The sequence below is a fragment of the Pipistrellus kuhlii genome, unplaced genomic scaffold, assembly GCF_014108245.1.
Source record: "Pipistrellus kuhlii isolate mPipKuh1 unplaced genomic scaffold, mPipKuh1.p scaffold_m20_p_11, whole genome shotgun sequence".
Lineage (NCBI taxonomy): Eukaryota > Metazoa > Chordata > Mammalia > Chiroptera > Vespertilionidae > Pipistrellus > Pipistrellus kuhlii.
The window spans coordinates 1,568,868-1,713,046 of NW_023425416.1; the positions used below are offsets into that span (position 1 = coordinate 1,568,868).

The 144,179-nt window shown below is 42.4% G+C and overlaps 1 protein-coding gene across 1 annotated transcript; it reads left to right on the forward strand.

The window, feature by feature from the left end:
- Window positions 1–7,404: 7,404 nt before the first annotated feature.
- On the forward strand, window positions 7,405–118,954 carry MDFIC2 (MyoD family inhibitor domain containing 2). Its single transcript, XM_045578938.1, has 4 exons — window positions 7,405–7,682; window positions 8,235–8,322; window positions 112,493–112,714; window positions 118,671–118,954. Exons 2-4 carry the CDS (start codon window positions 8,235–8,237, stop codon window positions 118,928–118,930), a joined length of 570 nt encoding a protein of 189 aa, XP_045434894.1. The 5' UTR covers window positions 7,405–7,682; the 3' UTR covers window positions 118,931–118,954.
- Window positions 118,955–144,179: the final 25,225 nt, after the last annotated feature.

Consider the following 144,179-nt stretch of genomic DNA (forward strand, 5'->3'; position numbering starts at 1 on the left):
TCTTGGGAAGCGGAGGGTGGCCAGGGTGGGCGGCTCTCACACCTCCAGCCCCAGTGTGGATGTGGGTGCCCTGTGGTCCTCACATCTCTAGCCCCAGCGTGGGCATAGGCATGGGTGCCCTGCAGGAACCGCAGGTCTCCATCAGGAACAGACCCTCAGAGGAGGAGGGGAGGGGCAGGAGCGCTGGGGAGCGGACGCTGTGCAGGGTGCGCAGCGGAGGGGCAGCTGCAGGTGAGAACCCCGTGCAGAGCCCCAGCCGCTCTACTCGGAACAGCACAGCTGCTGCTACCCTGTCTCCTGAGGTGCACAGAGCCCTCTGTGCGCAGCCTCACTGGAGACTCACCTGGAAGGAACTGGGAGAAGTCCTTAAGAGCCAGCTCAACACCGAGGCCTGCAGTGTCCGCCCGCACAGGGCTGTGTGCCAGCCTGGGCGCGGGTCCCGCCAGCCGGCCCTTCCCGAGGAGGAGGCTGGTGACCGGCCCTGCCAGTGAGTATGAAATGAACAATCAATGATTCCTCTGCGTCCAGCGGTCTCAATAACAACATATCTTGGGTTAATCTTACTTTTTTTCTTAACCTGAAACAAGATTCATAAGAAAATAATGCAAGAAAAATAATGTGGTACTTTTCATTTATCAAAATGGCAAAGAAAATGACATTTTCAATCTTACTTGGGAAATGAGGAATTTCCCCTTTTATTATTATCATCTTTAACGCTTAGTTTTTTAAGCTCTACTCACTAAGATTTTCTCATCTCTTCTTCAAAAAAACCATTTTTCCCTTAGAATTTTACACTAATAATTGTGTGTTCTTAGATCACCATGGTGTTACCTATGTGGGGCTTGTGTGATTTTAACTTCGTTAATTTTATAATTTAGGAATATACCGATATTCTTTTCTAATTAGTCTCTACGGCTCTTCAAAGAGTTATTTTATCTCAGATAACATCAAATAAATTAGCTTACAATTTTATTTGCTTTATAGTTCTTTAAAGGCTACAAGGACATCATTTGTGAATAGATGATCAAATGTTAGAATTTCTCTTTGTATTCAAAAGTCCTGCTAAACTAAAATTGTATTTGAAGTTCAAATTATTTCAATGTCCTGCTTTAGGACTAACCCTGAGAGGTGGCCTAGGAAAGAATGGTCAAGATAACATATTTCTTCCATTTCTCTTTTGGCTGTCAAGAAAAGTGTTCTGGTTGATGTGGTAGAAGAACAAGCACTGTAAGAAAGAAATTGTGGTTTTCTGTCCTACTTGGCAGAGGAGGTCTTAGAACTATAAAAATCAAGACACAGACAAGGAGATGAAAAAAAAAACTTCACAATAAGAAAACTAAAATGGGAGGAAAATAACTGCCTGTGGTAAAAAAAAAAAAAAAAAAAAAAAAAAAAAAAAATCACTCCTCCAAGAGAAACATTTCCAGATGTTAATAGTAAGGGTAAATCTACTGCCATATTTTACTGATTGAAGAGGACTTTGTTTTGAGCATAATGACACTAATCCTATCTAATAAATAAGGAATATGCAAATTGACCGTCACACCATCGCAAAGGTGGTGGTGCCCACAGCCACAAGAGAGCCCATAGCCGCAAAGGGGGTGATCCCCTTGGCCTCGTCAGAGTCCCCAGTCCTTTCAGCCCCATGGGGGGTGTGGCAGGTGCATGGTGCAGCTGAACCCGCCCTCAGCCCCACAGCCGCCCAGGGCTGGCCTGAGGTGCAGGCTAGTCTCAGATGGCAGTTGCCTATCTTCCCTGGGCCACCCGAGGCTCAGGTAACCAGGGCTGCCCAAGGCTTGCAATGCTGGCAGTGGCAGCAGCAGAGGTGTGATGGGGCTGTTGCCTTCCGCTGATTGCTGGGTTGCCTCCTGCTCCTGAGGACTCCTGGACTGAGAGAGGAGGCAGGCCAGGCTGAGGGAACACCCCCTCCAGTGCATGAAATTTCATGCCCCAGGCCTCTAGTAGACAATAAAATCTATTAGTTTGTATAATTATTTTAAATAATGTTAATAATTTATCAAAAGGTACTGCACTGTAAGTATTCAATAAATCAAAACCTTCTTATTAATAAGTAATTTTAATACAAACTCAGTAAATATTCTATATTGCTAAAATCATTTTCATACAAACTAGAGGCCCAGTGCACCAATTGCGCATGGGTGGGGTCTGGCTGGCTCACCCTGATGGGGGCCCATCAGGACAAGCCAGTGAGTGGCAGCAACTGTGGGCAGTTGGCATCTGGCCTCACAGATTGGAGTGTTGGGGCCACTTGGGGACCAGGCCAGAGGGGCAGCTGCAGGTGAAAACCCCGTGCAGAGCCCCAGCCTCTCTACCCGGAACAGCACAGCTGCTGCTATCCTGTCTCCTGAGGTGCACAGAGCCCTCTGTGTTCAGCCTCACTGGAAACTCACCTGGGATTATCAGAGGGGAGGGGGCAGCAGAAGGCCAAGCGAAGCCTGGGTCAGGCTAGTTGGCTGCCATAATATGCATCATAGCCACTGGTCGTTCTGGTCATTCCACCATTCCAGTTCCTGGGCTTTTATATGTATAGACTAGAGGCCTGGTGCACTAAATTTATACATGGGGGTGGAAGGGTCTCCCTCAGCCCAGCCTGCACCCTCTCCAATCTGGGACATCCCTCTCACAATCCAGGACTTTTGATTCTCAACTGTTCACCTGCCTCCCTTCCTGATTTCCCTAACCACTTCTGTCTGCCAGCCTGATCACCCTAAACACTTCCATGCCAGCCTGATTGATGTCTAACTACTCCCTTGCCAGCCTTTTTGCCCCCAACTTCCCTTCTCTGCAGACCTGGTCACCCCTATCTTCCCTCCCCTGCAGGATTGATCACCCCCAACTGGCCTCCCTTGCAGGCCTGGTCCCTGCCAACTGCCCTCCTCTAGAGCCACAACTGCCCTCCCTGCCAGCCCTCCCCTGCCAGGCGTCCTTCTTGTGTCCACATGGGGGCTGCCATCTTTGACCACATGGGGTTGGCCATCTTGTGTGTTGGAGTGATGGTCAATTTGCATATTACTTATTTATTATATAAGATGTTTTTAAATATATATATTTTTATTGAGGAAGGGAGAGGGAGGGAGAAGTAGAAACATCAATGATGAGAGAATCCTCCAAAGAATATTTTAAATGCGAAGGACTCCCACAGCAGGGACTGCACTGAACTCCTGTTATGGGTCTTAGGAGAGTTGAGGGAATGAAAATATAGAGAAAGATAAGAATTACATGATCTCACTCATGTGTGAAGTCTAATGAACAAAATAAACTGATGAACAAAATAGACCCAGAGACATAGAAACATAGAACAGACTGAGGAATCTCAGAGGGAAGGTGGGATAGGGGGTGCAGAGATTAACCAGGAAATTTGTATGCACATATGCATGACCCACGGATATAGACAGTCATGCAGTGAAGGCCTGAGGGGCTGGAGCAGGAGGAGGATAGAGGGGGTCAATGAGAGGGAGTGGAAATAACTGTAGTACTTCCAACAATAAAATTATTTTTTTAAAAAGAAGAAATTTCTTTAGACTGAAAAAGAATGAAATCAAATGACAATCCAAGTCTACCAGAAGGAATTAAAGAGAACTAAAAATAGTAAGATGGGGGTAAACATTTTTTAAAAATATGGGTTGCCTCCTGCTCCTGAGGACTCCTGGACTGAGAGAGGAGGCAGGCCAGGCTGAGGGAACACCCCCTCCAGTGCATGAAATTTCATGTCCCAGGCCTCTAAAGTAATTACTTTAAAAGACACTGCTATTTAAATACACACAACATACATTGCCTAACAAATTATAACATTTGTAGTTGTACAACTTTTAAAAATAATAGTACAAAGAAGAGAGTATATAAGTGGAATGATACCATTATAAAATTATTATATTTTACATGAAGTGTAACAATATTATACTTAGTTAATAGTGCATATTATGATCTGAAGAACCCAAAATTTTCATGATAAACCTCCTAGCAAGTGTCATTCACATATTTATTCTTATACTAGAGGCCTGGTGCGTGGGGCGGGAAGGGGGGGTGTCCCTCAGCCCAACCTGCATCGTCTCCAATCTGAGACCACTCGAGGGATGTCTGACTGCCCATTTAGGCCCAGACAGTCAGACATCTCTCTCACAATCCAGGACTGCTGGCTCACAACCGCTCGCCTGCCTGCCTGATTGCTACTACACTAACCACTTCGGCCTACCAGCCTGATCACCCCCTAACCACTATCCTGCCAGCCTGATAGATGCCTAACTGCTCCCCTGCCGGCCTGATTGCCCCTAACTGCCCTCCCTTATTGGCCTGGTCACCCCTGCACAAACCTCCCCTGCAGGCCTGGTTTCACCCAATTGTTTTCCCCTGAAGGCCTGGTTGCCACCAACTGCCCTCCCCTGCTGGCCATCTTGTTTCCACCTGGGGGCAGCCATCTTTAACCACATGGGGACAGCCATCTTGTGTGTTGAAGTGATGATCAATGTGCATATTACCTCTTTATTCGAAAGGATCTTTATTCAATGCCAACCAAGGTCTCTCAGTAAAAGCAGCTTTATACAGTATAAAAATAATTTGAAGCTCTTTGTTAATGATCTGACATGAAACAAGTATAAAACTTAATTCATTTTATATCCCTGAGTATTATATCTTAAAGCTGAACATTTGATGATTTCTAGCAACTAATGAGTCCCATAATTTGTAGGTCTGTGGGGTTAGTTGTGACCTTCCCCTGGCAAAGCTTGTGTGATTTGTTGTATTTGCTTTACCTCTGATATTTTGGGCCAATTGTTATTTATTCCATGCATATTTTTTTATCAAGGCCACAAAATCCCCTAAAGAATATTTTAAATGCAAATAGTTAATGGCATACATTGATCGTTAGTATAAATAACTATACTAATACAGAGATGCAGCTCTGTAGCATAAACAGACTTTGAAAGGAGTCCAGCTTCCCACACCATGTCCTCTGACAACTCTACTCTACAAATTACAGTCCTCAAGTCGCTCCATCTAGTTGATGACTTTCTCTACACATTGATTAATATTATATTGTTACATCATAATATAACTTCATTGTTTTATAATCAACAGCAAGTGACTGTGGTGATTTCGGAGGAAATAAAGACTAATGACAGCACATAATTATTTGTTTCTTAGAGAAGTCTCTAGCTTCAATCATTCCATTTTATTTTAACAGAAAGATAAACTAGATGATGATCTTGCAGGTTTTTCTCTTGGCAAAAGTTGTCTTCCCCTGAAGCTTTTATCTCTGGATCAGATTTTGAGTAGGAACTAGATATATGGATGCATGAGCCAAAATAAAAAGCATAAAGTTATAAAATAAGAGAATATTCAAACTGTCTTTATTTAGACAAGACAACAAAAACAGAGTTTATCAAGAAACCTGAGCCTGGAGACTGCACTCTGGTCTGCATGATTTAGCCTGGGACTTCAGAGCTTCGTTTTGGACAATCTTTTGTTTCTCAGTCTGCTCTGCCTGGTCTTGGTTTCTCCTTACTTCTTATCATCAACTGTGGTTTAGCTCATTCATTCCAAGTCCCAGTCCAGACTCTATCATCCAGATGGAGAATTTTATGGTCCAAGTACATCTCTAAGCAAATGAGTAATTGGTTTAAAGGCTGGCATTTGTATGGAATGTACTTAATGCGATGTCAATAAAGGTGCCAGTGGCATACAGTTTATCTTGGAGTTTAGTCTTATCTTTATTGATGAGGTACATGAAAACATTGAATATAATGCTTAAATCTTCAGCTCTCATAAGGATTACAAAGACAGGAATAGAATTTAAAGTTAATTATCTAAATTTAAAAAAAAAAAGGTGCACTTTAAAATGAAAGAAAATTCCATACAGAAATTTTAAGTAATGTCACACACTCTGATAAAAAAGGAAATAACGGGCCCAAAATGGAGGCATTTGTGCTAAGCTCACATTACTGAACCAAGACTTAAAATCGAGGCTAATTACAGTGTTACTTCCGCCCAGGAGGGAATTCAAACAGCTCACCTGGACGGAGGGACAGAGCTGTCCCCAATGGCGGCTCCTGGCCTGGAACCATTTCTGTGCCAGTCAGGCATGCCACCACTTTGGGAAAAGGACGGCACCAGTGGTGTTCGATCTTCTGGTTTTGTTTATCTAGCCGTCATTAATCCTTATGTGATCGTGCCACACCCTGAGCAAGAAGCCTGAAACGTGGGGGTAGGGCTGTCCTCAGGGGTAGAGTCTTGTCATAGAGATGGGGTGGGCTTACATGGAGCAAAGCGCAGAGGCTCAGGCACAGGGGCTGGAGGTGAGATTCTGAGGAAGCATCTCTGGGATGTTACTAACAGAAGCAGGCAGGTTCAGGGACTGGCAGCATTACAATGAGGTTGGAGAAAAAGAATAGGGACCTCGGAGGAAGCTTTGCTTTTAGCCACATTTTGAAAATCTACACTAATAAAAGAGTAAGATGCAAATTAACCATACCTTTGTGACACCCACCAGCCAATCAGGAGTGAGTATTCAAATTAACTCAACAAATATGGTGGGTTAATTTGCGTACACAGGTGCCAAGCAGCCAGGGGTGGGGTGGGATGCTTGCATAGCCATCATGTTGGCGATGCAGGCATTCTGCACTGTCCCAGCCACTCCAGGCCTCTGGGTAGCATAAGAAGGCAGAAAGGCAGCTCTGGCCAGAGCAAAGGCGGTGTCAGCAGCCAGGGGAAGGAAGGCTCGTGCTTGCATGAATCTTTGTTCATCTGGCCTCTAGTCATGTTATAAAATCTAACCCTTCAAGGTCTTCCTTAGCTGTCGAAGGAATCTGGAGGTTACCTTATTGATCATAGGATAAACTGAAAGTCATGGAAATTGGCTGATCAAGGTAGTTTTTAAAACAATGAAATGGAGCAAAGCACAAGAAATGAAGTTGGGAAACAAGGTGAAATGGGTGCCAGGTGATGAGAAAACAGACAGCTGCTGGGTGAACACTGGCAGGGAAACCACTGTGGGCCCCAACCAGGAATGCCACTCCTGGGGGGAACGGGATGCATGGTCCTCCTCAGCACGGCGCCCCAGGGCTGTGCTTCTGCGTCAACCTCTGTGGATGGAAAACAGAGTTAGCTTTGACTGAGCATCGAATGCCCACACCTCTTTGAAATGTCATTTCACAGCCTTTTGGAACATCTGCAGACCCTCCAAAAACCCAATCTGTTTCTTGTTTCCTATTCAACGTTAGGAAAACCTGTTTTTCAATTTGTCTGCTGCAGGAAGAACTTCTAAGGAATAAAGCTTTAGAGGTTTTACTCTCTTTTCCTCTAACCCAAGTCTTGTCTGTACACTCTTCCTCGCCCTCTGACTGTGAGTGTGGCGTGTGCGGGAGGAAGGGGTGAAGCACGGCATTTGGGAATGCTCATTGTTCCCACATTGGTGGAGTGTCCTTGCAATCAGTGCTGGCCGGAGCGGCTCTCGCTGTGAACCACAGGCTTTGCATGACCTTAAAAAAGCTCTCAGCCACAAGTTGGATGCTTTTGGCAGTGTTACAATCGTAGCACCACCAGCAGGGAGAGCTTTGCTTCCCTGCTCACTCTGGCTGGGAGAGGAATGCTGGGCGTCAGGAGGCACGGAGAAGGCTGCCCAGCGCCTCGCACCCTGCCTGGCCCCTGGGCCTCCCCCCGGATCCCAGGTAAGACCGCAGGAGCCGGAGCAAGGTCAGCCAGTCCCTCCTAGAGAGGTCAGGAAGTGGGGTGCAGGGGGGTCCAGGGCAGATTGCCTCACCTTCCAGAGCCCCAGGCCTGTCTCAGCCCATAGGGCTCTCATTCAACCCAATAAATTGGTGAAAATGTGCTTTTATGTTTTATTATTATGCATATCTCTGTATATCACTTTGCAACATGCTCTTCTATAGATTATTAAAAAGATGAAAATAGCAACAGAATGTTTGTTTTTTACAAATCTGTGGCCAGCCATTAATGTTATTCTTTAATATTCATAAATTATAAAATCTTATAGCACTCTATTGCTGAAAAATGAAATATCATATAAAGTTTAGTTTTCAATATTAATATTTTAAAATATTACAGATGGATAAAATGTAAGACAACATAAGGCAGTGAACTGGAAAACTATAGGGAAAACACTTTCCTATAATATGGCATTAGTCTCTAAATATAAAGCTCAATGTCACAAATTTGGGTTCTTAAAAATTTTTTTTATCACAAATTGTGTTTCCACTTAGATGTCAGAAACTGAGCTGGAAAAGATAAAAGTAAGAGCAGCTGAGCATTTTGAAAATGATAAAAATAATATTTCTTGGTTGAAGGAAGGTAAGTCCTCTTGCTGTTGATTTTCTCCGAATGTGGAACTTGTGATTTTGTTTATAAGAGATCATGTGGGAGACGGAATGAGTGCAGGGCGATTAAAACAATGTTTGTGCTTCTGCTTTTTTTAAGTTTTCTCCTGGGCTGGGTGGCGTGTGAAGGTGGTTAGCACTGAGGAGCTTTTGTTCCCTCTGCCGCATAAACAGTGTTTTGCTGGGAGAGAATACGCATTTTCAGCTCAGATTATCTGTGAGGTTCTGGTTGTGCTGTAGGTTTTTCTCCTTTAGCCAAGGAGACTAAATCATTGAGGACAAGTATTTTCTAAGTAATAATCACAGCAAGGAGGGCTGCTGTAGGAAGTGATGTCTGCAAATAGCATCGCCATTCACTGCAATTAAAGGGCCACCTCCCCGGGGAGAGCGGCCGCGGCACCGTGCGCGTGAGGCGCTGCTGGAAATACACACAGATCGATGCGTTCTCCTCGGACAGTGCGCCTTCGTGCGCTTTTGAAAACACGAACAAGCTCGTGATTATTTACTAGAAGGTTTCATTTCGTCATCTTTTCATTTTATGAACACTTAACGTTTCTTAAAGTAAATTGACTTGATATTTTATTGAAATAGGTGTATCTTTTGCATTATTTCATAAATGTATTCAATTGTAAAGTAACAACTCTTAAGTAGTTGTCATTCCTCAAAATTGTATTCTCAGATCATGGGAGACTTTAACATAGACGTCAAAGGAAGTTCTACAACATCAAAGCAATAATAGTAATAGCATGGCCCTCGTTGCAAATGTGTGCTGATAGTATGCTGAGTCATCACAACAGCCTAATACAATAGTAATTATTCCTAATTTTCAGAGGAGAAAACAGAATCACAAAGGGCTGAAGTAAGATGACAAGATTGTAAGCGTGACAGAGCTGAATTCGATCCCAGAGAGTGTGACTCCATAGCATCTGAGTTTAACCACGACCTTACACAATGTTTCAAAGAAAAGATGTTAAATTACTTGCAGGGCGTGACCTGCCCATGCCCCACTAATCTCAATTAGTAGATGGAGCTCCTCTCTGCTAGAGATTCTGTTTCAGGATGAAAGTTGATGCAGACATGAAGTATTCTCAGAATCATTTCCTTCAAAAAGCCACAGGCAATAAAATTCTCTGGCTTCTCTTTATTAAGATATTTTTAAATAGAACACTTAAAAAAACAGCACTGTGAAATTAAAAATTGAACTTGGATCAAAGATTTCCTTTTGCATTTCCTGTGAACTCCATACCCATGAAGACAAAGGTGTTGGGCACCACTATTGGCAGTGATGTTTACATTATTTATTTTTGCTATAATTAATCCACTTTACAGTCTCATATAGAAACAGTGGTGGAATTGATAGAACAGTCAATTGTTTACTGAAGTATTTTCTTTTTTTAAAAATTGTGTTCACTAAGTCGGTCTCGGCATTAAGTTTTTGTGATCTATAAAAGCTAATTTCCCCAGGTGACCTGCCTTATCCCTTTGGACACTTCCTTTAAGCTACGTTCAAATTATGTTTAACATATTTCATAAAAGGAACCAGATTCTAGATGTTTTAACATATTTTAACATATTTCATTGAACCAGATTCTAGATGTTTCTTAAAGTAAATTGACTTGATATTTTATTGAAATAGGTGTATCTTTTACATTATTTCATGAGTGTATTCAATCGTAAAGAAATAGCTCCTAAGTAGTTGTCATTCCTCAAAATTGTATTATCAGGTCATGGGAGACTTTAACAAATATGTCAAGGAACTTCTACAACACCAAAACAATAATAGTAATAACTCGCCCGCATTGCCAATGTGTGCTGATGTTATGCTGAGTCATGACATCAACCTGTGCAACAGTAACATCTTCATAGGGAATCATCTGGAGAATGAGCTAGCATTCAAACAAAAATCTCTCTTTTTAATGTTAAGAAAAAGTATACCTGTTGTCTTATTTATTTTTAAAGGCAAACTGGCGCATTGGAAAGAGTAGAGCAATAGAAGCTAGGCAGGTGTGGTTTTCAAATCTCAGCTCAGCTGCTTGCTAACGGGCTGTGGCTGGCATTTTGCTGAGCTTCTGGCAGCTCACAGTCCTCAGCGAGGCCTGGTGACATCTGTTTGTGTGATTGTGGAGATGAGATTTCATTATTTCTGTGTGTCCCCTCTTTAAAGCATGATTTAAAATAATATAGTTATATTTTTTAAGACCCTCATTCACATTTGGAGCAATTATTAATAGTAAGAGTCCTCTGTATTTTTATAGTATTTTATATAAATTTCATCATTTAGTCCCTACAACAGCTTGATATGCAGTAACATTGTTCCCATTTTATAGTTTCAGAAAGACTTTGGATGTTCCTCAAATTTGGCAAACTGAATCTGGACCCCAGGTCTTCCAGCTCCAAATTATATTCTTTTCCTTAAACTACTCTGTCACATTGATTTTTCCAATGGTTATTAATCAACTTCCCCACCCTCAAAAAAAAAAAAAAAGTAAAATAGATGGCTTAAATTTGTTCCAATGCTTTTCACGAATGACGAAAGTAGTTGCTTCTCATGTCACAATGTCTCTTTCCTTCCTCTGCAACTCTAGCTGAGCACTCCCATGGTTAAATGTAGAGAACCGTAGCAACACCTCGCTGACGAGAGGTGAAGGAAAAACACCCACTGGAGGAACCCAGTGAGGACCTCAGGGTGTGCATCACCATCATGGCCAACCTGGATGCTAATGTCCTTTATAATATTTCGGGTATTCACCCCATTTGTCCAATGCGACTCAGCATTGTGAGCCACATGTTCCTGGAGCTGAGGCACGAGAGGGCAGGAAAAAAGGAGAAAGAACAGTCCTGCACTGGAGGAGTTTACTATCTTATTGGCTTGCTTTTGCCTGAAAGGCAAGGCCCTGACTGCCTTCCACTTTGCATCCGCTGGGTCATGGGGGCGATGGCTTCAGCAAGGGTGCCAGAGAGCTGGTTACAGCACACCCAGAGCTATTATCCACAATTAGGGCAAATAGTGTTTGGGAAACACACCGCAGACCCGAAATGCACTCACCTCCAGGTAATTGCATCCTGTTTCACAGTCTATCAAGGCATCAGGCGGTCCTCCATTGCTGTGAGTCATGCTACCTTTAAACTCTAGATGATCAGGCTTTAGATCTATCACATTCCTACGTCCCAACTTAAGGAACTCAGGAGCCCAGGAATAAAAATGCTTAAGAAGCAAGACAGGTAACTCTGAAGTCAGATGTCCAAGGATCATGCTCAGAGAAAACCTGTTTTAAGACAACCAGAGAAACAAAATGTGGTTTTGAAAGATGGAGCAGGCAAGATGAGCTATCTTGTGCAATTTGGACCGAGGTGGTCTAAAGGCCAGTCTTGAAGGTGGTGCCCATCTATTTGCACAGGTGGCCGGAGGAGTGCTGAAAGCAGAGTCATCAGAGGCCATCTGCTGTGTTCTGGTCAGGGTGCCCTGGCCAGCTCTTCCTGTAGTTAACACAGAATCAGAGGGACAACAGACTGGCATAGCAAGGGTGGGACCCAGGACTGAAGCATGCTGAGGGCATATGAATCCCTAACTAGTCTGCAGAATGGCAGGGGCAGGCAGAGGCCAGGCTAGGCAGCAGGCATGGTGATGGCTACGACAGAAACCAATTCAGGAACCCCAAGTGAGGAAACATGTCCTGGATAAAAGTCATAACAAGGAGAGGAGAAAAATAGGCCCAAATGTGAAAAACTTTATGAAGGGAAAATTGATATAACAGAGAAATTGGGGGGAAATTACAGGTGGAATGAGATGGCATGTAATGCCCCATTAAGCCAGGGAGCATTCTGGGTAAGCATTTCAGTGCCTACCGCTTCCTCCATTCGATACGGAAGAGAAGCATCAGGCAGGATGGAGCCTTGAAATTGTTGCTATTTGTAGTTTAAAATCGCAGTGTCACCAGTGCTTGAACTGCACACAAATTTCTTACAGTGTCTCCTGATTTTTTCAGGAGAAACTGGAAATCTGAAATTCCATGTGAAACCTCCTAACTTCTGAAGGTTAAGAAAATAATAACAACAATAAGAAAGCACCTTGCAGAACAAATTACGCCAAGTTCTGTGACTATTTCAGCCCACTGGCTACCAATTTGTAAGAATTTGTATTCCTAAACAAAACCTATTACAATTTTCCCCAAACCAGTTTTCCATAAAAATTGCTTCATATGTGCACATGCACATAAACATGCACACAAATACATATTTATATGTATGTGCAAAGTCAGTTCTTTAAAAAATATGACATTACGACTGCTGAAATGAAGCTGTTTTCCTGAAATTACCTGGTCTTGTTTCAACAAGGCATTCTCTTCTGGTTGTAGTGAGCAGAGGGAAGAACAAAAATAGCCCAGGTTACAAGCGTGCCCTCCATGCTTTCTCATCTTCTCATCAGGTGCTGACTTCCCAATAACTGCCGAAGCAGGTGGGCCTTCGTGGGAAAATTCGTATTTCTGGAAGAGGTGTGATTTTAAAAAGAGGAGATGAGGGCAATGAACAAGTTTTTCTCTCATCTTCCAAGAAATGCCAGGAAGAAAGACATGTGGATGTTGAAAATTGTGTAGTCATTTTGAACTAAGTACAGGTAGTCATATGGTGACTAGAGTCTTTGGTGATTTCAAGATCATTATTTAAATACACTCTTGAGGAAACTCGATACATTTATTTAGTATTAAGATAGAGAAGTTGGGTCACCAATGACTTGGCATCTTGAATATATTGGTTATCATTTAATCAGAGTTAACACATAATAGGAATTGATGTAACAAGATACTGGAAAACAGCATAGAGCTTCCAAAAGCCATGTCCTAAAACTTCTCTTCTTAATAAAATGCAAAACTTCAAATCATATTACAAGAATCTCATCTCATTTCTGACCATTGTTTGTCAATGAGATGGAGAAAGTGAGAATCCTACTTCTATTGATATTCATAAATTCACTGAAATTTCATAATTCTAAGTGAACAAAAGCCCCCTTCCTTTGCTCAAACATAATTTCAGATTATAAGCATTAAAACAATCTAAATTATATATTTTATTCAATTTAGCAACTATTTGATGAGGCTCCTCTTGAGCCCACAGACAACATGTTAGGCAAAGAAACAAAGGTGTCAAACAATGAAAATGCCATTTCTGCCTTTAAGGAACTCATTTACTTAAGTGTTTTATAATAATGACTAAGTATCAACCCAGGCTAATTCTTTCACTCAGGTACTTCTCATTTTTAAAAGGGCTCCTTTTTTTGACTAGCTTAAATACGAAGCCACATTCATGTTTATTTTAAATTGTTTATTTCCACAAACAGCATAGCTTGAGATTCCTATTCTTATGAAACAGGATAATTAGCTCTTATTTCATTAGTCTTCATTAACTTGTGAAAATGTGTTACCTAATACCCAAAATACAGGTGAGGAAAAAGTAACAGCCAAAGAGAACGTTGGTTTTTGTTTAAACATAATTAGAAGGAGAAGCTAGATGGGAAAATGTGCCTTTGCAAATCATATAAATAAGTAAAACGAGAGCAAGATGCTTTTACAGGAGTCCTTTTCTGGAAGCTTTGGAACAGGCTGATGTGCTGGAGCATTGAGAACTCTCCTTTAGAATTAGTGATTAAGAAACTTAAGAGAAAGATTTGACTTGAGAGTTAAATCACAAGAAGCCAGCTGTGCGAAAATCTGCAAAGAACACTCCAACAGGGAGAAGAGCTTGTATGCACACAGAGTGGCTCAGGATCCAGAATGGCTGAGAGGAAAAGAAGGAAGGAAGGGAAGGGGTGCCGAAAAGGAGGGAGGAAAAGAGGGAGGAAGGGACAGAAAAGAAAGTAATGGAGAAAGGCGGGGAGGGAAAGGAAGGTGCTTAAGTTGGCAATAATGTTGGCCTGCCTTGCTGGCCTCAATCAGGAATTTGGATATTTTTTCCTTCATAATTGGAGCCACTGGAGATTCTAAGAAAGGGAATTTGAGCAATCCCTTATATTGTATGAGCTAAAGAGTATAAGGAGCCCTAGCTGGTTTGGGTCCGTGGATAGAGCATTGGCCTGCAGACTGAAGGGTCCTGGATTCAATTCTAGTCAAGGGCACATGCCTGGGTTGGAGGCTCAATCCCCAGTAAAGGGTGTGCAAGATGTAGTTGATCTCTATTCATTGATGTTTCTATCTCTCTCTCCCTCTACCTTCCTCTCTGAAATCAATAAAATATTTTTTTTAAAGAGTACACAGAAATAAAATAGAAGATATTGCAGTTGAATAAGCAAAAGATGATAACTGAAGTAGGATAAAATTGTGAAAGTGAAACAGAGGAAATAGGTTTGGGGATCTAGTTCAGAGGGAAAGGCAACTGAACCAGCTGGTGCAGCGATTTGGGGCAACAGAAGGAAATGAGTCAAGGCTGACCACTGGCTGGAGGCACTGCGTGAGGGCGATGCTCAATGGAGGGGATGAGAACACTGGCTGGAGGGAGAGAATCAGACCTGGGGAGTCAGAGTAAGAGTGAAATGCCTATGAGGCATCCCACACAAACATATCAACTAAGCAGAAGGATGTGTGAAATCAGTTGTTGACAAGGAAAATCTGCTCGAGATTTTACTTCAACATGAAGACTGAGAAAGCATTTGCTGGTAGAGTAAAGGCAATGAAAAGAAATTTCACATAGAAGGAATGGGACAGACAAAAACACGTCATGTTTCAAAAAGTGAATGAAAACAAGAGTGGCTGGAGCATCTTGACCCAAAGCAAGGCTGGCATTCGGAGAGTGTGGGGAGCTTGCCAGGAAGAGAGCCAAGAACCATTCATAGACTTAGGTCAGCATTTTGGATTCCAATAAACACTTTCCCCTGGAAATGCTACTGAAGATATATTTTACATTGCAGTAAAATATATTCTACTACGTTTTATTTTCAAAAGAATGTAAGGTTAAGGGCTATCAAAGGATAATACACTAATATCAAAATGTAATAATTATAAAACAAAGTTTTAATAGTTTGTGTTAGGTTCTGAAGAACAAAATCAATAGAGATAGAGGACAGATAGATAGATGATAGATTATAGATATATACATGATAGATAGATAGATGATAGATATTAATAGATAGATAGATAGATAGATAGATAGATAGATAACAGGAGACTTATTATGAGCTACTGGCTTACACATTTATGGAACCTGAGAAGTGCCACAGTGTGCCGTCTGCAAGCTGGAAGCTCAAGAAACCAGCTGTCTGCTTCCAGTCAAGCCCGGCTCTGGAGAGCCGATGCCGTAAGTCTTGCTTCAAACAAGACATTCAAACAACAGGAGTGCCAATGTCCAAGGGCAGGAGACCATGGAAGTCTTAGCTCAAGTGGAGGGAGCAAATTTGTCCTTCCTCTATCTTTTTGTTCTATTTAACCCCTAACCGATTGGATAATGCCCACCCACACTGGTGAAAGTGATTTTTTTAAAAATCAGACTGCCAATTTAAATACTAATATATTCCTGAAACACCCTCATGGACACAGTCAGAAATAAAGTTTTTGCCAACGACCTGGGTAGCCTTTACTCTAGTCAAGATGACACATAAAATTAATCTTCACCTAGTTCTTGAGAGGAAAGCTGCAGACGTTGACTCTAGCGAAATTAATGGAAAGTGGAATGTCTGGAGACTTGAAGTGGCTCAAGGGCAAGAAGCAGAACTCGGCCCAGAGGGGCTCCAAATAGCAAGACAACAAATGTGCTCAGGTCTCCACTCCTGGAACAAATTAGCTCCACATACTTTTCTCTTCTCTTATCCTTATAGTCAAGGCTCCAAACGCCAAAAAGAAGGCTTACTAGCTTTGGCCATTGGTCCTGAGTAGACCGCCAGGGAGCCTTGGCCGGCAGCTCCCCAGGCCACACGGAGGACGAGAGGTGCTTTTTCAGCGGGAATTTGGGCTCTGGCACCAGATGTAGGGAGAACAGACGTTGTGTGGCCCCCAAGGAATGTCTACTCTGAAAGCCAGCATTCCTGACCCAATTGTCAGTGCTCTTCCCTAAGGGGTGTTTTCTTAAGAACGTGACATGCCTGGTGGATGGGGTGCCGGGCATTCCAGGGAGGAGACTACTTAGCCTCAATGTATTTTTTTTGAAGTTCAAATGTCAGAATCACTATGACTCTCTGATAACTTTTGCTGAAGTTCAAATGTCGGAATCACTATGACTCTCTGATAACTTCATTTTATGTTTAGAAAGTTCAGTAAAATAGGAGATTCTCTGTGTTCTCATAGGTCAACAAATTAAAGTCCAGAGGCCCAGGCTAAAGCTGACAATTACAATGTCTTTCCAACCGAGTCTATAAAGCAGTAAGTTCATTTCTTGTAAAATGATGACATTGATCCCAATGGAGTGGAAGGCCAAGAAGATGCCTTGTCAGCCCTGAGACGGTGGCAGGAGGAATTAATCAGTGCAAGTCCCACAAGTTGTTAACAGCAGATTTAAAGACTCCCTTCCACGGATGATAGAGCAGTGCATCAAATCCAGAACGGCCTTAGCTCCCGTTGTTAATTGCAGTTTTATGAACTCAGTGAGGAACCTGGAGAATGGGGACCGCTTTCTCCTCTCCCAAACGGGAGAAGAAAACTATAAAGAATGAGAAACTTCAAGAGACTTGCTCCTTTTAAGTGGGGGTTTCAGTGGACTAATTCATTTGCCTGTGTGTCACAACAGCCGTTGGTGTGATACACTTAATCAACATGAGTGTGGTGAGAGAAAAAAGCCCCTTATGTTCTATGCCTCAGGAATAAGGACATTCCATTTCTTGTAAATTCTACAGAGATACTTTAATTTTATGTGATGATGGCCCATTTCTTTCAGCTTAGGAGCAGCGTTTAGAGGGAATATACTCTCTAATAAAATGCACCTACACTAGGTGTTCACCAGACCATTATTTAAAAGAGGGAATGTGAACAGAGCAAATGAAGACATCCCTCTGCGGGCATGAATCATCTGAGCCATTTGAGCCATTATTTAAGCCTGTCGAAAAGCAAATGTGCGGCAAAGACAAAAAGCAAGGGCAATGACAGTGGCTCTGCCAGCGGGTGACTTCAAGGAAAAATAGAGGGGACGCTCACAGAGGTGCAGTCTTAAACAAGACGTCAGGATTCTTCTTCTTTAGTTGAATTTTCTCACCAACATGGATTTAAAAAGAAATAGCTACACTAAGAAGGTAAGGAAGATGCTTTGTGATGTCTAATCTCAAACAACAGACACAAGGAGAGAAAAATCTGCATTTTCCCTCTTCTTCCACTTACAATTTTCTTTTCTGTTTTATATTTAGAATATTTAGCATTATAGATAGGAAATCATATTTCTACCAGTCACCAAAAGATATAAGTGAGTACCTTGAATATAATTTTCATAAAAATATAAAAAAGTTTATATAAATATACTCTTCAGGAGAATTAAAAAGTACATTAAGACCACAATTAATAAAAGAAAACATCCCACTCTATACATGTCTTAAAACTAACTTCTTGGACAAATATATAAACATTCAGAATGATATGGTAAACCATTCATAATATAGGAAGCATTTGTTTTACAAAATAATATAAAATCAAGTAAACCAAGTCAGCAAATGTTTGGACTTTGCAAGGCACAGACTTACACAGCGATGTGCTGTGACTCCCATGCCCGAGGGACTTGTGATTAGTTGGGAAACAAATAACAGCAACTCATCCTGTTGCTGTACAAGGCAGTCAAGAGCAAGCTCTCCAGCTGTATTGAAGTACAGTAGAATGCACACAACCAGTTTGGATGGAATTGTTTTCAGTATAAATCTCACACACCAAACCATATGGGTACATCCAATTCCTTAGATAGGTGCAGATTTCTTTCAATATTAAAACAAAGCTTGTTGGTTTGTTTTATTTTTAATGAATTTGGTGGATTTGGGCTAACACTACTATGCTAAGGAGTCACTTGAAAACAGCAGAAATCATTTAAAAATATTAACTTAGATTTCTCACATATTTTAAAAGATCTTTTATTTAAATATTGTTTAAAATGAAAAAAAAACATATATCATAAAAGATAGACATCTTAATAGATAGGAAGGACTTCACTTTTCCAAGGGAAATGTTTAAGTAAATAATTTTATTTTTAATAAAGAGGGAAAATTGCCCTAAAAACAAACAAAAGGTAATAATACTTGGAGGCACAGTGTACTTATCGCACTGAACACTTTGGAGCATCTGAATTCAGTAAAATGTTAGCACTTTAATATCTGCAGGCCAGTGCCCATTAGTTAAGGAGCCCTGGGGCCTCTGAGCTCCAGATGAAGCGAGCGAGGCAAAGCCCTGTCACATGTGCTCTGAGAGAAGCATGTGCTCCCCTTCAGGTTTACTTAAGGAAGTCAGTCTCATTTTGGTCTTTCCTGGATTTAACGAGCAAAAATAATCCTTTTGGAAACCAATCATTTTGGAGACCAAGCTAATAATGCTAATTAGGAATCAATTTCAACTTTCAAAAACACTGAACAGGAAAAAGCCACATGGTTAAATATGCATATTTAAAACGCATGCATGTATTATACATTGCTGGAATAAAATATTTTATTCAGTCTCTCCTTCTGGCCCTCCAACAATACAATACATTTATTAATTATCTCTTATTTGTAAGATAACATAGTTTCTACATATTCAGAGAAATTGAGAATTTAGTTGGGCTATAAATCATAACTAGAGCTTCATTACAACTGATGAGACATGATGATGAAAAGTGCAGACTGTGAAGCCTCGTGTCTTCAGAACACAGTAGTTATATTTGGCAGCAGAGTAAGAAATAAACCTTGCTGAAACCAGTTTGACTCAGTGGATAGAGTTTCGGCCTGCAGACTGAAAGGTCCCAGGTTCAATTCCAGTTAAGGGCATGTACCTTGGTTGTGGGCACATCCCCAGTGAGGGGTGTGTGCAAGAGACAGCTGATCGATGATTCTCTCTCATCGATGTTTCTAATTCTCTATCCCTCTCTCTTCCTCTCTGTAAAAAATCAATAAACATATATTTAAAATAAATAAATAAACCTTGCCTATACTTCAAATGGCTTTTAAAGCTGGGCCAAATGCCCTCGGACCAAGGGACGCCATCAGACACATCCGGGGTCACTTCTGTGCTTCAGCAAACATTTGTGATTTTAAGAATCTTTATGAAGTTGAACTGGGAGGGTAAAATGGAGTTGGAGGGGCACAGTGTCTAATTAGGAGCTTTTTGCATGCACAGATGAGAAATAGTGATTTCTGAACTGGGATAATGGTGGCAAGGCAGTGGAAACAAAGATGCTGGAGCCCAAGACGGTGTTGACCCAAGGCCTTGAGCATGGGTTGGACATTAAGGGGTAAGAGAGAGAAGGAGTTGCCAGGGATTAAAGAAAGCCTCTGGACTGAAACAGACAGTGTGTGTGTGTGTGTGTGTGTGTGTGTGTGTGTGTCCTTATGTAAGTACTTTAGAAAATTTAAAAGTTTTCTAAAATTTTTAAATTTTAGAAAATTTAAAAATGCAGATGGAATAAAGTTGAGGCTTGATCAGAAAAAAAAATGCAGATGGAATAAAATATTTTATTCAGTCTTTCCTTCTGGCCCTCCAACAATACAATACATTTATTAATTATCTCTTGTTTGTAAGATAACATAGTTTCTGCAAATTCAGAAAAATTGAGAATTTAGTTGGGCTATAAATCATAACTAGAGCTTCATTACAACTGATGAAACTTTAGAAAATTTAAAAATGCAGATGGAAAACTTATTCCAAATCCCCACACTTGGAGATAGCCACTGTACATATTTTCTTTTCCGTTTCATACTTGTGTATCAAAGTGTGTATGTATGTTTTTATATACACACATGTGATTTACTAATTTTAACAAAATCTGTTTATGCAATATACATATTTAATAATGTGTTTCCCATACTCAGATGAATGCAAATACCTTTTCTGGGTAATAAATATAGATTTGTAGCATCATTTCAATTTTTGTGCACATAGTATTCCGCTATTAAAGTGATAAGATATATGTAGCCCATTTTCTATTTTTGGATATTCATATTTAGATTATTTCAAATGTTTTGCTTTTAAATCTCAGAGAAATGAGATTGTCATTTCCTTATAAGCAGACTAACCAAAAGCACAAAAGCACTGGTGTCCTCAGACCTCACTGTGGGCTCTCAGGCCATAGTTTATGATGGATTGCACATCAGGGCTTCAGTTCATTTTCATAAAGGTCACATGCAGAAGCCTTATTGTGCTAGTTCTACAGATGCAGAAAGTAAAGCTCAGAGAAGTTGAAATAATTGGGTCCAAGTCAATGGGTAATAGACAACAGCGCTAAACTGTCCACTTCACTGAGACTTCCAGGCTTCCTGTGATCTGTAGCGATTATCCTGCAGCCTCGACTCCACCTTTCCCAGGCATATTTAAGTAAACAGGCTCTTTGGATCTGAAACCCAGTGCATTTTTATCAGAAACTCTGCTTTGAAATAGAAGGCAGATAACCAATAACCCCTAATCTGTACTCATTTGGCAATTATAATTAAAGGAGACGGGCAGAATTTTGGGAAGTCATGCAGATGACGCCTCTTTAAACCTGTTATTCACTTAGTTGGATTTTCTAAACAGTGTCTTCAGCTTACTCATGGAGAGTTGAATGGGAAAGAGGACAGAGTTATGACATAAGGCAAAGACTCAAAAGCCAATTTATCTACAGATTGTAGTGATCAAATAGTTCAGAATGAATTGCAACTTTGTAATATTACCACATTCATATTCAAGAGATAAAAGTTGTTCCCATGCAATCCAGTCATTTAAGACACAGTGAGTTATAAGGATTAATCATTTTAATATCTTCCCCGTGAAGTTGGCTAACTACACAAAAAACAAAGCGGATGGAGGGGGGAGTGGAAATATTATTTTGTTTGCTGATCTTTGTGAAACAAGCCCTTGAAAATAAAACATAATATATCAAAGTGTGGGTGTGGGGATAATTCCAGGGGCCGAGTGAACTATGATCAGATTAAGAAACAGCAATATATTTTTGCATGGCTAATAAACAGATCAAAAACCTGCAAACCTAAGGATATTTGGATGCAAACTCTAAGTTTAATTTTCCCATATCCCTATCTGGTCAGACCATCTCTCCAGCAAGAAAATTATATTATACACAGCCTTGTTTTCCAGTGTTCAGCAAGTAACACCCACTGTCATCCTCAGATGTGACCTTGATTGTCATTGTTATATTTATAACTTTAAAAAAATGTGTCCCCTTAAATCTTTAAATAGTAGGATTTAGCAAAGAATAAGGACACTCAGTAAAAGCTTTTCTAAAAGCCAAAAACAATATCTTTCAGAAAGCCACTATAGATATTGCATCCACTGTATTTTTCAATCATAAATTAAATTCATTTATCCTTTGGTGATCAGAAGACTTTGAGTTTATAATAATATTTTAATTAAAATTATAAAGCTATATTTAGGTAATCAAATTATGCTTTACAAATTTCCCCTCAAAAGGAAAATAATAAAAATGCTTAAGGAAGGAGTTTAAGAAACTAAGTAAAACATTTCCCACTCTCCAAGAAGAAATTTAGTGCAATTCAAAAATTTCTGATTGCATAAATATACCATTGCTCCATAAGGCATCCAGACCTGTGGAATATTAAGCATTCATATTTCTACCTAACCAATTGAAACTAAGAGATTATATGAATGTGGCTGAATTTGGCAATAGTAATAAGGGAGACTAAGTAGATAACTTTGGATTTAAACAGATATATAGTTTAATTACAGCTTTCTAGTGGTTTAAATATCAAATATCAAAACTGCTCATTTTCACCGAGCCCTCCAGGCTTGCTGTGGTTTGTAGCAATTATCCCGCAGCCCTACTCCAGCTTCCCCAGCATATTTAAGTAAACAGGCTCTTTGGTTCTTTTGCATTGTTTTTATAAGTATTCATTTTACAATATAATAACTAACTAGAGGCCTGGTGCACAAAATTCCTGCAGGAGTAGGCCTTTGCAGCCCCAGTTGTCTCGGCTGCCCTCACAGCCCCGGCTTCATCTGGAAGGTCATCCAGTCTATTCTGCTGTTTAGCTGTTTGGTCAATTTGCATCTTATACTTTATTATTATATAGAGGCCCAGTGCATGAAATTCATGCACTCAAGTGGGTTCCTCAGCCTGGCCCAATGTCCTTTTGCAGTCCAGGAGCCTTTGGGGAATGTCTGACTCACAGCAGGCAGTCGGACATCCTTAGCACTGCTGCAGAGGCGGAAGAAGCTACCACCACTGCTGCTGTGCTTGCTAGCCATGAACCCAGCTCAGGACATGGCTGAGCGAAGCTCCCCCTGCAGGAGCACACTGATCACCAGGGGGCAGCTCCTGCATTGAGTGTCTGCCCCCTGGTGGTCAGTGTGCATCATAGCGACTGGTCGTTCTGCCTTCGGTCAATTTGCATATAGCCTTTTATTATATAGGATTACCCAGAGTCAGGCAAAAGAACTTGAACATTAAAATTGTCCAAAATAAACTTCAACAAGCAGAGAATTGTGCTTATATATAAATGTATTTGTTCTCTTTTTTATTTTATTTTATTTTTAAAATTTCTTTATTTATTAAGGTATTGCATATGTTTCCTTATTCCCCCATTACTCTCCCCCCCCCCCCCATTCATGCCCTCACCCCCTGTTGTCTGTGTCCACTGGTTAGGCTTATAAGCAGGCACACACGTCCTTTGGTTGATCTCTTCCCCTTCCCCCCACCCTCCCCTAACTTCCCTCTGAGGTTTGACAGTCTGATCGATGCTTCTCTGTCTCTGGTTCTGTTTTTGTTAATCAGTTTATGTTGTTCATTATATTCCATAAATGAGTGAGAACATGTGATATTTATCTTTCACTGAATGGTGTATATACCCAGTTAACCAATCAACCAACATTAGCAAAGCCATAATACACTAATACATGGAAGGGGCGGGGGGATATTGGATCAGATCCTGGCATTAGACTAGACCAGAGAGGCAGATCACTCCGTACTGATTAGCTTGTGAACATAGTTACTCTAAGGGCAATGGGGAAACATTGAATGGCATTAGCCCAGAGAAGCTGCTGTTGGGATCTGCCCTTTACAAAGAATACTCTGGCGGTAGTGGAAGGGAGAGGAGAGCATGTGGTGGTGGAAAGCAGGTAGGAGGGCTTGCAGTACCTGGAGGAAGACTTAAAAGGGTGGCAATGTGAATGAGAGCTATCTTGAGTGTGCATTGAAAATCGCAATGGTCAGGAATTCCTGGCACATTGGGGAAGGCAGTGGTTGGCAAACCATGGCTTGTGAGCCACATGCGGCTCTTTGGCCCCTTGAGTGTGTCTCTTCCACAAATACCATGTGTGGACTCACACGTACAGTGTGATTGAAACTTCAGGGCCCATGCGCAGAAGTCGGTTTTCTGCCTGGGCGAGTCTATTTTGAAGAAGTGGTGTTAGAACACTCAAGGAGCCACATGTGGCTCGCGAGCCGCGCTTTGCCGACCACTGGGGTAAGGGACACAGGAGACAGAGACTCCACACACAGCACCCAGCCTGCTGGAAAATGATTAAGCTCTTTGCTCAATTAAAAACACAGGTATTAAGCTGTATGCTCCACCTGGTATGAGTTAAAACTAACTGATTAGGAAACGCATGTTAACGGATTCAAAGTGTTAGAAGTGACAGGTTCTGGACACTGGAGCTGAGCATTTCGGTTGACTAAAGTGAGGTCCATATTTTCGGGAGGCAGTAGTCAATAGGGAGAAAGTATCATGTGTTGAGTTTGTTTCAGTATAGGGAGAAAATCAGCTGCAGATTTGGGAGAAAAATGAAGCACAGCATTTCACTAAGTTTACAGCACCTCATGTTTTACACTGTCACCTCCTTGGGGGTGTATGGGACAAGGGAATCTCAGTTTAGTAGAAAGTGTGAACAACTCATTCATTTAATTTCCCCTTTTGTACAGTGGAGGAAAGCTTTCCCCCTTCCCCAGCAGAAATGCTGCTGCTCCGGGTGGATTATAAGATGTAAAACAGTTAGAATTCCATTGATGCCTTCCAAAGGTTGATGCACACATTAGACACAGTCTTAAGTGGGGTCCAGAGAATCTGTGAGGTCTTCAGGTCAGTGTGGGTTCCGTTTTACAGAGTTTTGCTTTCTCATTTCCATGAAGATGAAGGAAAACAATGAGCAAGTGTAGGAACAAGGAGGAAATAAAGTAGGGGGCCTGGATTTATATTAAACCCTGTTCAGCTTTATAAAATAAAGCCTTATATTGACAACAAAGGAAACAATTTTTGTGTATGCTTCTTTTTAAATATTTCATTTCTTTTTCAGTCACAGCTGACATACAATACTGTGTTAGTCTCAGGTTTACAAGATAGTGATTAGACTAGATTAGACAGTTATGCACGGCGATCATCCCGGCACCACACACAGTCATGACAGAAACATTGACTACATGCCCTGTGCTCTACCTCACATCCCCTGGCTGTTTCACACCTGGCAACGTGTACTTCTCAATCCCTCACCTCTCTCACCCATCCTCCCAGCTTCCCTCCCATCTGGAAACTGCACATTTGTTCTCTGAATCTATTACTTTGTTTCTGTTTTATTTATTTATTTTCTTTTTGAGATTCCACACATAAGTGAAATCATATGGTATTTGTCTTTCTCTGTCTGACTTATTTCACTTAGTTTAATATTCTCTAGGTCCATCTATGTTGTTGCAAATGGCAAGATTTCATTCTTTTTTAAAGCTAATATTCCATTGTATATATGTATACTTTTTAAAATATTTTATTTTCAATTACAGTTGACATTGAATATAGTATTACTTTCAGGTGTACAGCAGAGTAATTAGACATTTATGTAGCTTATGTAATAATATCTTACAGATCTAGTTCCCCTCTGGCATCATACATTAGTTAATACAATATTACTGAATATACTCCCTAAGCTGTACTTCATATCCCTGTGACTATTTTGTGACTACCAATTTGTACTTCCTTTTTAAATTATTATTATTGATTTTAGAGAGTAATGGAGAGGGAGAAATAGAAACACCAATGATGAGAGAGAAGCATGGATCAGTTGCCTCCTTTAGATGCCCTACTGGGACTCGAGCCCACAACCCAGGCACGTGCCCTTGACTGAATCGAATCTGGCTGGGCCCTTCAGTCCACAGCTGGATGCTCTATCCACTGAACCAAACCAGCTAGGGCCCAATTTGAACTTCTTAATCCTTTCACCTTTTTCACCCAACTCCATTCTCATCTGGCAACCATCAATTTTTTTCTCTGATATATGAATTAGTTTCTGATTTATTTATTTTGTGTTTTAGATTCCACATGTGAGTGAAATATTATGGTATCTGTCTGTCCATGTCTCTCTTATTTGACTTAGCATAAAAACTTCTAGGTCCATCCATGTTGTTGTGAATGGTAAGATTTCATTCTTTTTTATGACCCAGTAATATTCCATTGCACATATGTACTACAATTCCTTTCTCCAATCATCTATCACTGAACTTTTAGGATGTGTCCATATCTAGGCTATCCTATCTAATAAAAGAGTAATATGCAAATTGACTGTACATCCACAAGCCACACCCACCAGCCAATCAGGAGTGAGTATGCAAATTAACCCAACCAAGATGGCTGTGGCCACAGAGCAAGCAGGAGGCTTGGGTTTTCCAGGAAATGGAGGAAGCCAAACTTCCCACACACCCTAGCCAGCCCAGGCCTCCATTCAAGGCTACAAAGTTTCAATTATAAAAGATAAATAATTTCCAGACACCAGGGCCTCTGCTTGGGTCACTGGGGGGCATGGCTGACCTGAAAACCACCACAGGCCCTTCACCCAGGCCACTCCATGCCCCAAGGGAACCCCCACCCTGATCTAGGACACCCTTTAGGGCAAACCAAAGGACCTCCACTTGTGCACCAGTCCTCTATCCTATCTAATAAAAAAGTAATATGCAAATTGACCATTACTTCAATACACAGGATAGCTGCCCCCATGCTGCCACAAGATGGTCATCTGGGGAGAGCAGTTGGGAGGGATCAAGCCTACAAGGGAGGACAGTTGTGGGTGATCAGGCCAGCAGAGATAGGCAGTTGGGAGGGACCAGGCCTGCAAGGGATGGCAGTTGGGGGTGATGAAGCCTGCAGGGGAGGACAGATAGGGGTGACCAGGCTGGCAAAGGAGGGAAGTTGGGTGTGACGGGGCCTGCATGGGAGAGCAGTTACAGGTGACCAGGCCTGCAGGGGAGGGCAGTTAGGGGCAAAGAGGCTGGCTGGGGATTGGTCAGGGGGCAATCAGGATGGTAGGCAGGCGAGTAGTTGGGAACCAGCAGTCCTGGATTGTGAGAGGAATGTCCAACTGCCTGTTTAGGCCCAATCCAGGATCGGGCAGTCGGAATCCCTTAAGGGGTCCCAGATTGGAGAGGGTGGGCTGAGGGACACATCACCCTCATTCCCATACAAGAATTTCATGCACCAGGCCTCTAATTATAAATAATGCTGCAATGAATGTAAGGGTGCATACATCTTTTTGAATTAGTGTTTTGAATTTCATTGGATAAATACTCAAAATGGGATTTCTGGATCATAATTTTTAGGGTTTTTGTTTTGTTTTTGAGGAACTTTTTTAATGCTGCACCAATTTGAAATCCCATCAACAGTGTATGAGGTTCCTTTTTCTCCACATCTTCACCAATACTTGTTGTTTATTGATGATAGCCATTCTCTCATTGTGGTTTTCATTTGCATTTCTCTGATAATTAGTGAGATTTGGCATCTTTTTGTATGTCTATTGACCATTTGTATGTCTTCTTTGGAGCAATGTCTACTCAGATCTTCTGGCCATTTTAAATTGCATTGTTTGGGGTATTTTTGGTGTTAAGTTGTAAGAGTTCTTTATAAATTTTGAATATTAACTCCTTATCTGATATAACATTGGCAAATATCTTCTTCTATAATAATTGATATGTTGATGGCTTCATTTGCTATGCAACATTATTTAGTTTGATGTAGTCTAATTTGTTTATGTTTTCTTTTGTTTTCCTTGCCTAAGGAGATATATTAGAAAAAATAATACTAATTGAAATGTCAGAGAGCTTATGTTGTGTGTTTTGCTTTTTTTCCCCTAGAATTTTTAGGGTTTGGGGCCTTACATTTAAGTCTTTAATCCATTTTAAGTTTAAGTTTGTGTATGGTATAAAAATGTGGTGTGGATTCATTTTTTGTATGCATCTGTCTAGTTTTCCCAACATCATTTATTTAATAGGCTGTCTTTACCCCGTTGTATGTTCTTGCCTCCTTTGTCATAGATTAATTGACCATATAGGCATGGGTTTATTTCTGAGCTCTCTATTCTGTTCCATTGATATATGTCTCTGTTTTTATGCCAGAACCATTCTCTTTTGATTATTATAATCTTGTAGTATAGTTTGGTATCAATAAGTATGATACCTTCAACTTTGTTGTTCTTTCTCAAGATTGCTTTGACTATTTGGGATCTTTTCTGGTTCCATATAAATTTTAAGATTACTTGTTCTAGTTCTCATTGATATCTTGATAGGAACTGCATTGAATCTGAAGATTGCTTTGGGTAATATGGACATTTTAATGATGTTAATTCTTCCTATCCCTGAGCAAAATACATGCTTCCATTTATTTATATCTTCTTCATTTCTTTTTTCAATGTCTTATACTTTTTCAAGTACATGTCTTGTATCTCCTTGGTTAAATGTATGCCTAGGTATTTTAATGAGATTTTTTAAGTTATCTTTCTGATTGTTTGCTATTTGTGTTAAAAAAATTCAACCAATTTCTGAACATTAAATTGTATCCTGCTACTTTACTAAATTCATTTTTAGTTCTAATACTTTTTGGTGAAATCTTTAGAGGTATCATGTGATCAGAAAATAATAATGCTTTTACCTTTTCCTTTCAAATTTAATTGTTTTTTTTATTTCTTCTTCTTGTCTGATTGCTGAGGCTAGGACTTCCAGTACCATTTTGAATAAGAGTGATGAAAGCAGCCATCCCTGTCTCTTCCTTATCTTAAGAAAGACACTTTTAGTTTGTGCCTCGTTGAAATGATATTAGCTGTTGGTTCTTTTATACATTGTCTTTGTGATGTTTTGTTCCCCTTATTCTCATTTTGCTGTAGGTTTTTATGATAAATTGGTGCTGGATTTGATCAAATTAGTTTTCTACTTCTATTGAAATGATCATTTCATTTTTATCCTTCATTTTGCTTATGTGGTGTATCACATTAATTGATTTGTGGACTTAAACCAACCTTGCATTCCCTGAGTAAATTTGACTTGGTCATGGTGTATAATCTTAATATATTGTTTAATTCAGTTTGCTAATATTTTTTGAGGACTTTTGCATATTTGTTCAGCAGGAATAGCAAAATGCAACATAACCATTGTGGGTCAAAATATATAGCACTTTACATATTTTTATTGTTGGATGTATGCCATTGAGAATAATGCAATCAAGTACCAAATTTTTGGAGCCACTCTGACCTGCATTTAAATTAGGATTTGATACTAATTAAAAATTGGTCTTAGTCAAATCACTTAACATCATTGAGCTCTGATTACCAAAGCTACAAATCAAACATAATAAAGGCTGCTGCAGCAGACACAATTGATTGCCTACCCATCATCTATTCTTTTCTTCATAGCAAATCTCAATTTACATCAGAAATCCATCTGTTTCAATGCAGCCATGTGTTTCCAGAAAGACGGCTCTATCATCAGTCCCAGGAGTGGGAAGAATTCTGATTGATTTAACTCAATTCTAGTGGTCCCACTGCCATTTCCAGTGTTCAATGTAGACAATAGTTTGTGAAATAATTCATGACAATGCGACAAGAGAGTTGTCTGCTGGGAGCTTTCAGTAAAGGTGTTTGTTTTGTTTTACTTTGGGGGAAGGTGGGTTGGTTTGTTTTGGTTTGGTTTGGTGTTGTGTGTGTGTGGGGGGGGGGGTGTTTTCTGTTTCGTTTTTGTTTTGTTTTGTTTTGTTTTGTTTTGTATGTGTGTGTGTTGGTTTCTAAGAGAGTTTACAAGAAAATGTTCTTTCCTCTTTTGGACATTGTCAAGTATTTATGTAATGCGTGATAGTGGGGAAGCCATTATATTATTACAAAGGGAAGCAGATTGATAACAAACCCACATAACTAACCTAAAACAACACAGAAAAATGTCTATTTTATAACTATTGTTGAGTCACTGATTTGATCAATCCTGTAGTCATCTTACCTCTGAAATTAATATGTGAGAAATAAATTACCTTGTTTTTTAAGCCAGTTTAGATTTTGTTAATTGAAACTGAAACTATTTTGCAGAATGAGTAATAACAAGTGAAAAGTACTGGACACCAAATAATAGCGATTATTATTAATTTACCTTTTTCTCATAGTCACTTTTTCATTGTCTTTATCTCTTTACCTGACCATTTGAAACTATCAGGAAACAGGTGGTTTTTTTAATTTCTTTCTATATTTTTCTACATACCTATAGCAGTGCCTGTCAACAGTAAGTGCTCATAAACATTATCAAATAGAAACACATTTGAATCTAAGCCTTCTCATACACTGTAAGGTCTGTAATGACCTAGAGTGACCAAATTTTATTAGCAAAGAAAAAGAATGTTTTAAAATTATTAGTATAAGCAAAATCATTGTGATTTTCGTTTTAAAGAATGATACTTTTTCATTTGAAAGGAAAAAATATATTTCTATTAACTGAGTTTTACATGCTGGGCAAAATAATTTTGAAAAACTGACATTTTTAAAACACTAAGAAAAAGAAACTAAGATGAGGGGAAAAAATCTTAAAAGATGACAATATCTTTGTAAGATCAAACCGTGTCCTTAATAAAAGTTGATAAATATTTTGACAAATAAATTTTAAAAATGCATTCAACTGTTGACTAAAGTACCATCCTTAAGCTTACATGCAAATTTCTGAGTGGGTGCTTAAGCCTTGTATGTTTATATGCTCCCTCTTTCATTAAATAATTTTGCTCTTTCTCTGTCTCCATAGTCTCTTTGGAGCTCAATATGTAATACAAAATTTTTAAAAAGTGATGTAATAGGAACTGACACAATTATTTTTTACCAATTAGCAAATGTGACCAGTCTCACAAAAACTTTTTTTCAATAAGGCCAGATACTTATTTATCTTTTTTATGTTTAGCTTAAGATTCTTGAATGAATATTAATCCTGTCTAATAAGAAGGGAGTATGCTAATTGACTGCCCCACCCTCAAAGATGGTGCTGTCTACAGCCAATAAGGAGGGAATATGAAATTGACTGCCCTGCTCTCAGAGCTAGCAGCACCCACAGCCACAAGGTAGCAGTGCCCAGTCCCCTCAGCCATTGCCACACACATACCTCTGGAGTCCCCGTCTCTGCACCCCCAATACTCCCCATGGCTGCCCCAAGGCACAAGCAAGCCTTGAATGGAGTCTGCCCAGCCACACAGGGCCACCCGAGGCTCAGGTAACCAAGACTGGCCAAGGCTTGTACTGCAGGCAGTGGCAGCGCAGAGGTGTGATGGGGCATTGCCTTCCCCTGATTGCCAGGTTGCCTCCTGCCCCTGAGGGCTCCCTAACTGTGAGAGGGGGCAGACCAGGCTGAAGGACTCCCCATCCAGTGCATGAATTTTCATGCACCAGGCCTCTAATGTTATATATATATTTTTTAAAATCATGTTACTGTAAAGTTGAATGTTATCTTGAAAAAATAAACTTGAAGAAAAGGAGGAGACTTACAAATACTCTTATTGGGGACAAAAACCAAGCTAATAGCATTTTATATCACTGTAGCAGAGAAGTGTATGTGTTTTTTTTTTCCACTAATCACTAACTAATATTATATCATAATAATAGTTTTGAAAACAATGATGTTCTTATGAGAATAACAGAAATCATGATTATTTTCATATGACATTGTTATCATTGCTGATATCTCAAGATATTGTTTATTCTGCTGAAACCGGTTTGGCTCAGTGGTAGAGCATCAGTCTGCGAACTGAAAGGTCCCAGGTTCGATTCCATTCAAGGGCATGTACTTTGGTTGCAGGCACATCCCCGGTAGGGGGTGTGCAGGAGGCAGCTGGTCGATGTTTCTCTCTCATTGACGTTTCTGGCTCTCTATCTTTCTCCCTTCCTCTCTGTAAAAAATCAATAAAGTATATTTTTTTAAAAAGATATTGTTTATTCTTATCTCATCATCAGTTATTCAATGTCTTGGTATTATTTAATTTATTGATAAATATGAACATATAACAATTTTAAAAATATGGTTTCCTGCCAAAACCAGTTTGGCTCAATGGATAGAGCATCGGCTTGGGGACTGAAAGGTCCCGGGTTCGATTCCGGTCAAGGGCATGTACCTTGGTTGCGGGCATATCCCCAGTAGGGGGTGTGCAAGAGGCAGCTGATCAATGACACTCTCTCATCGATGTTTCTAACTCTCTCTCTCTCTCCCTTCCTCTCTGTACAAAATCAATAAAATCTATTTTAAAAAAATAAATAAATAAAAATATGGTTTCCTTATGATCCTATAAATTTAATTTTATGCATTTAAAATGCTATTTTGAGAAGCGATCCATAGGCTTCACAGGTTTCTGGTGAAGGACCCTTGACCTAAGGAACAGATGGGCAGAACATTTCCAGAAATAGAACACCAAGGCGCAGGGGCCTGGGTGGCTACCACTGAACCCTGCCTCTGCCATCATATAACATGCTACTTATTTCATGCCAAACAACAAAAATTAAAGTCTGCGATTGCATTACCAAAAAAAGTTCTTTAGTTCTTTCAAAGAAAAAAATGCCTACATGTTTAATAATCAATTTTACATGTTTTTCTTTTGAGACCATTTGATTTTTATTTTTTTTTTAGTTAAATGTATTTGGTATACAATATTGTGATAGTTTCATGTATACAAGATAGTGATCTAACATTTTTAAACCTTGCATTATGACCATAAATATTCTAAACTTACTTCAAAAAAGTTGATTATGTAGAATTTATATCCACAAAAGTAATTCTACTTTCAAAAAAATTAAAATAGAAGTGCTATGACAAAATTTAAATCTGTTGTATAATCAAGGAAAGATGTTCTTTTCTTTATTTGAAAAATTATAGATGGATAGATGTGTATAGAGATGTATGCATGATATGTAACTATATCACCAAGTACATAGTTTTAAATATTTGTACATTATTAAATAAACATTTGATAGGCTATTATCCTGAAAATGAATCTTGGTAATTTGTCAAATTCTTAGATGCTTTAAACGGGTGATTGCTCGGAGAAAAAAATTCATCCCAATATAAAATTTTAATTATAAAATATTTAAAATACATACAGATACAAAATACTCTCATAAAAAAAAAAAAAGTTGAGACAACCAAGATGACATTGTAAGTAAATCCCAGTACTCACCACCTCCCAGAACTACATCAAAATTACAACTGAAATACAGAACAACCATCATTCAGAACCGCTTGAAAACTGCCTGAATGGAAGTCCTATAACTAGAGAAGTAAAGAAGGAACACTAAGACTGTTGGAGAGGCGAGTTGCAGAACAGGCTGCTCTGACATCCATGTATGGCATGTTTTTAATTGGGAGGGAAGCTTGAATGAGGAGGACTCCCGTGAGGAGCAAGAGGTCCCAGCCCCACACCATATCCCCAGCCAGGGATTCCAGAGAAAGAAGAGAAGTCCCCATAACTTCAGGCTGTGAAATCCACTGGAAATTGTGGCTAAGTGACACAGAGGCTGCTGGCCTCTCAAAGGGCCTGAACATGAGGTCAAATGGTCCCACTTCCTCTGAACTCCGGCACTGGGCAGCAGCTTTAGGGAAATCCTGGGACATATGGGGAGAAACTTAACTGTATGGCATTGGGGTAGGAACTTGGGAGTGGCTTTCCCCCAGACAGGGGTGTTCACAAGGGTTATTGTTCCTATACTAGGACCATCCCTCTTGCAGAGCTGACTGGCAGCCATATCTAAATTTCCATCAACATGCCCACACTGTTCCTTCATCCCTGGTGATTCTCTGAGATCCCATCCCTTCCAATGTGCAGCACAACCAAGCTGTTTGCCACAACTTTTCCATATGAATGGCCTGTCCAGGCTCAGCTTCAGACTTTGCTAAAATCTCTAAAACAGCAGCTGCTGTCAGCATGACCCAAATCTATCAATAAAAGACTCAAAACCCAGCACTAGCAAAGTCTGCCTTGCTTCACAGCTGTGCCTCTCCTGGGCACTTATAAAACCAATATAAAAGGTAGCCATCTGCAAATGTCTCTGTAGTTCCTGCAAGGTGGCCCCGGGAAGAGGCTGACTACAGCTCCCTAGAGGCCCCAGAGCCAGTGCACCCAGTGGACAGCTTCAGACCACACCATATTACAACTCTACACATCCACAATTAATGCATTCAAGTAGCTGACTCAGCAAGCATCAAGCTCCTCTGAAGTAAGTCCTGCTCTCTACGGATGTCTCCTGCACAGCAGCTCTCTCACTGTAGTTGCAGCAGGTCCTCACAGCCAATTGGCCTGGAGGTCAATTCCTCCCAATGATACCAACAACAATCAAGGTTCAACTACATGAGGACTGTGCACACAGCCCACACAGGGGCACAACTGAAGTACCCAGCTCAGATAACTGGGGGGCTGAGGTACTGGGCTCTAAAGCACTCCTACTACATAAGGCTACTCTTCCAACTCCAGGAGACATAGCAGATCTACATAATACATTTTACAAACACAGAGCAGCAGCAAGAAATGTGAGACAAAGAAATATGTCGTAAGTGAAAGAAATGGAAGCAAGCAAACTACTGGATAGAGTTCAAAACAATGGTATTAAAGCTACTCAATGATCTTAATGAGAGCTTCAAGGGACTTAATGTGACCTTCAAGGGACATAGTGAAACTTTGAAGGATCTTAGTGAGACTATCAAAGACATGAGAAAGGTCCAATCAGAAATAAAGGATACATTAACTGAAATAAATAATAATTTACAGGGACTCACCAGGAGTAGAAGATGCTAAGAAACAAATATATGATTTGGAATATGATGAAGCAAAAACAAAACAAAAAAACACCTAATCAGAAGAGCAAAAAAAGAATTTAAAAAAAATATGAAGATAGTGTAAGGAGCCTCTGAGATGATATCAAGTATACTAACATTCTTTTTATGGGGGTGTCAGAAGGAGAAGAGAGAGAGCAGGTTATTGAAAACCTAGTTGAAGAAATAATGACAGGAAAACCCTCTTACCTGTTGAAAGAAATAGACTTACAAGTTCAGGAAGCACAGAGAGTCCCAAACAAGAAGAACCAAAAGAGGCTTACACCAAGACACATCATAATTAAAATGCCAAAGAGAGAATCTTAAAAGAAGCAAGCAAAAGGTAGTTAGTTACCTACAAGGGAGCACCCATATGACTCTCAGCTGATTTCTCAACAGAAACTATGTGGGCATGAAGGGAGTGGCAAGAACAGCAAGAACATACAACCAAGATTACTCTATCCAGCAAAAAATATAATTTAGAATTGAAAGTCAGATAAAGAACTTCATAAACAATAAAAAGCTAAAGGAGTTCATCACCATGAAACCAATATTACATGAAATGTTAAAGAAGAGGAAAAAAAAAGATTTTTAAAAATATGAACAATATAATGTCAATAAATATCTATGAATAATTGAATCTAAAAATAAAAAAAAAACTATATATATATATAAAACCCTAATATGCAAATAGACCAAATGGTGGAATAACTGAACAACTGAACAACTGGTTGCTATGACATACACTGACCACCAGGATGCTTGCGAGGAACCATGGCAGGCATCAGCAGCAGGCAGCAGAGCATGGAACATGGCAGGCATTGACCACAGTGCAAGGGTGGAGAAGGTAAGTGGGGAGCCAGACCAAGGCGGCGCACTGGTCACTGTCATTGGGGCGAGCCTCTGGTAGTTACTGAAAACTCTTTGTTCCCGCATGCCACAGTCCCACCTGGCACTCACACCTGCTGCCAGCACTGGACCTGCTCACACCTGCTGCAGGCACTCAGTGCCAACTTCAACCACTCAGCATCACCAGTGGGTGATTGCGGTGGTGGCTGCCAGCCCCGATCACCCCTCAGGGCTGCTTCACCTCCCCTGTTCCTGAGGGGTGATGGGGCTGGCAGCTGTCTCTCATACCCACTGCCAGCAACAGCTCTGCTTGCACCTGCAATCATGGCTGGAGCCGCTGCTCGCACCCGCTGCTGGTACCCAGTGTTGTTCTCAATCGCTCAGCACCGTCAGTGGGTTCAAGTGGCAACTGCTGGCCTTGATTGCTCCTGAGGGCTTCTCCAACTCCTCCTGCTGCTGAGGGGCAATTAGGGCAGAAGCCACCACTTGCACCTGCTGCAGACATCGGCCCCAATAGCTCCAAAGCATCAGTGGGTGCAAGCAGGGCTGGCACCTTCAGTGCATGAGGGTAGCAGTGGCAAGAGTGGGGCTGCAGGCAGACAGGAGACTGGGGTCACGGCGGGAGGGGCCAGACTGGGGCTTGGAGGATGGGCTGAGACCTATACTCACTGCAGCCTCGCAGCCCACTGTTCCTTTCAAAGTGGACAAATTCGTGCACTGAGCTCCTAGTAAATAAATTTTAAAAATCTAATTAACAAAATAAACAGATGAATAAAATAGAATCAGAGGCATGAAAACATGGAACAGACTGAGGATTCTCAGAAGGAAGGGCTGAAGGGGTTGCGGGAAGTTCTTATGTGCATATATGCATGAACACAGACAATAAGGTGTCAAGACCTGGGGTGGGGAGGGGGACAGGTAGAGGGGGGCAATGGTTGTAAAAAGGGAGGATATCTGTAATACTTTCAACAATAAAGTGTTGTTGTTTTTTAATCACAAGTTTATGAATTTTTTTTTCTCAATGCTTCTCAAACAGGAGTCAGACACATGTAGCTTGAATTCACCCTGCATTAGCTTCCAAATTGACCCTTATGGTTGTTATGTGATTAACAGTAAGTTACAATAATTGGTCTTACCATGTGTCTGGCATAGTGCTTAAAACTCTATCAAGGGGAACAAGACAAGTAGAATAACAACACTCAGTGGCTCCAGTCTAGTAACATAGATATCTTATCACAAATAATTGGTTAAATGCAATTGTTTCCAATATTATTAAAGAAAATCTTAGGTTGTATTATCTCAATTCTTGCAAGTTTATGAGATATGTGCTATTATTTTCATTTTATAAAAACAACAACAGCAAAAATCTGAATTCAGAGACATAGAATCACATGCCTCTTGTTTTAAGAGGCCACAGAGTGCCACCAGCATAAAAGAAGAGTTTAAAATACACAAAATTAATCATAATGTAATAACATCTTATTCATTCATGTTTGCTTTCTTTAGATAAGAGCTAAACATTAAATAATTGTTTATTAATATTTGAAACAATTATATCTTGTATATGATAAGTAAAAGTTAATGAATGACTCAAAATAAAACATCATATAAAATGTAAGAGAGGAGGGTGGGAAAATAGAAAGTATTGCATTCCTATGTTCTTCCAGAAGTCAAAGACAATATCTCAGACCATCCATCTTGGAAGAAGGCTAGGTTCATTCTTGGTTTAAAAAAAAAGTAGCACTTTGCTGAGTGATATTCATAATAGGAAAGTCTGTGCGTGAGTGCGGCTGGGGATATTTGGAAATCTCTATACTTCTCTCTCAATATTGTTACAAACCTAAATATGCTTTAAAATTGTCTTTAAATTTGTTTAAACAATAAATAATAAATATAAAGGAAATATTATATAGTATTCAATATTTGATGAGCATCTATTATATGAGTAACAAATACATTGCATCTTTTTAAATATAAGAGATATAATTTATTGAGATATAATTCACATAGCACATAGCACACAATTAGCCCATTTAAAGTGTACAATTCAGTGATTTTTATATATTTTATTGACATATAAATGACATACAATATCCTATTTATTTCATGTGTACATCATAGTGATAGTTATATACATTACAAAATGGTCCACACAAAAAGTCTTGTTAGCATCTGTGACAGTTATTATAATACTTGAGGCCTGGTGCATGAAAATTCATGCACTGGAGGGGGTGTTCCCTCAGCCTAGCCTGCCCCCTCTCACCGTCCATGAGCCCTCAGGTGCAGGAGGTAACCCAACAATCAGGGGAAGATGACACCCCATTACAACTCTGCTGCTGCCACTGCTGGCAGTGCAAGCCTCATCCGGCCCTGGTTACCTGAGCCTCAGGTGGCCCTGTGCAATGGGGCAGCCACCATCCGAGGCTTGACTGCACCTTCAGCCAGCCTTGGGCAGCTGGGGGACTGAGGGGACTGGGGCACTTTGGAGGCAGGAGCTTGGAGTGACCGGGCCTGCTGTAGGTGGGCCTGGCCTTGCCTCACGCCTGCTGCCCTGGTGGAGCTGAGGGGACTGGGCACCATCATCTAGTGGCTGTGGGCTCCACCATATTTGAGGGTGTGGCAGTCAATTAACATATTCCTCTTTATTAAATAAGACTAGTAGCCCTGTGGTACAAATCCGTGCGCCAGTAACTCTCCAGTAGCTCACTGCCACCCTTTGGTAGCTCCCCCAGCCCCCTCCTCCCTTCCCCCACTCATAGCTTGCTGCCCTGCCCCCTCCTATAGGTCTCCACCGCCTGCTTGTAGCTCACTGCCCCACCCTCCTGCTGATCCGTGATCTGGTCATTACATGGTCAGTCATTATACTTCACTGCCCAACAACCATTTGCATATTACATCTTTATTATATAGGATTATTGACTACTAGTATATTCCTTCTGCTGTACATCCTCATGACTTATCTATCCTATAACTGGAAGTATACATTGCATCTTGAACTATTTGGTTCTTCTAATCTGTTTTCAGTGGCTCTTAGGACTGTTGTACTAATGAAGATTCAGAGTGGGGTAAGAGTAGCAATGCTGCCACCAGTGCCAGAGGGGATGACTGTAAGCTTGCCAAAGATTGGCCATTCTTGGCCCCTGAGGTTTCCAGACTGTTCTGAGTGTATTGTTCCTTCCCAGGAGAGTCTGAGTATAGTGGAAGATCAGGTCAAAGGAACAGAAAAAGCATACTACCCTATGACAAGTACAGGAACAGAGTTGTGTTCAAGATTTTGTATCAGTCCAGAGAAGTGAGATAGGTATGCTGCTCAAAGAAATTAGTAACTCTACTTATTAGTTATAATAATAAAAATAACATGTACATATATTGCATGCTTACAATTTGCCCAGCACTGTCCTAAGCACTTACACAAATTTTCTCAAAATTCTTGAGATGGTTGATACCATTATGTTGGGTGCAGATGCCCTAGATGTTAATTATGAAAATACTAGAGGCCCAGTGCACAAAATGTGTGCACTTGGTGGGGGGTCCCTCATCTCGGCCTGCACCCTCTCACAGTCCAGGAGCCCTCAGGGGACATCCTTAGTGCTGCCATAGAGATGGGAGACTCCCACCTTGGATGTTGCACTTGCCAGCCATGAGCTCAGCTTCTGGCTAAGCAGCATTCCCCCTGTGGGAGAGCACTGACCACCAGGGGGAAGCTCCGGGTTTGAGTGTCTGCCCCCTGGTGGTCAGTGCACGTCATAGCAACCAGTCGCTCTGCCATTTGGTCAATTTGCATATTACCCTTTTATTATATAAGATGTGAAAAAAATATTCTTTTGCACTGGGTGTGTTTCCTAATGAGGTAAGTAAAATTACTTCAAGTGCCCTGGCTGGTGTTTCTCAGTGGTCAAGCATCCTAGACTTGATTCCCAGTCAAGGGAACATGCCTAGATTGCAGCTTTGATTCCCCGGTTGGGCCACAGGAGGCAACCAATCTGATGTGTCTCTCTCACATAGGTGTTTCTCTCTCCTCCTCCCTCCCTCAGATGAGGATTAACTACAACAACAAAATTACTTCAAGCATATTATTTTCCTTAGTGAAAAACAAATAATTTGGAACCACAGTGATTTAAGTTTTACCCATATAATATTGTCAATGAAACTTCAAAAACATGGCTCAACTGTACCAATTACATTTACCTTATTTGCTTATTTATCTTTATTTTTTAAAGTATTACAGATGTCTCCCTTTTCCCTTGTTGACCCCTTCGCACTCCACTCCCTCCCAAGGCCTTCACTGCACTATTGTCTGTGTCCATGGCTTATGCAGCCCCTCTCTTCCCTCTGAGGTTGGTCAGTCTGTTCTGCTCACTCTTGATGTTTGTCAGTCTTCAAGGAGTTATTTTTTTGTTTTTACTTTTGATTTTGCTTTTAGAAAAGTTAATAAAGTTTGGCAGAAAATAGATGAAGAGTCAAATACAAATGTTGATAGTTTATAATTTGGAATCAGATTAACTTCACTCTATAAATAATTTCAAGGCAGGATTGCAGAAACAAATCATAATAATTAGCAAGTACAAATATCCTGACCTTGTCACTTTTCCTGCTAGTTACTGTTCATCAAGACTGTCCTAATTAGATAACAACTATATATTAAGCACATGACCCTTGCTTTCATGGAACTCTAACTAGTACATGGTAATAGCTTCAAGAGTTATACTCATGAAAAACAGTCTAATTGGGCTTTAACACCAAGTTTTTGTCAGAAATTTAAAAAGCCTCTAGCCATGCCCAGCTGCTGTGCTCAATGGTTTGACCTCCTGCAGCAGGAGGTCACCGGTTCAAAATCCCGGTCAGAACACATGCTCTAGTTGCCAGTTCGAATCAATGTTGATGTTTCTCTCTCATTGATATTTATAATCTCTCCGTCTCACTTTCTCTCTCTAAAATAAGTAAAACCATATTCTTTGAAAACAAATTTTAAAGCTACTAGCCAGTATTTCTGTCACCCAAAACTATGTAATGCCCTTTTGTTTGAGGATGGGATGGCGGGAAGACTAAAGATCAGGGATCAGAAGTAGAGTTAATATAGTCTGTAAGATTATTAATAGCACATATATTGAGTAATGTGTTTTTGACACGTTACACATTTTAAAAACACATTATTTACTCCTCACCCAAATATAACAGTTGTTAACATTCGGCCATAGTTGCCTCAGATCCTTTTCTTTTTTTTCCTTTTTAAGAAAGTGGCAGATTCATTTAGTTTGCATACTCTTTATTCTCTTTCTCTGTTTGAAACTCGAATTTTAACTTGAAATGTAGACATCCAAACCCCAGCACTTACTGTGGTTACAGCTATCAGAGTCTGACTCCGCCTCACTCCCTTCCACCTGTGCAGTCAGCACTGGATGGTGGTGCAGTGGTGCCCTGAGGTACCAGGGAGGAGACACAGTCAGTGACACATGGGAGATTTGAACTCACCTCTGCCTGTCTTCAAGCTGCTTGTTCTTTGCACATGTCTAGAGTGCCCAGGAAGAATAATGAGAGACCTCAGTTGCAAGAGTAAGCATCCCGCCTTGGCTTCCACCAAATCCAGGCCATACTCATCCTGCCATTATTGAGGGTTTAGCATCTGCCAGAACGTGCACTGCAAACACAAACCCATCCAAAGCCGCAGTCAGAGCGCAGCTTGGTCTGACAGGGCTCCTGCAAACCTGCTCCTGTGTCCTTTTCTGAACGGAACTCTCACAGGCATTCTTCCCCAGCACAACATGTCTCCTAGCCACCCCATGCTGAACCACTGCCAAGAACATGGAGTCTATGGTTTAATTATTAATCATCCCAAAAGCCATGGGAGGAGAGAATCCTACTGAGATTCTCAAGCCAATAACCTAAGACCTTTGGTGACTGGGATGTATTTTCCACTGCTTCTTCTGCCTCCGGCTCCATTTTGTCTTGTACCCAGAGCTAACCTTGGTGACAGGCCCCCGGGACACCCGTGGGTTGTAAGATTCATCCCTCCCCTTTTGTAAATTTCACATTGTGAGACCATGTTCCAGATTCATTTCCTCTACAAACATTTATTGAGCATGGCTCTTTCAGGGCACTCTTCTAGGCAATGTGGAAGGACTAAATAAAATAGTTGTAGTATCTGTAATTTAGTGGAGAATGGCAGGCAAGAAGCAAACAAAGAAGTGCTTAGTAAGTCTGGTGATGAACATGCTAAGGAGTGGAGGAGGCAGAGTGTCGACAGGGCAGTCAAGGAAGGCTTCTCTGGTTAGGTAATGCCACGGCAGGGACCAGAATGAAACGAGGGCAAGAGCTACGTTTATATAGAGAGGGAGGGAATTTCTGGCCTGGGAAACAGCCATTGCAAAGTCCAAGTCACAAAGATACCTGCCATGTTCAAGCCCAAGGAGGTAGAATGAGCCAGCCTGGGTGCTCACTGCTGAGGCCAGAGTGAATCAGAGTCCGGTCATAGAAGGTTTTAAATTCAAGTAAGAGAGGAAAGAGAAATAATAGATGTATGTAAGGAACATGGTATGATTTCCATATTTTAGGAGAATGAATAGGAGATGTGGCCATTGGGGGATGTGAGGGCAGAAGACATCTTCTTGAGTGGGTGTCTAGCCAGGCGGGCTTTCATTCCAAGATAGCACTGGCCATGGGCGATGCATCGGATGCTAAAGTAGATTAAGGAGCCACACACACAAGAATCACTCAAAAAGCTATTTATACTGAATATTGAATGAGACCCCCTAAGACATAGTGACCCAGAACGTTTGGGATTGAGGTGAAAGGATGTGCATTTCAAACAAGGTGCATATGATGACTTACATATGCAAGAATTTTGAACAACTCTTAGAGTCCGGGAAAGCTTTGCAGAGAAGATAATTCCTGAACTGAGTTCAAAGACAAGAAAGAGCCAGCTTGTGGGTGAGGGACAGAGAGCATGGGTAGAGGATCCCTCGGGGAGAGGAGCCATCGTGGATAAACACAGAGAGACAAAAACTATCAGCCAACATGTTTGTTCCTGTATTTGGTTGGAAGTAACTGGAACAGCTTTTCTTTTGAACTTTAACCCTGTGCCAGGCATACATATGCTCTCATTTTATCATTCCAGTTACTCTGAGGGAGGGAGGGGCCTCTCCACGCTTTCTCGGCTAGTGAACGAATTCAAGCAGACCTGGTTTAACTCTGCCTCGTGTGGTCTTAGCTGTGAGACTGAGGACAGTCCAACAATGAAGTCCTACAGACCATAGGACAGACCAGGAGGTGCTTGAATGCCTCCCTATAAGCCAAAGAGTTTTAATGTTGACACAAAATCCATGGCGGGAGACTCTTTGAAGAAGTTTATACAAAAGAGTGCCAAGAACAGATGTGAGTTGGCTCTGGCTTCAGGAATATATGGAAGAAGTAGTAATGCAGAGACAATACCTCCTCTCAGATCCTTCAGAAAGCAGAGCCTACGGTAGTGGTAAAAATGTCCATGGCACATTTTGAGAGGAGCATACCTAGAGGGGCGAAGGTGCAGAAATGCGATTAGTGTCACAGGCTCAGTAAGGGCCACCCAGAGTTACCAGGTCCTAATCCCTGGGACCTGGGAATGTTACCTTGTAAGAAAAGAGGGTCTTTGCAGATGTGATTAAGTTAAGGATATTGAGCTATGGATTGAAATGAACTTGGATTACCCAGTTCAAAGGGCCCTGCACTCAGTCATAAGGGCTCCCCTGTAAGAGAGAGGCAGGAGGAGATGTGACACACATAGAAGGGAAGAAGGTGTTGTGACCATGGGGGCAGGGATGGGGGAGAAGCTGTCATGAGTTGAGAAAAGCTGGAGCCACCCGCAACTAAGAGAATCAAGAGACGGATGCTCCTGTAGAGCCTCCAGGGGGAGTAGAGCCCGCTAACACCTTGACATTGCGCCAATGAAGCCGATTTCAGACTTCCAGCTTTCAGAACTGTGAGAGAATTCATTTATGTCTTTTCAAGGTTGTAATTTTTGGTGGTAGCCCGAAGAGGCAATGCACTGGAAAGAAAGGATGCAAAACAATGTGACGGAATGCATTGTGATGCCTTACTGTGCTGGTCACCACTCCACAGAGAGCAACATCAGGACATAGCATGGACTGGCGGTGGAGCCAGCTGAGGGACCACTGAAGAAACAGGACTCTAACGCAGCCCAGAAAAGGAAAAGGGGTGGGACACTTATCTGCTGATTGCATCACCCAATCCCTAAAAACCACTCTGGAAACTCCATTCCAGACCCTATATAAATGCAGAAATGGAGGAGCTACTTAGCGGTGCAATTAGAACTCAGCTTGTGTTTCAAGAGATCCATGCAAATCTGAACCTTCAACTTTGATTCTAAGTGGACTTAGATCTCACCAAGGGTGAAGGAAAAGGCGATGGTGGAGTGATGCATTTGGCAAGAACGTTGCGAAGGGAACTTGAGAAGGGACACAAGAATTGAACGCAAAACAGGGAATAAAGATGAAATTACATATCCAGGAATGTGTAGGAGATAAAGTCAAGAGGACCTTCTGCAAGTTTACTGTATAAAATTGACATTAATCAAATGGGCATTTGAGTCAAACAGATTTCACCTTAAATCTACCATTCATTCTATATGAGATCAAGATAATTTGATTTCTCAGAGTCTCAGTTACTTCCCATCTATGAAATGTAAAAAATAATATGTACTTTTAATAGTTCTAATGAAAGGTTATGTGTAAAGCATTTATCACAGTGTTTGGCCTGAGGCACAAATAAAACATTGCAATGATGCTCACTGCTGTAATTATTGCATAGAGTGAAGAAGCAGAGGAAAGGATGGAAGAGGACGTATAGGAATCTGGCTTGGGCAACCAAGAGAACATTAGGAAGGGGAGAAACCTTGACAAAGTAAAAAACAAGGCATCTATATAGTGATGAACTTCTCAGAGCAGCATCATTCCTTTGCTTGACCATCAGGACCACTCGGATGAAGAGAAAGGACCTATTTATTGAGCCCCAGCTGTGTGTAAGACACTAGCTTGTTTCTTTACATGTGCTATTTTATTGGTCTTGATAATAATCCTTTTATTTTGGATGCTTTACTATGTTATACAGAAGCAGAGTCTGAGGCATAAGGCAACGTAAGTAATTTTACTAAGGTCACTCATTTATGAGTTGGTAGAGTTAGAGATGTTAACCTAAATCCCTCTTACTCCAAAACTTGTATTTTCACCTTTTTCAGTATTCTTTCTTTTCTTTCAGACACCCCCATGGCCTACCATATTCTCCACACAAGCTTAAGTGTACATACAAAACACATTCCAAAAACAAATATATTATTCTAGGATTTTCTGTACATGCAACATATAAAGGCATTTACTAAGATGATATTGCAACTGACAATATCAAGTACTGATAACAACACAGAGCAACTGGAAATCTTGTACACTGATAAATGGAAGTACAGATGGGAGTGATTTGGGGAAAGTGGTAAGCAGTATCTGATTAAAGCTAAATTATGCCCATTCTATAAACCAGAAATTCTGCTCCTAAGTTTATGTCCTGTAGTAATGAGTGTGTATGTCTCTTTTACAAAACATGCATAACAGTATTCAAAGCAGCTTTATTCAAAATGGCCAATCACTGGAAACAGTCTTAATGTCACCCAACAATAAAATTGGTAAATAAATTGTGTCTTGCAATGGAATACAACACAGAATAAAAAAGAATAAATTACTGGTACATATAAAAACATGAATAAGTTGTACAGACATAATGTTGAACAAATAAAGTTAAATATAAAAAATATACATTGTATAATCCCATTTATTAAAGTATAGGAAAAAATAATTGTTAGTAATAGAAGTTAGAATAGTAGTTCTTTAAAAAAATATATGCTTATTGTTGAGAGTATTACACATGTCCTCCTTTAGTCTACCTATTGTCCCCTCCACCAGGTTCACACCCTACCCCAAGCCTTGACCACCCCATTGTCTGTGTCCATAGGTAATGCATATCCTATATAATAAAAGGCTAATATGCAAATCTACTGAACAGCACAATAGCCCATTGCCATGACACACACTGACCACCAGGGGGAGATGTTCAATGCAGGAGCTGCCTCCTGGTGGTCAGTGCACTCCCACAGGAGGAGCACCACTCAGCTAGAAGCCCTGAGCCAGGCTTATGGCTGGCAAGCCCAGCAGCCATGGCAGGAGCCTCTCCTACCTTCATGGCAACACTAAGGATGTCTGACTGACAGCTTAGACCCACTCCCCTTGGGCCAAAGCCATCAGTTGAACATCCCCTGAGGGCTCTCAGACAGCAAGAGGGTGCAGGCAGGGCTGAAGGAAATCCCCCACTCCCAGTGCACTAATGTCATGCACTGGGCCTCTAGTATACATATAAATTCTTTGGTTAATCTCTTCCCGACCCCTGCCCCCTTCCCTCTGAGATTTGTCAGGCTGTTCCATGTTTCCATGTCTTTGGTTACAGTTTAGTCATCAGTTTACTTTGTTCATTAGGTTCTTTCTTTGTTTATTTTTAGATTCAATTGTTCATAGATATGTATTTCTTAACATTTTATTGTTCATATTTTTAATATTTTTCTTATTATTATTAACTGCTTTTCTCTTGCTGCTTTAAATTTTCTCTTTGGGGTTTTAATTGTGATGTGTCTTGTGTGGGCCTCTTTGGGTTCTTCTTGTTTGGGACTCTCTGCACTTCTTGGATTTGTAAATCTATTCCTTTCACTAGGTAGAGATTTCTGTCATTATTTCTTCAAATAGGTTTTCAATATCTTTCTCTCTCCCTTTTCCTTCTAACACCTCCATAATGCAAATGTTGGTACACTTGCAGTTGTCCCTGAGGCTCCTTATACTATCTTCATATTTTGGATTCTTTTTTTCTTTTTACTGTTCTGATTTGGTATTTTTGTTTCCTCTAATTGTTGATTATGTTCTCAGAATTTTCTACTCAACTGCTAAATCCACTTTAAATTATTTTTTTTTCATTTCAGTTAGGGTATGATTAATTTCTGACTGGTCCTTTTTCATGTCTTTCACATTCTCATTAAAGTCTTTGAAAGTCTCAATAAGATCCTTGAGAAACTTTATAACCATTGTTTTGAATTTTGTATCTAGTAATGTGCTTGCTTCCATTTCATTTAGTCCTTTTTTTTTTTTTTAATATTTCTTTTCTTTCATTTGTGACATGTTCCTTTGTCTCTGCATTTTGGCTGTTTCCCTGTGTTTGTTTCTATGTATTGAGTAGAGTTGCTATGTCTCCTGGAATTTGTAGAGTGGCCTTGTGTCTTAGGTGTGCTGTAGGGCCAGTGACTCAGCCTTCTCAGTCACCAGAGATGAGCACAGGTTTGCCCCTGTGTGGGCTGAATGCATACTCTTGGCATAGTTGAGCCTTGATTGTTGTTGGCATCCCTGGGAGGAATTGACCTCCAGGCCATTGGCTGTGAGGACCGGCTGTGTCTACCATGGGAGAGCTGCTGTGCAGGAGACATCCCTGTGGAGCAGGACTTGGTTCAGTGGGGCTCTGGTGCTCACTGAATCTGCCCCTTGAGTGTGTCCCTGGGGATGTGTAAAGTTATAATCTGGTGTGATCTAAAGCTGTCCACTAAGTGCACTGGCACTGGGGCCTCCCAGGAAGTGCAAAGTCAGCCTCTGCCTGAGCTACCTTGCATGAGCTACAGAGTAATCTGTAGATGGTTGCTACTTGTTTTGGGCTTGGAAGTGCAAGTGAGGCCAAGCTGTCTTGGATCTCTTATTGATAGATATGGGACATGCTGATGCCAACTGCTGCTTCTTTGAGACATTTTAGAGAGTCTGAAGCCTGAGCCAGAAAAGGCTATTCATATGGAAAATATACTGCAAACAGCTTGGTTGAGGATAAGCATTGGATAAAGTAGGATCTTAGGGAATCACCAGGGTGGAGCAAAAAGTGTGAGCCAGGCTGATAGAAACTAAGATATGCCTGCCAATCAGTTCTGCAACAGAGGAGGTCTCAGCATTGAAACAGGGGAGGTCTCACCCCTGTGAGCACCCCTGCCTGGGAGAAAGAAATCCACCTCCTGAGTTCTTGCTCTGATGCCAGACAATCCAGTTCCTTCAAGTATATCCCTGCCCCCCACACCACACCAGCCATTGCCCCAGGGCTGGATCTCAGAGGGCTCAAGTCCATGTAAGTTTGTGTGTCGGCCCTTTTAGAGGAACTGCGTGGGTGTCCAACACCACCTGTGTCACTCAGCAATATTCCCTGCTGGTTTTGCAGCCTGAAATTACAGGGGCTTCTCTTCCAAATTCTGAGATCCTGGGCTAAGGCTCTGGTGTAGAACTGTAACCCCTTATTCCTCACAGAAGATTTACACAGGCGAGATATCCTTCCTGATTGAAAACAAACAAACAAACAGAACAAAACAAAAAACCCCACCACATATAGGTGTTGGACCATCTGTTCCTGACTCTGTCCTCCTATTAGTCTTTATATGTTTTCTTCTTTTAAAAAAAATTTTTTTTATTTATTTCAGAGAGAATGGGGAGGGAGAGAGAGATAGAAACATTAATGTTGAGGAGAAACCATCAAATTGCTGCCTCCTGCACACCCCATACTAGGGATCGAGCCTGCAACCTGGGCATGTGACTTAACTGGGAATCAAACCATGGCCTTCTAGTTTCATAGGTCAGCACTCAACTACTGAGCCATTCTGGCTGGGCTGCTTCCTTCTTTACTTCTTTAGTTTAAAGGACTTCCATTCAGCCAGCTTATAAGTGATTCTGAATGATGGTTGTTCTGTATTTTAGTTGTAATTTTGATATGGTTGTGGGAGGGGAATGTACTGGCATTTACCTATGCTGCAATCTTGGTTCTCCTGGAATAGTAGTTATTCTTAGACAAAGGTCTTCAGGAGATTTGTGCAGGGGCACAAAGGAGTTGTCTGGGATGCTTAAAGAATTCTATATCATGGGTAGTGGTTACATGGGTAAATACAAAATTTTAAATCAATCTTTACACTTAAGAGTTGTATATTTTATACTATATAAGTTATATCTCAATTATATATGAGGGAGCCAATAAAATCTGCCCAGTAGGTGCTACGACTCTCATTCTTTCATCCTCTGCACCTGGCATATAGTAGGATTTGAAGTATGTATGCAACAAATGAGCACATGTCTAAGGCACTAAGCAATTTTCCACCCATCTTTAAGAATATCTTTTTTTCCCCTCAGTGTCTCTCAGGTAGATAGTGGAACATCCTGATACCTGAGCACATGTTCATTAGAAGGAATAAACCATTGAACCAAGCAACAGCTTTGTAGTATGACATAGCAGTATCACTTGCATTAGGCCAATTTCCCACTAATGATAGCAGTAGTAGCACTAAAAACCAATGAAAGTGATCTGTCCATTCAGAGATCGGCTTTTATGGCTTATTTTAAATATTATCAGCAGAATCAAGAGCCACCATTACAGGGTCTAAAAAGCCTTCCTATCTTGAAAGCAAACTGTGATTTTGACAAATATTTATTACTAGGCCTGTGCAAGGCCAGTGCTGGGAGAGAAAAGCCAGATCATCCTAGCACCCAGGTCTAGGATGTGGACCCCCAGCAATCGATAGCAGGGAGCAGGAGTGGAACCCCTGTGATTAATTGCAGGAATCTGGAGGTCTGCTTTCAGCCTAGGCAAGAGCAGACCCCCTGTGATTGATTGTAGGGAGCTGGGGCTCCGGTCCTGTCCAAAAGGTTTTTGGCCTGGGCTGGCCTTGGCAGGGGCAGAGCTGGTCATCAGAGGAAGCTGGAGGACCCCTGCCCTGGCCTAAAGCTTTGGCTAGAGGCTTTAGGCCTGGACAGGGTCCAGCCCACAATTGGTGTGAACTACAGAGGAAACACCTTTTGTGACTGCACATTGGCTAAGCTTCCTGTATGATACTGGTAATAACCTTGGGGAATAAGAATCCAAAAAGGTGATCTAGGGTTTTTCACACTTCTGGAGAAAAAAAAAAAAAGAAGATCCTCTTTTGGAGGGCTAAGAAATGTCATATCCTGCTCTAGCCGGTTTGAGTCAGTGGATAACGCCTTGGCCTGCCGACAGCAGGATCTGGGTTTGATTCTGATCAAGGGCATGTACCTAGGTTGCAGGCTCCTCCCTGGCTGGGGTCCAGATCAGGGCTCATGCAAGAGGCAACCAATCAAAGTGTTCCTCTCACTTTGACGTTGGTCTCTGTCTTTCCCTTTCTCTTCCACATTCTCTAAAAATCAATGGAAACATATCCTCAGGTGAGGAAAAGAAAGAAAGAAAGAAAGAAAGAAAGAAAGAAAGAAAGAAAGAAAGAAAGAAAGAAAGAAAGAAAGAAAGAAAGGAAGGAAGGAAGGAAGGAAGGAAGGAAGGAAGGAAGGAAGGAAGGAAGAAAGAAGAAGGAAGGAAGAAAGAAGGAAGGAAGGAAAAAAGGAAGGAAGGAAGGAAAAGGAAGGAAGGAAGGAAGGAAGGAAGGAAGGAAGGAAGGAAGAAAAAGAAATGCATATCGTATGAAAGACACAAATTGAAAATGCCTAAAGAAAGTTGTCATTTTTTCTTGGTGAAGGGACTGTTGTCCGTGTTGATGAAAACACCTTGGTGGCTGTGGTGACTGGCAGTGGCTGCAGCAGCGGGGTGATGGGGCTGGTGCCTTCCCCTGATCAGCCTGGTTGTCTCCAACAAAGGGAAGCCAGACTGCAGCTTTGGGAATGGGCCTAAGCCATCAGTAGGACATCCCCTGAGGGCTCCCAGTATGTGAGAGGGGCACATTAGGCTGAGGAACCTCCCCACCCCCAGTGCACAAATTTTGTGCACCAGGCCCCTAGTCTTCTATAATTGAAACTTCGTAGCCTTGAGTGGAACATGGGCTGGCCAGGGTGTGTGGAAACCTTGGCTTTGTTCATTACCAGGGAAACCCAATTCTCCTGCTCACTCCATGACCACAGCCATCTTCGTTGGGTTAATTTGCATACTCGCTCCTGATGGGCTGGTGGGTGTGGCTTTTGTATTGTGGAAGTACAGTCAATTTGCATATTGCTCTTTTATTAGATAGGATATATTTATGTAATATGACATGTATTATATGTATGCTATGTATGTGATATATATATACACACAAATATATATATACACACGCACAAATATATACATGCTAGACACTACTTAAATACTTCACAAATATTAATTTACTAGTCCTTGCAACAGCACTATGAGGTATTATTATTATTATTATTATTATTATCTCTGATTTACAGATGAAAGAACTGAGGTGTGAGCAATGGGTAAATGACTTGTCTGAGGTCACAAAGGTAACCAAGGGCAAGGCTGGGAGGTAGATCCCAGCTGGGCAGTTAGTTTCAGGGTCTGTTTTCTATTATTATGAATACTGAGAACACATTATATAAAACAGATAACAATTTGTTAATATCAACTTTTTTATATGTTAAAATTTCTAAAATTTATATAATTATTAGAGACCCAGTGCATGAATTCATGCACCAATGGGGTCCCTTGGCCTGCCCAATGGGATTGGGCCAAAACCTGCTCTCCGACATCATCTGCGGAGACCTGGATTGTGAGAGGGTGCAGGCCAGGCTGAAGGACCCCTGCAACAAGCAAACCTACTGGTTGGAGCATCTGCCTCCTGGTGGTTAATGTATGCCATAGCGACTGGTTGACTGGTAGACTGTCTTTCCCCTGTGGTCAGTGCACATCATAGTGAGTGGTTGAGTGGCCTTAGCATATCATTAGCATATTACACTTTTATTGGTTGAATGGATGACCAGATGACCAGACAGCATATTAGGCTTTTATTATAAAGAAGAAGATCAGAATGATGAAGAGGCATTTCCGATAACTATAGGAATTTATGAGTGGCAACTACAGACATATCACCCTAAAAAGATAGCTTATCTCTACAGTTTGCTTTGGAAAACAAAGTACTGAATATCTTCATTCTTACAGATGAATAGTTTCAAATGGTAATATTTTATTCTCCCTTTTTAAACTCATCTTAATAAAACTAGTAAAAATCTTTAATGAATTCATATTTTTCAGGAGCAGTAGTAAGAAATTTGGGTATTAAAGTTAAGTTACTAGCAATATTTAATGATTTTTATAACATCTCTTAATGCATAAATATGGACACTTTGACAAAGTCAGTTTAACATTATTTGCAGAAAATATTTTTGAAATTTATCTTGTAACACTAAGCTGATAAACAATGCCATTAAAATTACATATCAGTACTCATTTCTGTCAAATCTTTACTCTATATTTCAAAAGAGATACATTTATTTTGTTCAAATGATTATTTCAAACCTTGTTTCATTTTCATCAATCATAATTTATCTGTAATTAAAACCACCAAAATATTATAATCTGAATTGCCTAATTAAACTCCCTGAGAGTAAAATAAATCAGGTCTCTCACTCTCTCTCTCTTCTCTCACCCTCACCCTCACTCTCTTTAAGGGCCAATCAATTTTATCAATAGCAGATTCTGGCCCTCAATGAAAAGGTAACTCTAAAAACTATGATCAATTAGTAGTGCCTGCAATTGGCACAGGCCAGGGAGAATGACAGTGTGCATGTGGGCCAGGAATTTCAAGCCTTGTTCTTTTTCCCCTCTGACAATAGTAAACTGCTCATATAAAGCAAAAACAAGACCCTGAGTTATAATATTCTCATAACTCACAATTAAGCAAAGATTGACTTTTTCCAAATTAGATGATATTACTGAACTATCTGGAGCTTCCTGTGTTTTGGAGGATTATTCTGGAGCACCTCCCAGGAGAAGACTATCATTCTAAAATACTCCTGAGAGAAACAATTCTATGATCTCATCCTGAAGCTTTTAAGACTTCCCTTTGGATTAAAGGTCTTAGCATCTCAATTTGAAGAAGAAAAAAAAAGGTGATAAGTATTATATAAACACATTTTATTTAGCATAATCTTCAGAGAAATTGTTGAGCCCAGTGAGTTTTCATGAGCTACCTGGGATTAGCACACTTGTGATTCTACCTCTGGGATCAGCAGGAAATCTCATGCATGCCTTCATGTCTCACTGATCACTGGGGTGAATCTTAGGTTTGGCAGTCCACTCGGGATCTTACTCATCTTCCTTGTACACACAGCTTTTTTTCAGACAAAACTCAACTCTCTAGGTAGACTTCCTGGAGCAACAGGTAGGCTGGAGTGCAAGAATACTTGGAAGTAGCATGAGGTGAGAGGAGACTGTGTGACCTGGATTGAGACCTTAGACACCAGTTAGGAGGCACCTGCCCATGAAGGGCTCTTCAGAGTGTTTCTGCAGGATGTTACTTCCTAGTTGTCTCTGCAGTTATTTATTTTCATGATCTTCTCTGCTCTCTTTCTCCCCAAAATCTTACGAAAAGAAAATTCTAGCTCGGTGACATGGAGGTTATTAATTTATGCTTTTCAACAAGAATTTGGAGGAAAGCATGGAAGAATTTAGAGGAATGATAACAGGGTTTCTGCATTCCGGAAGTCACATATTCTCCCTAATCTCATAATTTAAAAAATTCTGAGCACTTACCATATCTGGCTAAGCAATTGCATCCCTAGGTATTTACCCTAGAGAGGTATGGGGCATGCTGAGGCCGGATACTGCTTGTTTGGGAGATTTGAGAAAAGTCTGAAGCCTGAACCAAGAGAGGCTATTTGTATGGAAAAGCCATTGGAAACAGCTTGGGTGGTCCTGCAAATTGGGTGGGTCTCAGAGGATCACCAGGGCAGGTGACCAGTGTTAGGAGGCTTAGTGGGGGAAGGGCCCAGAAAAGGAGCAATGGCTTCGGCCAGCACTTCCTTCTGAGAGAAAGCTGCCTCTCCAGCTTTCACTCCCACACCAGACAACTCAACTCCTCCCCATATATTGTTGGTACCTTTTGAGCTACTGTTTCAATGCTACCACTCAGAGACAGTGAGTCCAAGTAAGTCTGCATGGGCCCTTTAAGAGGAACTGCCTTGCTCTCACTCAGCCACAATCTCTGCTGGTTTTTACAGCCAGAAGGTGTGGGGACTTCTCTTCCTTGCCCTGGAACCCTGGGCTGGGGAGCCTGGTATGAGGCTTGGACCCCTGGATACTCAGGGGGAACCCCACAACTGAGATATTCCTCTTGATTTTTATATACCACATAAGGATGTGGGACCAGCCTGTTATGCATCTCTGCCCTCTTACCAGTTTCAATGTGGTTTCTTCTTTATACTAGTACCTTTAGTTATAGACTTCCATTCAGCTACATTTCAGGTGGTTTTGAACAATATTTGTTTTGTAGTTTAGTTGTCATTTTGATGTGTTTATGAGAGGATGTGAGTGCTGCATTTACCTATGCCACTATCTTGACCAGAAACTTTAATTACCAATATTTAAAATTCAGATAATTTCCATAGAAATGCCAAACTTCTGATGTCTCTTGGAAAGCAAATATCTGATGATACTTAATCTGCATCTCAAACGGCATCCATTAGCTGGAACTGAACCCATTTGTTCATGCATAATAAGTGTTCTCCAGTTCCCCTTGCTTCCTACCAAGCACTTTCAACGTTTATATACCTACATGGTCATTTTCAGTTTGGAAACCATAAGCTAGATCAATAGATCAATAACTTGGATCCTCAAGATGTAAACAACTTTTCAGCTTTGATAAATGACCTATAATCTCATTAGGAATGAAATTTTTATGTGCTAAAAATCAGTCCTGCGAAGTCACTTCCTCATGTATATAAAAGAAGGTGCCTGCGAGCTGTGAAATTCCAGACAGCCTTTGCAAACACTGGAGTGGGACTAAGGAAACCGTCACACCTGCTGTAGAGAGAGCCTCCGTAATTGAAGTAACCCAGACTTAACCTGTGGCAGCCACTGATTGACACGTGCATGAAACACACAGCTTGTTTATTTATATTTTTATATTTGTGTGCGATTGCTCTGTGTTTATTTGTGTGAGATTCCCTATTGTTTATAAAAAGTTCGAAGTAGCTATATCTTAGATCTTTGAAAGGACTCATGGATAAAATCAGTTGCTTTTTCCTAAGTTGTTAGTGTGTTTTGCTTGTTTTTGTATTCCAATTTTAAATGTAATCTAAAATTTCTAACTTATTTGCATATTCTGTGGTTTTCATTATTCAATTTCTGAGAACTCTGAATCTATTTTTTAATATTTTTCCTTCCCTAGAGAAAAAATAAATTCTTGGATTTAGCTTTGTATTCTTGCTTAATTCTTATTTCTGCTTTAACCTATTTTTTTCTTCCTTCTCTTTTTCTTAAGATCATTGTCTTTTTCAATTTTCTTGAGTTGAGTACTATTTCAGTTTTCACTTAAGAACAGAATTTTTCTAAGTTTATATTTGACTCATACTTTAAGTTTGTATATTTTAGTACTACTGTATTTGTTTTCTAACTACAATATAATTTTTGTTTGATTTCTCCTTTTCTTATTAGGATTTTAGAGAAAAATATTTAAATTTTTAATTGGCTAAGCATTTCATTTTAAAATTATCAATAAGTTCTAAATTTATTTCATCATATCGATAGTAAAATATGGTCTGCACGTTTTCTGCTGTTTGGCATTTATTGGTATTTTCTTATGACCTAGCATGTTATAATTAATGTTTAATTTTGTGAATATTGAATGTGGATATTTCAAATAAATATTCCAAAGATGTTTTAAAAGAATAGGGTATTTTCCACTATATTCCTGCCTGTTGGTTTTGTTATTCCAATCTTTAATGCTTTATTTATAAATATATGCATTTTTAAACATTTAATAGCTGGATAAAGGGATATCAAGTTATCTTCCACCATAATAGTATTTTCTCAGTTTCTCTTTATGTTTGATCCTTATAGTATACAGGGAGCAGAAGCCTCACTCTACTTCAAAGGACAAAACTCTATTTCCATTGCTAACTATTATTCAGAGGCAAACATAGTATGTGCTTCAGAAAAATAATTATCATAAATTGGGAGTTTATAATACTATTGATACTAAATATTTTGTAATAATAGTTTAAGTTCTGTTATAAATGAAACAAAAATACTTTGAAGCAAATAATCCCATCAAAGAGGATACTCCATTGTGCTACTTCACTAAAGGAGTAACCAGAATCAATAGCTTTTATTCATCAGCTGAAAAAAGGGGGGTGTGAGGGGGTACTGAGTTTAATATTTTGAAAAAGAATGCTAAAAAATTAGAGCTAATACCCACATTTCCAACTCTACTTTTCAGAATGTGAACTAATCTTTTGACTGGATTGGTACTCATGTCAGATTCCCATTTTTACTTAACAGAACTCGTTTCCTAAAAAACAAGTTAGCTTTCACCTAGGGAGGCTCTTTATACTAAACTAGGGGCCCAGTGCAGGAATTTGTGCACCTGGAAAGGAACTGTGGGCCACGAGGTTGCTGTGGGCACAGGGGCAGGTCTCAGCCCATCCTCTGTGCCCCTGCCCAGCCCCTCTCATTGCAGCCCTCAGGTCACCTGGGCTGGCAGCCCTGCTCCCACCACTTCCACTCCCACATGCTGACAGAGCCAACCCTGCCCACACCCGCTGATGACACGGAGTGATTGGCGCTGGTGTCATCAGCGGGTGTGAGTGGCAGCTGCCGCCCGATTGCCCCTCAGGAGCATGGGAGGTGGAGAAGCCCTCAGGGGTGATCAGAGCCAGCAGCTGCCGCTCCCACCCGCTGATGGGGCTGAGTGATTCGGAACGGTGCCGAGCACTCACAGCAGGTGCAAGTGGCAGCTCTGGTGCTGGCTGTGGGTGCGAGTGGGGCTGGCACTGGCAGTGGGTGGGAGCAGTGGCTCTGGCACCGGCAGCGGGTGTGAGTGCCAGGCAGGACTGAGGCACACAGGAGCAAAGAATATTCAGTAACCACCAGAGGCTCACCCCATGAGAGTGACCAGCCTTGATCTGACACCTCTGCTCACCTGCTCCACCATCCCACCATGGTCAATGCCCACCATGTTCTGCAAATGCCCTCTGGTGATCAGCGCACATCATAGGGATCAGTTGTTTGGTTGTTTCAGGTGTTCTGCAGTTTGGTCTATTTGCACAATAGTCTTTTATTATTGCTTTCTATGCAGCTGTCATAAAAATATTACTTTAAAAAAATCTGGCCCAGCCAGTGTGGGTCAGTGGTTGAGTGTGAACTTATGTATCAAGAAATCACTGGTTCAATTCCTGGTCAAGGCAAATGCCCAGGTTTCATGCTCAATCCCCAGTAGAAAGTGTACAGAAGGCAAACAGCTGATGTTTCTCTCTCTCTTTCCTCCTACCTTCCTCTCTCTAAAAATCAATTTTTTAAAAAGTCTGCATAAGAGAGAACTCACAATCCTGTAAGTTAGTATTATTTTAGAGCATGATAGAAATACCTTCATAATACTTAAATGTACGCATTATTTCTTAGTTTTCATTCCACCACTGATAAAAGTGAAGCTTTCTTCCCTTCTGCAAAATAAGGAAACATTAGGTATAAGGACCAATTCCTTGACATAACATTCTCAGAGGAAGCTGGAATTGCTCAGTCATGAGAACTTGGGCAAAAGCTGGCAGTGTCCATCCTGTATGAGCTGATGTGAAGGCTCTTTGGCAGCAAAGCGCCAAGGACCTGAGCCCTCCGCCAGGCCTTGCCTCTTGTGAAGGCGGACGCATGGGCTGTATTCTCAAACTTCTACTTTAATGATTTTTGACAATTTCATATACCATCTGGGCTGATATTTACTAATTTGCTTGAAAATTGATTCATGTTTCAAAAATTAACTAAATGTATATTAAAGAAAATTATATATCTCCAAGATTGGTAAAATAGCACGTGTAGCTGCCATAAAATGTTTAGATTAAAAAAAACAATTACCAGTTAAACAAAATATCATTCAATTTTACAAATTAAATATTTGACAATAAGTATAAACAATTAAGTAATATAAGATTGAATCCATTAACAAAAATATATATTTAAAAATGACTTCCTTAATGAAAAAAAAGATATGTTTATAAATGCTTTGTAATGAAGAGACCTTCTGTTTAAGATCACTTAATTGAAAAAAAATATAAAAAACAAAATAATGTAAGAAACTTTGGTTCAATAAACTTTTGGTTCAAAAGACAGAGACATCAATGTGAGAGAGAAACATCAATCTATTGTCTCCCAACTGCTCCTCCATCTAACCTGCCCTGACTAGAATCAAACTTGCAACTTTTGGTGCATGAGATGATGCTCCAAACAATGGAGCACTGGCCAGGGCTCTGTCCACTTTTGACAGCACAGCCCCACCCCCAAAGCTCACCAAACTGGGAAGGTTGGACATGAGCATTAGTGTCTCAGTGAGGCTGTGCAGCGTGTTGAGATGGGGTGGCATTAGGTAGGACCGGGGTGGGGGAGTCATAAAAGTCCCCAAATCAAACGAGATCCCTCTTCATTTCTCCCTTCAACATGTTCTAGAGCCTATGCTCTACCTTTGTCTTGCCCACTATCAGTCAAAAGAATGTCACATCTTGGAGAATACTTTACTAGTTAGTTTTCCTGTTTCTTTGTATGTGTATAATTCTTATTAATCATATCCTTCTGACTAAAATATGACTTTCCCAGAGAGCCTTACCTGAGTCCCAGCCTGCTTTATTTTAGCCGCAGTGCCTGCCTTTCTCTGCCATAAGACTCAGCACACCGCTTTTGCTCCGCTTACCTTGCCCTGGAACTCTCAGAGCATGGGCCTCCATCTGTCTCGTTCACTGCATTCAGCAAAATGAGTTTTTAACCGTAGGGGCTCGGAAATCTTTGTCTCATAGTTGGATGACAGAATGTATGGCCTGATGCTAGCTAATGCACTCTGTTCAATTCCATGGTCAGCAGGGAGTCAGGTTATATGCTGCAGCCAGAGAAGCACTGGTCACACGTGCTCAGGCACTGTGATCTTTGTGGCTATCCTGTAAATTAGCAAACTGATATTCAGCTCTTAGACATATGTTTTATAAACCCAGTTGCTGTGAGTTGGTCCCTGAAAAATTAATCCACTCTTAGAAGGTTAAACAAAGCAGATTTTTAAGAATGTAAAGATGATGAAGTTCTGCATTATGGAAAATTACCAAAATAAGCTCAACCAAGGAGATTTCTAGAATTCCCCTGATAATACCAAAGCCTTTCAAAGGTTCAGAATGTCAAGACAAGCTCAAGCCATTTTCCTGAGGCAAGCTGCATATATGTTTTACATAAAATGAAGAAATACCAAGACCTTGGTGCAAAATCAATGCTATATTTTAAATATTTATATTTTAATCATTTCCAAATAATGATTTTTGCAAAAAAGATAAAATGCAAAATGGTTTGGCTCATGACAAGATAATTACAGAATATAAAAAGTAATAACACTTCCTAGTACACTTACTGCTTCCAGCCATCAGGGCACAGGAAGATCCGAGTCATCCTTCTACCTATTGTAGCATTACCAGCCAGAAAACTGGAAACACTAGAAAATAACTGTTCTAGCAATTGGATTATAGGACCTGCAGGGCTGTGCTTCCTGAGAGAAAGGAAGCAAACAAGAAGAGTCCTACCATGACCCAAGCCTCCTGCCTGAAGTCAGCTCCGAGCTGGAATATAAACAGAGGAACCCAAAGGAAGACAGGAGATGCCACGGAGAGGGCCATGGGAAGACACAGAGATGCTACATCTGACTCTACACAGACCTGAGTGAGATACGTCCTTGAGACTGGTGCCTGTCAATGCTGGTTTTCTTGAAGGATAATGTGAAGTCCCAACCCCAAAGCTTTCCTTTTGGTTTCCAGCACTGACTACAAATAGAGTGCATTCTGGGAAAGGACTAGAGCTGAGGCCGTGACCTGCACGAAACACCACATGAGAAAAGTCTGTGCCCCAGCCTCCAGCATGCAGAGCCTGGACTGAGAACTCCGGGAGCCATGGTGTAATTTCATGAGGGACTTACCTCATACGCACATTATCTTCATCTATTGTAGTTAGTGCTAACTTCAGGATCCTTCAGAACCACTTCCTTCACCTTTGTAGTTGTTCCCAATTTTACATTTAAATTTTAATTATTAAATAATAGGTTCATTGTTGGAATAAGCCTAACATTTTTTGAAGAAAAAGGTCAACTATAACCCTCACCCACTCCTACCATTTTTGTGTGCTTCTTTCCAGTCTTAACTTTTATAGGATGAATACCATTGTATTGAAGGTTCCATTTCTCTTTGATAACTATTTATATCATATTAAAGTTTTCATTATTTAAACATACTTCACTGTGTTCATTTATACATAAATCTCTGATTGTATAGTTTCTTTTTACTTTCTATAAATTTCCAGTAATGGGAGAGCTGGGTTAGAGCATATGTATATGTTTAAAGATTGTGCCAATCAGCAGCATTATCCATCTGCAATTGATAGAAATTCAGGTCATGTTAACTTAAGAAATGATGCTTTATTTGCCCTCATTACTGGATAGCCTAGGGATTGGTCTCATTTACGGCTGAATCCAGAGTTTACGTGTGTGTGTGTGTGTGTGTGTGTGTGTGTGTGTTTTCTCAATTTTTCTGTGAATAATTTCTCCATGGATGTTTTGACTTTTTATTTTCTTAATGTGTCTTTCAAAGAGTATACATTTTAAGTTTGATAAGCTTAATTTATTAACATTTTTATGGTTTGTGCTTTTGATGTCCTAAGAAATCTTTGACTACCTTAAGATTCAAGTTGAAAATAATTTCTCCTATGATTTATTATCAAATATACTTTTGCATTTGCATTAGCTCTGTGATCCATTTCAAGGTTTCTTTTTGTTTGCTTGTTTGTTTTTGTATAATGTGAGATGAAAGTTAGGATTTTTTTTTTAATTTGCCCATGTGAATATCCAGATGTTCTAATACCAATTGTTTAAATAACTATCCATTTCCCTATTAAATGACTCTGGCACATTTGTCAAAAATTAGTTGACATTTATAGATTGCTGGGGTCTTATTATGTTCCATTGATCTATATATCTATCCTTATACCAATACCACACTGTCATGATTGCTATAGATTTATTGTAAATCTTGAAGTCAGGTAGTAAAAATTTTCCAATTATATTCTGTTTCAAAATTGTTTGGGCTTTTGAGGCCCATGGCATTTCTGTAAATGTCTGCTGCTGGGATTTTGATTGGAATTGCATTGACTCTTTAGGTCAATTTGAAGAAAATTGCCATCCTGACAATATTGAATCTTCCAATCCATGAACATGGTATATGTCTTTATTTAGATAGTCTTCAATTTATCTCAGTGGTACTTTGTAGGTCTTAGTATACAGGTTTTACACATATTTCCAAAAATTTATTCCTCAGTATTTCATGGTTTTTGATACTATTATTGATGGAATTTTCCTCAAATTTATTTTCCAATTCTTTCCCCATCCACCTTAAAGTTCTGCTTACCTATGATTCTTTTTTAGCCTATAGGCTACATTCTCTCCTGCCATAGTTTCCCTCCAAGAGGAAAAGTGTTCACTAACATTAATAAACCTAATTCTTAAAGGTCGTGATTAAGGGAAGTTTCTTTCCTGTTAGCCCTATTAAGGAATTCCCAAAGAAGTCTGTTCTCGAACTGCCTTGAGTGACCGGATATTCTAGGTATTAAGGAATTGGGAAGAGTTTGCTAAAGAAACCCCTTCCAGGGGAAGGTACTGGGAAGACAAAAAGCTTAGTTAACCAAGTCCTCTACGATACTCATGACGTATATTATCAAGTTACTCTCTAAAAAAGGTGTGCTGATTTTACCATTCCATACACAGTGCAAATATTATCTTTCCTTTTTCATAAATGGTGCCTGAATGTTTATTTTCACCATGAAATCTCTGAATATTTATAACTCCTGGGTATCCTCCCCACTGCTGGCCTTGCATTCCTCTTGTTTGCTGAGCGTACAAAGTCTGGCTTTTCTTGGGCATCACAGTGAGGATGCACTTTAATCCCTCTCCCAGGGAATTGAAATCATCCGCTAAAATCCAAACTATCCACCTGAAGAAGTTTGTTTAAACTTCTAGTTGCCAGCGTAGGGGAAATAGCCCATCTACTGTGAAGTACAGTGTTAGTATGCTAAGCATGTTTAGAAAGCTCTGAACTTGGAAGGAAATAATTCGTAGTGGAAATTCTCACATAATAAACTAGAAGACCAATATTATAATTTGACCCTTTCAAATGCTCTTCATACTTATAGAAAAAGAGGGGCATGTCTCCTAACTAAGATTTCCTGTATAATGCATTATTTATTGTACTGATAGAACAGAAAGTAGGTTTTCCAATATAATATTAATTTATTTAAGGTCTCTATGGTTTCAATATACAACACTAAGAAGAACTAATTGAACAAATGGATCCTGAGACCCTCAAAGAGTTAATATAGCTCTCTAAATTAGAATTGGGATCATAGTTTTATTAGGTAAACTTTACGGTCAGTTTTTCATCTTAAAGAAAACCTAGATATTAGTTTATACAATGGATCATCTCAAAGAGTGTTGGTAGAAAGGCCAAACCATGTCTCTGTATCTCAAATAATGAGTACATGAATATATATATATATATATATATATATATATATATATATACATACAGACACACACACACACACACACACACACACACACACACACACACATATATATATATATATATATATATATATATATATATATATATGTATGTATATTAACCCAACAAAGATGGAGATGGAGAGCCTGTGGGCAGCACACACGGGAGCAGGGGCCGAGCTGCCAGGAGTGGGGCGGGATGCCTGCCACCCACCCCATAGCTGAAGTGGTTCAGCCCATGTCCCCGGGACTCTGCCCACTCTGAGCCCGTGGCCAGGGCATGGGTGTGCTGGCGCTGAGAGGCTGGGGTGCCCGGGATACTATTGGAGTGTCCAGTCCTGTCAGCCCAGCCTAGGGGCGGCTGGAGTTCCAAGTCCTTTTGGTTTCTACAGCCATTGGACTTGAAGCAGAAATCAAGAGCCTGTGGAGCACCAGGAATGCTGGGAATCATAGTTCAGTGGCAGATGCGTTGCAGGATCTCCTAGACCCCTGGTTGGAAAACTGCAGCTCGCGAGCCACAGCTCTTTGGTCCCTTGAGAATGGCTCTTCCACAGAATACCACGGCCTGGGTGAGTCTATTTTGAAGAAGTGGCATTAGAAGAAGTTTAAGTTTAAAAGATTTGGCTCTCAAAAGAAATTTCAATCATTATACTGTTGATATTTGGCTCTGTTAACTAATGAGTTTGCCGACCACTGTCCTAGACACTAGAGCAAAATAAGCCTGGAGCAAGTTACTGTTACGGGTGGGAAATGGAGAGAAAGCAAAGGTGAGAGACATAAGTCAGAGTGTCAAGGAAAAATTAAAAGGAAGATATCCTGCAACTTCTAGGAAATCTCTACCAATGGAGCAAAGGAAAAAAAAAAAAGAGCTCTATTATTCTGAGAGCACCAAACCAGACTGGGCTGGGGTCTCAGACAATTCGTTCATATGATTGCAAAGACAGACACAAACTCCCAGATTGGAGAGTCCTCCTCTGAGGCTCTCAGATTGGAGAGGGTGCAGCCATCAGGCTGAGGGACTCACCCCCCCACATCCATTATGCATGAATTTCATGCACCAAGCCCCTAATATGTATGTGTGTGTGTGTGTGTGTGTGTGTGTGTGTGTGTGTGTGTGTTTATTCAGAGAACTTGTAACATAGATAGATACAGATTCCCAGAAAAGTGGCTTCATTTTTACTAGCAGCAAATGGCTTGTAATATAATTAAGGTTTTTAACATTTCTATCTGAATTAAAATGATCGTTCTTTGGGAGTATGTTTATTAAAACTTGGGACAGTGGAACAAGGAAGGGCCTAAGATAGAGAAAGCAACTAGGTGGGCTGCCTTGGCTCTCTGGAAATGTTATATGGAATATGAGCTGAGTGAGGCAGGGCTTCGTTAGCTCACTGGGAGGTCGGAGAAGAGGGGCCTGAGAGACAGGTTCAGGGGTAGCTCTGGGATGAGCTGTTGCTGCCCATTGCTCCCTGGTTGCAAATCTTGTGTGGACCGTTAGAGTTTTGGAGTTGCATGCCTACAGGGGAAATAGAGGGGGTGGGAAGTGTGCAGGAATGCTCCCACGAGGGAGAGCATATCCTGGGACCTTCATTTTGAGGATTTTTTTAAGGCTGGTACTTTAGGGGAGGTCTCAAGGGAGGATCTCAATAGACTATTCATCAGCTTTCCAGGTTTATCCTTCCAGAATCATGGTCTCCGTTCATCGCCCTCCTGGTTCTGCTGCTTTTCTGGGCCCAGGACTAAAATACAACTGAGGTCTAGATATTATCTCCAGGCAGGGGAACTTCTGTATCTGGCTTTAAATTGTTTGGTCAGTTTGCTCAGCTGTTTCAGTTTCTATAACACTTGTCCCTGGCTTATTGGCCTGTCTCATAGGCCCCTTGGAGACTTTCATCTCTGAAATCTTTTAGCGATGTGAGAAGGAACAGTCTGTCTTCAGTAGCCGCTTCCTGCTGACAAGGGCCATCGTCTCTGCCTCCATAGGGTGTGGAAGTCTGTCTCTGCCTGACCTAAGGGGACAAGGGAAGGAAAGCTGAGACTGAAACAGAGGCTGTTAGCTGATTCTCCCAAATTAGGGAAAGGCTGGAACCCCCAAAGCATCATCATCTTGATAAGGAATTTTATCATTCCAGAAATGAAGTTGGTGGATTGCTTCATATTTCACTGATTCTATTATGTTGTCCTAAAAATAAATCAGTTCAGCAACATTTTTAGTCTTATTTCAGGAGGAAGTGATGCAGACAGTATTCCAAAGTATACCTATATTGTATAAGCAATCAATAAGTTAATTATTAAGGAGTATGCCTATGAAAACAGAAGAAAAAGCAAAGGTTAATGATCAGAGAAAATTATAAACTAGTTTCTGAATTTGTGAGGCTGGCAGTCAAGAACAGTTTTAGATATAAGATAAAGCTTGTTTTGCTAGAATGAAATCAACTGCTGACATTCTGAGACATCTACTTTATTTGTAGTTTAAATATTTCAGGTGGTGTCATCAGGTGCTCAGGTAAACGCTGTATGGCTTACACTGCATCATTGGTTCTCAATGATTCCAAGGCAAGAATGGGAGAAAAAGAAAACATTAGTTTGGGAGAAAACTAGAAACATTGAGAATCCAATTCAGTTTGAAAAATAAAACTTTAACTAGAGGCTAATAGCCACAACTATATATTAAAGATTCTATTGAAACACAATTTTCATCCTCATTTTTATCAAAGAGCCAAATACAGGCTATTTATTGTCAGTTTCAATTTGTCTTGATTATTTGCATAAACACAATAATTGTAATTAATCATATAGGCTCTTTTAACTCTGCTTTGCTAGAATCTCTAAGGAATCTCCATACTGAGCTATCATTAGCTCTACAAGGCAAAGAAGCTAATCCATCTAGTAGCCATTAGATTTTCCCTGCAATACCTATATTTTTGGATGAACTCTTTAAGTTCTCAAGGATCCCAAAAAAGTCCTGAGGTTCTTTCTTTGCCATCTCCTAGGATGGAAACCTTTATTCCTTACCTGGAAAGACTGCCATGAATCATGTGAATAAGCAAGGTACCAGGCTTTCTCCAAGGGGTTCTTATGAGCCTCAAAGGCAATCTTCATTCTTTAAAGCTTTCTGGTGACATCCAGACTCCAGGCATGTCTCTTTTATTCATTACATTTCAGTAATGGTCTCGGTTAATAAAACCACAATTGGAAACTGGCTTTATATGTTGTAATATAAAGAGAACAAATTCTAATAGGATTCATGCAAACAAGCGTATCACCATGAAAAGAATAATATTCACTCATTAAGAGTTGCCAAATTCTGGAGGGATTAGGGAGGGAGAAAATAGAAAGCTTCAATATTGCTTGAAATATGTCTTTAGAAAGATCTGTGAAAATGACTCTAACTTACCCTGAATTACAGGTTTCTAAGAAGGTCATGTCTTTGAACTAGATGAAGATTTATAGAACTCATAAGAAATAACTGGATTCATGGAAATACTGGCAAATAACCAGGATAAATGAAACTTGATTATATGGGACTGAATGAACTGAGAATAATTAGTATTCTTATGACTGTTCAAAATATTGCTGAGTTTTAAATATTTTTGTTTTCCTTCTCCATTATCTAAAACCATGAATTCTTAGTATTATTAGTATTTAAATTTAAAAAAAAAAGTGTAGGTGCTATTATTACACCTGTAAATTGATTCAATTATAAGGGGGGGGGGGAGGGGTGAAACTAATTTAAATTACACATTTTAACATTTGTACTAATTTTCCATGTAATTAAGTTTTTTCATAAAATGTTCAGCATCCACAATTCATATATAATCAAGGAGTTAAAGCATTTTCCAAAGTGACAGAAACTTCTATCAATTGGTATACATTGCGCTCTAGTTCCTAATGTTCAGAGGGTACATGAGGCATATTTGACCAATAGGCTTGTTTATGTACTTCTGAATGATAGAACCAACATGCTCATTGCATATCTGCCTATTATGAACTAAAATATATAGAGCAGCCCAGACTTATCTTTGATCGTTTAATTTGTGTATTTATAATGCCTATACAATTGTAAAATATTTTTCATAGTAGTTTCATTTTACAAAAGAATTTATCAATTATTTGTACAATTTACCTTTTATTCTATAGTTTACTGCTATTTTAAATTCCTTTTACATTTGTTTTTAAAACTTACCTCAAAATAATGACCTTGGTACCAAAGAATTGGCCTTATTGAAGAATTTTACTTGTTTACTGCTTTCATTAAGTGAAGGATGTACTTTTAATTGGTTCATTACTTTCACCTACCCTTCTCTCTTCCTCAGGCTGGATCCCCACTCATTTAAAAAAACTATTGTAAAGTTACAGAAAACAACCTTAATAACCATCAGATTATTACTAATCAAATGCATAAGAATGTTATAAAAGCATTGAAGACAGATGTTAAAGTGGAAAAAAATAACAACCATTGCATATAATAAACTCTCACTTTTAAAATAAAAATGGGGATACTATCTATGCATAATCAGGAATAGAAGAATAACAAGAAGCTGTCCATAACTTAACTACTATGGGAAGGTTATTGAGCGTATCTATTCAGGTGGAGTTGGTGAGTGATGATAGGACTTCTCACTTTCATTTTTTAAAAACTTTCCCCTCTCTTTCAAAAAATGTTTTTATTAATTTTATAGAGAGAGGAAGGGGAGAAAGATATATAGAAACGTCAATCACAGGCCCCCTACTGGGGATCAAGCGACCTGGTTATGTGCTCTGACCAGGAATTGAACTGGTGACCTCTTGGTAGTATGGGACAACACCAACTCAGCTGAGCCATTCTGGCTGGGCATCATTTTCAAGTTATAACCTCAAGAAAATACTAGCCTTTTCTATAACTGTGATGAACTTAAGTAATGAACTTCTTTTTTTCTATGTCTAAGAATTCTCTCTCTTTTTTTTTTTTGCTCAGTGTCTCCTCCACACACACACACACACACACACACACACACCTCTCCCCACCACCAGAGCTGTCTGCCTGCTCTCTAGCAATGTGTCTGTCTCTATTTTCTTGGTAGTTCAGTTTGTTCATTAAATTCCACATATGAGTGAAATCATATGTTACTTCTCTTTCTCTGATTGGCTTCTTAGTATGATGTTCTCCAGGTCCACCCAGGCTGTTGCAAAGGGTAAAATTTTCTTCCTTTGTAAGGCAAAGTAGCATTGCATAAATGTATCACAGGTATTTTACCCACTCATCTACCAATGGACAATTGGGCTGATTCCAAATCTTCACTATTGTAAATAATGCTGCAGTGGACATAGAGGTGCATATATTCTTTCAAATTAGTGTTTCGGGATTCTTCAGATAAATTCCCAGAAATGGAATTGTTGGGTCATAAGGCTGTCCCATTTTTTAACATTCTGAGGTAACTCCATACTGCTTTCCAGAGTGGCTCCACCAGTCTGCATTCCCACCAGCAGTGCACGAGGGTTCCTCTTCTCCACAACCTCACCCAGCACTTGATGTTCGTTGATTTATCGATGATAGCTATTCTGACAGGTATGAGGTGATACCTCATTTTGGATTTCATTTACATCTCTCTGATGATTAGTGACATTGAGCATCTTTTCCTATGTGTGTTGGCCATCTGTATGTGCTCTATGTGAGAAGGGTCTATTCAGGTCTGTAGACCATTTTTTATTGGATTGTTTGAATTTTTTTTTTTTTTGGTGTTGAGTTTTATACATTCTTGATAAATTTTGGATATCAATCCTTTATCAGAGGTTTAATTGGCAAGTATGTTCTCCCATTCAATGGGTTGACTTTTCATTTTGTTGATGGCTTCCTTTGCTGTGCAAAGCTCTTTAGTTTGATATAGTCCCATTTGTTTATTTTTTTCTTTAGTTTCCCTTGTCCTGGGCTCTTTGGTTCCTTGAGTGTTCTAATGCCACTCCTTCAAAATAGACTCGCCCAGGCTGAAAACTAACTTCTGTGCATGGGCCGCAAAGTTTCAGGTGCACTGTATGAGTGCGCCTGCATGTGGTATTTTGTGGGAGAGCCACACTCAGGGGCCCAAAGAGCCACATGTGGCTCGCGAGCCATGGTTTGCCAACTGCTGTCTTAGGAGTTAGATAAAAAAAATATATATATTGCTACCAGAAATGTCTGAGATTTTACTACCTGTGTTTTCTTCTAGAATTTTTATGGTTTTGAGTCTAACATTTAAGGCTTTCATATACTTTTAGTTTATTCTTGTGTGCTAATTTCATTTTTTGCACATATCTGTCCAATTTCCCCGCCACCATTTATTGACTAGACTATCTTTAATCCATTGTATGTTTTTGCATCCTTGTCAAATATTAATTGGCTATAAAGGTATGGGTTTATTTCTGATTCTGTATTCTGCTGCATTGATCTGTATGTCAGATTTTATGCCAGTACCACAGTGTCTTAATTGATATGGCCTTGATATCAAATATTGTGATTCCTCCAACTTTCTTCTTCTTTCCCAAGATCACTCTTGCTATTTAGGGTCTTTTGAACTTCTTGATAATTCTGATTCCATGAAGAAAATTGATTCCCACTTTTCTGCAACTACCTCTTTCACCTCAACATTAGGGAAAATAGACTTGTATTTATTGTTCCAAATCCTTTTCTAAGTAAAACTTAATTTTCCTTCATGTTTAATGGGGAAAAAACACACAAAAGTCTCTTTTTGCTTTTATGTTCTTTGTATCTAAGATGGTTCATGCTACTAATATAAAACTTGTGTAAAACAATAATTGACAATAATTGCACAGTTGAATAAAAATAAGCAAGTCTAGAGTGTTTTAGTTGAACTTTTAAAAAATATTCTTTTAGGTAGTCTTAAAATGAAAGTGACTTTAATATGCACATTAAATTCAACGAAGTTCAAATACAGACTTACAGCTGTCAAAATCATGAAATCGACACTGTTTTATCATCATTATTTAGCATTTATTTTATAATAGGAATTAGGTTTTGTTATGTACAATTACCAAAAACATTTATTGTTCAAAAAAGAATATTAATGATGCAAATATGCCTACTAAATACCTGATAATCAAATCAAACTATCAAGATTTATAATTAATCTTATCTTTGCATTTTTTAATGCTTTTTAAAAATTTGGCTGAACCAGTCATATTACAACAATGAGCATTTAGAAAAGCTTCTGGATTTATTTTTTTGTTTTGTTTTTAGATGTGATTGTATGTTTTTATTATATTTAAGGGTTTTTTTTTTTATCTCCTGGAATAGACTTCTTTCTTTTAAATTTATTTGATTCAAGAATTTCAACCTTCTCTAAATGGGTCATGGTCTTGTTGAATGTTTTATGATATCTTGGTTTTCTGTTTTATTTCCTCCTTAGCTCTTCTTATTACAATCTAATTGTACTTATTTGGGTTTCTATGGTCTGTCTCATGAACTAGAACGTTAATTCCATGAAGATTTGTTTGTTTGTTTATTCTTGTGTCTACAGAAACTAGGACAATCCCTGGCATGTAGTATGTACTCAAAAATTTTTTTAATAAATAGAATTTAATAAAACTCAGTGCCTGAATGACAAAAACAGTTGGAGCCAGATAGCTACTTTCTATAAGAGGTCACAAATTCCCTAGTTTACAATGGGTGCTTCATTCTTATTACCTGGCCCACTTCATTGATTTATGTTCTCTGCCTAGCTTTGCTTAACTTTTGAGATTGTAACCCTTGAAACATGTTTCCAATGTATTACTCTCTAACATATCTTAAGTGAAACACTTAGATCAATAATTCATTTGACAGATATTACCATAATAGATTGCATCCTCAGTTGAAACTCTGAGCCCTCCCATCCATTAAAAGAAGGGCATGCATTGATGCAAATGAAGTCGCACCTGTAAGAGGTTTGTAGGACATTGGTATGCTCCACCATAACCAGGGGAAAACCATAGCATATAATTCATCCACTGTAAGCCTAAGTAAGATAGAGGGTAAGAATTCCACCCAAACCAGGTTTATTTCCATGTCAGAATTATTTTGTTTGCAAAAATTTATTTTGTTCTATTTCACCACTAGTGAAACTCACAATTTTATTGACACTGTTACAATGTACATGAGCTGAAGCTGCAGCATCACAAACTTAATCAGGCAAAGGAGATGCTGTCCTCTGGATCAGCACCCCCACCTCTGAGGATGTTGTTTAGAAGACACGGGTTAGGGTGAAGAAATGGGCACAGTGTATTCCCATACCAACATTATGGGGGAAAACCACCTTGCATTTCAGTGGCAAAGGACAATGAGCATTATGTCCTGCTTGCTTATCCGTGAGTCCACTGCAGCTTGGGCACAGCAGGAGTGAAGTGCAAAAGACAGAGGCCCGTATTTTCAAGTACAGTGTTCTCCTCAGATTGTTCATGTGGCCAAGTCACAGCACCAAAAAGAACAGGGATATACACGCCACTGTTCCTGAGCCAGAGCAAGGGTGCACTGGTCAAATGGTACTCAGGGAAATAAAAGTTTAGAACAATGATGCAGCCTGATATATACCCACATTACATGTAGACAGAGACTATTATCTGTGATCTTAGGCCTCAGTATGCAGAGTCATATGTAAAGATTCAGGTGGTGCCCTTTTCTGGCCAAGATGAACTACCAGCATAGACTAGGAAGAGAGAAGACTGGTCAAGCACTTCCCCTCTGGACATGAAGTTCTAAGAAGATGGATATTAGAATTGGAACTATAATACGATACAAAGCACTGGCATCTCAAAAGCTTGAGACAGCAATAACCACAGAACCTGAGGAGTCACTGTGTCTCCAAAGATGTGGGCAGAAACCACCTTTTTGCAATTTCTCTAATGGAATGACAATCAACCACAGGCTTGTTGTGGAATAAGGCTCCACTGGGTATTACAAGTTTGGCTTAATGAAAACAATGCAGTAGTGTACAGTATTCTCTCTCTCTCTCTCTCTCTCTCTCTCTCTCTCTCTCTCTCTCTCTCTCTCTCTCTCTCAGTATTTAAATGGTGATTTCACAAAATATTACTTTTAATCAAATCACATGGGTAGATGTCATTATTTTATCATTTTTCTCTAAATAAATGAAATTTTATCAAAGATCATTTTTCAGCCAAACTTGCTATATAGTTTTGATGACGTTTTCTTATTATTTGACAAACTTTCCATTAAACCTGGCTTCCACTAAAAAGAACAGTGTGCTAAAGAAGAAACACACATGTTTATGTCTCTAAATCCAAAGGGAACACAGTATTTTCTTGGTCCCAGATTGAAAGAGTCTTCCAGGACAAACAAAGGATTGCCAGTGGAAACTCTGGATACTAGTATTTCAAGTGAGCTGGGGAAGCTGGAAATTTTTGTGAAACAAAAACATACAATAATTTCAAATTACACACATTCACAGAACAAATCTTTGCCAAACTGGCTGCTCAGATATTATTTTTCCACCTAAATAGTTTAATGGCTTTTCTTTTAAGTATTAGTTGAAAATATTTACCTACAAGCTCAAAGGAGCCTCCTGGAGTTGATTAAAACTTGGTTGGAAATATTCTAAGTTTTTAAAAAATGATTCATTATGAAGGAAAGTACAGAACGTTTTTTTGTCACTAACAATAAAATCTGAAACATAAAATGTGGTCTCTTCCCAATTACATGTGAAATGTCATTGACAACAATAAAGTTACAAGTAATTTACAAATTATGTATTAAGAGTAGAATTAATAAATACAATGAGAGAGATTAGTGACTTTAGCTGCACAAGATGAAAGAATTAAGAAGCCCAGCTCAATAAGTTGCGTGAAAATGTTAAAACTCCAAATTCTTCAAAATATTTATTAAACAGACAAAAATAACTAGCAACAAATTGGAAAAGAAATCCCTTGGCTTAAACCACTAAGTAGAAGAGAGGCTATAAAATTTGCACAACCTGACCACTCCCTTTGTTTAAAAACAATCATTTAATAAACAGCTAGAAGCAAGAAACTCTCTCTTGATTTTCAACCAAAACAGCTCAACACTGATTGGACTAGTGAGTCTAATTATGTGCTAGAACATAGGCCACTTGGCGCACTGTTCATTTTTTTTTGCCAGAAAGCTCCCTCACCCCCTCAAGAATGTTTCTTATTAGAGTTAGCAAATAAAGGAATTTTAGTTTTTATTTTATGGTCACTGGCATCAGCGGTTACAATTTGAAATAACTACCGTATCTTAGCAACTCCAATCTTAACAAAATAAATACTGCAAGGAGCAAGCAGGCTTCATGCCACACTAGCATCTCATCAGCACCCAGAGGAGAAAGGGGGAGGAACGGAGGACCACACTGCGGTGGTGTGCTGGGCCTTCAGCTCTCCCAGGGCCAAAATCATGACAGGGCTTTCCACTTCACAGCAGGAGCACCTGCCATGATATATTTTAGGAAAAAACTTCATTCACTTAGTTCTACAAGGGCAGACAAGAAAGAGGAAGGAAAAGGGATGATGTTTTGAAAAAAGAAAGATGTGAGGGGGGAGATAAATTTAAGTATTATTTTGCTCTTTTTTTTCCCTCCTGGGACATGGTGGCCCAATGGGGCTTTTCTCCTAAATTGCATTGAAACCAATGTTCACACTTGCACAGCCTGATAAGTTTCCTCCCTCAGACACTATATAGCCTGGTGTAGCTCCAAATTATGACTAAAATAAGAAAGAGGGTACTAAATAAAAATAAATTAACAAATCCACTTCTGTCCTCTCAAACAGGTTAGAAAACACTGAAGACAAAAATCTACTGAAACTATGTCACTCCCTGGATAGATTGCTCACAGGGTTCCTGATGGAGAATTAACCTGGATAGATGGCTCACAGTGTTTCTAGTGCAGAATTAAATTCTCATTCAACATGGTCCAAACACCCACATCCGTCTGAAGTCAACCTGAGGCTATGCAATTTCAAAGGAAGACCAGGGACTTTGTGGTTAGATAGACTTCACTAGGGACCATTATGTTATCATTTCCAGCTCTGTGAACTTATATTACATTTAACGTCTCTGATCTTCAGTTTCTTTTCAGCCAAATGGGATAAAACTCCCTAAGGAAAAAGATGGCGGTAAAGTTGTCAATTGGAATAATGTATGTAAAGCTCCCTAGCTCATTTCCTTGTAAGTACATTTAGCATCAACAGAGTTAATCCACTTCCCTTTTCTTGATTTCCTTTCATCTGAGTCACACAGGCCACCATCAACAAACACATCACATCTGACAGCCTACTCAACACTATCCCGTTGTATACTAACCAGGTTTACCACCACTCCCGAGGATATTTCACTGTTGAGTTCTTTGGTTCATTAACTCTTGAATCTGTTTTATCCTGCCCATCTCCAATTGTAAGTTGATATCTTGTTTAAGGCTTCATTAACTCTTGCTTGATTGCAAGAGCCCAGCATTGCTCATCTAATCTAATCTTGGACTTCCAATCTACTGCCAGAATTCTCTTTCTGATTTTGACCAGGTATTTTCCTGCTTTAAATTCTCCTTTCTATGTATATGAGGCCTTTATTTCTAGGCTATCCCTATTTCTCAAGTCTCATTTCCTGGAATTATTCTTACTATGAACCCTATACTCCAGTCAAATCAGGCTGCTTCTATTGCTGCTTCATGACTCAACACTTTGACAATTCTTACACCATGTATATAATATAAAATGATTTTTTTTGCCCACTTGACAAAATCCATCTGCACTCAACTAAAATATTATCTCCTGTAATCTCTTTAGAAGGCTGATAAGATTTTACGCAGGACCATGTCAGTGCAATATACCATGCCTTCATAGCACTTAATTACAATGCATTGTAATAATTTATTTTCTGTGTGACTCTTTTATTAAACCACAAGACAGAGAGTAGAAGACCTGACATTACAAATATGTTTTAGTATTCCCATTGAATAGCACAGCACCTGAATGTAATAATAGGTGCTCAATAAATGTTAGCTCATCCACTTTACCACGCTCCTTCCTACCCTCCAAATAATAAAAGATGAATTAAATTGACCTCTTTTGACTTGTATTTTGATCATGTTAACTGAATACTTTACTTCAGTTATTAAAGTAATACTATCAATAAAAGAATAATATACAAATTGACCATCACTCCAAGACACAAGATGGCCACCCCTATGTGGTCAAAGATGGATGCCCCCATGTGGAAACAAGATGGCCACCACAACTCGTGGGCAGTTGGGGGTGACCAGGTCAGCAGAGGAGGGCAGTTAGGGGCAATCGGGCCAACCAGGGAGTAGTTAGGTATCCATCAGGCTAGCAGTAGAGTGATTAAGGACTGATCAGGCTGGCAGTCAGAAGCAGTTAGGGACAATCAGGCAGAGGCAGGCAAGCAGTTGGGAGCTAGCAGTCCTGGATTGTGAGAGGGATGTCCAGCTGCCCCTTTAGGCCCTGTGGGATCAGCTTAAGCAGGCAGTCAGACATCTCTCAAGGGGTCCCAGATTGGACTGAGGGACACCCCTTGTCCCCTGCACGAATTTTGTGCAGTAGGCCTCTAGTGTCTAATATAATCTAAAATAAGACTGAGCATCTCTTTACCCCCAGAAACTTATGCTTAAGTAAAAAAATAATTTAATGTTGTTATTTTTGTGCTTCATGAATACTTCTGATTTTTGTTTCCCTGATTAACAAAATCCTATTTTGTGGTTTGTAACCTTAAATCTCCATTAAGACTCTATATTATTCTACTTCTTGCTACTCTCACCCCACACACATCTCTCTTTATATTTCCTTAGAAAATGCCCATAGTATGCATACAATAAAAACATAATCAATAGTAATGATGATGGAGAGAAAAGGGTTATAGAAGAAGCCACGGGACCTGTAAGAGCTGCAGATATGGGAAATGAGCTGCACCCGTCCACGTGTGATGGCTGAGAATCTGGAGAGATATCTGTAGAGTGCCTCCCCAGCCCAGAGCACCAGGGCCAGAGAGAGGAGCCCCACAACATCCGGCTGTAAAAATCAGCAGGAATCCTGCCCATCTGGGTGAGACAGAGGGCTGCTGGCAACCCAGGCAACTCTTAAAGAGCCCACGCACAGACTCACTCATTGAGGCACCTGCCTGGCCTCCAGTGGAAAAACTGCAGTCAGGGATTGAAGGGGGAACAGAGACATACAGAGGGAAACTGAGTTGTGTGGATCCAGGACACGGGTATGGATCCTGCCCCCACATGGCCAAATCTGAATCTGTCCTAGTCTAGTGAATACCTCTCACCCCATCACTCAGATGACTTTCTAAGACCCCACCTTTCACTATTGCCTTATAGGTAGCCAGCGCCAGCCCTCAGTAGGCCCTTTTTCTGGATGGTTGTAGGCTCAGTCCTGGGGTCAGGCAGGCTCAGTTCACAGTGGGGTCATTCCAGACAACTACTAACTGTGGATCACTTTGTGGCTCCTACCAGGTAGCCAGGGCTGGTCACACTCAGCTGTTTACCTGACCCTTCACTGAAACCACTCCCAGGAAGACCCAGACCAATGCACTCAGTGGCCTGCTTCAGACCACAAAAGAGCACGACTCAATTAGCTTTATAAGTAGCATGCCCAAGATGGGATCTCACAGGACCAGAGCCCACTGAGGAAAGCCCTGTTCATCCGGTCAGGACTGTACAGCAGCTTATAGGACGTGGGTAGAGCCTGTCTTCACAACCAGTCAGCCTGAGGGTCAACCCTAACCACTGATATGCTAACACCAACAATGCTCACAACACAACCAGCACAAGGGACACTCTGGAGCATCCAGTTTGGGAGGCTGTGACCCTGGGCCCACGTTTTTCCAGCTACCTAAGGTCACCCTGGCAAGACTGGGAGATGTAGGACATTTACCTAATTCATAGAAACAAACAAAGAGAGGCAGCCAAAAGGAAGAGACAAAGAAACATGTCCCAAATTAAAAAAAAAAAAAGAAAAGAAAAAAGAAGAAAAAAGAAAAAAGGACAAACTACAGAAAAATAACTAAATAAAACAGGGCAAGTAATCTATCAGATGCAAAGTCAAAATACTATAAGGATTCTCAAAAAACTCAGTGAGAACTTCAACAACAAAATAGTAAGCATAAAAGAAGGACATCAAAATCATAACAAAGAATCATAAATGAAGAACATAATAACTGAAATAAAGACTACACCAGAAGGAATCAATAGCAGATTAGATTAAGTAGACGATTGAAAGACAAGAGAACAGTAAAAAATTAAAAACAGTAAAAAGATAAAATAAAAAAATAAGGATAGTTTAAGGGATTTCTGGAATAACATAAAATATAACATCTACATCATAGGTGTACCAGAACCAGAAGAGAAAGAGCCAGGGATTAAGAATCTATTTGAAAAAAATGACTAAAACTTTCTTAATCCAGTGAAGGAAATACAAGTCGAGAAAGCACAGAGTCATAAACAAGATAAATCCAAAGAGACCTATACCAGGACAAGTCATAATAAAAATGCCAAAGGTTAAAGAAAGAATCTTAAAACAGCAAGAGAAAAGCAGTAAGTTACCTACGAGGTAGCTCCCAGAAGACTGTCAGTTGATTTCTCAACAGAAGCTTTGCAGGCCAGAAGGGATTGGCATGAAATACTCAAAGTGATAAAACAAAACAAAACAAAACAAAACAAAAAGACAAACAAACAAACAAAAAAAAACAAGGACGTGCAACCAAAACTACTCTAACAAGATAAAGCCAAAGGAGTTCATCACCACCAAACCAACATGACAAAGAATGTTAAAGGAACTATCAGTAATTATTTTAACATAAATAGATTAAATGCTCTAATCAAAAGACATAGGGTTGTTCAATGAATAATAAAATAAGACCCACGCATATGCTGTTTATAAGATACCCACTTCAGATCCAAAGACCATTCTAGATTGAAAGTAAAGGCATGTAAAAAGGTATTTCATATAAATAGAAAAAAAACACACAAAAACTGGGGTAGCAATACTTATATCAGACAAAATAGACTTAAAACAAAGGCTATAATAAAAGACAAAGAAGGACATTTCATAATGACAAAGAGATCAACCCAAAAAGAGAATATAAACATCTATGCACCCAACCTAAGAGCAACTAAAGATGTAAAGCAAATATTGACAGACATAAAGGAAAAAATTGACAGTGATGCAGTCTTAGTTGGGGACTTTAACACCCTATTGTCATTAACCAATGAATAGATCCTCCAAACAAAAAACCAACAAGGAAACATGGCCTTAAATGACACATTAGAACATGTGCTATTTACTTTATTATTTTATTTTTTCTTGATGAGAGAGAGAGATAGAGAGAGAGAAACATTGCTCTGTTGCCTCCCACCTGTGCCCCAAATAGGAATTGAACCCACAACCTGGGTATGCACCATGACTAGGAATTAAACCTGCTACCAATTGGTATATGAGACAATACTCCAACTAACTGAATCATACTGGCCAGGGATATGTAGATTTAATTGATATCTTTAGATCATTTCACCACAAACAACACAATACACATTCTTTTCAAATACACATGAAACCAGTATTATTTACAATATCCAAAATATAGTAGCAACCTACATGCCCATCAATGGACAATTGAACAAAGAAATAGTACATATACAATGGAACATTATGGGGCCATAACAAAGAATACACTCTTACAATTTGCAACAACCTGGATGGACGTAGAGAGCATTAAGCTAAGTGAAATAAGTCAGACAGAGAACGACAAATACCATATGACTTAACTTATATGTGGAATCTAAGAATGAAAGAAATGAACAAACAAAAGAGAAATAGACTCACACTAGTAGATACAGAGAACAAAATGTTGGTTACCATAGAAGAGGATTTGGGCAGCTGTGTGAAAACAGTGAAGGGATTAAAAAGTATAGATTTGTAGTTACAAATAGGCATGGGGATATAAGCATATGGAAAATAGTCACTAATACTGTAATAACTATGTATGGTGTCAGGTGGGGATAGACTTATTGAAGATAAATCTATTTGTAAGGTATATAAATGTCTGACTACTATGCTGTATACCCAAAACTAATATAAAATAACATTGAATGTCAACTGTAATTAAAACATTTTTTTAAAGAGATAGGAAAAAACAGAATACATGTGAGCTGTTCAAGAGTACAGTTAAATATTTTAGGTTCAATATTTCTGTAACAACTTTCCTAGTGGGCTTAAAGAAAAATATTTCACTAATTGCCCCATCTTCAGGAAAGTCATCAACCACCCAGATTTAATCTAGTCCCATCATTAGAAGTACTGCCTCTAAAAATAAACAAATGAAACTACATCCAATTAAAAAGTTCCTGCACAGCAAAAGAAACCATTAACAAAACAAAAAGGGGGCCCACTGTACAGGAGAACATATTTGTTAATGCCACATCTAATAAATGGTTAATATCCAAACTATATCAGGAACTCATATAACTTAACAGAAGGAAGACAAACAATCCAAGTAAAAAAATGGGCAGAGGACCTAAATAGACACTTCTCCAAAGAGGACATACTGATGGCCAAGAGACATATGAAAAAATGCTCAAAGTCACTAATCATCAGAGAGATGCAAATTAAAATGACAATGAAGTATCACCTCACACCTGTCAGAATGGCAGGTGATACCATCAGTAAATCAACAAACAACAGGTGCTGGTGAGGATGTGGAGAAAAAGGAACCCTCTTGCACTGATGGTGGGAATGCAGACAGGTGCAGCCGCTGTGTAAAACAATATGGAGTATTCTCAAAAAATTAAAAATGGAACTCCCATTTGACCCAGGAATATATCCTAAGAACCATGAAACACCAATCAGAAAGAATGTATGCACCCTATGTTCATAGCAGCACGATTTACAAAAGCTAAGACCTAGAAACAGCCCTAGTGCCCATCAGCAGATAGGTGGACAAAAAAGCTGTGGTACATTTACAACATGGAATACTACACAGCTATAAAAAAGAAGGATCTCTTATCCTCTGGGACAGCATGGAGGGGCCTGGAGAGTATCATGCTAAGTGAAATAAGCCAGTCAGAGAAAGACAAGGATCACATGATCTCCCTCATATATGGAATCTAAGTAACAAAATAAACTGATGAATGGAGTGGACCCAGAGGCTGGAAGTATGGAACAGAGTACAGAATCTGCGATGGAAAGTGGGGTGGCGAGGGCCTGGAGTTGGGGGAGAGGGAGGAGTATAGGAGGGTTGAAAGGGGCCAATGGGGGAGGGAAGGCATATGTAATACTTTCAACATTAAAGTTTAAAAAACAAAAAAGAAAGAAATACTTCCTCTACTTTATTGATAAGATGGTGTAAATTTTTTTCTGTACACACCAAAGATTATCTCAAAATAGAAAGAAACTATAGAGGGAGCATGTCTGAACATCATCATGTCTGAAAAAGAAGTGAAATGACAAAAAGTTAGAGAAAGGGAGAGAAAATTAAGTTCAATGGTCAGAGAATAAAGTTATTCAGGCGATGTGAACTGCGTTCCTGCCATCTCCTGGCACTGTGTCCGGCACTCAGGAAATAATTTAAAAACCTCCCGTCCTTCCAGGGCAGTCAGGGAGAGACCGACGCCACCAGTTATGATGTGACTCGAGCCTTATATTGTCCAAGAATATTCTGTTAAAGACCTATAAGAACTAATTATTGAGCCAAAGTCATGATTAAATGTAATATTATTAATTACTATCTTGTGGGGAGGAAAAATTATTTACAAATTTTTAAGATGGTGAGGTTGTTTTAAGGATAACACAAATTAAAATTATATTGCTTTTCTTTATAAACTTTCTACATCCCAATTATAATCTACTTTCTAAACAGTACACAGTGCCTTGCTTTCATCGTTAAATACAGATGCCCGGGTAAGTTTAAATGTCAGATAAAAAATGCATACTTTCAGGTATGAAGTATCTCCATATATTACAGGGGACATACTCATACAAAGATGTAGGCGTCGTTTTATCTGAGATTCAAACTGAACTGAGCGTGCTGTGTTTGTATTTGCCAGGCCTGGCAGTCCTCTGCAGAAGGCGCCTGCAGGTCAGCAGCCGCCGCGGCCCGCAGTGGCCCACAGGCCGCCCTGGGCACAGGACAGGGCCGCGTGGGGCTGTGCCCAGCAGCTCTGGTGTCACACAGAGACTTCGCAGTGTGTTCCCGCTTTGGCTCCCAAACTGCTTCTGGTTCATCACACAGTAACAAGCGCGACCTTTCCCCTCACATCCCCCTGAGGAAAACACACTCTCTAAAAGGGTGGAAGTCTCAGAAATTAAAAGTGACTGTGAACTGTTCCAGAAGCTTGAGCTGTCAATACTTTGCGCTTTTAAGTAGTTGCCATAATTCACCCCAGAAGCATCTGCATATTTTGTGGTTTTTCATGGCGTGCAGTGAACTTTGATATCTTCGGGGAATAAAAGAGCTCTCTGTCTGTCTATCTGCACGTATATATTTAACAATGCAAGTGATTGTTACAAAATGTGGGCTGTTGTCAATTCCAGCTCCCTGTCAGAACAAAGGAGCAGAGGAGCAGGCAGGGCGAGATGATCTAATGTGCCTACGCTAATAGCACGCCCGGCCCGGCACCGCAGCCCTCCGCAGAGACTGTTTTAACACCATGAGCAGACATTAAAAAACTGCACGGTGACAGGAAGAGTACATTTTAAATTGTCAACCTTCACCGTGTCCTTTTGAAGAATAGCAATTACATAACCGGCAGCTTTATTTTGCATTTGGAATATATATACATAAAGCACGTTGCAATGTTATGCCAGACTCCATAGCTGAATTCTTTATAGGAATTATTTATTTTTTACTATTACCGTTTTTTCCCTTTATTACCAAATAACTAGTGGAAGTTGCCATCAATATTAAGTAAGTAGTACAGAATTACAACTGTTTTCTATTTAAATTATTAACAAATGTATTTAATCAGGCCATTGACCATATGCCATTCTTTAATCACATTCAAAGTCCAGTTTGTAATGTTGCAAGGGTTATGCTTTTTGTCACCTTTATAACATTAAAAGAGTTTGTTAATATTCTAACAATTTGTTAAAATTTAAGTCATTTCTTACTAGGCAATGGGAGAAGAAAATGCTATCCAAAAAGTAATTTTATGTCACCAAAACATCATTTAGTCTTTTTTTCTCTCCCTAATTCTCTTCTCCTTTTGAAATAATTTTAGGAAAAGCTCTTTAAAAATGCAGACAATGCCAAGAGAAATGCATTGCAAGTACCTTAAATAGTTAATGTATTTTCTAAATGAATGATTTAAAATAGCTATTAAAAGAGGAAATGAGCTTAGGTTTCTAGTAATGACTTCTCTTCAAAATGAAATCTGTAAATCCCTGATCACAATCCCAAACCCCAAAGGGCGTGGCGTCCTGGGGCCCGGCTCACCGGCCTCGCGGCCAGCAGCCCCCGTGAGGGCGTGGTTTTCATAGATGTAATCTGGGAGAACATCCACATTTTATCATCCTGGGCACAGTTTATGAATGAATTTCCTTTTCAAAGTACATTGTTCTATAAATCAACTTTTCACCCAAATTGTAACCAGAGCATATAGGAATGTGAGCGGAGCGCAGATATGTACCTACAGAGACATGTGCATATGTGCTTATATATGCATGCACACACATGCACAAAATATAAGTGCCATTTTATTCGCAGCAGCATAATGACTCAGCCTGCGATTGTTAATAAAAGTGCATTTCTAACCATCGAATTGGAGTCTATTATTCTAAGTTAATTGCTTTGCCCTAAAGAGACTTCCAGCGGGCTGGCAGCCTGTTTGTGTCAGTTTCATTTTATTCACCAGTCAATCTTGTCTTCTCTCCTTTTTAAAGCCCATATATTGATCAAATAGATTTTTTAACATATCTCCGCAGCTTTCATGGCATCTTAAAACATAAAAATAATCTTACTATCATCAGATACATTTTGATTACTTCATTCATTTGCCTGTTATCTTCATTGCTATTTCAGGAGCAAATAGATGCTCCTCCGATAGGCCCGTAATTTTGCCTTTGAATAGAATAGATGTAATTCACTTAAAGAGGCATTTGGCAAAAGTGATGGCAAGGAAGTGCGCACTGTGGTGGGTGCGGGGCTGCTGGTGGCAAGGGCAGAGGACGCTTGTTGAGTGGGCACCTTCTTTCCAGGGAGCCCTGAAGAGGAGAGAGCGTCTTGTTACAGTGTGGCCTCGGGGGAGAGGTGCTATTAGGGGGTGAAGTGGCTTAAAGAAATAAATGGGCAGCATGTTCCATTTGAGCCAAAGAAGAACAGGAGAGCAGGGACAGAGAGCAGGGGGTGAGGGTAGAAAGGCAGTTAAGCTAGAAAATCTGAAAGAATTAGAATCTTCCTTCTGTGCGTCCGGATGTGAAGAGGGGGGGTAAAAGCGTCATGGGGTGAGGAGGGAATTAGCAGATCAGAAGCACAGCTGTTAAAAGGTGACCCTCCTCCTCCCCCTCCTCCATTACTCAGTCTGGGAAACTATGGACATCATGTCAGTGTTTTCTCCAGGGGCGTGGGTGCAGGCCTCCCAGCATCTGCCACGGGCTCTCAGCATTGTCACTGTCCGGAGCCGGTGCTTTGTATGGAAATGCCTGTGCATCAGGCAGCTCGCCTTTCCCGGCCTTTGATCAGTGACTCTAACAGCCGGTTTCCATCCGGGACATTGGGACAGTGGGGATACCTAGAGACACTGGGGGCGTGGGGGTTCCCCGCTCTTTGGTGAGCAGGCTGAGGTGCACAGCCCACAGCCCACAGCTCAGCCCCCTGGACTAGGGTTCACTGAAGGACAGCAGTGCTGAAGGGGGGCCCTGCTCTCCCGGGGTGCTGGGCACCCCCTCAGAGCGGAAAACAAAGCTGCAGCAGTCAGGGTGGCGGGAGGAGGGTCCCCACAGCCCAGAGACCCAGACAGAGACGAGAGCAGGAAGCTGCAGAAGCGCCCCTGCCACCTGGGAAGAGCTTGCACCCCAGGAACGGTTGAGCAAAACACAACCCCATCTTGAGGGAACAAAGAAAAATGAAGATCTTTGCCTGAGAGAAGATGTTTCAGAGGCCTCCAAGACAAACCAACCGAAAAATCCCAATAAAAAGTCTCAGTAAGAAAAATTGTGTCACGGTCCCTAATCCCCAACAGACCTTAACAGGAGGTTCATGAGCCAAAGACTGGCATCTGCAGAAGACAAAGACAGAGAGAATGTCGTCTAGAGGAGGGGTATTGCTAAGCGGCGGCAGAAAGATGAGGCAGACTGGCACCTTACAGTTAGGACTCCTACAAAGAATAACCAGAAACATGCTAAACCGTGTCACAGTGCCTGCGACATCTCCGCGCTGGGAGATTAATATTTAGTTGAAGCCTGGGGCAATATTTTTAAAACCTTTTTTTTGTTTGGACGGATGCTTCATCCCCCACCTAACTAGACACCCCGCCACCAAGCCACTCCCCCGCACAGATGGCCAAGGCATTTGCTTTTTCAAATACTCCATATTTCCACAGCCGCCCACCAGACGAGAACTAGATTACCAATGCTGTGTAAACTTTCCCAGCCCTGACACAATGAGATTCCAGAACATGTACGTGTGCAGCTAAAAGCAGCATTATACATAATGTACTGTAATTCCAACAGACAAGTTGCTATCTTCCGTAGATATACACATTTTCCATGCCAAACACATGAACGTCAATACATTTTTCTCAAGTTAAAATGGAAACCATTTAACAGATATAATGGGCACCATGACTTTCATTCTGCATTACTAATGTGGCAGAGGAGGGAAGCTTTGGCAGGGATCGCACTGAGACCAAAAATGTAAAAAAAAAACAGGAAACAACTTAGAGTTATCATTGCTGTCAAGCTATTGTCCCAAAGCCTGGTCAAAGCACGGAGATGTCACATGACCAGAAGAAGTCTAACTCCTTACAATTCTACAGATGAGAATGTGAAAAATGGGCAAAATAGGAATTGGGTTTTTACAGAAAGATCAGCGGGGTGTCAGCATCTATCTCCCCCATTCCTAAAGAGAGGGTGCCATAGACAGCTTGATTTTAGGGGAGATTAAACGATAAGTAAAGGAGAGTTGGGAAGATTATCCATAAACCCAAATCCCGAGCCACTAATTTCACTGCAGGAAAAACACATTTGTCAAGTCTCCTTTCCATCTCCCTTGTAAAATGTCAGAAATAATAATACACGTCATCAGCTCTTAACCTCATCTCAAGTCTTTCCAGCATCTACGATGGCTACTTCAGTCATTACACTCCGAAGAACTTTTTCTTTGGTGCTGAGATTTAAGTAATACATTTAAAGCCCTAAACAAATGTCATTTAGATATTAACACAAGGTTATTGGAATCAAGCAGACCTCAATTCTAAGCTTAGCTCTACTACTTACAAACTGAGTGAGCTTGGGCAAATAACTTTACCAGACTTTCAGTTTCTCCACTTGTACAATGGGTATAATCAAATTAAAGAACTAACAATCCCTGACGTAGAGCCGGTTGCATCTTAGCCGTAGTCGTCCTCTGCATCGCACTCACAAAGGGGCTGTGCGCATGCTCAGTGCCAGGCTCCGAAGCGCGGGGCGGACTCCTGGAGCCCCTGGAGGAGGAGTGGGAGGAGAGTGGAGGCCGTCTTCCTTATGCTCATCGTGTTCCTTATGCTCTCCCTAGTGCAATGTTAAGAGTGAAAATGGGACAATATTCAGGAAAATCAAACTAGCTATTCTTTCAAAATATCACCAACCCTTCTGGCTGCTAGGCCCGGTGTGGTGCCTGTCCCCTCAGCGGCAGGCCTCCAGGCGTCCCACCTGCAAACACTGTGACAGCAGTTCAGTACGAGGTGGGAAGTGGTGGGAAATGGTGGGCGTCGGAAATGACAAATATCTCTGACTGGGAAAGGTCCAGATGAGTTAGTAAGCTATTAACTTGGATCATTTTTCAAATGATGAATCAACTTTTATGAGAATCATTCGATGCTTTCAAATTGCTTATCAATATCTTAACTCTGACATTGTCTATGCCTGTATTACTGAAATTTTAAGAACACCGCTTAATATTTTGTTTGATTATAGTGATGTGCCCTATAGTATAAAAACATCTCAAAAATTTAGTTTATATCTGACTTCTCAAGGGGAATAAACGTTTCAAAGTGAGGGTCTCCTAGGTGTGCCATGTTTAGCCAGGTGGAAACTGAACTGGATCGGCACCACAGTAGCCATAGAAAGAGAAACAGATTAAGTACTTATAATTAAAGCTTGAGGAATGGAAGAATTCACACTTTCTTAGAGCTATTATTTCAGACAGTCTGGTGTCAGAATTAAAAGCCAACCAGTGCATCTGTTTATATTGCCAAGGATTTTCACAGAAGAAGGGCTAGGAAACACATATTTTTTAATTAGGGTCCAAATTCCAAAGAGCACCAAAAAAATAGCACTTCAAAAATATATGTTCTTGTGATTTGTATTGTCCAATGTCTAAACAAAGACAAAAATCCCGTTCCCTACTTCTCCTTCACAAACATAAGTGGGAGATTTAAAAAAAAAAAATGTAATTCTGTTGCTTTGGCCACGGACTCCTTTTTGTTTTCTGCTCGCTCCTGGCTGCGCTCCTGCTTCTCTTCCCGGGATGGAGTCTCAGAGGGAAGCGACGAGGAAGGCTCCGTGCACAGGAGGCCCATACCCGGCCCCGTGCTCCGGCCTGCAGAGCCGGTTCACAATGGCCGCCGGACATTACCGTTTTACCCTGTGAAAGTACACCTCCTATATCTAAAGTCTGAGTTCGCTCTTTGCTTAAGCTTTGTATTAAAGGAAAGTCTTTTTTTTTTTTTTAAATCCATGATGATAATATAGGACATTGTCCTACTCAAATCTATTACCAACCCTATGTGAACTCTTCAACTGCAAGTTAGAGATAGTTCCTGCAGTTTCAAAGATTTCCTTTTTGTTCATTTTTAATACATTTTGTTTAGAATAAGGTAACAAAATAAAAATATAGTTTCCCTACACAAAAATGTATAGACTTTATTCAATATTTATTGATCACCCGGCCAGTAGGCTTGCTGTTGGGGAATGCGGAGTTGAGGAAGTCCTCTCTCCTGGGGGAAGTCAGGGTTCTGGCACAGCCTGCCGAGAGGAGAGTGGAGGGTGGATGGGAGATGGCTGGTCCTCAGGCCCCTCATTGGTGGAGGAGGAAAGGAGGATCCCGGATGGATGGGAGATGGCCGGTCCTCAGGCCCCTCATTCAGAGAAGGAAAGGAGGATCCGGAAGCCTGAGCTCCTCACGGGACTAGAGTTCACATCTCCGAATCAAAAGCCTGTGTGTCTAAATAGCAATAGGTATACTTCTCCCCAGAAAATGATTGTTTTTCCCAAAAACAATAATCCTAAGCCTTGAAGGTCAAGACAGTTGACACAGAGTTGAGAGCAGAACACAGAGGCAATATTCATCTCAGTGACACAGCTGATGGGTGGTGAGGAGGGAGGCTTCAGAGCTCAGACCCAACTGAATGCTCACTTTGAATCTACTTTACCAGTGGTCGGCAAACCCATCAGTCAACAGAGCAGCAAACCGCGGCTCTCGAGATGCAGTTTGCTGACCACTTTACTGTACCTAACCAGCTGGGTGATGTTGGCAAAAATGGAACTCTGAAAATGATTCAGATTATTAAATACTTTTAATTAAGATAGCAATATCTATATGACAGGTATACATTTCACCAAATAATGTAATTGGGTGGGTACTGAATAGCTGCACAAGTTCCTGTTTCTCCTTCTCTCTGATAGAAATGGAATAGCACTGAAGAAGGACCCGGTCAGCAGTAATCACATCACAGCGTTTCTGCTTCTTACCAGCCATTCAGCGTGAGATCCACCCTCCAGCTTTAAGCCATTTTTATAGATCATTTTTGGCACCTTCACAAGATTAAACATTTTCATACTGAACATTTTGAGAGTTAGAAACCAGAGACTAAACAATTGCATTTAGAGATTTTTTTTTTTTCTCAGAGAATTCCATCAGTATACACCCTCTAAGAAAATATGGGGAGTACACAGAATCAGAAGAAGTATTTAAAATAAATTAAGCCTCCTATATAATTGTGTGAGTCTCATTCCATTGTAAGTCATAGCCAACATCGGTAAGGGAGTTTGTAGGCCCCGTACGTAGGATGGCCAGGAGACAAGCTTGAGCAGCAGGGAAAGCCAGGTCCTAGTAATTCAGGGCCCGCCTTTACGTTCTCTACTCAGCGTGTTGGCCCCAGTTTTGCTTTATTCTCAGGTTTTTCACACACAGCAAAAAAAGATGGCTTCTGTCAGTCACAGCTCATCTCACCTTGCCAAAGGAAAGAGCGCTCATCCCAGCATGCTAGTCCCAGGGCTGGCTGCCGGCTGCACCTGCTCTCAGAGCCAGCCTGCAGAGAGCTGGCCGGGAGCCCAGGCCTCAGGGCCGTCTCCATGCACAGCGCAGGCCGGGTGAGGGACCCCACCCAGCCAAGGAATTGGCCTCCGCGAGAAAGGGGAGCTCTCCTTCCTGAAACAGTCCGTGGGAAGATCACAAAGGATGCTTACAAATTCCCCAAATGCTGCAGAATAGACATATGTGCATCCATTCATCACAACCACAGCTGCACAAAGCCAGGATCTTACCAGTCTTGATCACTTTTGTAATCCAACCCATGGAAGTCCATGGGAAAGACATTGTAAAGTTAGTGGATGTTCAATAAACATGTGTCGAATAAATATCTTGATAAATGAGCAAATGAAGGAGTTGTATGTCTGAGATCCCTGAGAAAAGTGGGATTGTCTCATACCTGATCCCAAGTCACTCACTGCAAATATTTCGCACATCTTCCTCAGATCCCCGGGGCCTCAGCTGGTTTCCCTGGGTGTGACTTCAGTCTGTTTTTACTTAGGACCGCAATAATAGATTGTGCATGTCATACATTTTCACTAACATTTGACAAAAGTCAGACAACAACATGGAGAAGGGCTTTACCACCCAAGTACTAGTTAGCAAGTGACCAATTAACTATTAGAGGCCCTTGCTGTGTAGTTCAGTTGGTCAGAGTGTTGTCCAGATACATCAAGGTTACAGATTCGATCCTGTCAGGGCACAGACAAGAATCAGCCAACTAGTGCATGAGTAAGGAGAACAACAAATCAATCTCTCTTTCTCTCTCTAAAAATCAGTCAATAAAATTTTTAAAATTAAATATTAGCCATATTGTTAACTGATACTTAGCCATTCTCATTGATCATTATTCCATGGCAAGACCTTGTTTCCTGCCAATTGCTATACCTCTATTTCCCTCCAGCCTCACCAGTACGACCCAAACCACAAGTTTCAGCTTATCCTTATGGAAAGCAATTTAACTATGACTATCTCCTATGCCAGGGCTCAGAACACTCAAACTTTCTCAAGAAAGAGTCCCCTCCCTTTCATAGCTCCAAACATTTATAGCCAATTATGATTGTAAGTGTCAATTTTCTCTCTGTCTCTACACAAAAGAATGAATCACTCAGGGAGACAAGTGGAAAACCTTTGACCCAATAGTCACAAGTGAGGCCCCCACTAGGGAATAAGCAATCATTATTAGAAATCCACAAACAGTATGTATTCACATGATAGTTGTATGTAATCTATACCCTCTATACCCGTTAGAACTCACATAATCAATACTGTTGTCTTAGCATGTCTTCCCTGAGTCCAGTGCATGCTGTGAAGACAGTGGCCGTTCACTGATCATGAGGATGAAGGTGACGGGGAGGTGCACTCTGAGGTTTTATATCGTATAATAATAGGGGTGATAATAGCTACTTGGTGTGTCCAAAGATGTTTAAAAGCATTAACAGTTCACATGGTGCATGTTCTCAGAAAGCAGATCAATGTTTATTCTTCCCAGAGCGGTGACTCCATGCAGTTGGGCACCTCTGGGTGGAGACATCGGCCGCCAGTGTCAGCCCGGGACCCCGGGGCCCGCAGCCCCCCGTTCATTATGTCAGAACAGGGCAGGTGTGGGGTGGAGGGGTTAAGGGGGTACGTCTGTAATACTTTCAACAATAAAGATAAACCTTAAAAATGAAATAAACAGTGGCCCTGGCCAGTGGAAGGTATGATTAATGGTTAGGGAGCAGGGAGGGAGGCACAGACTGGAAGGCGCTGGGGTCCACAGTGCTAAGTAGCTGTCAAGGGAGCAGGGCTATTACTTGGTGTTCATCAGTTTGGAAAGGAAAGAGACACACGGACACACACACACACACACATGCACACACATCACAGCAGGCGGTGTGGTCCTTCAGAGGAGGAGAATTTATTTTATTTTTGTGACTTCTGGTCCAAATCTGCAAGTGAGAGTAGTGGAAACCTCTCTCCCTCTCTCTCTCTCTCTTTCCCTCTCTCTCTGGTTAGTGTGTGTTTCACTGAGTAAGCACAAGTCAACCTTAATTCAAGACCAACCAGCCTGGGCTGTAGACCTCGGGGTTCGGAACCCCTCCTCCCATGGAGGAGGATGCTAGCCAAGCGAGGGGAGGGGCCACAAAGCGTCCTCAAGTCTAAGCAGATATTGGGCCCTTGGTTTATCATTCTCTTCACAGTGTGAATAGGTGGTAAGAAAGGTGTGCCTTGTTTCATGGATAAATGAGCACCAAGAGGAGGTGCCCAATGGAAAACTAGAATCCCTGACTCATGAAGTGCAGCATGCTGTTACCACAGGTCAACTCCTATCAGCCAACTCCAAGAGAGATGTCTGTTGCTATTTCAAATGTCCATTTGGCTAGAGATTTTTCTTAAAGTGTGTGTATACATGAGGTATCTATTATTGACCTAATTATAACAATAAGTTGATAGAAGTTTTGAGAAGCAGCTACTAGTTCTAATGATCAAAAATAAGGGTTTGATATCAGCCCACAAATGAATACATATTGTTATGAAAGTACATCCTGGTGACAAAAACTTCTGTTATTATACTGAGGGGAAAATGGATCTCCTACATTCTCCTGCATAATAAAGGGAACTATACTGGGTGATTTTAAACTATGCTTACCTTTTTGAAAGAAATAATATGCGATATTAATTGTTTGATATATACTATATAATCTATTAGGCCTATTAACAGTAGCTGCTTTCAAAAAAACACCTCCCTTTTCAGTGGCCTAACTTAATAGAAGTTCATTCTTGGCCTCGTAAAGCTCAATGCATACAGATATTTCTGGATTGCTCCCCATCATGTGGTGACTCAGGGGTCCAGCTTTTTGTTTAATTGATTTTTTATTTTTTTTTATTTGTGTGTGTGTGTGTGTGTGTGTGTGAGAGAGAGAGAGAGAGAGAGAGAGAGACATTGTTTTTAGAATGATGTCCTAACCAATGGAGCTATCAAGCCGGGAGGGATAAAGCTTGGTTTCATCCTGTACCTCTGTCACCCCAGGAGGCTCCCCAGAAGTTTGCCCTGCGTTCTTTGCTCAAAGCTGAGGGTTGAGTAAAGAACAGTGTGGGGAGATTTGTGTGGCAGATAACAGGTAAAAACCCAGAAGTGAGGTACATCACCTTTCTGTCCGAACCCCTTTGGGTGACCCCACCTTTTGACGCCAGGCGGAGTGGAGCGCAGTGGCCTGTGGTCAGAGAGGAGGAGTCGGGCTGGCTCAGTGCATTGGGCCGGCCTGTCACATGCATCTTTGTGAGCTGAGGATGGTGCCCATGTTCCTCAGGCACACTTGAAGGAGTGGGTACACCAACACGTGCCAATAGAGCATTCTGCATGTCTAATGTTCCTGTCACGCGTGTGGAATTCTTCCTTGGCTGTCTTCAGGTTTTCCACCTGTGTCCTAGCTATTGCTCCTCACCCTCCTCCAGTTCCTCTTCTCACATGCATACCAGGTGCTATACTCGAAAACAACTTTTCACAGAAAGTTTTCTACTTTTCACGAAAGAAAATGTGCGTCTTTCCTTCTCTGCCTCCAGATCAGCTCCTGAAGGGTCTTCTCCGAGGAGACCTGGGGGCCGGAGCCTCACTGCTGTCCCCCAGCCTCTCCACGGCACAGGCTGCGTGGCATCCTGTCTCCTCACTGCACTCTGCTCTACTTTCATTGGAGCTTCTCACCTATGCAGTGTCTGACTCACTGCCATTCACTGAGTGATTCCAGAATCTCACGGTGAAATCTACGTGTACATTTTAATCAGTAAAGAAAACAAATGCAAGGTGGATGCTGTCTATCAAAGACTAAATGGTTCATTAAAAAATTAACGGGAGGATTATATATTTTCCATTATAAAAGTAAAAGATTTTTACATTTTCAACATTTAGCATCATCTTTAAAAAAATAAGCGACCTGGCTGTTTCCTGAAACTTTCCTTTCAAAGTCATGCTCGCTTCCCAGGAGAAGGAGAGCAAAGGCCGAGGCCGCAGTGCAAGCACCGGTCCCACCACGCACTGCGCTGCCTGAGCAGAGATCCGCCGAACGGCGGGGCTGGGCAGCGCTGCCTGGGCAGGGGTCCCGCATCGGTGACCAGGCAGTTTTTCTGAGAGGCAGGAACAAAAACGGACACTGACAATGGGCTGCTTTTCAAATTCAGTTTTGATTAGAGAAAATACATTGTTGTCAACTTTTTCATTCACAGCAAAACAAAAATAATATAATGTCTTATATTTTAGTCGGTATTTTTACATTATTATAATATTTTAGATATTATTGTACATATTGACTACTAAAACTAATTTTTCTTTATATCAGAATTTCTAAAACTTAGAAATAGTAAAGACTATTAGCACTTACCTATTTCAAAATATTGAGATATTAGCACACATTATTGTAATAAGAGTGGTGGCTAATTCAAACTGGTATCATTAAAGTGACTTCTTTGCATATAATTCATATTGCTTACTATATTACTGTTATAATGCTACATTATTATCTATATTACTTATGATAGTACATGCACTAGGAATGTTACTATTCACCTATTTTATCAGCAGCCACGCACATTAGTAGTTAAAAGCCCATCTTCCTTTTTAGAACCAGAATTCCTGAGTTTAAGTCCCAGCTCTGTCACTCACTATCTGTCATTAGCGGGGATCCCTCAGCCCAGCCTGCCCCCTCTCATAGTCTTGGAGCCCTCAGGGGTGGCAGGCGACCAGGTGATCAGGGGAAGGCAACACCCTATCACACCTCTGCTGCTGCCACTGCTGGCAGTGCAAGCCTCAGCCGCCCTGGTTACCTGAGCCTCAGGTGGCCCTGGGCAGCTGGGCAGCTGCCATCAGTGGTGTGCCTGCCCCTCGGGCCGGCCCTGGGTGGCTGGGGGCTGAGGGTACTGGGGCATTCCTGAGGCAGGCTTGCTGAGTGGCTAAATCCAACCTGGGGGCAGGCCAGGATGTGCCATGTGCCTATCGCCTCAGCAAGGCTGAGGGGACTGGGTGCCACCAACTTGTAGCTGAGGGCACTGTTGTCATTGAGGGTGTGGAGTCAATTAGCATATTCCCTCCTTATTGGCTGCCATCTTTGTGAGGGTGGGATGGTCAATTAACATATTTCCTCTTTATTCGGTCAATTAGCATATTCCCTCTTTATTATCTCAGTCTCCTCATATTTTTAATAAATGTGGATATAATTTTGTTTAGCCCTTAGGGTAATGGTATGGATTTATATAAGGTTTTATAGAACACTGTTTGCACGTATATGTTCAACTTTACTTTCTTACTTCTGCTCCCTCCCATTCATCCTACTTCAATGTGTCTCCTAGCCTTCCCATCTATTGAAAGTTTTCTAGCAAATGTTACCAAATTGCCAAACTAGGTGGTTGTTTCCCATCCTGAAGTATCCTTGCCTTCTTTGTAGCATTTCATCCATTTAATCATACCCTCCCTTTATTTTAATGCTCTCATCTCTTGGGAAGGAGAAGAGGTGCAAATTCAGAGAAACTGGTAACACAGCAACCCAGGGTTAAACACAAGCAAACAACAGCCACACTGTAAGAAGAAGACTGGAATTGCTTTACTGATTAATCTGAAGGAGACCAGATATAGTGTAAGAATAACTAGTATCTAGTCTATTTTCCTCCACATTGGAATTCATAACACAAATATATGATCTTGCTTTATTCCTGCTTTAGCCTTTTATTTCAGGGTCTCAAACAGGAATTCAGGGAACTTAGATAGAGTCTGTGTGTCTGGGATGGGGCATGTGTGTCATATGTGTAATATTGTTCATTCTTCCGAGGATCCATAGTAAGGACAAAGCTTCCCCTGCACCCCCATGATCCCTCTGCCCTCCTCTCTCTATCCACCTAGCTCTCATTGTGCTCTGCTAACTGCTGTCTTCCCACTTCCATGTTTCACAAGCTTTTTTCTTCTTCCTGGAATATCCTTGCTTTTGATTTCTACCTGGCATTTGAATACTAATTATTTGAGATCCTGTGAAAATTGTCTCTCTCCTTAGACATCTTTCTTCATTACACCAAACATAACTGGAAATTTCTAAATTTTGCACCCACAGAGCTGTGTGCATCACCTGTTTTCCATTTATCATATGCTCTTTAAGTTGTGTGAGTGCCTGTCACCTTCCCAAAGAGTGAACCCTGAAGGGAGGGCCAGGTCTGATCCATTACTGTGTACCTCCCAGTAGTTAGCATACTGCTGGGTATGTATACAGGACTCATAAATGTTTCCTGACTGAGTGAGCAAATTACTGATTATTGTCTTGCTTCAAATTCATCTGTTTGGGGGGGAGGTATTGTATGGTGTTTTCTGAGGAATCTTTTTTAAAACAAATGTTGGTGAATGCACATGATTACTATATACTCTTCCTTACAGAGATTAATTCAGAAATAATCTGCTGTTTCATACCTTTTCTAAATTGTTTTAAGTCATGTAGGCATCACATCAAAATGCAATTTGACAGTTGGAGATAGAACAAAAATTTGATTCCATGATTTCAAGTCTTAAGAGACCAGCACTCTCTCTACTAACCAATGGGGCTCATTGCAGAGTTACCTCAACAGAAAGACCACCATACACCTGGCACTGAAACATGGCGTTGCTGCAGGAACAGCCACTCAAAGAGGAGAAACCGAGGCAGAAAACACGTTGTGCTTCTTAAAAGACATAAATCTAAAGTACTTATTAAAATATATTTTCAATCCATTGTTTTAATTTTGTGGATTTGAGAAACACAAAACCTCTTTTGATCCAAAATAGAAACAAAATTCCCTCACAATCGTGTATAAAGAAGTTGGAATTAGGCATGCGTCTGGCATCTTCACTTTATAAAGAGAGAAGAGTTTGAAGCAGGAGGAATATATAAACAGTATACATTGACTCCTGACACGCCACTGCTCTTTTAAACTAGAATAATAAAAATTTGCAAATGAACAAAAGAGTGGGAGGTAGATATCTGATTTACAGTGTTTTTGAGATGAAGAACACTATAAAAAAGATCAGCATGAATAATAAAGCATTGTTAACTGAGTCATGACATTTCTATTCTAGCTATGACTTGAACAGCAGAACTGAAAATGAGCACTTTGTGCCATGTTCAAGTGGGAGGGAGACATATAATTATAATTCTTACACTGATGAGGATTCAAGAAAACCTGGGGGAAAGTTTATTGAAAAACATATTGATGTATCATATTATAAATTGCTTTTTCTTATTAAACCAAAAAAGTACTCTTTGTAAATCTTCATGGAAACCTAGTATTTAGTCAAAACTAAGGAGTCCATTTTAACAGCCTGTGTGAAAGTAAAAGAAGATATAATATTATGCTCGCATTTAGCATCCATTTCCTTTGTTGGATGGTTAAGGGGAAAAGAACTTCAAAAATATACTGGTGTGCCCAAGTGCAATGTTTTAATGAAGGACAGAATTGGAAATGGCATTTGCCGAGTAAAATTCGTAGTGAATGAAAATACCCACCCACAACAGAGGCGTGAAATCTCAGAAGGTGTAGAAGGCGGCAGCAGCCTTGAAGGCGGAGGGGGCTGTGAGGCCGGGCGAGCTGTGGAGGTTGTAGTGCTGTGATAATGCGGCCTCGCAGGGAGCTCACAGTTCAGGGAGCATGCTCATTAAGTGCCTCCAACAAGAAAATGAAGAGTTTTCCTTTAGAAAAAGGGCCACCTTTTAAAAAACAGCTGGGACCCTTCCTCCAGAATAGGTGGTAGAACATAATAAAGCGAATTGGTCAGCCATTCAAAGTCAGCTGACCCATGGAGTCCTCTGTACACACACACCAAGGTTACTCATCCACCACTGCAAAGAGCTTCGAAGACTGAGGCAGAACCCAATGTGTCTGGTCTACACAGAGTCCTTAACCAGGACTTTGAGCCAATATGCAAAGGCCTACCCACAAACTTAGAAGAAAATATACTTTGGCTCTTTCTTGCAGTTTACTAATTCCATTTCATCTGCAACCATTTCTCTCTGTCTGTTAGTGATAAAGATACACATGGGGGTTTGGTTTCTACACTAACCTGGCGTTTCCTACCATGTCAGTTGTGATAAAGGGTAAGACTAAGACACACGGGGAAATACATAAAGACTATGCCTGGTGCACTCTTGTGTATATTGATGCATATAGCATATTAGGTTACAGTAGAGAAAGAAAGGAAACCACAAGGTTAGGGGTGAAAGCACAATACAGAAGTCAGACTGATGAGGTGGTATCAGAAAAAGAGCACAATAAAAGAGGATCAAAGATTAGAGCTAACGGAATGATAACACATTCACCTCCAGGAAAGAAACTCTGAAGAACCTAAAGGCCCCAGGTCTCACTTGCATGTGAATTGAACTGACTGTGTGCAGCCTTGTTGTTGATGGATTCTGATGCAGAATGCCCTTAAAACTGGGTAGCATGTTGGGGAAAGGAATTTCTCAAGCTGAAGTTTTGGAGATGAGCCTCACCCAGGGCACCACAAACCAGCCCTGAAGACTCATTATTACAGCTCAGAGTACAAGAAATTGTGAAGCAATTTCCTAGAGGAGAGAACTCCAATCTTCTTGAATTGAGGCACTCGGTTGCTTGAAATCTAGTAAAATAACTTTTGCTTGGAAATGAAAGCATGGAATCATTTCCAAATTCTAACTCAAACTTACTTTGAACATATATGCACCCAGAGTCCTGGACACAAGTGTTTTATAGTGCTCCTCATTGACAAACTGGGTTTGAGTCTTGGCTGTGTGACCTGGGGCAAGTTGCTTCGTCTCTCTGAATTTCAGTTGTCCCATGTTTCATAATAGGTGCAAAATAAATAAAAACTTTGAACAAAGTGTTGTTTTCACATATTCCCGTTCTGCTGCAAATACTCAAACTAAAAGGAGAGTATAAAATAATAAGAATCATTTGAAGTAGGTGGAGGAAATTGGGCCATAAAATATGCCAGTTTTCCCATCACTCTCTGATTAATGGACGTATTTTCAACCCCAGATAGGAGTCCATGGAGGCAGAGCACTGACTTACGCTATACAGAATTTTTACTGTGACGGGGCTGGCATCCTTAACTCCTACGTTGTCCAAAGGTCAGCTGCAGTGCATTTGATATTAGAGATCTGCCTGTGACTCAGACTTAAGGACCAGACACCCTGGGAGCATAATCCAGCGACCTGGGATCCAACAATTACTCCAGGTGACTCCACTGAATGCTAGCATTTGAGAGTATCACAAAACAAAATCTATGGGCTCATGCCAACATGACCTATAAACTAGACCAGTTGGGTGCAACAAGCGGATCACCTGTAAAGGTGTATCTCTAAGAGAGACCTTGACAATAGAAAGCGTGCTTTAAAAATAAATAAATAAATAAATAAAATAAAATATTGGGTTGGCAGCTAAGTAATTGCGGGTTTCACACATATATGGCTTCAGTTGAATTTTTAGGTTTGCAGACGTAGTACAAATGTAAAACACATTTTGTTATTTGATAGTTGGCTATTCAGCTGTTAATCAGTAAAAAAAGTTTTTTGATCTGTTTTGTAGTTTTCGTTTGGTGTTCGTTGAAAAATGGAAAATCAAAAGGAACATTTTCGTCATATTTTGCTTTTTTATTTCCGCAAAGGAAAAACGCATCGCAAGCTCATAAAAAGTTATGTGCTGTTTATGGTGACGAAGCCTTAAAAGAATGGCAGTGTCAAAATTGGTTTGCCAAATTTCGTTCTGGTGATTTTTCTCTCAAAGTTGAAAAACGCTCTGGTCGTCCAGTTGAAGTTGATGACGCCCTAATCAAAGCAATAATCAATTCGGACTGTCACAGTACAACACGTGAGATTGCAGAGAAGCTTCATGTATCACATACATGCATTGAAAATCACTTAAAACAATTGGCTATGTTCAAAAACTCGATACATGGGTTCCTCACGAACTGAAAGAATCACAGTTAACGCAACGCATTAGCAGCTGCGATTTGCTAAAGAAATGTAATGAAAATGATCCATTTTTAAAACGACTGATAACTGGCGATGAAAAATGGGTTGTTTACAACAATATCAAGTGGAAAAGATCGTGGAGCAGGCCAGGTGAACCAACTCAAACAACATCAAAAGCTGATATTCATCAAAAGAAGGTTTTGTTATCAGTTTGGTGGGATTACAAAGGAATTGTCTACTTTGAACTCTTACCACCCAACCGAACGATCAATTCTGATGTCTACATTGAACAACTAATGAAATTAAACAATGCAGTTGAAGAAAAGCGGCCCGAATTGACAAATCGAAAAGGTGTTGTATTCCATCATGACAATGCAAGGCCACACACATCTTTGGTCACTCGGCAAAAATTAATGGAGCTTGGTTGGGATGTTTTGCCACATCCACCATATAGTCCTGACCTTGCACCATCTGATTACTTTTTGTTTCGATCTTTACAAAACTCCTTGAATGGTAAAAATTTCAATAATGATGATGATGTCAAATCGTACCTGATTCAGTTTTTTGCTAATAAAAACCAGAAGTTTTTTGAACGTGGGATTATAATGCTGCCTGAAAGATGGCAAAAGGTCATTGATCAAAATGGGCAATACATTACAGAATAAAGTTATTTAGTTCCATGAAAAAATTGTCTTTGATTTTGTTTAAAAAATCCGCAATTACTTAGTTGCCGACCCAATAAATCAGCACTTCTGATGACTTACACAGCTCAGCTAAAGAGAGGGGGGAATACTCTTTCTGGTCTTCCACTGTAATTGAATTGGAATCACCTGGCTTATTTGTACTTGTTTGTATCACCAAGGGAGAACTTCAAGCACAGTGTGGTTGACTCATTTCAGGCTTAAATATTCCATTAGCTAAGTGGTAAGGAAGTTCACATAACCCAGGAGGCCCCATGGTTCCATCTCAAGTATTATTCCTTTGGAGTTTCTGTCACTGTGTTCAACCTTTTTCGTTTCTGCAAATGTATTTGGCATTCAATTAAATTGAGATTAATCCAAAACAGATGCCAATGCAGTAAAGAAGTGCATTGCTGAAACCCTACCATCAGAAGTACTAAATTATCAGCACAGAGACACAAACAAATCCATAAATATCAATTATTTAAAATGACTTAAAATGCATAGTTATTTATATAATTCATTTGAAAAATATAAATGCCAATGGACTCTTAACAATGAGCTAAAATGACTAATTTTCTCTTCATGGCAACATGAAATCATAAGCTGAGGACCTAGAATTTCAAAGAACCTTCATCTTCAGTTACCAAGGACAACTCAAAATTTTGCCCAAACCTCTGACTTTATTTCTTAGTTGTTTCAGAGAAAGAGACCAGCAGAACTTCTTTGTCCTATAAGCTTGGAGGGAAAATGTGAAGGGCAAAAAAAGCACCTTAAAAAGTCCAAGTCATAGAGGGTGAATGCAATAACGGTTACTAATATTGTTTATTGACTAAGTGGGACAGAGCCAGATTTTAGCCAGGCACCATTGTTCTTTTTCTAGGACAACCTACGGTAATTGATAGAGTCTCTTAAAGGGGAATCAGGTGACCAGACTACCCAACTGATGTATATGAATCAAACATTTATCATCATCTAATTCAGCAATGCCCTTTAAATACCAAAAATAAATAAATAAATAAATAAATAAATAAATAAATAAATAACAAACAACAAACACCTCAACAATGATGGCTGGACACAATCATATGCTTTAGAGTCCGGGGCGTGAAACAACAATCAATTTGACTTATCTCTTATCATAATAAGGTCCATCTCATTGTCCTTCCTTTCCCTTCATTTATTTAATTCTTACCTGCCTCACCTGAGGACATGCCCTGAGGACATGCTTAGAGAGAGGAAAGGATGAGAAAGAGACATTTATGTGAGAGAGAAACCCACAACCCAGCCATGTGCCCCAACCAATAATCAAAAGACAAACAACTGAGTCACTCCAGCCAAGTCTCCTCTCCCTTCATTTGACTTCAGCCTCATGGGGGAATCCTGACCAGCTGTTAGTCATGAAGGAGTCACACTGGTACGGAAATCAGGTGACAGACCCATAGGAGGGTTGCCTGTAGGCAGTCTATCTGTTGACATGTTTGTCTCCTTTAAAGAGACCATAAAGTCCTCAGAGGCACAAAGGCACCTCACTTACCTTTGTATCTCTTGCACATATTAAGTGGTTAAGAGGAAGAAGGATAACCTTCAAATGCCTGAATTCCGATTCTTACTCCAACCTTCGCTAGCTTAGGAATACAACAATGAGTAAGGCTTCCATGCTGAGCTGCCTGTTCTCACTAGGGAAACTGAACTGATAATAACTTTCTCATTGGGTTATTGTGAAGATTAAATGACAATTCATTTAAAGCACTTAGCCAAAGATTCTCATAGTGTGAAGAGAATGTTAGCTATCATTATTTTCATTATTATAGCAGGTGCTAAACAAATGAATACACAGAAGAATTGTGTGGGAGATGAAACTGACATCTGTGGTTTACTCCACATCTAAAACTCTATTCAGCTACAGGAGAAGTTCATATCTGAAAACTTCATATCTGAAAACACTCCAGTAGTGCTGGGTATCTGTGTTTGGGTGCAATGTAATGTAGCAGGAAGTGCATAGGACTAGAGGCTGGAGGACCGAAATGGAAACACTTCTTCATCTACCACATAGGCTGATGCATGTCTGCATTTCACCTGTATGCGAGCACGGTGTGAGGCTCAGGAATACCAAAGCGTGTCAGGGAAGCGCAGCCCAGGAAGGCTCCAGAGAAGCTGAAATGTCTGTGAGGGTGGAAGTGGGTTTCATTGTCTCCATTTTCCCGGGACCTTGCAGGGTTTCCAAGCACAGTATGTATTTTCCGGCTTATAAGACGACTTTTGAAGTGAAAAAAGTCAACCGAAAATCGGGGGCAAAAGACCAAAATTGCACAAAAATTACCTGCAGATCTTGACGGCAAAGTAAGTCTTTTCTTTGAAGTGGGGGTAGTCTTATACAGCGAATATAGGCCTAAACCTATGTTTTAACTGTAAAATTAGGGGCTGTCTTATACGCCGGAAAATATGGGTAAGTAGCAGGTGACAAGTATCATTTCTGCCAAGTCTTGAGTGATGATTAGGAGCCCAGTAAGGAAAGACAAGAGGAAGGGAGCCCAAAGCAGAAAGAATGGCACTTGCAAAGCACTCACAAAAATCGAGATATGCCCATGTGCGTGTGCGTGCGCATGTGCACGCTCATGTGTGTGCGTGTGCATATGTGTGTAGAAGTGCTGTGTTGAGGGGAGGGAAATCAATTGAACAAGGTGGTGGCGATGATAACCTTGTGTGAACTGAGAGCTCTGTGCAGCTTGGTCATTTCTGTGTGACCTCCACTCTGGCCTGACCCCTCCCATCGCACACAGTGTTGAGATGGGCCCCTCCAGCCCGGGATCTCCTCCACAGAGCCCGATTCTCTCTTCCTCCTTTCCTCCTGAAAGTGGGTTAGAAAGCCGTTAGACTAAAGACATACAATGCTTGCCTTCATCATTCCTTTTATGAAACAAAAGAAATACAATAATTTGCAAAGAATAAAATTATGAGTGCGGGCACACTAACCACCAACATTTCCATTTTTCTGGCTTTCTAATCTTTAATGAGTACTTTATGGTACTCCATCTTAAAGATTTCTATTTTTATTTTTTCATTCTGAAGAGGAATACTTCTTCACTGAAGAAATACATTTTATTAACTTTATGAAGGCTTTTTGTATTGAAGGCCTTTCGACTCTTCACTTAAGAAAACCTGAAAGATTCAGGAAATTTGGGAGACTCGTGTTCATTACTAACATTTGGCACGTTCAGAGAACTCTTTTGTTACTTTATTGCACCACCACAGAAAGGCTGGTGAGTATAACAGTATCAGGGACCGTGCTCAGCGCCCTGCCTCTGCTCTCGGTTTTGCTTGGGAACAGTCTGAGGACAGCTCTTCCTGACATCAGATTGTGCTCCTCTGAGTGCTTGAAAAGGGCTTTATTCTTATAATTCAAAATGCTTTCCAAGTTTCCATCTCTTTTTACTAAATTTCAGACTGAGTTTCTCACTCAGAAACCTTTCTACCCAGGTCTCTGCTTCAGGCTTGTCTTCCAGCAAAGCTTACCTGTGCGCACATGGTCTCATTTCTTCCTTAGAAATGCTATCTCCGGTCAGATCTGTGTGCCCTGATCTCTGGAGCAGCATTTATTATAACACTTCATTATAGCCTGAGTCCTTTGTCCCTGACTTTTTAACACGGGGGCTTTCAGCATCCGCTCTCCGTATCCCGATGCTGCTTCTGCGGAGCTGTCTGTGCGCTCTGCCCTCCTGGGGACTGCAGGCCGCGGCCCCGCCCGGACCCGTCAGCCTCAGTCCCACCCAGCTTCCCACCTCACTGTGTCTGATCCGCACGTTCACCTCCTTTCTGCGGAGTTCTTCGGCAGCAGAATTAAACCTCAAACAGGTTTGGGGAGGCTCTTCTCTTTTCCGAACAATCGTATCTTGTCGGTGAGAGTGGCAAAAGGAAACCTGTGTCATCCTGGTCAGATCCAAAAGCACGCTCCATGGGAGACACAGCCCCGTGTCCTGGCAGACAGAAAAGGCGGGTTTTGTTTGTTTGTTGTTTGTTTGTTTTAAATTTTATTTTCTTTCTTTATTTTTGTTTCTGAACCAGGGAGAGGGGAGGCAAAGGCTGCCCGTTCCCTCTCAGCAGAGCGGGCATGGGCCCAGGCGGGCGGGACTCTCACGGCTGCTATAGATGCAGTTCCTCCGGACGACCGAACCCATGCTTTCTGGATGGCGAACATATTTCTTTTTTTCCTGTCAGAGGTGTTTTAGGAGGAAGCTAAAAGAAAGTATATCAAGGATTGCTATAAAGAATTTAGGTTTAAGTTTGGAAACATTGGCTACAACGACTGTTTGGCTTTGAAAATAATTTCCACAACTTATCATTATTAACATATGGAATAAATTAATACTCTTTTTTTAAAGGAGACTTTTATTTTCTTAAAATGGCCCGAATACTTCATAGAATTGTCCTGGTATTTTAAGACCTGAAGATCTAACCTAATGTTGTGCTGGCCTGCTTTAGTGCTGAGTGTTCTGTGCAGGACACTCAGGTGTTCAGCACCTTGCCCGCTCAGGTGCTGAGTGTTCTGTGCAGGAGAGTGAGCTGCAGGTCTCGCCAAGCACGGCAATGCACCGGAGTGTGGTTACCAAAACTGCGGAGGGTTTTTTTCTATTTATTGTTATAGCGCGGATCCTTGTGTCCCTGGTAGGCTTTAAGTGACATAAATATGCATTTCCATCTGCACATCCTTGTCAGGAATAGTTCTGCTGGGAGGTGTTATGCCGCCCGAGTGCTTTCCGAATGGAGTCTGTTAATCCTGTTACCACCATCGGAGCTCAGGACAAGTGTCCTCAGGCCGCCACTGCAGCTGCTGCGGCTGGAGCCGCGCCAGCAGCCACACCCGGGCCCGAGGAGAAGCACAAGTTGAGTTTCCCTCAGATGGGGAGACATAGAGAGCCGGCCTTGCCTATTACTTAGACTAGTGGTCCCGCAGTTTTTATTGTAAAAAAGGGGGGATAGCAAGCCCACCTTAGGTATCTACATACATGTAGACACACAGTGGATACCTATGCTGCCATATTAACTGAAATGTGATTATAAAGTGTACAAAAATAGCCATAATAGCATTTTAAGAGAATAACCATAAATAGCTCTTCTAACCCCATTAAATAGACTTGTTACCAAATGACAGTGCTGGCGAGGATGTGGAGAAAGGGGAGCTCTCGTGCACTGCTGCTGGGAATGCAGACTGGTGCAGCCACTGTGGAGAACAGTATGGAGTTTCCTCAAAAAATAAAATTGATACTGCTTATGACCTAGCAATTCCACTTCTGGGAATTTCTCAGAAGAAACTTGAAACACTAATTTGAAAGAATATATGCACCCTATGTTCACTGCAGCATTATTCACAATAGCCAAGATTTAGAAGCAGCCCAAGTGCCCATCAGTAGATAAGTGGATAAAACAGCTGTGGCACATTTACACAATGGAATACTTCTTGACTGTAAAAAAAGAGAGAGAGAGATAAGAAGGAGGAGGAGGAGGAGGAGGAGGAGGAGGAGGAGGAGGAGGGGATCTTATCCTTTGTGACAGCATGGATAGACTGGAGAAATCATGCTAAGTAAAATAAGCCAGTCAGAGAAAAAGGAGTACCATAGGATTTCACTCAGATGTGAGATCTAATAAACAAACTAAGCTACCAAGCAAAATAGAGACAGACTCATAGATATAAAGTAGGCAGACAGCTCAGGTGGGTGGTGGGGTGAGGAGGGGTTGGGAGGAATTGAGCAAAAGAGAAAAAAGAGAAAGAATTCATGGACATGAACAAAAATAAATAAATGAACAAACAAACAAATATATAAACATAAATAGAAGGGCTTGGACCTCCCTAAGTATATGAATATAAGCCAATTTGAAGTCCATTGGGCTAAACTCCCACCAGGAAAACAGGTCTTCAATCACCAGTCAGGTTCCATGATACGCTGGGTGCACACACTGCGCCAACAGGAGCTGTGAATAAGCATGTGACTTGCTTCTTCCTGCACTTCCTCCCATTACCTCTTGCCCTTCCTCACAGTGTGTCTTGATTCGTGGTGTCTGCAGGACCTCTGCAGAGATGATAGCCCGCCTTACATTTACACAGTGTCATGCCTGACACTCACCTGTCAAGGCCCACGAGCTGGCAGGGAGCCTCCAGGCTGCCAGTGCACTCCTGACACCAAGGCCAGACCCAGCTCAATAAAATATAATAATTCAATTAAATCCCAGTATTGCTTTTCTTTTTAAAAATCTCTGTCTAGATGAACATGATAGCTTTATAGTTAAGGGGCATGAACCTGGAGCCAGGCTTCCTTAGTTAAACCCCAGCTTCTCGGCTTGTGGCCTTGGGTATAGTGCTTCCCATCTCTGTGCTCTTGTGTCCTCATCCACAAAATGGGGATGACACAAGTGGTACCTCACAGGTAGGGTTCCTGGGAGGACTAAATGACCTAACACATGCCAAGGTCATAAAAGAGTGAGTGAGATGTCTTGGAAACACTGTATATGTCATATATATATAGTCCATATGTTTATGCACATACTAGAGGCCCGGTGCACAAAATTCTTGCAGTTGGGGGGGGGTCTCTCAGCCTGGACTGCACCTTCTTGCAGTCCAGGAGCCCTCAGGGGATGTCTGACTGACAGCTTAGGCCTGCCCCCACTGGCAGTAGGACATCCTCAATGCTACTGTGGAGGCAGAAGAGGCTCCTGCCACCACTGCTGCACTCACCAGCCTGAACCCGGCTTCTGGCTGAGCAGCACTCCCCCTGTGAAGCAGTGACCTCTAGGGAGCAGCTCCTGTGTTAAGCATCTGCCCCCTGGTGGTCAGTGCATGTCATAGAAACCAGTCATTCTGCTGTAGGGCCAAACCAGCTCTCCATCAACCTCCGAGGGATCCTAGATTGGGAGAGGGCACTGGCCAGGCAGAGGGACCCCACCAGTGCACAATCAGGGCCCGGCAAGGACACAAGAAGGCTCTAGAGTAGGGGTGTCGAACTCAATCAGAGAAGGGGCCAAAATCTAAAATCCAGCCTAAATCGCGGGCCGAATGGTTTACTGAACAGTCATAAACTGTCATTGTGATGGAAACGCAGCAGACTGCAGTGATGACAGCGCGGTGCGGGCCACATTGCAAGGCCTGGCGGGACGGATTTGGCCCGCGGGCCTTGTGTTTGACACATGTGCTCTAGAGCATGTCTGGCTTGTCTCACTTAGTCCCAGTCAGCTGGACCCCAGCAGCAAGCTAACCTACCAGTTGAAGCATCTGCTTCCTGGTGGTCAGTGCATGTCATAGCAAGCAGTTGAGCAGCCATAGCATACTATTAGCATATTATGCTTTGATTGGTTGAATGGCTGACTGGACAACTGAACACTTAGTATGTTAGGTTTTTATTATATATGGTAATATATATAATAGAATCAGAGTGAGTGACATCTTGGAAGTACTATATATATAATATGTTACATATGATATATATTATATATAAATAATATATTATAATTATAATATATATGTATACCAGATATTTCCATTTTCTTTTGTGACACAAATACAATATTGTGTTAATAACGGTGGATTTATAGGGGATTTTCTTTTCTTTTGTTATATTCTTCAATTTTACAGATTTAAATGCAAATGTTGCTTTCAAATAAAAATAAGCATCAATGTGTATATTAGTACCATAGAGATAATTTTAGACTCACCAGGGTAACTGGCATATTGAGGGAGGAAGACCCTGGAAGAGTGTGCAAAAACTGGTCTCAGGGAAGATGAGTCAATTGTCAACCATCAACCAAAATACCCATCTTCCATCGGCCCGTCACTGCAGTCTCCTAACAATTTCTAACTCTTGCTTTCTGCCAGACACTGAGCTAGTGCTGGGGAGTCAAAGCTGAATAGAGCATGCATTTCCTAGGGAAGCTCAGAACAGGGAGGAGGCAAATGCAGCCACAATAACCACCGTACAATAAGCTGAAGCAGGACCGCAGGAGGTGTCGCCCAGGCCCAGAGCTCCCACAGGGAGCATCCCTTTCTGTTGGAGTGGGGGGCACTGTGGGGAGCGGCACAGAGGAGGTGACCTCCGAGGGGGAGTGTGGAACGCGCAATCAGTAGGCGCTGTGGTTCTGAGCAGACATGTAAATTGCCTCCTAATCAAATACCAGCGAGAGCAATCAACCAGGAGTAAGGAAAGTCAAAAGGGACAAAGGAGTTCTACTTCAGAAGAGTATCTTGATCTCAGATCAGAGTGCCTGGTTCCATAAAGCAATTTGTGGATGTGAAGTTTGACGGCCACAGGAATTAGGAGACATAAGTTCAAGTACTAGCTCTGCCCCTTACCAGCTGGGTAATCTTGGGCAAACCACTAAAATGCCTGACCCTCCATTCACTTTCTCATTCATCTAATAGTTATAATAACACTTTGCAAAACTGTTGGGAGCCTAAGATGAGATAATGCAAGTAAGAGACTTTAAGTGACATTAAAATAGTTGGGATGAATAAATTGTCATGGTTTTAACATAATAGAGGATATTTTGAATAATTATAGTTTAGTTTTTAACATTTATATTTAAACACTGATCGTTTAAACATCAACTGTATATGTAACACCAATTCTGCACGAATTCATAACTTGATTGGCTTCATTTATTTTTTCAGAGCCCTAAACGTATTACTAATGCAAGTGCATCAAGCTATAAAAAGAGCTAACCAATTTTTTTCTGAAATAACATGATCTTTATTTCTTGAGACACTTTGTACAAACATTAAACTGAAGATAACTGCATAAAAATGAAATGGAGGCTCATAATTGCAAACTGTTTCCGTGTCCGAAGAAGATTTAACCGCCTCCCAGGGCTGAATTGCTCCTGGTTACGGCTCTGGGCCGGGCTATAACAGTAGATCACTGAGCCGCCGCCTGTCTGCAGGTGCAGCACCAGAGGGAGCACAGCTGCGGCGCTTCTCCCGAGAACGAACTGGGCCCAAACCCGCAGCGGCCACCGGACTGAGGGGCCCGGATTGCGGAGGAAGCGGGGAGGGGCTGTGCTCCTCTCGTCCTTCTCCCTTCCTGCTTCACCCTCTCCACCTGGAGCTCTCACCGCTCCTATTTCTAGAGAAATAACATTTTTTTTTCTGTCTTTGTTTAGAGGAGGGGTTTACTCTGGCTAACCTAAAGGTGAAATGTCCTCTTGTCACCGCTCTGGGTGAACGGAACGTTTAGCTGTGGCGGGCGGTTGTAGCTGCGTCACCACCAGCCTGAGGAAGGCCCGCTGTAGCCTGGAGGCCTTTGAGGCACCTCTTCACCAGAGCTGCCCCTGGAACCCGAGGCCAGACGCCCATCCATCGGCTTATTCCTCTCCCCCACCAAAACACAGACTTGATGAACCCAAAGTTGTGTTTTGTCCAGTCGAACTAACAGCATATAGCAATGGAGCACGCATGACTGAGTTATTTCCGTTTATTCTAAAAGGCAGGAATATTTCAGGAAGACTTCATCCCTCAGCTGAGAAAAGGAGCCGCTCAGCTTTGGAGAAAGAGAGGGCGGTGTGTTTGTGAAGACACCCGTCCGCTGGTGTCTGGGCCGAGGAGGCCGTACTTGCTACTGTCGTTCTGTCTTTAAGCAGCGCCAGTTCTCACTGTACTCACCACCAGATAATAGTGTTCCACGCTGAGAAAACCTGGTTCTAGCTCCTTCTATAAGTTTCAGCCTGTTCAATGGTATCAGCTGCTCTCCTCTACGTCATGTATGTGTATGTGTATGTATTGTGTTATTCCTGCCAAGCTGGGGACAGTACAGTCTACATACCCTGACAATAAAAACAAAAACATCATTTCTCACATTTGTGTGAAGTTGACAACAGAAAACCCACGCACCTTTCACCCTCTCCAGAGTCCTTCACCTAACTGCTGTTACTAGCTGGACTTTTACTTAATCAGCTGGTAGCATATTCCTTGAAATGTCATCTTTCTGCTTTGATCTGATTTCAATCAGGGATAATTACAGCATTAAATTCTAAACCAAAGAGTAGTGGAGATCCAAGAGAAAATATAATTCAACTTATAGTTCTAAAATTGGCCTATACATTTGAAATACTAACTCACCTTAACATTAAAATCAACCTTTCTTAAAAGCTTATCTAATCAAATTTATACTAGAGGCCAGGTGCACGGGTAAGGTTCCTAGGCCTGGCCAGTGAGCAGGGCCAATCTGCAGGGCAAACAATGGGGTGATTCTGGTGGTGAAGGTGGGGGGCAGCTCCTACATTGAGTGTCTGTCCCCTGGTGATCAGTGCGTGTCATAGCGACCAGTCATTCTACTGGTTGTTCTGTCATTCGGTCGATTTGCATATTAGGGTTTTATAATATTATATAGGATAGGCTTTTGGAATTCACCATTCACAAGAAAATTATAACAAAAAGTTACCTCTTCTATTTTTAAGCCTTACTGGAAGATATGTTTATTGATTTAGAGAGAGGGGAAGGGAGAGAATGAGAGAGAGAGGAACATCAATGTGGGGAACATTGATTGGTTGCCTCCTGTATGCTCCCTGACCAGGAATCAAACCCGAAACCTTTTGTTGCAAGGTGTGACACCCCCACTCACTGAGCCACACCTACCAGGGCTTACCTTTTCTGTAGACAATTTGGCAATAAATTTGGTATGTTAATTGGAACAAGAGAATGGGAAAATATTCAGGTAAAAATGAGCTCTTAACATGTTGTGTGTGTGCATGGAGGGTGTGCTTTGTTTTGCTTTTTTAACTGAGTAATCTAACCAGAAGACTCTTGCTGAAGGCATCGTTTTGACTGCGGTGCAGGTGTCACAGGGAGGGTTTCGGTGACTGCTGGCACAGTCCAGGTCTGAGAGCACAGATGCCTAGACCTGAGGGGTACTTTGGGGAATGGAAAAGCAGAGATGGACTGGTGAGATGTTTAGAAGGAAGGATGCATAAGACTTTGTAAAGAGCTGAATGGAGGGATGGGGCAAACCAAAGAGTATTTTTAAGCTTAGGAAACTGGAGCTACTCAATTTGGGGAAAGAACAAGGGACTTGGTAGAAAGAGACATAAGAATTGCAAGGGTTTACCTGGTAAGTTACATGAAATACCCACAGTCATTACAAGCGGGGCTGCAGGCTGTGATGACTGTGGCCTCCTGCGCACCACGCCTGTGGGAACTCCGGATTCTCAGCACCAACCACGGGCCAGCCCACAGTTGTGCTCGCGTGGGGCCTGGCCAACCAACTAATAGAGATTTGGGGTCAACTTTACAAAGAAAACAAAGCTGTGAGTTTGAACAAGTAACAAGGATAGGATGCAAAGAAAGAAACTAAGGAGACCAAGTCTTGAGAAATAAATATATTGAAGAGCTGGGAGAGGTGGTGGGGAACAACTAACAACAGAGAAAAGGTTAGTAAAAAAAAATTAAACCAAAACAGAGAGAGAAAGGAAGAGAAGGGACAGATGAACAAGAACAGAATGAGAGGAGCAGGGAGGAGAGATGCTGCTTATTATTAATGTGACTGTGTGTATAGATATGCACCCAGTGAACAGGTGGATGCAAAAATTAAAAAGTTACATTTAGTGGACAAAAATAAAAAGGATTAAAGTGTTTCCTTAATAACTGAAAGTAAATAAATGAATCGTTCCTGTCATATTGATTCATCTATTGCATGTGGCAGCTCAATAAATGTTAATTGAATTAAATTAATAGCATTTGCTCAATGGTAATAAAAAATTAATTAACTGTCTGTCTTTTCTGATATTTAAGTGCATGCCCATTGGTTCTGAAATTGCTTCTAGCCCAAACATAAATTTTCTATTTTACTGACTTAAGATACACTTAATTTTTTTCCCTGAGGTACACAGTTGAGCTTCTAATTTTTGCCCTAACATTGGTGTTTTTTTCTGTTGAGAAAAATTATTTTTCCTACATTAATGTCAAGATCTATCTATAACATCCCAAATATAGTTTCACATGTTCCTTATATAGTTTCTCTGCAGAGATGTGATACCATTTTGATGTGATTCTCCTTTTAGCTTATGCTACTTTGTAATACTTTGTTACAATGTCAAATACCAGCATGAAAGATGCATTCTGGGGAAACACTGTTAGCGTTGCCTCTATAAGACAGAAGATGTCATTTACATTCACCCAGAAACTGCTTCCTTCAGATGTCAGATTCCGGGCTGAACAGACTGGGGTGTGTGTCAGATGACTTTCCAATGAGCAACAGATAGTTCCCACGAGGAAATTTAAAAAAATAAAATAAAAATATAAACAGAGATATAGGATTAAAATAACTTTATGAATGGCAGTTTAAGTTCTCCATAAAATTCTCTCAGTACAAGCCCAGTACCTCCAAATGGTTGCTGTACTTAAAATTGTCACAAAATTAAAAAGAGAATCATGTACCACTTGGCTATGTACCGTCTTCTCTGTATGTTCTCATATTTCAGTAACCTCTATCCAATTTTTTTGTTGTTGTTACTGAATTACTTTGTGTGAAGGCAATTTGAATTCCATGCAGCCTGACTGTGTGGATCATTTGAGCTGATTGTTAATTGCACCTGTAAGCACGGGGCTGCTGCACGCTCCCTACTTAGCAAGTTCCGTTACCATCAGCTCTTTCTGAGCGGCCCCTGCGCCTTGCAAAGCTGCTGTGCCTGACCGACAGGACCCTGTGTGCCAGAGGCACCTGGTGTGGCTAAGGCTGTTCCCAGAGAGGCGTGTCAGTAGGCTGTCTGCCGGGCTTCATTTTGGGTCGGGACACGTCACTGGACTCGGGGTGGGTGAGGAGGGTTTTGCTGACGTGCAGTCTTTACAGCCAGGAAGCGAGACAAAAGCTACAGACAAATCAGAGCAAAGCTTTTAGAACCCAGCAGGCCTGGGTTGAAATCCCACTTCCACCATTTGCTAAGAAAGATTCTTCAGGCAACTTATAAACTATTAATATCTGAGCCTCAGTTACACTCATTCAGCCTTTAGCTGGAGACACCAATTCATACTTTTCTCTCTGTTCAGAGAGGCTGGCAGTATCGACCTCTTAGTGTTTTTGTTAAGTAAGGTGTACAGGGTGAGGCAAAAGTAGGTTTATGGTTGTTCATATAGAAAATGCTATAGTAAGTGATAAATAATAATACAAGAATAAACTTTCACATGCTTACAACTGTAAACCTACTTTTGCCCCATTCTTCGTATGTGATTTGGTTTGCGGCCTGGGTGCTTTGCCCCCAGGAAATATTTGGCAATATCTAGAGACTTTTTTTCGTCACAACCTAGGGTGGTGGGTGTCACTGGCATGAGCAGGGAGAGGACAGGGATGCTGCCAAACTTCCTGCAGTCCCCCATCATGAACAGTGATCTGGCCCCAAATAGCACATGTTGAAGAGCCCTGAGGACTGGTGTACAGGCTATGTTTGTGATATTAGCTGGTTACTGGGCACTTTGGTACCCAAGAGAAATAAATTATTTCTAGCAGCATCCTTGTATCATTAATTTGGTGGATCTCTCTTGGGTTATAGGAAGCCAAGAGGTTCTCAGTCTGTTAAGCTAATTCTATCTCTTCAATATTTCATTAATTACTATCAACAATAGTTGTTTTTTCTGAACACTTATTTCTGCCAATCCTTTTTAGGATGAATCAAACTGCCATTAAGAGCTATAAAGCCAGCAGCATAAGGGTTGGGAATAAAAATTAAATATTGTTGAAAGCCAACGCTATTGGGAGGATCGGAAGGAAATAAAAGGGCCTAAGACAATCGTGTGTGCTGTACTGTTAGCTCCCCTTCTGTTACGAGACCTTGGAGAGCGACCGGTCATGACTGGTTTCTGAACATCACTCATGCACACAGCAGTGGCGTGTTCTCTCCCCCTCTCCACTCTCAAACGCAAAGGTCCCCTGAGGCAGGGAGTCTCAAATGTGCCTGCATGATGGAATCAACTGAGGAGCTTCAAAAATCCCCAGGGACTGCGATCTGATCTGTTGGGTGGAGTGAAGAGAAGTAAGTGGTGGCCTGAGCTTTAAAAAATGCCAAATTTTAAAAGGGTTCCCCATGTGAATTGTGCTCTGAAGACTTTTATAATTATTTTTATAATTATACTTTTATAATTATTGCACTCTTTCATTCTTACTTGTATTTTCATACAAAATTTTCTGCTCCAAAATGCTTCATTCTTTTTTATTGTTTGTTTTGTTTTTTAAAAAATGTTCAGCCACAGTTTATATTCAGTGTACAGCATAATGGTTAGACACTCATGTGTTGTACAGAGTGGTCCCTTCCCATCAGTAACTCCAGCGCCAACCTGGCGTCATAGGTAGTTGTTAATTATTGACTATATTTACATCCCTGTGACTATTTTATAACTACCAGTTGTTTTTAAAAATACTTTTTGTTCTTAGAGAAATCTAGAATGTGAAATTTTCTGCAAATGTCCATTCTTAGGATCACTAAATTGTATCTGCTATAGTGAGCTTGTGTGTGTGTGTTTTTCTTTTTTTACCTAGATACGCAACTCACAAATGACAAACATGCAGAAGAGAAACCCATTAATGCTATCGTTATCAATTCAGTATCGGAGTTCAACATCACAGATGGACCAGCCAAGGAAACTTCCACCGAGAAAAAGCTGTCAGGATCCACCACATCACTGTCCTCCCTTGAAGAATGTCAAACGAGATTTTCTTACCTCCAAACCGATACGCCAGCTCATCAGAGAGACACTGATGGTATGTTTCTCAGAACCACCCTCTCTAAATAAAGCTCCCAGCCCCCAGCCCTGTGCACGCATCACATGTGCTGTTAGGGGGGATGCTGCATGAATATTAAACAAGACGGCTTTCACTTGAGAGCCCTGGTGAGTGACACATGTCAAGGTCACTTTGCAATGATGAGGTGCTTGGCAGATGGGTTGCTCTCAAGGCTGGGAGTCAGAGGCAGGCTGCTTCGGAAGCGGTGGGGTGAGGTGCACTCGCTTTTGCTGTGGGGCTACGAAGTGGTGAAGAAAAGGGCACACTTTCTTTCCTCAGATCTGGGGCTGCTGAGGTGGAGAGGAGAAGGCAGGGTGGAGTGGCACTGACATGCTGGGACAGTATAAACGTAGGCTGCATAGAATACCGAGATGCTTACAGCAGCAACTTGCATAAAAGGGTTGGTTCCTCTAGGCCAGTGTTTCCCAACCTTCTCTCATGATGAGAATCACCTGGTGGAGTTGTTAAAACACAGATTCCCAGATCCCAACTAAGAAGTGCTAAACTAGAATTTTTGGGAACATATAGGTAAAATTGTATACTTAACTAGTGCTCTAAGACAGATTTTATAGACAGAGCACTAAGTTAGGTATGCAATTTTACCTATATGTTCTCAAAAATTCTAGTTTAGCACTTCTTAGTTGGGATTCGGGAATCTGTGTTTTAACAACTCCACCAGGTGATTCTCATCATGAGAGAAGGTTGGGAAACACTGCTCTAGGCAATATCACTTGCCAAGCATGCTGATCAGCGCAAACCTACACCACGCTGGCCCCGCACGTGACAAAGCACGTTCCGTCCGCAGAGCCTGTTTCCAACTGATTTGGAGCTAAATGGTTAGGATAGTCAAGTTTAAAGTCACGGACAACACCAAGACACGCAAACTGCACTCAGGGTAACCGTGCAGTGGCCTTTACGGGAGACATAAGCCTTTTAAGAACATTGTGTTAAGAGAAAGCTAGAAGGAGTTTCTCAAAGGAAAATTCAAACAGGTATAGTTTCTGGTCTGTAATTAAATTCATATTTACTTTTTACAAATAAGAAAAAAAAAATTAAAACAAAGTCTGTGTAAGAGGAACTTGGAATCACATCAGTTTAACTCCTGGCTCTGAAATCGTTAACTGCAAAACTGTTTGTCTGTCTGTTGCCAACTCTGAAGCTCAGCCTCTGGTGACATAACGGGCTGGTAGCAGCCCACAGAGCTTTGAAGGTGACCTGAATGACATGCGTGCAGCAGTCGGTGCAGAGCTGTCACACCATAGGTTCCGGGTGTGCTTTTATGATGATTACAGTTTTAGAAAATAGGGAAGAGAAGATTCTAACATGTCATATAGGTGGTGTCTTGTACAAACGTTGTCATGGAAGCTTTAGACCAGAAGCCACAGACCCAGCTGCCTGGTCAGCAGGAGACGCTGGGATGCCGGTGTAAACTGGAAAGAGGTGACCAGAGGGCGAGGCAGGAGAGGCAGAGGAGGAGGGAGAGGCACAGTGCCCACTAGCGCCTGGGAACTTGTTCCCTTACCAACCCCCACACAGCCCAGCAGCTCGGGCCCACGTTGGCCTGCGACTGCCAGGTCATGACCTCAAGTCCAAGATGATGCCCAAGTTTCTGGCTTTTTCAGTTTGATGCCAAGCAGGAAAACAGGCCATGCAGCAGAGGCCTCTGCATTTTGTCAGCTCGTGTCAGGGACGCCAGGGTCTTCCTCGTAAAGGGTCCTGGCCGTGTGACCCCAGAATTGGAACCCGCCCTGGTGTTCAGGCACACTGGGCAGCGCGGCGCAGGCCTCCCTGAGCCCCAGCAGGGGCGGGAGAAGGAGCAGCCTTGTGGTGCCGCACACCCCATTCTCAGGCCAGAGGGCCGCTGCACTGAAGCAGCCGCCATGCGGAGCATCTCGCATCCTCCTCAAGAGCTGAAGGGAGCCGTGGGCACCACTGGGCCGCTTCCGCAGGCCCGGGCGCAGGCCAGTGACCAGGGCGTTCTGGCTCACGGCCAGCACAGCAGCTGCCGCCCAGCCCTCCTCCCCTCCCTCCCACAGTGGCAGCCCTCCCCCACGGTGAGAGACGGTGGGACCTGGGGGGCAGAGTGCAGGAACCCAGGCCAAGGCCACACTCAGGCCGAACCACACTCCGTTACCCTGAAGGACACGCTCAGGGGAGTCAGAGCTAAGTCAGACGCTTCCCGGTGGAGCGTTTCGTGGTGATTAATTTAGGGGCAGCCGGTGGGAGCAGGTCACTCGCACAGAGGTAAATGCAGGAGCCGCTTCCAGAACCAGCGGGGACAGAGGGGAGGGCAGCACGCCCACTCCTGTGCCACGTGCGGTCCATTTCTTTTCAAACGCATAGTGAGTGCGGGGACGGTGCTTAATTGCTGATGTCCATTATTTACACACATAGCCGTCCTGCTAAACAGCACGCACAGCCTCCCAGTGCGGGTCACGGTGCACGATGGGGTTTCACAGCATTTTACGGAGGCCCCGCCGGTCCCTCCGGGACCCGGGAGGAGGCCCGGGCACCGCCCGCCTCCACAGTGTTTCTCCGTTCTGACTGCAGAAGCATCCCCGTGGGTACGAAAAGCAGGGAGACGGTGGTGAGAACACAGGCTCCCGAAAGGAATCCTGGGAGCACACCTAATTGGTGTGTAATTTTGAATCTGAGATGTCTCATCCAGGTGGAAGAGGAGATCACAAATACAAGATACCTCCAAAGAACAGTCTTAATTACACCATGGGCTACTGAGTAAAATGATTACATTTCCTCCCCAGCAAATGTCATACAATTAAATGCAGTAGTGTCACCTGATAAAGTGTTTCAATTTTATAATTATTTCAGTTCATTTGCTCAGAAAATAAAAGACATAAGCACAAATTTACTAAGTATCACCCAAATCCAGTCATTCCGGCTCCAGAGAACTGACTGGATGTTAGTTGTGCTTGTCTGAACCTAAATGGATCCTGACACGTTTAAGGAGCTGCCGGCATGGATGACGGCGGGGTGACCCGGCTGGAAGGAGCACTCAGTCATATTTACTCACACTCTGCAGTGCAGACGTTTTACAAACGGGAAGTGGGAACCAATGTGTGCACTTTCTGACCAAGACCTTCCAGTGACCGCCCAGAGCCGCTGCGAGCGAGCGAGCTTCCTGGCTCCGCCAGATTCCCCCCACATGGCCCCTGTGGCTCCCAGGCCCGCTCTCCGGATCTGAGCGGGCTCCGCGGGCCTGCTCTCTGCCTCTGTTTGAGGAGAAGAAGGGTGATTGCTCTTTTTCTGGGGTCACTCCCGGAAGAACCATCATCTTGCTGTATTGGATGGCAATTCTCAAAGCAGCAGGGGGCAGCTCCTGGGGCTGAGTGTTCCCAGCAGGCCCGCTCCTGCCACCCCAACCCGACCCTCATCCCAGCACCAGAGGAGGCCGCAGGGGACAGGGGGCAAGGCGCAGGGGCAGACCCCAAGGGGGAAGGGAGTAGGAGGAGGTCCCAGGGGTCAGGGGGCAGGGGATGCCCAGGGACCAGAGGGCATGGGGAGGTCAGGGCTGGCCCCAGGGCCAGGCTGAAAGCTGGAGGGTTCTCAGGAAGACAGGGTGTGGCCATGAAAGCAGCATTTGTGGAAACTCCTTGTAGCGGCACCTTTTCCACTGTGATCGCATGTGACTCTTTGTAACGAGGACCCGCCCACCACCACCACCAGCAGCAGCAGCAGCAAACACCCCGGAAGGGAGCCTGGCCTGGTCCCAGCAGCCGCGGCCGGTGCTCCCGTGGCCGCCCGCCCCTCCTGTGCGAAGGGACCACGCAGCGAGCCTGCGCTGCCCTGCAGCACGGGGTCAGAGGGCGTGGGGAAAAGTGTGAGCACACTTGGAAGTTGGGGAAGATCTGTTTCCAATTCATTAATGTTGCCATGTTTTCTGTTAAAGGCTCTGCCTTTTATAATCAAATAAAAAGGACTGAGAACGAACTCGCTCTATTCTCAAGTGCAAAGTAGAAGGGAGAGGAAAGAAATGCTAATTTGGCCCAAGAGGTGGGTGAAAACGTCCTTTTTTTTTTTAATAAAATGGATGGCAGACGTCAGGAGCAGGCCTCTGGCACCTGCCAACTCCCAGAGACCTGGCACCAGAACTGAGCCCGCGGCTCTGTGCCCACAGGAACTGTTAGGTCACTGCACAGACAAGTCCCTGTCCTTTCCCAGGACATGAGCCCCCTGCACCCGCCCCCTCACCTCCGAACTACCCCGAGTCTCCTCCACAAAGGATGGGGCGCAGGGGGCGCTGTCACCAGTCATGCCCCGAGGACGTCTCCTGTGCCTCCGCCTGCGGGGCAGGGGCGGTTGCTGAGTTTTTCCTGGGGGCGCCTCCTCTGTGCAGGGCTGCCTCAGCAGCAGGCTTGGTGTTGGTGACACTGGAAAGGCTTTAAGCCCAGATCTTTGATCACCAACACGCCCTGGACAGAAATGCATACGCAAAACAGAGTCTGCACTGTGCTCACTTCTGAGTTTTTGTGGGTGCTTTGCAGTGACGTAGGAGACATGGGTGAGATGATCACACGTTAGAAACCAGCTCTCGGTGAATAAAACTGCACCCTCCGGCAGAGAGAACGTCCTGTAAGGTGCGAGGGAGCGCTGCCTGCACCCACGCCTGGGGGTTAAGGTGCCGCGAAGCCCGGGCGGCCTCCACCGCTGTGTCTTGGGGAAGGGGCCGGGCCAGGAGGCAGGGCAGACAGGAGGAAGGCTCTGTCCATGTCCACCCAGGCAGGACTCACGTTGGACACAGTGTCTTGTAAAAGAAATTGAAACATTTGCTCCTTTGTAGAAAGGTTCCCATGCTCTTTCTTCTCTCTTGAGGATTGACAGTCCAGGAAGGATGAAAGGGAACATTTCCTGGGAAGCGTGTTGAGGCTGAGTGAGGGGCTCAGGGCTGCACTGCCACCGGCCAGCACGCCTCCCTCTGGCTGCACGGTTTCTGCCAAGGAGAGTCCGGAAGGCAAAGCTACTCTCTCTCTGCTGGGGAAGCCCTTCCCTTCGCCCACCAGCTATTTCCGGGCACTGACCTCAGTCACAGGACATGTCATGCGAACGCTTAGGTAGATTTCTACAAAACACCCCCATGTTTTTGGGAAATTTCTAACTAAAAAGAAAAGTTATAATTTTAACAAGAGAACTGCTACATCTTCTAACTAATTCCCTTTATGAAAACCAAAAATGTAATAACCTATAACCCATCACAGCTGTTTGGCTAGAATTGCCAATTACCTTCAAGGCCTTAGAGATACTTTTTTAGGTTTTTACAAGTCTGCATAGTAAATCTTTAGACCAATTTTCTTAAAAGGGATTGATCAGATTTATACCTTTTTGGGAATATAATGACGTATTCTTCTAATCAAGGTTTTATAGAACTGAAGGAAAACTAGAGACAAGGATTAAACAGAGAATACAATAAAATAAAACTATGGTTAGTTAAAAGTTACTGACATTAGGTTTTGAAAGGTGCTTTTCGCTTGGATTTGAATACAGGTGTGGAGAGTGCATGGGAATCCACACCAAACAAATAAGAAAGCCTTGCGACCAAATCGGAGAAGTTTGTAGTCTTTCCCTGTCCCAACCCTAACTGCTCCTGAACCATCCCTGCTCCGAGGACCTGCTGGTCTCCAGACGGCTGTGTGGCTCCCAGCAGCTCCGCATGCCCAGTGAACAGAGGTCAGAGGTGACAGGCTCTAAATGAGCCGATTGTGTGGGATCAATAGGAAACGCTCAGGAAGCCAATAAGCCCTCATTAAGGAGAGGGTGCCTGGGGGGGGGGGGGGAGCCTCAGACAGCACGGGGCCCGCCGGCCTGCCGCCCGCCGCGGACAGGAGCTGAGAAGGGCGGTGAGCTACCACGGCCATGGCCACACCAGCCCTCCACACCACTGCCCTGCGCCCTGCTCACTGTCTTTTCCTCCTTTGCACAGAGGAGTGCGCCTCCCTCATCCTCACCTGCCTCTTCTGCCAGTTCTGGGACTGCCTCCTGAGGCTCCCGGACACGTGTGAGACGGTGTGCACCAACGCGTGCTGCCCCTCCCACCGCTACCAACACACCTCGGACGAAGGCCACTCCCGGAACGACTGCAACTGCAACTGTGACATGGACTGCAGCCTGTTTGAGTCCTGCCACGAGACCGGCGAGTGCCTGGAGCTGGCCATGGAGATTTCAGAGATCTGCTACCGCTAGCCGGAGGGCCTGCCCGCGGAGCCTGGGAAGTCAGCAGGGCCCTCCAAGATCGTCTTCCAAATTCCACACCCGCACGGCTCGCTGAAGACTAAGATGCTGATCGCATGCGATGAGCACGGCCTAAGTCCCTCCTCCACGCCCTGGGCAAGAGATGTGTCCCAGCCACACAGCATGCTGACCGCTGTGCTCGTGCGCTCGCTGCTTGCCGCATGAATGTGACTTCACTCACAGACTCGGGACAAATTAGTGCATTCTTTACCATTGACACATGTTAGCTCATCTTTCTAATGGACTCATGCATAAACATTATGCATTGTTGGTTATTATTAATAATGTATTGCATAACATCATTTTGTAATTAAAAATTTATTTATACGATCTCTTAAAATTCACTTATCTGTACAGTTTAGGTAGGAAAGGGAATTACATAAATTAGAAACCATGTCCCCGTAATTACAGCAGATGTCTGGGAGCACCTCCAGTGGATTTCGAGCATGATGTCCTCTGAGGGAGCCGGTGGCTCTAGCCCGTGTTACTCCATGTGCAAGGCGGTGGCCTCGCCAGTGACACGTGTTCTTAACTCCTTTTATCCAGTGAGTGGAAATGGGAATTCTGTGCAAGTTTCAAGAAAATGGCCCAGATCATCGATTCCTCGTTTCCTCCTTTCTGTTTGTCCGGTCCCACGGGTAACGGGACATTAAAACAGAATCAGCTCGCTTTGCTGACCCATTTGCACGGGTGCCGAGGGGCTGACTACCTGGTTTCCCAAATCAGCAAGTGCTTTCAAAAGCATCGTGTTCTCTCCTGATGAAGTTTAAGGTAATTAAGAATTACGCTGAGCGCCTCCACACACTTACAGATTTCCAAAGAGGATTTGTGTGGCCCTGCCGTGTGGCTCAGGGTGCGCTGCCCTGCAAGCTTTCAGCTGGACTCCCGGCTGCACCTGCCCGGCTCCCGGGCGGGTGTGCCGGAGGCAGCTCTTCACATGCTCTCACATCCGTGTTTCCTTCTCGCCCGCTCCCTGCCTCTCTCTCTAAAATATCAATTACATTTTTTTAAAAGAGATTTTATGTAAATTAGAATGTACTTTTCAAATCAACCAGATTATTTTTGGGGGAAACACATCTAGGTTGAAGTTACACTGGACTTGTTCTGTCTCCGGCAGGCATGGCATGGCTCATTGCTGTGTTCTTATGTATTCCGGGGAGATGCTGCACTGTACTTATTGGACATAAAAAGCACAATGTATCAATAACCAAGCGGAGACGGCAGCAGTGAGGTGGAGAGGCAGGGAACTTATTGCAATCCAGGCAAACAGCAAAAACTTCAAAGGACCTGCTTTTGCTTGACTAGGTAATTTCAAGCAAAAGTTACATTTATTCGGTTTCTGTAGTAAACTGACACATTTTTCTACTCAGCAGTAAATTCCTCCAAACACTGAAAACTCCTCCTGGGCCGCCTCGGGAAAGGGGCCGCTGGCTCCGTCTGGCTCCCGGCCGTGCTCACCGGGCCTGGTGGCCTCAGCCCGGCGGCCAGGGCTGTGTCAGAGCGGAAAGGGCGCCCCCCTGGGTGCGCAGGACACAGGACGCGCAGGTCGGTGTGGGGGAGGAGTAGCTTCTTACAAAGGAATGGAACATTCTCATCCAACATCCTCCCTTTGCACAGAGAAAGGAGAGGCCCCAGGAACTGACATCCCCAAGACAGTGAGTGCGCGGCAGTGACGGGCCTGACTAGTCTCTAACCTTCTAAGCCCTGTGCCTCCGCAGCTCCTACTGTCCAGGCCCACAGGTCAGCTGCTCCAGCTCCCACAGGCTGGTGCCTAAATGGCTGTTCCCTTATGCTGGCCCTGCCCCCGCTCTCCGGCCCCTGCCATGGTCCAGTCACAGAGCAGAGGGCCCTGCCGGACGGTCTTGGGGATCCTGCCCTGGAGTCACTGATGGGGTCATGCCGCATTGTTGTTGAGGATTTTGACCATCATCCCTTCGTCTTTCCAGACCCTCAGGCCGCACAGAGCTTATGCATTTCAAATGCGAATTGAACGCTTGTCAGTTAGAGACATAACAATCACCAGGGCTTACTTTATGACGTGGTCAGAATACCAGGGGCTTTCTGTGGCCTCTTTCCAAGGCTGTTCACCCGTCCCTCCCTCGCAGAACCCACTGTGCTGGAGCAGGAGGTCTGCTATACAAAGTGTGCCATTTCTTTTCTTCCTAACCAACAATAAAACATTATCCTTTTTGCAAACATGAATGGCTCTTTCAATTGCATTCTTACACAATAAAACATATGCGGCTGGGAAAATGCCACTGCAGAGGTAAGACGGATGAAAAGGAAATGTGATTATTGATTAAATACAAATATTAGAATCTGAGAAGGATCCGAGCTCTTCCACAATGATGAAGGCCTGTGATTAAAATAAAGACAATGTTATTCTATAAGGCGGGTCTTCGGGAAAGAGTGTTCCTATTGAAGGGAAACTCTCGGTAAGAGAGATTTGAGCAGGTACAACCGTTATAGAGAATTGAGAACAGAGATTTCCCACAGCAATATGACCAGGCAGGTGCATTGTCTTTGCTTTGCTCATTGGGTTTGTATAAAATCATGCTTCTCTAAAAGCCTACAAAATATGGAAACCAGTGACGTTTAACTTGCTAATAAAATGTTCCCACTACCTAAGCTGATAGGCCTACAAAATTAATTGTCAATGCTGGACATTCAAGGTTAATAAAGCAAACACCACTTCCGTTTTCTCCAAGGGAGTATGAGAGCATATTGAGGTAGAGGAACTTTACAAAAAGGAAATACCACATAAAGGCACATCAGCATTTTTTTTACAAGGATACATTTGTAGGTGGAAATGCTAGAACAGAATTCATGACCCAATTCCCAAAGTTTCTCCTTCTACAAAATGGAGCAAAAAGATGAGATGCACACTTCTGTCAGGTGGTTTGACTGGAAGAGTTTGCTCATTAAATACTAAATTTAACTCAGACTATTCACGGGTATAATCTCTGATGAAATACAAGTACTTGGCTTATGGTGTCTGGAGTATTCTTTATATATATTGATTTCAGAGAGGAAGGGAGAGGGAGAGAGATAGAAACGTCAATGATGAAAGAGGTTCATTGACCAGCTGCCTCCTGCACAGCCCTATTGGGAATCAAGCCCACAACCTGGGCATGTGCCCTGACCAGGAATGGAGCCTGGGACCTTCTGGTTCATAGATCAATGCTCAAATACTGAGGCACACCTGCCGTCCTGGGTATTCTTTGAAGAAGATGCCTGAGTTAAACCTAAAGAGTTGTCATATTTAGCCTCATGTGAGTTGTGTAGAAAGGCAACAAGAGGAGAGGATGACTTCTTAGTGATTAGAATCCACACGGGATTACTGGGCTCCTCTACACAGGTCTAGTCAGCTCCTAACATTACTGGGAAGGAGCCCAGAATGTTGTCGGATGCAGGAATGCAGATGGGCAGGACCTGCATCATGTCTGGATAAAAGGGCCACCTTCTGGTCCACCATCATGACAGGTTTGACAATCCTGCTTTACCACCACCTCTCAAGCTGTGGTTCCCAATTGGAGGTGATTTTGCCTTCCCCAGGGTTCAACTGTTAACGTCTGAAAACATATTTGGTTGTCACAGTGGAGAGGGGACAGGTGCTACTGGCACCCAGTGAGTAGGAGCCAGAAATGCAACCAAACAGCCTTCAGCACACAAGACAATCTCCCATATCAAAGAACATCAGCCCAAATGTCCATAATGCCAAGGCTGCAAAATCGACACCATCAGACTTAAGACCTATATGAAAATCATCTTTAAAAAAAAATGCTTGAAATGGGGTTGCCAGATAAAATACAGAATGCACAGTTAGTTTTGAATTTTAAATAAGCAAAAAATAATTCTACCTAATAAAAGAATAATATGCAAATTAACCATCTTTCCGCTATACCCACAAGCCACACCCACCAGCCAGGCCAACCAGCCATACCCATCAGCCAATCAGAGCGAGTATGCAAATTAATCCCAACCAAGATGGCTGCCACCACAGAGAGCAGGAGGGAGGCTTGAGTTTCCCTGGCAATGGAGGAAGCCAAGCTTTCCACACATTCTGGCCGGCCCAGGCCTCTACTCCAGGCTACAAAGTTTCAATTACAAAAGATAAATCTCAAGAAAAATGGCAGCAGCCATGGAGCTAGAGAGAGCAGGCTAGTGTTTCTCCCTCTAGGCTACAAAGTTTCAATTATAGAAGATACATAAATCCCAACAGAAATGGCTGCCGGCCATGGAGTGAGAAGGAGGCTTGGCTCTGCTCCAGGCTACAAAGTTTCAATTATAGAAGATAAATAAATCCCAGATACCAGGGCCTCTGCTTGGGTCGATGGGGGCATGGCCAGCCTGCAAACCACCACAGGCCCCTCACCCAGGCCGCCCACACCCCAAGGGAACCCCCATCCTGATCCGGGACACCCTTCAGGGTAAACCAGCCAGCCTCCACCCATGCACCAGGCCTCTGTCCTATCTAATAAAAAAGTAATATGCAGATTGACCATCACTCCAATACACAAGATGGCTGTCCCCATGTGGTCAAAGATGGCCACCCCCATGTGGACACAAGATAGCCACCACAAGATATCCAACAGGGGAGGGCAGTTGGGGGAGACCAGGCCTGTAATGGAGGGAAGTTGTGGGCAAACAGGCTGGCAGAGGGAAAGTTAGACATTAATCAGGCTCTCAGGGCAGTGGTTAGGGGGTGATCAGGCTGGCAGGCAGAAGTGGTTAGGGGCAATCAGGAAGGCAGGCAGGCGAGCAGTTGAGAGCCAGCAGTCCTGGATTGTGAGAGGGATCCCCAATTGGAGAAGAGGCAGGCTGGGCTGAGGGATAACCCCCTCTGTGCACAAATTTCATACACCTGGTCTCTATTATTCTATATAATCAAGACCTGATATGCAAATGGTCATCACACCCTCATGCCATCACACCTTAACAGCTCAGACGTTTAACACTGGGGAGAGAGGAATGGGGACCAGCCAGGCTGTGGCCTGGGAGAGGGACAAGCCGCACATTCATGGTCCCAGGTACCAGTGGCTGCACCTATGCCTGCGGCCCAGCCTGGGAGAGGACAAGCCACAAGCCTGTGGTCCTGGGCACTAGCTGCTGGGGCTGCGACCCAGGAGAGTGACAAGCCACCCACCCCATGGTTCCAGCACCTGCAGCTGCGGTCCAGGCGAAGTCACCTGCCCACAGTCCCCTGTGGCTATGGCCAGCCCAGAAGACACTGACCTGGGATCTGGGTGCCTGGAGCCAGCCAAAGGTAGGGAAGCCTGGATACTGGGTGCATGCAATCAGCCAGAGGAGGGAATCCTGGGTCCTGAGTGCTAGGCAGTTAGGGCTGAGCAAGCCAGCAGGGGAGAAGTTAGGGGCAATCAGGCAGGCAGGCTGGCAGGCAAGCGGTTAAGAGCCAGCAGTCTCAGATTGCAAGAGGCAATTGGATATCCCCTGAGCAGTTCCAGATTGGAGAGAGTGCAGGCCAAGCTGAGGGACCGCCCCTCTCTCCACCCCCATGCATAAATGTTGTGCACTGGGCCTCTAGTCCTATATAATAAAAGCTCAATATGAAAACTGACCATCACTCCAACATAAGATAGCCACCGCATATGGCCAGCAGGGGAGGGTAATTGTGGACAATCAGGGGAGGGCAATTGGGAAGGATCGATCCTGCAGGAGAAGGCAGTTGGGGTGGACCAGGTTTGAAGGGGTGGCAGTTGGGGGAATCAGGCCTACAGGGAAGGGCAGTTGGGGGCAACCAGGCCTGCAGGGAAGGGCAGTTATGGGAAACCAGACTGGCAAGGAAGGGAAATTTGGAGTGGCCAGACCAGTGGGGGAAGGGAGGGCGGGGGGGGGGGGAGAAGTTGGGGGAAACCAGGCCTGCAGGGGAGGCAGTTAGGGGCAATCAGGCTCGCAGGGGAGCAGTTAGGCTTTGATCAGGCTATTAGAGGAGTGGTTAGCGGGCAATCAGGCAGGCAGGTGAAGGTTGGGAGCCAATAGTCCTGATTATGAGAGGGATGACCCAGATTGGAAAGGGTGCAGGCTGGGCTGAGGGACACCCGTCTCCCATGCACAAATTTTGTGCACAGGGCCTCTAGTCTATATCTATAAAAGGCTAATATGCAAAGTGTCCCCACAGAAGTTTGACTGGGAGACTGGAAGTTCTATTGTGTGTTATGATATGTACTGACCACCAGGGGGTGGCACGGAAAAAAGGAAGGCCAGACAGCAGCTGACAATTGGGGAGGGAGGCCCCAGCTAGCAGCTGGAAGGCCCCAATCAGCCCTGATAGCCAATCAGGCCTAGAGACCCTACCTATACATGAGTCTGACGCATCAGGCCTGTAGTTTTATACATTTATGTCCTGAATATGATGTGTGACATTATGTTATAAAAATGATGCCTCGCCTGTCTGAAATTCAAGCTTAACTGGCATCCTGTATTCCTTTGTTAAACCTCACAGTTTAACTCTAGTTCAGACGCCTCCACATCTGAGAGGGGCCTATTGAAGTGATTTCTCTTCCCTCACAGCTCCAAGGCAGGACGAGCTGCTTACCTCCTTGGTCAGAGGCCAGGTCACACGTTGGGCCACATTTGACAATGAGCGAGAGAGGAGCCTGACTGGCAGATCAGCTCCAAAACAGGATTTGGGTATTTCCCTCCCACCAGGTTTACAGAGGGCCGACTGCCTTGACCTGCGCTGGCCCTGCCTCGGTTTCTCTGCTTCACATCCCTGCTGGCAACCGAGGAGGCACCTCAGCCAAGCGTCTTGATTCAAGAGGTTGGAAGCAGAAGTTCTCACTTAAGCCTAGAGATGGAAACCACATTTTCTAAATCAGTCTTGGCCAGAAAGACCCATCTCGAGAGGTGCCCCCCGAACCCCCCCCTGCGCCGGGCACCTGGCCAGCCCCTCATCCACATTCTGAGAGGGGTTCCAGGAGCAGGAGTTGTTTTTAATCAGTCCACAACACTGCAGCCGAACAAATGCATTCTGATCCTCAGAACTTTCATCTCAAATGCTCTGCAGGAATCAAGGTCACGGTAACCTCTTTTATGGTTTATTGTTCCTCAAATGTACTTAGAGTGAATTTACAAAGCCACAGCTTGTTTTGTGGGTGCAGAGCTTTCACGAGGTTCAGCATTCTCTGACATCCTCTTTGTTTCCTCTTTCAGCACTTTCTGCCGATGGGTCCTCATTTAATATCATTTCCCGTAAATTTCAAAAAAAAATTAAATAGAGAAGAATATTGAACAAGAGTCCCCGGGTAGGGAAGCTACTCATCATTTGTAATTTGGACTCTTCAGAGAGCTGCATTAATGTTTCAAATCACTGCTCTAAGGCTTTGCAGTACAAGTGCCGGTCCCCGCACTGGGCCAGCCGGCCAGACGGTAAGATGGAGCCAAGGTTCTCACTTTGTCATCCTTACAATCAAACGACTGCCAATCGGGGCATAGCAGTAAACCACCTAGCTCCAGGTGAGTGGTGGAACCACCCGGGAGGTGAGGTGAAGATGGTTCCTCAACAGACCCAGACGCCTCATGGAGCTACCTTTTAGCCAACTTTTTGGATGACTCTCATTCCAAGCATAAATTCATAGCTTTGCTCTACTGGTAACTGTTTTACAATATCATGTTAGCAATGTATTAGAAATGCTTTCTGAGAATAAAAGTGTCTGTGTAACTCCCAATATCATACTGCCTGCCATCAATAGTACTTGTATAACAGACTGGAAAATACTAGTTCAGATGAGACCTATTAGGAGACCGATTAGCAGGTGATTGCCCAATACAGGTAAGCCCTAAGAGAAGCATGGATGGAGTGGTGGTTGTGAAATGAGTGGCCATGGGGAAAAGAAGAGGCAAGAGTCCCATCTAGAAAGGGCTTGAGTGCTAGTTAGCCAGGTGTTTAGGAGAGTGGAAAGCCGCTGAAGACCGGCCAGGGATTCCATGATTAAAGTGGCGCACGAGCAGGGCTGGCGACGTGGCCGTGTGCGGACAGATTAGCGCAGGGAGAGAGGGCGGGCTGACGGGGAACAATGGCAATAAGGCGTGGGGTGATGAAGGCCGGAAATAGGATGGTGACAGGGAAGACAGAAGGGACGAGACGGATGGGAAAGAAATTAGGAAAGGATCGTTAGTCCTTTCTCAAACACTTATTCTAACATCCCAATGTCCCCTCTTCTTTCACGCGTGTGAGTCGTGGAGCCATTATTTTCTGTAGGGTGCGAGGGGCCAGGAGCGGGGAGCTCCATTCCCAGTGGGAAGGCGAGGCCCCGCTTGGCTCCACTGAGCCAGCCTGCTGCTGCCCTGCACACTGATGTAATTCCAACATAAAACAATCTGTAATATTCCAGGGGAACAAATCCAATTCTTGGCCGTATAAATTTTCATATAAGTCCATCACAATTCATTCCCCAAACATCTCATTCTCTTTGAAAGCTGGAGCTGCAGCAAGTGATCAAAAGGAGTAGTTTAAAATTGCTCTGGAATTTCCAGAGACGCTAAATCTGACCTGCCTGCGGAGCGGGACCAATCCCCGAACTTTAAATCACAGGTAAAGGGTTTTATGTTTTAAAAGATATATTCCTCAAAGTTTATCACGGTGTATTAAAGTCAAATGTGAATTATTACTTACCAAATCTGGGGTTGATGTCTCCCCTTGATTACCCCAGGTGAGCGAGAATAAGTATCTTCCAACCAACATATTTTTTACCTTTTCATCTGCCTCTCGCTATTTACAACAATGAAAAATAATAGCCGAGCAGTGACTGTGCAGGGTTGGATGAAGTGCAAATCCCATCTGACTCCAGCCTAAATTGTATTCCAGGCCGCTGGCAAGTTCTGCTGCTGGAGACAATAATGGAAACTGACTTCTCAGTGGCTGGGCTGGTCCTGGAGGGATAATCAGTGAAAGCTCATCGGATGGACTTGCCGCACAGCGCTGGCTTATCACCCGGCGCGTGCAGCCGTGGCCCTGACTGAGCGCTGCTCCCTCTCCCCTGCTGGGCTCCCTGCGTGGGGGAGACAGCCATGTCCTAGGCAGGAGCTCCGTAAAACCCTGGGGTGAGCAGACATTTTATAATTAATGCCGTGTATGCGGAAATACCTGCCGATCCTTCTGAGCAAACGCAGTAATTATTAGTAATTCCAGATTCCTCCTAGGGGCCGGGAAGGAGGACCACAGAGGACACTGGTTAGCACTGTCTCGGAGACTCTCCCTTTGGTGGTGGGCAGCATGTAGAGGTTCACGACCCCAGACACCGCCCTGCTGGTCCTTGGGGTGTCTGGGCCCCTAAGGCAGGAAGCTCCTGCTCTGTTATTAGGTAAGCATGTCCTGTGACAAGGCTCTGGGTCAGCCAGGTATTAGTAGATAAGAAGGTTGAGGTCTGAGGACAGACATGAGTTCAAATCCTGCTTCCATGATTTACTAGTTAAGTGTACTGAGTCAGTAAGTAAATTTCTCTGAGCCTCGGATCCCTCATCAATAACATGTCGTTAATAGTACGGTGGGGATGAAAGCGATGGTTCAGCAAGGCCCTTCGTGTAGGTGCAGTGCCCACAGGACACTCCCTGCTAGTGAACTGCAGGAGTACTTACTGTGGGTCCAACTGCCCTGTTCATTTGTTTCCACAGCACGGACGCTCTGCTCCACTTCTGCAATACCGCATATACCTGCCTGTGAGCTTACCTGCTAGTATACCCTGCCTTTTCATTATTCCCTCGTTCCTCTTCCAGAAAGCCAGCACTTCAAATCCCCATATCTCCTTTTAGTTTTCATTTTTCTATTAATCATTGTTAATGTTGACATTATTGTGTCTCCACCCCCCCCTCCCCTGCCCCCACTTTGACCACCTCCAGCAACTCCGGCCTTCCCTTCTCTTGGCCTTCCCTCCACTACTGCCCTGTGCATGGGCATGCATGTGCGCCTTTATCTGATCCCTGCAGCTTCTGTATCCAGTCATCCCTACCCTCTCCTTGGGCCACGGCCAGTCTCTTCTAAGCACAATTGCTTCTGGTTCCATTTGTTCCTCTGGTCATTTTGTTCATTATATTTCACCTGTGAGTGAGATCATATGGCTTTTGTCCTTCTCTGACTGACTTATTTCACTTAGCATAGTACTCTCCAGATCCCTCCACGCTGTTTCAAAGAGTAAGAGTTCCTTTTTTTTTTTTTTTTTTTTTTTTAATGGCCATGAAGTATTCCATGGCATAAATGTACAACTGTTTTATCCACTCATCTACTGATGGCACTTGAGCTGTTTCCAGATCTTGGCTATTGTAAATAACACTGCTATGAACATAAAGGACCATATATTATTTTGAATTTGTGCTTTGGGATTCTTAGGATACATTCCTAAAGTGGGATCACTGGGACAAACAGCAGTTTCATTTTTAATTTTATGAGAAAAATCCATAGTTTTCCATAATGTCTGCATTCCCACCAGCAGTGAACTAGGGTTCCCTTTTTTACACATCCTCATGAGCACTTGTCATTTGTTGATTTATTGATAGTCACCATTCTAACTGGGGTGATGATGCAAGTGTCCCCCACTGGGATTAGGCCTAAATGGGCATTCAGACATCCCTCTCACAATCCAGGACTGCTGACTCCCAACCGCTCATCTGCCTGCTTGCTTGATTACCCCCTAACCACTCCCCTGCCAGCCTGATCAATGCCTAACTGCTCCCCTGCAACCCAATTGCCCCTAACTGTCCTCCCCTGCCAGTCTGGTCCCCCCTAACTGCTCTCCCCTACAGGCCTGGTCCCCCCCAACTCCCCTCCCCTGCAGGCCTGGTTGCCCCTAACTGCCCTCCCCTGCAGGCCTGGTCACTCCTAACTGCTCTTCCCTAACTGCTCTCCCCTGCTGCCCTCCCTGCTGGCCTTGCCCCTCCCCCCCCCCAACTATCCTCCCTTGCAGGCCTGGTCACTCCTAACTCCTTCCCCTACTGGCCATGCTATGATGGCCATCTGTGTCCACATGGGGGCAGCCATCTTGTGTGTTAGAGTGATCGTCAATTTGCATATTACCTCTTTATTATATATTATTATGATCATGTGATTTTTATCTTTTATTTTATTTATGCAATGTACCACATTTATTAATCTCTGAATATTGTGCCAACCTTGCATCTCTAGAATAAGTCCCACTTGAACATGGTGTATGATTTTTTTAAAATATATCTTTATTAATTTCAGATAGGAAAGGGGAGAGAAAGAGAGAGAGAGAGAGAGAGAGAGAGAGAGAGAGAGAGAGAGAGAACATCAATGATGAGAATCATTGATTGGCTGTCTCCTACACGCCCCCTACTGGGGATCAAGCCCACAACCTGGGCATGTGCCCTTGACCAGAATCAAACCTGGGACCCTTCAGTCCATAGGCTGACGCTCTATCCATTGAGCCAAACATGTTAAGGCTGGTGTATGATTTTTTAAAGTATTGCTACATCAGATTTGCTATTATTTTGTTTAGGATTTTAGCATCTATGTTAATCAGGGATATTGGCCTGTAATTCTCTTTCTTTGTTGTGTCTTTATCTGATTTTGGTATTAGGATAATGTTGGCTTCATAAAAAGAGCATCAAGTTTTCCCACCTCTTGAATTTTTTGGAAGAGTTGACGGGGATAGATATTCATTCTTTAATGTTTAGTAAAATTCAAGTGTGAAGTCATCCTGTCTAGGACTTTTGTTTGCTGGGAAGTTTTTTTTTAATTATTATTATTATTATTACTACTACTACTATTTTGGTTACATTCTTTGTTATTGCTTCTATGTCATGCACTTCTCCTCTGATCTTGACTATTTCCTTCCTTCTACTTACTCAGAGCTTTTCCTATTGTTCTTTTCCCAATTTTTTTAGGTATAGGTTAGACTTTTTACTAGAGATTTTCCTTGCATCTTTGGGTAGGTGGTTAATGCTATGAACTTCACTCTCAGAATTTCTTTCACTGTGCCCAGTATAATTGAGGTCCTTGTGTGTTAATTTTAATTTATTTACAGGTAATTTTTATTTTTTCCTTGAACTCATTGGTAACTCAGTCGTGGTTTAACAACATGCTAGTTAGCCTCCAGTGTTTGGATACTTTTGAGCTTTTTTTTTTTTATCATGGTTGATTTCTATTTTCATTCCCCCATGATCTGAGAAGATGCTTGATATTATTTTAATCATTTTTAATTTGTTAAGACTTATTGTATGCCCTAGAATGTAGTTTCTTTTTCCAGAATATACCATGTATACTTGAGAAGAATGTATACTCTACTGCTTTGAGATAAAATGTTCCAATTAAATCCATCTGACCCAGTGTGTTATTTAAGGTCACTGTTTCCTTGTTGATTTTTTATCTGGAAGATTTATCCATTGATGATAGTGGGGTGTTAACCTGCCCTACTATGACTGTATTGATATGGATTCCTTCCTTAAAGTCCACCAACAGTTATTTAAATATATTTAGTTTCTCCTATATTGGGTACATATATGTTTATAAGAGTTATATCCTCTTGTTGGATCAATTCCTTTATTATTATGTAATGACCTTCTTTGTCTCTTTTATGGCCTTTGTTTTGAAGTCTATTTTGTCATATATAAGTATTACTACTACTTCAGCTTTGTTTTCATTTTCATTTGCCTGGAATTTTTTTCTATTCCTTCACTTTCAGCCTGTGTGTATTTCTTGTTTTGAGGTGTGTTTCTTGTAGTCAGTACATATACAGTTCATGTTTCCTTATCTATTTGGCTACTCTATGTCTTTTTATTGGAGCTTTAGGTTCATTCGCCTTTAAGATTATTATTGATAGGTACTTATTTATTACTATTTTTTTACTTATGCCTATGTTCCTCCCTATATATATTTCTTCTTAGAGCAGTTTCCTTAGCATTTCTTGCAGTGCTGGTTTGGTGATAATAAACCTTTACTCTTCTTTTGTCCTGGAGGCCCTTTATTTCACCTTCAATTTTAAATGGTAGCCTCACTGGATAGAGCATCTTGGTTGCATATTCTTGCTTCTCATCACTTTGATTATTCTATTCCAATCCCTCTGGCCTGCTGTGTTTCTGTTAAGAAATCAGGTGACAACCTTATGGGAACTGCCTTGTAGGTAACTTTCTGTCTCTCTCTTGCTGCCTTTAAGATTCTCTGAATTTAGTCTTGGCCATTTTCATTATGATGTTTCTTGCTGTAGGTTTCCTTAGTGTCTTCTTGATTGGTACTCTCTGTGCCTCCTGAACTTGTGTGGCATTTTCTGCACCAGGCTAGGAACCTTTCCTGTCATTATTTCTTCAAACAGGTTCTCTATCCCTCACTTCCTTTCTTCTCCTTCTGGTACTTCTATAATGTGGATGTTGTTATTTCATGCTGTGCAAAAGTCCTCTTAAATGATCCTCCTGGTTTTTAATTTTTTTTTTCTTTTTTCTGATCTGACTGAGCGATTTTGTCTATCTTGTCTTCTAATTCACTAATTCTGCCCTGTACTTCATCCAGCTTACTGGCTATTCCTTCCAGTGTATTCAGTATTTTAAATATGGCATTCTTCATTTCTGAGTGATTTTTCATAAAAATTCCTCTTTTTCATGCTGTTGTTCTAAGTTCATTGAGCATCACTATAACTATTACTTTGAAGTAACTATCTGAAAAATTGCTTGCTTTCATTTCACTTAGCTCTTTTTCTGAAAATTCCTCTTATTCTTTCATTGGAGCCTGTTTATTTATCTCCCCATTTTAGATCTCATTGTATTTGTTTCTATAGATTAGATAGAACTGCTATGACTCCCAATCTTGGTGGAATGGCCTTTTGTAGTAAGCATCATCTGGAATCAAGTGGTGCAGTCTTCTTGATCTCCTGAGCTGAGTGCTGTAGGAATGTCTCTTGTGTGGCTTGTTTGAGCTCCCCTGTTTTAATTGAGTCTTGATTATTTTTGGCCCTTTCATGCATAGAATTGACCCTAAGGCTATGACTACATAGTCTTGAGATGTCTTGATGGACTCAGTGGCACAATTGTTAGCCCTTTAGACTTGGTATTTATATAGACCTGTATCACAATCTATGAGACACTGTGCATGAGCTGTCCCCTGATCCAGGGTGTTCCCTGCAGGGTCTAAAGCCTGCCAGGATCCACCTTTTGGTGTGTCTAGTTGGACTGAGCTCTGGTATAGTCTGAAGTCCATCCCTGGTTGTGTTGGTTCTGTCCTTTTGGGTGGGTTTCAGATGCAGATCGCTGTCAGATGTTATGTATAACAGGCCTTGGGCATCCTGTGTTTAGTTACTACTCTTTTCACTGTTTATGTATGTGTATAGAAGGGGCCAGTCTGAAAATGTGTCATCTTCTCTAAGCTTAGAGCTGGGGGAGCTCTGTGGTCAGATCAAAGCTCCCTGCAGTCTTCCTCCACCTGTCAACTACTCCTCCTCACTGAGGTTGCCTGGTATCCTTCAGAGCCTTCCAAAGAGATTTATAAGATGGACCCAGGCTAGTCTAGTTCAGGCTAATGGTTCCCTGCTTGGAGATTAGGTAGGCAGGCCCCCAATGGAGGGAAATTAGTCTCTGCTTCAAAATTCAAATCCTCAGTCTAAGGGGGATTGCTGTAAGCTCAGGTTGCATCCAGCCTGCAATCTCTTCTGCAGGACCAGGTTCAGCTCAGGGGGATAGATAAAAAGAGTCTCTGCTTTAGGATGCTGCCAGCCCAGCCTCAGGAGGAGGCTAAGTGTTTCCTTGCTGTCTCAGACAATAGCCTGTGAGTCTCTCACACTTGCAGTCTCCCACTCCATGCCGAGCTGCTCTCCTCTCTACAGAACTGTGTTTAGCAGGGATATCGAGGACTTCATGAGGCTGAACCCAACACTCTCTTCTCAGGGGTGATGTTTGAAGCCTAAAGGGGATTGGGGCTCTACCTCCCCTTCTCACTTCTTGGGACTGTTTGGTAGAACTCATAAGGAGCTCAGCTCAGCCTCCTCACAATGCAGTCAGATCCCAGCACTTGCCCGTCTTTCTCCCTGACAGAAACCTCTCTGGTGGATACAGAAAAAAAAAAAAATCCCAGCTCTGCTTGTTCTTGTACCCTTGTGCCACCAGACCACACAGGAGAGGGTCTCAGCAAAGCAGGGCCTGAAATTCCCAGCTCCACTTAGGCTCAAAATTCCACCGTGTGGGCCAAGAATCCCAGACCTGTGATGCTCCTCCATGCCACCCACTGAGCAGGACGGGCGGTCCGGGGTGCTCTAGAGGTGGAAGAAGGGGTTCTGACCACTTGCTGGAGGTAGGAGAAACCTTTCCCCTTCCCCCAAGCCAAGCAGTTAGTCACTGACAGGCTCTCAGAAGCATTGCAAGATAGGAGAGGGTTCCTCAGAGTCACTGCTGGATGCAGCCCACAGACCTCTTAGCTGGCCCCAAACACACAGCACAGGGTCTCCTGCAGTCAGAACCCAGAGCAAACTTCTAGGCTGGGTGCTTCTTCCCTGGAAGGGGGGGTCCCTAGTGACCCAGGCAGACAGAGCCCCCTGTTCCCTCTTCCTTTATGTGACTCTACTCCTCTTACCAGTCTCCACTGGTACAGTGCTCCTTAAATACAGTATTTCTAGTCAGCTAATCTTCCCTTGGTTTTTCAAGTTGATTGTGCAGTATTTCAGCTATAAATCCAGTCCTTGACTGGTAGCAAGGGCACAAAGCCTCCAGCTACTCTGCAGTCACCTGCCTCTCTGTCATATATCTTTATTTTACCTTTATTAAGATCCTGTACTCTTTTCTCCAAGATTAGAAAAATACTTCTTGTAGTAGGTAACTTCAATAAACTCTTATTGCATGCCAAGCACCCTATGTACAGCCTCTCATTGAACTTCCTCAACAAACTGAGGAAAGTATGATTATTACACACGTTACTGATGAGAAAGTGAGGCTTGCAGGGTGTAAATAACTTTCTAATGCCAAGGTAACAGAGTGACAGAGGAGAGATTTGAACTTAGGAGTTTTTCTGTTTCCAATGCCCATGTTCTTAGCCACTTAAGCTACAAAATGACCCGGGTTGAAGGTTAAATTGGCCAATTCAACCTTTTGAGAATTTAAAAAGTGGGGCAGTGGAAGTGCCTGCTCTCCTCCTTAATCTGGTGAGAGGGACTTCAACATGACCACTCAGGGAGCTTGATGTGTACCCCTGTTTTGTGGGGAAGAGGGACACTAAATCAACTCCATCCAGAAATCAGAGGGGTGAGCTGTGTGGACAAGAATTAGCGTGGGGACTTCTGCTGGACTGCATGTGGCTGAGGTGCAGAGAGAGCTGCCCGGAGCTGCCTCAAGCCTGTCTCCGAGGGTCACCCGCAGTGTCCATGAGGTTTCAGCAGGAAGAAAGTTAGGAATGAGCAACAAGTCCTGAGGGAATAGGGCTCCTTCTCCAAGGTCAGGGGAACTGCAGACAGAGAACCTCCTTCATGTGAGAGTCCCTGAGGAACCCACAAAAGAAACCAGGAATGTAACTGTCACCTGAAAAGTGTGGGTCTCGAGAAGATGACGTGGCTTGTGAGGGTGCCAATCAACTTGGGCATTTTTACCCTCCTCCCCCTCCTACTTCCCCCAGCCCCTTCAGCCTCAGGGAAGTCAGAAACCAAGTGCATGCACAACTGAGAAGGAAAATGTTGGCTGAAGAAGGAGAAAGGGCCCACAAACCTCTCCTCCAGCAGCCAGTCCTCAGGCAGTCCCCACCTGGAGCAAGAAATGGCATTGACTGAATAAAAGCAAGAACTACGGTCATTACTGCTCAAAGGAAGTTATGACTGTGACTATGCCCATCCTTCCAGGTTGCCTATTGCTGAAGAGTAAACAGAATGCCTGGGCCTCCCTGAGTTCACATCTGAGGGCCGGGAAAGGTCCGCTCTGCTGAGGAAGTGTAGAGGATGATGAGAGACAATAGAAGGACACTTTACGGGTATACTCCACCACACTCCTTAGTTGCCAGTGGTGATGGTTGTCTTACAATGCTGTGGAAGCTTCTTCTGTCTTCCGTGGTAAGAATGTCATAACTCAGCCAAGAAAGATCCGAGAGTTTTGGTTTCTGATTCTCCTCCTAACAACCTTCCAACTCACTGCTGCCAATTTAATCCCTTCCAACTGTTAGGAAACAATTAGGATTTTTTCAAAATAAACTATTATTTTTATAAATAAAAATTCTATTATTGAATATGAGGACAAAATCATCGGGATTTTTCTTTTCCATTGAGTATACGGTCATATGATGTTAGAAAAACCATAGTTTTAACAAATCCCCTGTTACTGGAGTAGACAAAGCTTTGGTACACTGTGATGAGGAAAGGGTCTCTGTGTTTCCCAGGGAGCATTCAGGTGATGATGAAATGAGGGGTCTCTGCAGGTCACATTGCAAGATCTGTGCAGCAGTGGGTCAGGACTCTGGCATCACCTATTGGAATGTCCAATGGGAAAATTAAAACAGCACTTAGAAGTTGCCTGGCTGGATGACTTAGTGGTTGAGCATTAACCTATGAACCAGTATGTCATGGTTTGATTCCCAGTCAGGGCATATGCCCAGGTTGTGGCTCAATCCCCAATGTGGGGCTTGCAGGAACCAGCCAATCAATGATTCTTTCTCATCATTCTCTTTCTCTCTCCCTTCCTCCTTGAAATCAATACAAATATATATATATATATATATATATATATATATATATATATATATATATGTATATATTTTTTTTTAAGTTGAAAATCGATATTAGGTAGTATGTTCTGGATCTGCCAGCCTTGAATCTTTTACTCACCATGAAAATGAAATTTTCAAAAAGCAAGTGCCAGAGACAACTCAGGGGTTACTCATGCTCTGTGGTCCTATAAGCTGGTACAATACAATATCGGGGCACTCTCTGCAAAGTGTTCGGCCCTCTCCACAGGCAGGTGGGAAACTTGTCATTGGCGAGGTCTAGGCCGCTGTGCGCTGTGGCCCAGAGTCACAGGGAGAAAGGGCAGAATGGCACTCCCAGCAACAGCCGAGCACATGGGAAACTCCGGGCTCCAGGCAGGGTGGGGCCCACGCCTCGTATCACGTGGCCCGCAGTTAGGTGTGCGCTGTGAATGGAATTGTCAGATGACCCACTTTTGAAATGAAATCCAATAAGGCTTTCTATAGGATGGGGCAGATCCATATTTATGCTTAAAACCTTTTAAGAAACAGAATGCAAATATATCTTACAATATACCAAAATTTTGTAAAAACATATTAACATGTTGAAAGGGCTCCAACACTGGAGAGGACCCCAGAAGAGGTGAACCACTTCTGCTTGGGATACAACAGAACCAGTTTTTCTGCAGCCTGTTGATGGAGACCTAGACATCCAAAGCCAACCAGTTGCACCCCTAATCCTCAAGGGCCTCTCAGGGACTCGCCTGCTACTGTGTCATCTTCAGAACAGCACGCACTCATGAGACTCTTGACAACCTGAGAACTAAGAAAGGCCCTGCCAGGAGGCATCTCAGGCTCCAGATCAGATTCTCCCCTGTGGAGAGGGCCGAACACTTTGCAGAGAGTGCCCCGATATTGTATTGTACCAGCTTATAGGACCACAGAGCATGAGTAACCCCTGAGTTGTCTCTGGCACTTGCTTTTTGAAAATTTCATTTTCATGGTGAGTAAAAGATTCAAGGTGACAGGGCCACATGGAGTTATTCCAGCGAGTGCTCACAACCAGATTACTCAGTGGGAGGTGAGACTCCACCATTCAGTTTCCCCTTACCCTACTGTTTTCATTTCTTCTTCTACATCTTTAACTTACAGTTTCTAATAATCCTTGGGAATTATGTGCAACAAGCATGATGAGAAGAGGATCAAAGAGAAGGAGAAAGAAACAGAGTTAACAGCAAAACTTCCTTCATGATGAACACCCATGTAAGTGGTGGCTGAGCCACAATTACCCTCCATACAGTTTAAAATAAGACCTTCTTTAGCTCAGCAGCACATCCCGGCATTTCCTTACGCTGTGTGGCAGCACAGTGGTTTCCGGCAGGTGTTTTGTGGAAGAAGCATTCTAAAATCAAATGGCATAACACAATTTCTTCTCGGAAACTCATAGGACACATTAAAGGTGAGTCCTGCAGTAAAATGACCTGTACCTGTGTTTAACCCACCATTTCCCAAACATACATGAACTAAAGAAACCGTCTGTCAATAGCGGCAAATATATTTAAATTATTGGCTCAAGCCCTCGTTAACACTTCAAAGCCTCATAGACAATGCACTCCACTGGGCATAATTATTTCCTATAGTTGCACAAGACAGTTTTTCAGAGAAAATGGAATGACCCACCCCATCTCTGTAACTACTCTGCTTCAAATAGGAATGTGCACCAACATGGAGCACCCATCTGCTTGAGCTCACAGAGCGAGATTTGGCAATCTTTTCCGCATGGCATCCAAAAGATTCTGATTCCACCGCGGGAGGCAGTGACACTTTCCCTTCTTCTCTCTCGCTTTGTTCCGCGGCAGGCGCCCTGCTCTCTCTTTCCCCGTCTCTTCCTCCCTCTCAGTATATATCTACGCTCTCGTTGTTTCTCTTTAACGGCTCCCAATTTGAGACCGCTCCTTTATTAATTGATCAGACAGTAGCACAGAGTCACAGCTCTGTGGTCCTCGTCCACCCTGTGAGTTCAGGTGGCTCTGCCTTTTTGTCACAATTCTGGTTCCGCAGGACTCAGAGAAATCTGCTTCCAAAACGCTAAGAGCCGGTAACTTCCCTGTGAACTAATTACTGCGCAGCTATTCAGCGCAGGTCCGACAATCCCTCTGAGAAACACCGCCCTGGGGTGTCTGCATGGTCCTAACACCAGCGCAGCACGAGTCTCAGAGCAAGCAGTGCGTGGGGTCCTTTTTCTTTGTCGTTCCTGAAAACATTTTTTAAAAGGACCAGACAAACAAGTCCACAGGGCACATTCCCAACGGTCTCTTTAGGCAAGTCACGGCCGCCTCCTGCGCCTCGCTTTCCTGGCCTGGCACACGGCGTCGCCGTGGCCGCAGTGAAGGTCGGGGGAAAGGCGGTGGCACCCGCTCAGGGGCTGACACGCAGCAGCTGGTCCACAGACTCAGGCGTTCCTTACACCCTCAGACACCTCCTCCTCCCAAACTCTCAGAGGACGAGGGGGCTGTTTCATTCACGTTTCAGTTCTGATTAACGCTTTTGTCAGCGTCGTTTGTGTTTGCATTATTAATATATATCAATAGTTATAAAAATCTAGTTATTAATCTTTTGAACCATGAGCCATAGGTGTGAGAAGGAACCAAAAGTGGGCAGAGGGGGTTAGCAGACAAACCTCATTAGGTAGTTAAACACTCCTTGGTAAGGAACTTGCTGGAGGTGGAGCTAAGCCATAGTTGCCCCCCTAATTAGCGGGAAATTGACATCCCTAAGAATGACTCTGCGGCTCTGTTACTTAAAACTGTTAGGTTTATGTTGGAGTAAAACTGAGCTAAATTGGGCTAAAGTCACATTGTGGGGGGAGGGGGCTCTTTAAATTAGCCTGTGAAATCACTGAGATCGAGGTGAAATTTCCCAAAGGTTGGTCTTCATTGGGAAAATGAGCAGACCAGCCATTCCTCAGAGTTCTCTCCGCCGCACCAGGCTGTTCCTTTTACATCCAACGTCAAAGGCAAGTCTCCCCCATTCCGCCTGCACCCCAGCACTCCCGCCATAAAGCCTGAGGCCAGCTGCAGCGGGAGCTGCTCGCTCGGAGCCACGGCTTCAAACAAACGCCTGGGCGGCCGCCAGCATCTATATGGGCGCACGGAGCCTGTAAAACATTTGGTGCCGAGTGGAAAGACGCCTGTGCGCGCTGCCAGACGTTTTCAGCTTTCTTGCACCTGTGCCAAGTGTTTCTCGGCGGCTCTACCCCTTCCCTCTGAGGGGCGGGTGCGGGCTGCGGGGAGAGAAGCCAGCTCTGCGAGGGCACGTCCACGGGAGCTGAGGCGCCCTTCCCACTCCACGCCTGCTTGCTGCCCAGGCCCTTTCCGAGGCAGAGAGCACCTCCAGCCAATGTGGGTACCGGCTTCTGAGCCCGCACCTCTCCGCATTCATATTCCCCCACCCACCACCGTGGGCCCTGCAGCCCGCCCTCCTGCCTGTCCCGAGGCCTGCTGCCCTCTCCGTCCTGAACTCCCAGTCGATTCCCTGCTGCCCCACCAGCACCAAACTGAGGATTATTTCAAGGAAATAATTTGCACATTGAGACAGTTTGTAATATGCAAAACTATGTGTGGAAGAGAGTATATGTTTCTTAAAGGAAGAACACCCAAAATGTTTTCAGATGGAAGTGTGAACATGTCTAAACATAGATGACATAATACAGATCATAAGAAAGTCAATTTCAAATTGCCCTGGGATCCTGTTTTCAAGAGAAGAAGTCAGGGGAAGGGCCTTCTCGGAGCCCACACAATGGCACCGAGTGTCGGAGTCCCACAGGCTGTGTGGATCACTGGCACGATCTCAGTTACTGCTACAGCCTGTGAGGGGAGGACTCTCATCGTCCTGTTTACAGAGCAAGACCCGGGGAGATGCAGCCAAGTCCCGCTCCAGGGAGCAGAGCTTAGCCTCCATGTCATCCACAGAGGCTTCGCCCAGGCGGGCATGGGACGTGCAGTAAAGGGCCACAGCCTGAGCGTGCGCAGGCCCACATGGACTGTGTGTGCAGGGTCAGGCATGCGCTGGTAGTTACCCACCAAGAGGCTGGCGCTGCTATTAGAACAGAGGCCTCGGGCCTGGGCAGCCACTTCGTGCGAGGCACTTTTCTAAGCAGTTTATATTAATTATTTAATCCTATCATCATAGAAAACTGTAAGAGGTATTACTGCCCTCCTCTGACATGTGAACAATTAAGACTTAGAGCGATGAAGATATCTAAGTTTTCTTACATCCAGGATTAAAATCTAAGTATATTCAAAGACAACTGATTTCTAAATTATTATTCCATCACTCAAAAACCCCAAAATACCAAAATATTTAAAAATGCATCTTTTCCCTACACACACACACCCCAAAACCCAGTTTCCTGGTGAGAGAAAGAGCGGCGGGAGCTGGGCCCGGGCTGCAGGCGCTGGGACGCCCCGGCACGTGTCTCCGGACGGACGGAGCCCGCGGGTCTTACCGCTGGGCAGCCGCAGCAGGGCCGTCCCCAGAACAGCAGGGCGCCCAGGGTGGGGTGAGGGGACCCCGTGCCTCTTCCCGAACGGGGGTGCCTCCAGGCGGTGGGGGATGTTCTGGGGTCAGGGCCGGGCGGCTGGGTCTCGGTCTCAGGAGGGGTCCCACCGGGACTCCAGGCTCCTGGCCGTCCACCCCCAGCGCAGCCCGGGAGCTGCCGCACTGCCTTCGGGCCGGGCCGGACGAGGGGCAGCTCCGGGGGAGGAGGAAGGACAGACAGCGAGCGCCGGGGCTCTGGGACTGGGACAGCCCCCAGCCCGGACCTCTGAGCCCCAGCCCCTCTGAGTGCGGCCCACGGAACCCCGGCCTCAGTTCCCATCCTTAGAGGGGATGGTCCCCCGCCTCCTCCCCGGGGCTGGGATGTGTGACATCGGAGGGAAATGTGAGGGGACACTGCTCTGTCCACTGTGCAGTCCTCACTGACCACAGCAAGGCACACGGCACCGCCAGGAAGCCTGTCCTTCCCGGGACCGGGCCGTGCACCGCCCTCCGCGGGCAGAGCCGGCGCCGGCAGGCCGCTCCGTACCGGCCGCTCCTGCGATGTCCTCTGGGGCAGGCGGAGGCATGGGGAGATTTATGCTAATTCCTCCGCGATGGAAAGCCTGAGCTCTCTATCCTCATTCTAAGAGACCATAGGCAGGTCCGCCCTCCTAACAGGATTTCCAGGAAGGGCGCTGCGGCGGAGAAACGCTGGTTTGCTGGCATCTCTACATTCCAGGAAGCGGCCGTCTTAAGTGTAGCGGAGCCCGGAGCAGAACATTAGTTTACCGCCCCTCCTCCCTCCGCACGTCTCCAGCCAAGAGGAGCAGAGAGCACGCACTGGCCACGGACATGCAGGGTCTGTGGGAGCGGGGCCCTCGGAAGAGCCTAAGACAATGGGAGGGGGAGGGCGCTCTGCCCCCAGCAGCTGCTCCGGAGGCCCTGCCAGCATGTGTCCCGGCCAACTGGTTCATCTTGCTAACTATAACGCTCAGCAGACGGGGAGGGAGTGTTTATAGACATGTACACACACCATACATTTTTCTCAGCGAGTACATATAGAGACCTTCCAACTGTATATTTTGCAGACATACAAACACTCACATATATTGTCCATATGTTCAAACAATTTTTAAGTTATAGCATGAACAAATAAGGATATCTTTACCCTGAAAGTTGCTTGAGGCACCAGAGTGGACACGTTAGAATATTATTTCAAAGACAAACAGAAGTGGGTTTGAGTTAACCTTTTCTAGCTATGTGACTTCTTCCATAAAAATGAGAACAATCCTGGGATCTTCCTCATATGGTGGCAGTGAAGACTAAATAGGATTGTGCATATAAATCACTTAGCATAGCATCTAGTCCTAGGTAAATTCTCAGTAAATGTTATTTTTATTGATACTAGATACACCCTGGTTGGGTAGCTCAGTTGTTTAGAGCGTCGCCCCAATACACCAAGAATGTAAATTTGATCCCCATCGGAGCACATACAAGAATCAACCAATGAATGCATAAGTAAGTGGACCAACTAATCAATGTTTCTCTCCCTCTCTCTCAAACAATCAATCAATCAATAAAAATACTAGATACCATACCAGGTTGTGATCACCCCAAATCCTTCAGAACAAGAGAGGTCAGAACAAAGGGCAAGGTCCTGTAGAGTGACCACTTAGAGACTTAACATCTTAATGTCCTTTTGCTATTTCCCACCAGACCCTGACACACAGCCATGCTTTCTTTTCCCTCTCTCCCTTCATTACCTGTGACCTCCCGGAAGTCACACACAGTGTACCTTTCTTTCATCTTTGTTTTCCCAGATCTGGACCAGAAACCTGTTCGTTATAGGTGCTCAATAAATATTGATTGAGAAAACTATTATTTATAGATGCACCTATGCAAAAAACACCTGTAAGTGGGAAGTATCAGATTAAAGTATTATAGTGAAAACTGATATTTTAAACAAAGCCCAAATAAAGCAAAAGAGTATTTTTTTCTTTTCTTTCTTTCTTTATTTATTTATTTATTTAATATATTTTATTGATTTTTTTTTTGCCCCCCTCTCTTCCTCTTACACATCCCCTCCCTCCCCAGAGTTTTGTGTCCATTGGTTGTACTTATATGCATGTATAAAAGTCCTTCGGTTGATCTATTATCTCTCCCAGATCTCCCTCCCCTCCCTGCTGTAATTTGACAGTCTGCTTGTTGATATACTGTCTCTATATCTATCTTTTGGTTCATCAGTTTATAATATTCTTTATTATCCACAAATGAGTGAGGTCATGTGGTGTTTCTCTTTCATTGATTGGCTTATTTCACTCAGCATGATGTTCTCCAATTCCATCCAGGTTGCTGCAAATGATGAGAATTCCTTCTTTTTTATGGCAGCATAGTACTCCATTGTGTAGATGTACCATAGTTGCAAAAGAGTATTTTTAAAAGGACATATTTTCTTTCACTAAGACCAGATTACCTATTTCCACTAATAATTTGGGATAACACCAAAGGACACATAGATGTTTCTTAAAGTCCTAAGTAACTTTTCTTGCACATACCACATTCTTAACCTGAAGTTTTCAGCCTGAGCTCTTAAGCAAAGCTTTATAGAGCCTTTAACAAAACCTGTGTGTGATGAATTCTTCTAGATATTTATGATACTCAAACCCCTAGTCTGTTACAGTCTTCTTATCCACTTAATTGGAGAGAAATTTTAAATTAAAGCCTTTATCAAGTCTTTCCATAATATACAACTTAGTTTTCAGGGAAAAAATTATCTTTTCAGCCGAAACCGGTTTGGCTCAATGGATAGAGCGTCGGCTTGGGGACCGAAGGGACCCGGGTTCGATTCCGGTCAAGGGCATGTACCTTGGTTGCGGGCATATCCCCAGTGGGGGGTGTGCAAGAGGCAGCTGATCGATGACTCTCTCTCATCGATGTTTCTAGCTCTCTATCTCTCTCCCTTCCTCTCTGTACAAAATCAATAAATATATATATTAAAAAAAAAAAAATTATCTTTTCATACTCTTATTTTATCAGTTTACATAATATTGA

Bases quoted from the DNA above. Each gene is read 5' to 3' on its own strand.
- MDFIC2 (XM_045578938.1), top strand. From the start codon at position 8,235: ATGTCAGAAACTGAGCTGGAAAAGATAAAAGTAAGAGCAGCTGAGCAT. The intron at 8,323-112,492 runs GTAAGTCCTCTT...TTTTTTACCTAG, and splicing joins TATTTCTTGGTTGAAGGAAG to ATACGCAACTCACAAATGAC. The intron at 112,715-118,670 runs GTATGTTTCTCA...TCCTTTGCACAG, and splicing joins TCATCAGAGAGACACTGATG to AGGAGTGCGCCTCCCTCATC.